Source organism: Rhamphochromis longiceps, linkage group LG7 (assembly GCF_057381845.1).
Source record: "Rhamphochromis longiceps isolate RC_006_pf linkage group LG7, R_longiceps_female_GT1.1, whole genome shotgun sequence".
In the NCBI taxonomy this organism is placed as follows: Eukaryota; Metazoa; Chordata; class Actinopteri; order Cichliformes; family Cichlidae; genus Rhamphochromis; species Rhamphochromis longiceps.
Window position 1 is genome coordinate 34,337,975 of NC_140563.1, and position 144,179 is coordinate 34,482,153.

At 41.0% G+C, this 144,179-nt stretch overlaps 1 protein-coding gene across 2 annotated transcripts; it reads right to left on the minus strand.

Moving 5' to 3' along the window:
• Window positions 1–4,650: 4,650 nt before the first annotated feature.
• Window positions 4,651–90,174, minus strand: LOC146665724 (ephrin-A5b-like). 2 transcript variants are annotated; one of them, XM_085413470.1, is made up of 5 exons: window positions 89,270–90,172; window positions 19,088–19,380; window positions 9,910–9,975; window positions 9,693–9,773; window positions 4,651–7,710 (listed from the first exon to the last, which is right to left on the minus strand). In XM_085413470.1, exons 1-5 carry the CDS (start codon window positions 89,392–89,394, stop codon window positions 7,586–7,588), a joined length of 690 nt encoding a protein of 229 aa, XP_085269596.1. In that variant the 5' UTR covers window positions 89,395–90,172; the 3' UTR covers window positions 4,651–7,585. The 2 variants fall into 2 exon arrangements, with proteins under 2 accessions (XP_085269596.1, XP_085269597.1); XM_085413471.1 differs by lacking the exon at window positions 9,693–9,773 and having other exon boundaries at window positions 89,270–90,174.
• Between the last annotated feature and the right edge of the window lie 54,005 nt (window positions 90,175–144,179).

Sequence of the window (144,179 nt, forward strand, 5' to 3'; positions counted from 1 at the left end):
TCACTGGGAAGTGCTTATGACAATCTGTCTCATTAAATGTGCACATTAAAAATATATACCTGCTTGTGGTCATTTGCCTCTGCCCGGTGATGGTTGTGTGTGGCTTTTTATATTAGATGGTTAATTGCAAACTGTCACGCTGTCAAAGGTGAATGCACTATCTTAACAATTTTATTTATAGCGGGGCTAGGGGAGGGTCTGTGCTGACGGACGTGGGTTACTGACCTGGCAACCTGGCTGCCCCTGGGTGGGTCCGGGATGGGCGTGAGGTTTTGGGGGCGCTCCGTCTCTGGGCTGGGGCCCGGGCCGGGCCTCGGGGGCTCGGGTCCTGGTTGGTGTGTTGCCGGGGTTGTGGGCGGGTGGGTGCATGGGGGCCCGGCCCTGGAGCAGGGTGCCGCCGGTGCATCGAGCCGCCTGGGGGGCTCTTCAACTGGTGGGGGGGATGGTCACATCTTGCAGGAGCTTTCTTCTCTCAGGAACTCTCTGCAGGAGGGGGAGATACAGGAGAGGTGGAGGAAGATCTCAGCCTGGGCGTTTACCGTCTTATGTAGTCTGGAAGATGTGTGGTTGGTGGGGTGGGTGCAGTTTTCTCTGTGGTGGGGTTGGGTGGACTGTCCAGGGCTCTGTGGAGCCCCCCGGCTCCACAGAGCCCCCCGGCTACATATATATACATACATACATATATATATGTACATATATATATGTACATATATATATATATATACACATATATATACACATATATATACACATATATATGTACATATATATATATATATATATATATATATATATATATATATATATATATATATATATATATATATATATGTATATATATGTGTGTGTATGTATATATATATATATATATATATATATATGTGTGTATATATATATATATATATATATATATATATATGTGTATATATATATATATATATATATATGTATGTATGTATATATAAAACTATCTGAAAGTTGCCTATAAAATATATATATATATATATATATATATATATATATATATATATATATATATATATATATATATATATATATATATATATATATTATAGGCAACTTTCAGATAGTTTTTACCTTGACTAACTGCACACCGCTGCCTCTTCTGCATTTTAAATGTCTCTCAGAACTTCTTATCTTTAGAAATTTAGTCTTGCACTTCCTTAAACTGCTGCTTGTCCATGTGAAGCAGTGTTAAACATTAGGCCTGGGTGCCAGAATCAGCCTGGCAAAGACTCCAATCTGACCCACTGAAAGGCTTTGGTGTAGTATGAATTGCAGTGGAGGAGGTCTGTCAATTGGAAAAGCTGTAAAACCTAGGAAAATAGAGTCCTTCACCTTTTCCAAGGTAATGTAATGGATAGTAGTAGAACAATCTGAAGACAGAAAAATTCTTGTTTTTCACTGCATACTGTAGAAATACCTACTAAAACATTTGTCTAGCCACTGAGCTACCAGAATTTTTATCTGTAGTTTTACACATTTGTCATGTAGAAAAACTGAGACGTACTGTTGAAATTGCACTTGTATAAGACCTCACAGATTAAATGTGTAGTGAAATGCATTTACACTGATAGCAAAGGGAGTTTCACTGGTATGGCCCACTTAAGGGTAAAGAAGGTTGTACAAGTTTCTGCTCTAAGATTCAATTCAATTATATTTATATAGCACCGAATCACAACAGCAGTTGCCTCAAGGTGCTTTATATCGTAAAGGTAAAACCCTAGAATAATGAAACCCCAACAATCAAACCAACCCCCTTTGAGCAAGCACTTGACAACAGTAGGAAGGAAAAAACCCCTTTTAACAGGAAGAAACCTCTGGCAGAACCAGGTTCAGGGAGGGGCGGCCGCAACCAGTTGGGGGTGAGAAGAGGAAGACAGAGACTAATAATAACTAATAATTAAGATCTGAGTCATCATTGGTGACAACCTCAACCCTAGGCCTAACTTTTACCCAAGTCTAGGAAATACTCAGTCTAGGGTGACTTCAACAAATGCTTTCATGATGAGTTTATTGGTTAAATCTCTAGCTTCAGGCCATACTGAATAAAACACAATGTTTTATAAATTCTGGTCATTATTAGAGTTTGAAGGATTGTCCAGGGTGTGCTCTTGGGCTAACAACCCAATCACAGTCCGAGCCGCCCCTCGCTCTTCACATCTGGTTTCAAAACACCAGGTGAAGGTGAAAACACTTCATAACAGGATTTACGAACAAGTGGCTGACATCACAGAAGCTACAGCCATCTTTTATATGCAATCTATGTTGGTAATCAAGATATTCTGTCCTTTAGGTATATTTACGCATTTCCCATGAAATAAATGTTAAGATTTATTTCAGACACCTTGCCTACATTGTCTCTCCAGGTTATTTAAATTTGGCAAAAACCTTGATCTAGATTATATGAAATGAGCCAGTTAAAGGTTGCAAACTCACCACAGGTACAAAAAGAGGGTAAGAAGGACAGAAATTGAGAAATTAAGTCAGACAGCAGGAGAGGCAGAGCGGAGTGAGGAGCAAAAGAGCGTGTGAGACAGAGTTTTCTTGGCAGAGCTCCCCAAAGCGCTGCACATTCCCTGCAAGATTAATTGAAGCTGTTTCTGTTTTGTGCTTTTTCAGACTGAATTACCTCCAGATTATGGAGAAACAGCTGTTCATCCACTTCCCCCGGACTCGGCCTGTGTGATTATGCACCGAGCGACAACCAAGACAAACATCCAGTGCTTGCTCGCGCTACCGCGACGAAGCTTTCACGCCTTTTTGATGTTCTTTCTGTTTCACAAGCTGTCACTCATTTCCATAATGATTAATAAAACAAATCAGACACGATAATTACAACGACAAAGAAATATTTATTAAATCTTTTTGTTTTAGTTAGTCATAGCTGCTCCAACACGTGTATTTACAAAGAAATTGCCTTTTTTTGTAGTTTTGTAGAAAAATCTAGTGAAGGACTGAGCAGGAAACAGACATTAGAATAGTTTAGATGAGTACAGGAGAGGATGGGACTTGTATAGGCACAAGGTACAGTTACTACAATGTTTTAAAGAAATGTGCAGTTTGGTGGCACATCCACGTCTACTTGGGGGAGGGGAAAACACAGTTGTGGCTAACAAAAAGCTTCCCACTGCTAGATGGACCAACAGAAGAAAAAAAGCACACATCTGTATTTCAGATACAGAGGATGGGAAACAGATGCTGCAAACAGAAACAGTGGTGTTAGCTTGAAGCTACATTATAACAAAATCAGGTTAGAGCATGTTACCCGCCCTCCTCGCAGCACAGTTTGCTCAAAAACACACGAAACATCAGCATTTGAGTGGGACTGTCTTCTTCTGCCACTAACACATTGAGCTTTTACACTGATTATTGTTGTTACATGTCAGAAACAGCTGGAGGTGTAGATAAGCAAACGGAAATAAAGAACATCCTGGACCTTTAAAGACACTTTGGATGCAACAATTTAAAACAAAAAAACAAAAAAAAAAAAAACAAGAGTGGTTTAAGAAAACAAAAGGAAACACAAATTTTTCGAGCTCTTGGACATCCATTTGTACTCTTGTCAGGCCATTTGAGTCATGATTGTAACCGTACTGCATGTTCAATATGTGCCACATTTGCACAAACATATTTTACAGATAGTGGGTGCAATGATGATTCTTGTTTGTTTTTCTTGCTTCATATAAAAGACATATAAAATGAAAGTTTGCATTTTTTTGTATCAAACATTTTTCTTCCCAAAGAACATTAATATGTCAGGTAAATCGCCCTTTAAAAGAGGTGTGGGACGAGAAAAAGGGAGTATCTAACACTGTGTGTTATAACACGCTAACTGTTGGATACACAGTATCCACAAAACAAACAGATTGTTTCGAGGGGTTTCTCAACATGGTGTGGCAGGAGGCGATAATTTCAATGATAGTGGACTTTTAATGGTGGCCAGGCTTAAAAAACAGGACTGATGTTCATGGAGAGGCGAGTGGCCAAGCTGTGACCAAGGAGGAAAATGTTATTTAAATCTTACTAAGCTCTTGAAGAAAATGACAGAAAAGAAATCTGTTAACTAATTCAGACGCGCAGCGTACTTGTTGTGCCGCTATATTAATAACCTTTCACCTCAAACTATTAATTTCCTGAATCTCCTGAAAATAATGCTTTTATACTCTATTCTTGTCTGTCTCAAGTTCTTAGCTTAGTTTTTAATAAGACCTAATATGCTTTTTCTTCATTTCTGTCATGCATATAAACTATTACAATGTTGGGTGCTCACGTGAAGCATGGCTAAAGATTCAAATAATGACATAAGTATGTACAAGTAATCCACGTGAGGCCAAAGCTCAGGCTTCAGATTGCTCTAAACACTGTTTCAGATGAGTTTTTCCTCTTTTGGTTCTGTATGATATCATAGAGGGTGGATAACCCTAATATGGTTGTCTTAGCACAGAAGCCGTGCACAGAAGTAATTATAAATTAAATAAGTTATAATTTAAAGGGACACTCCACCAGTTTTAAACATCAGCTTCAGTTTACCAGCCATTCTGAAAGAGTGGTCCTTGTATCTGCCAGGAACAGAGGATCAAATTGAAAACTCAAAGCTATTAATTTTTTTTGGTCTTGTCTTCGGTATTTAAGGGAGCAACTTATAAACTATGCAACAAGTTACACACTGTTGTTTTTCTTCTATGCCACAGGTGTCCTGCACTATAATGGAGTGTTAGGGCCAGATTTAACTACTTACACTACTTATGCTTGTAGACTGAAATCATTACCCCAGTCGCCCAACTTTTTCAACATATTAGTGATACACATATTTATAACAGAACTAAAACAAAAGTCCCAAAAGTATATGTTTGAAAACCTCCAGAGGTATCTCTTTCTGGTTATTTAATAAAAACTTTATGCAAGAAGTATTTTCTTTCTACAAACACCACGTAGCAAGCAAGTGACGTCTTATTACGTGCTCGTGACATGGCATACCTGCCTCAGATGAATCTGATGTTAGCTAACTGCATGCATTCTTTAACTGGCTGTTGTAATTTGAAAAAAATAGTTGCTGCTCAAAAGAAGGTTTGCAAAGAAAATTTCTGCCAAGTTTTTTAGATGTATATTTTTGGCGCCTTTTGAGGATAACATAGTTGAGTTCCATTATATTCAAGATAAATCTGGGCAGTCTATCTCTAAGCCAGGGCAACTCAAGTGGGGGGGACCAGTGAAACTACATTATATGTGTACAATTATTGAAAAGGTTTTTGTTAATTAATAGAAAATGTCTTTTTTTTTTTCTTTTACTGTGGACTGGACAAAAAATGAAAATTTTAAAGTAGTTTGTGGAAAACAGGAACTTTTCTGTCATTTATATTTTGTCTATTTTTGTATGTTATAGTGTGAGTGTGTGTGTGTATGTGGGAGAGGGGGGGGGGGGGTCTTTATCAATAGAAAAAGCTGTAAAACATGTAAAAATACACTTAACCTTCCATTTAGTTTCCTTTGCCACGGGCCAGAATGGGCCAGGGGCCCACCCCTGATCTAGATGTATATTTAGCACAGGAGCCAGTCAAATAAAATATTTGCATCTCTTTTATTTGCATCTTTGAACCTAAAAAATATGCTATGTAATTACTATCTTTTCTTACCAAAGCTTCAGTTTCTTTCCCTAACTTGGTTTATTTTAACCCAAAGTGGCCCTAACACTCCCGTGCTTCCAGCAAGCAGGCAGTACAGGTGTTGTTCTTTAGCAGTGACATTAGCAAGGCTGTGTTATTTGGCGCTGAGTGAATGTGACAGTAGGATCTGTTTACCACATGTTCCTGCCACATGAGGAGAAAATAGAAGAGCATTATTGATCTCAGCAGGGGCACTACAGTTCTTCACATCTCGCCCTCTTCGTCTCTTTCCCCCCTTCTCTCAGGTCAGTTTCAGTTTGCCCCAAGAGAACAGGACACCACCTCGTGTTTATTCCATCTCCCCTGGTGGTCGATTTTTTCATTCCAGAAATAACTGGTACGAGGGTGCCCCCGGTGTATTTTCTGTACAGATGCCACTTTACACGACATCAAAGAGGGTAAATGAATCACAGTCCCGACCATCCTACGCACACTTCTTCCACCTGCTTTGTAATTCGCCCACCATCTCACTGAAACTTTTTTCGCCACATAAAATTTCTACTTTATTTTAGGGAAGAGAATTCTCCCTGATTTAGAAACAAAGAAAAAATGGACCTCATGTTAGGCATGGACACATCCCTGAACTTTGTAGGAACTTTGCCTTCTATTTACAATAGTTTGTGTTATGACAGTGATTCACAAAAACAATAGTGTAACAGTAAAACTACATTTGTGACATTCATTTAATGACATTTCAAACACAAATATTCTACGATTTCTACACCCTGATAGCACATCAGACTTTTTTTTCCCTCTTCTTCCCGGACTTTGTTAAAAACAATTAAAAACCATCATCAGCGAGCAGTCCAAACAGATACGTAAAACTGTGTGGTTGTTTTTTTTTTTGTTTAATGGTATCAAATTAACTGTGGGTAATATAAACTAACTTAACGGGTAAGGGTGTTTGTTTTTTATTGCCTTTCTACTGTACTTACAGACTGAACCAGAACAGAAAAAAGCACAAGGACTTCACAATAAATAGGAAAATACATTTCGCCAGGCAAAAGACCGTATCGTTGTCTACGCGCCATTCAAATATTTTACTGTACACCCGTGTTGGCTGCTACAATTGAGTTATGTGAATTATTAAAAAATAAAACAAACACATACATTAATCAACCATTAAAATTGCCTCCTATCCAAACACTAAAAGATGAGTGCTTCTTTAACTTTTTCCTTTTTTTAAATCTCTCATAAAGGGTCCTCCACAGTCTGAGACAATGCATCCCTTTTAACCTGAGAGAGAGGTTAATCCATCAAAGGCCCGCCCCGTACCTCCACGCCTGTACCAACAGTCTCCAACAAATAGCATCTTTCTTTGTTTTCCTTTTTGCCGATGTGCCGCTCCAGGATCTTCTTCCACGTTGAAGTGAGATTTAATCATGTTACATGTTGGAGGTTATGTAATGTAAAAAACAAAACAAAAAACAGAGTTCATCTGTAAACTTCAGAGGGGTCCTGCTGTGCTTCTTTGCCATTCGCGTTAAAAAGTGTACTGATTGTGTAGACATTGTGTCCTGTGTGTTTATATGTTTAAAAGCATGTTTCTGTGCTTGTTTTAAATGCAAAAAAAAAGGTGTAATATCTGCATACTTTAAATGGTAGAGAGGCGAATAGGTAAAAGACGCTTTCACCTTGGGGCGCCACGACCATCGGCACTCGCCAGAAAGTCAAAAATCAAACTAGTTGGCATTTTACAAAGTCAAAAAACATCAAAGGCTTCAGCACCGAAGTCCCTTCCTCTCTCTTTGTAATGAGAGATTGTCAGTGATTTGTTTTAATTTTTTTTATTTATTTCATTTTTTCTTTTAAAAGTGCTCCTTGAGGGGAGAGGTTGCAGGGTAGAGCGGCCTGTGCTCCAGTTAGGACAGTCCATCCCTGATTTCTACATCTCGCTGCTATAAAGACAAGATGACAGCCAGGAGTATGAGGGTGGAGCTGAGCAGGAGAACTGAAGTCTGGCACCGTCCAGCGGAGTTCACATCCCTTCTTGCTGGCTCTGGTGACTCGTGACTGACACCATCTAAGAGCAAACAGATGAAAATGCACACTTAACAGGGAAAGCTGAAATTGTGTGATGATTTTGAGTAGAAGGCTCCCTCATGCAAAATTTTGATTGTGTATTTTAACCTCCTAAGACCTGCACTCTTCCACGGCATGCATTTTTCATTTCTCTTTGATATTTGGGCATATTGGGAACCAATGAATGTAAAAACAAAGAATTACCAGATTTTTTTTTTTACCTGATTTTTGTTTCTAAGAAAAATGAGAGCCACATATGAGGATATTCGTTTAAAATTTCAATAAAATTTCGTAAGTGGATATCAGGTAGACCTTCCTTGTAGAGCAAAATTGAGTATTTTGGTCTAAATAACCCAAAATGGGATGTCCACATATGTGGACGCCAGGTCCTAGGAGGTTAATACAGTTTCATTTATATATGGCCCAGCCACCTCAAAGCACTTTATATTGTAAGGCAGAGACCCTACAATAGCACATAAAACATCAACAATCAAGCACCTTTAAGCAAGTGCTTGGTGACAGTGGGAAGGAAAAACTCCCTTTTAACAGGAAGAGCCCTCCAGTAGAACCAGACTCAGGGAGGGGGGCCTGCAGCGACTGGTTGGAAGGTGTATTTGACCCACTAATGAATCGTTAGCAGACCAGCCGTGTGTGGTTAAATTGCTGTCCTGCAGAAGTTACGTTTCTATTTATGAAGAATTTTCTGAATTTCTGTTTCATATCTATGAGGTTCTGGTTGGACTGAATATAGTTTTCTGGTTAATACAAATTGCGATTATTGCTAATTTTAATCTCCAACAGATTGCCTGTAACTTGACCCAATTCAACCACAAATTGGTAGCAGATTGAGTCTGTCTTTTACAGTCAATGAGATTGCGAGTTCATTGCTAATGGTGGCAATAATTTTGGCCATGGTCTCCAACCACTGTTTTCCCTTTTGTGACAGAAATATCTTAAAAGGCAACAAATGATTCAGAAAGAGCTTTACAAATGTTTTATATAGAGATGGAGCCCAAGAAAGTCCCACCAGCAACAGAGAAGGAAAGAGTCATGGTTTTCGACTGCCTTTTTTTTTTAGCTTAGAGGCCTCCTTGTCATGTCTAACTGCTATCAAAAGTCAACTGATAAATGCCTAAAAGCTGCAGTTTGGTGGGATGCACTAGAAACACGTTGAAGAACAAAGAACTGAGCTTTTCTAAACTAATGAACAAAACAACGAGCCTTGCATGTGACAAAAGTGGATCCCAGGCATAAGACAAGCGGCACTAAAAGATTAAATTAAGCTTAAAGCAAATTTTGACAATATTTAACCTGTATGCAGTGAGTAATGTTGCTATATTTACAAATGCCTTAACTAACTAGCCTGCTAACACACAGCTAACTAAGCTTTTTATTGCCTTATTCGAAATGCTGGGTGCTAAAACAATGTCCTGTCATAGAAGATGGCTAAAAACATCAGATTTTGCTAGTTCCTTGTTATGGGTGCAATTTTTTAGAGTTACGCCTTGCACCTAATACCTTAACTCTATTCAAAGCTCCATCTAAAAAAATCTATCCATTTGCCCTATGTCCAAGTTTTTTTCTTTCATGTCTATGTCACCTGATACTGCAGCCACCAAAGACTCCAGGAAGTCACGACACCTAGTCAAGACACGACACCTACATTTAACTGAATTAAAAGGAGCCGCCATTTTTTTCTGCTAATCATAGCTAACCTACTTCATCCTCCAGCTTTGTATTTAAGTGACACACTGGGAAATAGCGATGCAAATCCAAGTCTCGGTATATCACGATTACCTGAATGCCAGTCAATCAACTAAATTTTTGTCGATTATTTTATTGACTAACGTCATCCAAACCTCTGACTCGATGGTTAATCTGTCCATCACCACGTGTTCAGAATAATCTTTATCTATCCCACATGATTCCGTCACCATCACACACTGACAAACATCATGAACTGTACAGTATATTCCCACCAACCTCCAGGTTCTAGGGAGTTGTGACTATTATCATCAAAATTGACTCCTTCTTCCACGGTCCCAGAGTTTTTCACACAATTGTCTAAGAGAAACAAAGAGGAGAGAGGAGATGTGTAGATTAGACGAGTTGAACGTCACACGCGCGCAGTCCGATCACACGCTGGCACACATAAAGAATGGAAAACCAGGCAGAGCAGACACAACAATCTGGGACTCACTCTGAGGCCTGACGAAGACTTTGAGTCGAAGGCAGCTCCTTCTTCCTCTGTCGTCAGAGATGGAGGCTGTGGACACATCACACGGAGTTAAGAAACAAAGGCACTTCAAACATGCCAGCTTCAGTTTCAGATATCGAAATACCTTCTTTGATCTAATCTACTGCTGCGTGATCAGGGGAAATGTCATTCTGAATTAAAATGTCAGTTAAAATGTCACTATTATTACCACACTTGAACTTCTTAATTTGACAAAAGATACCTTTATACTTTGCAATAAAACAGCTTTGAGAGCACGAGTATCAGCGCTGCACCCTATCAGGCTTCATTCTAACACGCAACCCAAACACCAGCCACTCAGATGTGCCGGTGCTAAAGAGAGCTTTGCAGTTTACAGACATGTGTCTGGAAGTTGGGGGCAGAGTCAAAACTATTTGAAACAACTGGCAATGTGGGCTATACTTGTTCACGTTTGCGCTGTTGTTGAGTCTTTAACTCGCCACCTGCAGCATAGAAGATAAAAGTCAAAACACAAAGAGCTTTGTAGTGCTGTGAAACCAAGCATGAAAAATAAAAAATCTCCAGCCATTGTTTGTGCTTCTCATCCATGTCTTTGATGGTTTATCTTTGTGCATTCCCCTTTCTGTTTAGCAACCAATCTGCACATGACCTATGTGCAGTTTTGTCGCTGTCGTCTCCCTAGCCTCTATAATGGTTACAATCCCCATAATTATTGTTTCTGTATAACCAATGTGCTACACAGACAGACACCTATATCAGGCCACACATCCAAATTAAGTAATTGCATTTAACAGTAGACAACTCCAGCTTGATTATAGCATGCTTTAAAATGTTTTGGTGGTGTCTTTAGCTAAAGCCTTTGTGGAAACTGGCCAAGTATGACATGCATATTTTTAATAATGATTCTAAAAGGGATCCAACGATGGTAAATGGGCGCTTTTAGAAGCAATCATACCTCTTGTATCCCTCTTGCAAATCCAGCACCAGCATTGCAACGCAAAAACTGCTGGGTCCAAATTTAGACCTACTGACATTAGTGGCAACGGAAAGGACTACCAGGATTGGCAGATGCAGCACACAAAGACATACAACTTAAGCTTGTAATGCTGCACAATAATGGGTTCTCAAAGCTAGAAAGGTTCTGCACCAACAAAGCAACTGCACTGCAGGAAAAGAGTTCTTTGTTACCTGAATCTGTGGAACCAAATCTAACCATCCTATTGCAAAATTATAGGGACTGGAGTTCTTTAAACCACTGAGATGGGTAACGATGGATGTGTGATGTGATGGAAACTGTTTACTTTGCTCTTAGTATCGAACTGTATTTAGCTGACATCGAATGTCTGGTCATAACTGTGATCACCCTTTAAAAAAAACTGGATACTTCTTGTATTGCTGTTTGTGTTTGATATTCAAGGAGTTTGGCTTTAAAAAAAGGACGTTTTACCAGTTTTGAAGCTTTGATATTTTCAGCCTAGTCATATCAGCGAAATACTTTATTTGTAGTCGGACCTTCTGCATTTGCATTCTTCAATAACTCCGAATCACCCAAGTCCCAGATGAAGTTGCTCAAACTGCCTAATTATCTGATAATGAACCCTATTGTAGGGAAAATTATTAACAGGTAACCGTGGTGTTTGCAGTATTCCTGATGTATTACCTAAAAAAGCCAGACCATTTCTATGACATGCTCCACAGCCATGACCAGTGGAGGCACAGAGAGCTCTCTAGACAGCAGAAAGGTAAAAAAAAAAATTGCATAGCTACATTACAAGATTGCTTTTCTGTTCCAAATCCACTCGACGTTATCTATTCGCATTCACTTTGCGGCCTCTTAGCTCTCTAAATCTACCTTCATTCATAAACATCAGCGGAGCAGTAGAAACGAACAATCTGACAAGGTCGATTGTTTCTCCATCAGAGGTATTCCACTCTTATCTCCCTTTAAATTCGGTCTGAAGAGCTTTATCTCGGTGTCTGAACTTCCCTCTCATCCTGATGTAAAAGCATTTCTGCTCTATATTTTATGTCAATGTCACCCTCGTATTTCCAAGTCTAATTTGGCCAGGGGCAGTCATTTCTGCAGATGTGTGGCACGCTGTTATGCTCACCTTCGAAATCTCATTTTCTTTGGTTCCTGATTGTGAAAGGCAAAGATTAGAATTTGTGTGTGTGCCTGCGTGTGTTTCTGGGGTTGGGCATGTTTGCTGTGATTGTTTTCCCGAGCTAACAAAACTAATTAGTTTTCAAGTAGTACCGGGGTCCGAGCAGCTAATAGAGCGCTGAGGGTGTCACCAGCTGTGACGAATGGTTTGCACTTTTCTCAATAATATATTTTGCTTTTCTTTTTCTTGCCTTCTTATCTTAGTCCCACAATATTTTTTCCTCTCTTTCTCTAGCTTCGCCTCACATGTCTTGATACAGCGACCTCTGCCATTTCCTGCTGCCTGTCAAGTGTCTGAAACTGCTCTTGATCTGACCGTTCAAACACACACACGCCCTAGATGACTTGATAAGCATGCATGTGCGCATGTATGTATGTTGTGGTTCCTGTATGTACATCTGTGCAAAGAGGTCTCCACAATTTGTCCACGGACACTTGGCTACCCCGTCACGCAGACCCTCCATGTGATAGATTCTAGCCCAGCGGTAAATTCCTGATAAAAGTAAACCATGTCGGTATTTCCAGTTGCAGATGACCTGGGGCGTCATATTTCAAAAAGGCATTTTATCAGATGCTGCGCGGCTGTGAGAGGAGATAAAAATCATCTTTAAACTTTACCATGAGAGAAATATTGGAAGTGAAGCAGCAGAGGGAGGAAATGAATGACAGAAACGTTGTCAATCACGCTGCTTCTGTCTGTGTCCGCGGGTATTGAGTAACTTACCTCACAGCCCAACGGTGGCTGGAACAGAACTTGAGTGAACTGAACTCGACTGGCCAGACTGACTCTTTATGTCGCTCATGCTCCTTATGTCTAGCTTTCCTTGGCTTTTGTTATCTCACTCTAACTTTGCTCAATGGCTATAAAAAGTTTATTTCTGCATACTTGCACGGAACGTCTGGAAGGACACAGACAAAAACAATTGTCCCAACTTTCCATCCGAGACATTCTTTTAATCTTATCGGATTCGAGCTGCAACTAAGATAAGAATCATTTTAGCCTTTAAAATAACTTCTTGATTATTTTTCCATTAAATTATTACTTCTTTTTTTTTTACAAAACATTTGAAAAAAGTTGAAATGAAAACCTAAAAGTTATACGTATACTGTACTGCCAATGACTTATTAAAGTACTGAAACACAATTTAAACCCACTTGATCTGCAGACACTGCAGTCATCCTGTGACAAACAAGCAGTTTTTATAACTTTCATCAAAAACCTGTAAATTTCAGCCCATCCTCCCACCCATGCCCCCTTTTTAAAAAGATTCTGTTATGTCAAAGGTAAGTATAAGGTGTTCTCTGGTGATTGTGATGCAACAGGCTTAGGCAATAGTTGGGCCTTAGTGACACAGACCTAGAGACTGCTCAGTGACCCACTCTCAACCTCCAGTCACTAGTGGAAAATATTGGCAAGTGATTACAGGAAGCTCCCACTTGTCGCTATGTAATCAGTTGCAAACAGTGTGTGGCAAAGTAAAAACTGTGCCTTCTTAAACAAACACATTTTAAGAGGCGTGCCTTTTACTGTGAAGCCAAACAGTCTCCGCTTCTGGTTTGTATCACATTTTTTACAGTTTGACTACCACTTACTGAATAGTTGGTTTGTTGGTTTGCGAGTTTTTGCAGCCGAGTTGGCGTCTTCAATGCAAACCACAGGCAACCGTCGCAATCTGCTATTAACCGAAGCAAATCCCAAGAAGATTTTCGGCACCTCTTTGAGACCAATTTGAGAAAGCAGCGGGAAGCAAGCTACAGCAATATCTAACCAACCAAGTGTGGAATACACAATGTTCATGAAACTCAAGCTAAACAACAGAACTGGTCCGTTAGTGAAGCCTTAGCCCAGATTATACTTCATGGACATGGACAGCTGAAGACCCGAGTAATCATTCCTGTTATATCTCCTTGACCTCCGATTGTGTGGTTGTGTGGATGAAAAAACAGTCAGGCATGGGTACTGTCAGATGACAAAATTTACATCACTGGAACCCGAGCAGAACCTAACGGACTCGCAGACGCGGAAAGTATAATTCCTGCTTCAGACAAGCCTACACAGACGCTCACTGAACCTAAAAAATGGGATTTAGTACCTAAACCTACCCGTGAACAAAAGCAAAAAAGGTGAAAAATGCAAAACACAAAGTTTACAAGTGGTTTCCTTACTGACACACTTGTGATTTACTCCACTGTCATCCTTCAACCTTGTGGACTTTGTAGCTTTTAGAGGAGGACTGTTATCTCTCAGCATCCAGTATTGCTGCAGGCTGTGCCTTAATGCACAGCCAAAGAAAACCCTCTGTGACAGCAGAGGTATGTGATAGAACTACAGTAACTGACACCCTGGGTTGAGACAGGCTTGGAAATAATTTCTCATCAATTTAAAATTTGTAAACCTCATTGCTACTCTTTGCTATTAAAACTATTCAGTTGAAAGTGAAAGTTTCCTACTTTCCATGTGAGCACCAGCCAGATCAGTCAGACAATCAGCAGTGGGCATACACAAAAAGGAAGTGGAAGGGAAAAAAAAGAATAGCCTCCGGAGGGATAAACAAAGCTGCTCTTATTTACCTTTGGCAGGTGACCATGGTGTACGCCTCAAAATGCACTCTGTGGTGTCATATATCAGTAGATCCTGTTATGCATTGGTTTTTTTTTGTGTCCTTTAGATAACTTGTTATTCCTTTGATCTCTTTTTTTTCTAATGTACAGTTGCAAAACTGTTTAAGAATCTTTTCTTTTCTTGTATTTCTTACTCCCTGGCATTAGGTCACAATGTTACTCTCTCATCGCATTCTCTCACCCTCCTCCTCTCCTGCCTTGCCACCATCGCTTCACAGATTCCACCACACACATGCAATTACCCGACCGTCTCTGCTCCTTTCTCTTGTGTCTACCACTGAGGTCACAGTCTGGGTTTTCTTTCCTCAAGCAACACAGCCGTGCTTCCCCATGACTGTAACTCCAGCTCTGCCTGCAACTCTAGACCCCAGCTATAGTCAGGTCATCTGACGACGAGACAACGGTAAACCTCCCGGTCACGCGCTTAGACACGCTTTGCACATTCAGTCATGTACTGTGTGGACTGAATCAATGCAATCGCATAGTCCAAACCTGCAGCACATATTCCATATCTCTAAACAGACTGGGATGGCGTGTAAGGCTGGGCTTCAGTGTGACTCTGAGGTAAATTAAACAAATCCTGAAATAAATACTCTGGGAAGAGATGTTTTTCTTGTGGTTTATCTTGGGGAACACAGCCCTTTGTTTTTGCGTTAGCAGCGAGGAGCTAAAGGAGAACTGTTGGGGTCCTGTGCTGCCGAGGTTCACGTCATTATCAATGTAGATCTGCGCTGGCTGTACGGAGCGGGACTCGGGCGTTTGAAGCAGGAGGGCTTTACAGGGAGACAGTCATCTCTCTCACGCGGGGAGAGCCAGACTCTCAACTGTCTCCTCTGAAAATTGGATTTCTATCCCCTGAGATTAGGATCAGGCTTCCCTTGCTCCACTGTGGCTCTATTAGAAAAACATGCCGCCCTCTGAGGCCAGGAGAAGCTTGCAGCAAAAACCTCGTCATCATACTGGTGACCTTTGACCTTCTAGGACTAGCCATAGTACTGATCTCACACCAGGATGGCTTTCCCCTAAGAGTCTGTCTGTCTGTCTGCCTGAAGGGTTGGTCCACATGCAGCTGCAGGTGTCATCCATTTGACATGCACCCCCCTCCGTTTGCCAAGCCTAAGGCGAGTGACAATCACTGCAGAGGAGGACAAAGGAGTATCTGTCTTCACTGAGACGAGCAAGCATGAACACTCCTCTCAATATGTCATTTACATGCCCACACAACAGCTTCTCAAACCACATGTATAACACCGGTATTAACTATCAACTATTGTTAGGCTTTGCCGGTGCAGGATAATGTCAACATGCAATATGACACTGATATCAGCAGCTGATAAAACAGTGTTTAATGTAACGCAGCCAGGATTTCGGAATCTGGAGAAGAAAACCCGGATCCATCTGGAAAAATATGGGTTTCTTGTATAAACAGAAATATTTTTTTTTGTCATTGGTATAAATTTCAGGATTTCACGGCTCATTTGAAACTTAAAAAACACAAACGATCGCTTAAAAACGTCAAATGTACATGTCTGTAGACATACCAAAAAAAAGATATTTGTTTACCATGCTTAAAGTTTTGTTGGTGTGCTGGTTAAAGTCAAGCTAATGTTAACCATTACACTGTATAGAAACTTAAATCTCCTTTCTGCTAATATTTTTCTTTTTTTTTTGTGGTAAATACAAACACAAAAATACTTTTGTCCATCAATAGTTGCACAAACATTTAGTTACATTTAGTTAGAAAAGCACTTTATTAAACAGACTGCACCCTACTTCCCCAGCACTCAACAGGAAATATTACTGGTCTCTAAGCATTTAGATGCTAAAGGGAGAGGTAAGTAACCATGCTTGGTGGAGACCAAAATAAGAGCAACAATTCACATTTACCCACTTGCACACATTCATCCAGTGCTTCCTTTATGCTAAGGTGCCCTGTCTAACATTCACACGCACACTCTGGTTGATGCACTCAAGGCTCAGTATCTCGCCCAAGGATCCTGCAAAACATAGACTGGAAGTGTCAGGGATTAATCCACCGACCTTTCAACCTGTAGGTGACCCGCTCTACCACCTGAGCCACAACTGCTCCAAAAAAAGAGAATGATTATTAGAAAAACATAAAGAGTTAATGGAAAGAGTTAATTCAATTCAATTTTCAATTCAATTTTATTTATATAGCGCCAAATCACAACAAAAGTCGCCTCAAGGCGCTTCATAGATACAGAGAAAAACCCAACAATCATATGACCCCTTATGAGCAAGCACTTTGGCGACAGTGGGAAGGAAAAACTCCCTTTTAACAGGAAGAAACCTCCGGCAGAACCAGGCTCAGGGAGGGGCGGAAGGGAGGAAGACAGGATAAAAGACATGCTGTGGAAATAAAAGACATGCTGTGGAAGTTAAAAGCTCACTTTGGAGGCAATGGTATTTTGAAGCTTCCAGCACAGCCAAGGGTCTTCCAGGACAAGGCTTCCCTTTCAGTCACACTGGTTAATATATATGAATACATATAAGTTAAAATGATGAAAAGCTAAATCATTGTCAAGTGATGGCTTGTATTTTTTTCCTTAGCTCTATGCATCGCCAAGCTAAAGCCTGCTCAAATCTGATGGGAATCAAGGTGGACTATTAAACACAACCAGAGAACTTCCAGTACCAAAAATCTTGTCGCTTGCCTAATGCTTCTGTGTACTCACACGCAAATATCTCCTGACATTGATTCTTTCCACATCATCTGAGACTTGCCATTCATCATCACTAAACTTGACAGTCCATCCATCCACCCACCAGATTTCAAATAATGAAATATTTAAAGAGATGGACACAAAATAAACATACAGCTGCAATTCATTATACACGGTCTGAGATTTACATGTTTCCATGTTGCAGAAGTACCTCTGCAACCAGCATTTTCCCTGACTACAGACACATGAGATGTTCTGCCTGTAGGGCATTGGTATTCTCCTGGAGGTGTCTGTCATTTGTCATTTAATCCTGTGGTCAGACCCTGTGTTCTCAGAGGAAAAAGAAAAGAAACAAGTATCTGATTGATGAGTCATGAATCTGAGTCAGCAAGATAAAGTCCATATGGCTTTGTGCAGTTTCGGGCATATGGACTGTCTCTCTGCCTTTCTTCTCTCTCTTTCGATGATCAATCATCATCAATCTGCAGAAAACCTTGGCTTCTGTCAGTTCAGTGCCAACTCAACAAATGCAGCAGAATTAAGCAATCTATAACTTTTCTTATCCACATCTGAGGAACTGCAACAACATCAACAATTCTTTGGCAGCACTATAAATACAACGCAATCTCCCTAAACAATAAAGAGAATGGAGTCAAACAGACTAGCCAATTGACACAGAGATCCAACAGAAACATCCAGTGACGGGTAATATATCACAATACAAAATACTGCAATGAAAATACAGAATGAGATCCGGTAGAACTCGCAGGACGGCAGTCTTGATGATATTAAGATCCCAGATGCTAGCACGGGGAAACATCCATGGAAGGAAAGGAATGTTCTGGTGTCACCTTTGATCTGGCTGTGTCGTTAAAGTTTCCGAAATATTTTCTTACAATAAAAGTGGAAATTATTGTTTGACGGGTTAAATCAGTGACCTCAGTCTGGAGGCAAGGCTGCCAAGCTGCACTAGCACTGTGGGGGAAGTATGGGAAATAAGCTTTCTACATATTCTCTATTATCTTATTATCTTTGTTGTGATGCCAAAGCAGTCTTTCCGCTTACTCTTCCACTCCTTATTAATGTCAGTACCAGTGAGGGTCTTTCCCGACCACAAGTGTCAGCTAAATACCTCAAATCTACCATCGAGCGCTCTGTGTCTCATTTAGTCCATGTCTTCTGGCCCTGCAGGGCACTGACTTCACTTATGAAAACATGACTTCCCAGCTGCTTGTTTTCCCCGAGTCTTCTCACGAGGAGGAGAAAACTGAGCTCAGCCAGTCAGCAACAAACGGCACCTCGAGCGAGACCTCAACAGTAGAGATACTTTGTTCCCTCTGGCTTGTGTTTTGGTTTGGCCCTGGTTCCAAGGACTTGCAAAACAATATTTGAACACTGATGTCTTTTTTGCGAAATTCCAAGATAACTTTCATACTGGTCTACAGATGTGTTTCATACTTGGAGCTTCTTATTGTGGTGACGTGTGCACATAGTATACCTGTACCACTGAGTTAGCAGCAATACCAAAATAATAACTTCTTGGTTTGTAGAAAATTACTGAAATTAAGAGCTTTGAATTTCTATAATGTGGACTAATTTGATGCATAAAAAATGAGAAAAAAAAAAGAAATTGGATCAAGCATTTAATTCTAACTGCAATGCTAGCAATATCCAAAAGGCAGATACTCACAGATATAATAATACTCTCTGCCAGGGCGAAACTCAAAGCCTAAGGAGAAGGGCGTAAAGAGCTGGAATTTCTCTGAGAACTTGAGCGGTCCGTTTGGCGACAGAGGCCTGTTGCACTCCCAACGCTTGAAGCCCTTGGAGTTGTGGTCGCATGAGCTGTAGCCGTCGTAGTTCACCATGTAGAGGACGTAGCGCTCTGCTCGATCATCAGCAACTGGGCCGATGTAGTGCGGACAGTAGATGTCAAGGTAGTCATTGATGCAGACGTCGATGTGGTAGTCACCCCGGTAGAATCTGGAAGGAACAGAAGAAACATAACCGCCATGAGTGTTAAAAGACAGACATAGCTGCAGGGTCTGAAAAGCGAAGCCAGTACGGAAGAGCTTTGAAACCTGCATTCTTGTTAATGGGCACCTTGGGGCAATACAGCTGGTGGGTGGTGGTGGGGGGAAATAAGGCTTCCTGTCCTATAGAAATCCATGGGAAAAAGACCCTCAGCCTCAACCTCTCAACACTTTCCTGATGAGTTAATGGGCTCAGTCACTCATTTTGGGTCATGAATAAAGTCCATTCTGTACATTTTGGTCATTCTAAGAGCGAGAAAGAAGGACTGTCCACGATATGCACACTGGCTATCGACTTGTGGTTGAAAAGTCATTACTCAGTAAGTATGCGGTTTCACAATCAGATCCAACACTCCCTTGACATGTTTCAAAACACCAAGATGACTATAGTGAAAACATCTCGTTTCTTCATAATAGGATGTTACTAATCAGTTGGTGACATTACTGTAACTGCTGTCTGTGGTTTAATGTGGGAGCCTTTATTCAGGCAGGTAAAGCGTCAGTTTTATTTTTTCACCTGCAACAATATTTATAAACCCCACTGGGATTTTTACCAGGCCCAAACCTTCAAGGTTAAGTCCCTGATTCCATAATAAAGAAAAAAAGCCAACTGTGCAAATGTTATCTGAGGAATATTTTAGTGTCAAATCCTGAACCACATTTGGCATACATGACTGAAAAAAAAGCAAGACTTTTTGGAATATTTGTCTTTATAATCAAGAGTGAGGGCAGGTTTTATGTTGCAGCAATAATGCCACCATACTTGGTTTATTATTGGCTGTAATGATTGTTCTGCACATTTACATGAAGAGATGATTCCCCTGGCAACATCATACAAAGTGTGACTACTGGTCTTGACCTTTCAAATCATGTATTTGCCTAATGAAGATACACTGAGCATGCATGCTCTCTGCAGCTGCCTGGTTTGTGCTGTTCTTCACATTTAACATTCAGATCCCCTGAAGCAGTGCTTTGCTAAAGGGTACACCAGGAGCAGCTGTTTAAGTGTGCAGGAAGTTATTTATTGATTTGTTTGGGGAGTCTCTACCCATCATGTTCACCGATGATGCGTTTCCCTAAAGAGTTGTGAATACAGCAATACCTGATGACAAGTGGTGAAAAGTTGGGCAACTCAACAAGGCCACAGCTGAAGAAAAAGTGCTCAGGCTGGACCGTCAAAAAGATGCACGCAGGCTCTGGTTTTGTTTACATGATCTCATCATGTCAGCCTTAATCATCCCCAGCATCTTGTGAGATTCAACTGAGTTCGTCCGCAAGGCACCCGCCTGAGCAGAAAGCTCTCCTGACACATGCTAGTCACTCCTAAGCCATATATCAATGTTAGTACTCAGCAGCAATGACTTATGCTGGAGCTGAAATTAAAGTCCCCTAGCATTACAGGACTAATCCCCCTGGTTAGCATGTGCCTTTTGCAGCGCTAAGAGGATCCCTGCGTAGAATACGATTTTCATTAGCTCCAATATGACAGCATGATGTAGGAGCCCCTTGTGGAATCTGTGAGTCTGAGAAAACGAGGCCTGTTCTCAAGCCTCGCCTTGAAACAGCCCCTTGTGTTTACTGTACACCGAGTGGACACAAGAAGTGGGGAAAAAGTATAATAGCGACATATGCCAGGTATTCATTCCTGAGGAGAGCTATTGGAAACATATTCCCATAGGCGCCGTATAAGGTTGCATTTCTGAGGCTTTTAGCGGAGACAGATTAGGCTTGGACAGCCGACTGGATGTGTCTCTATAGCTGCTAATGGCCCGCGGTTCAGTATCACTGACATACTGCGGATGTCTTCAATACTCCACCTCTGTTCATTGACACAGCGAGGACCGTCAGGGGAGATGGGGCCAGAGACCGTGCTGGAGCATGCGGCAGGCTGATGATCCGATATGGGTGAACTCGCCAGAGCACCGTAGGGGGTTTTCTATCCTGACTTTTCACAGGCCCTCACTGGCCACAGATCACATATTATGCCTGTCTCTGCTCCTCACCGAGGGAATGGGAAAACCAATCAGCTGATCTGCGGCCAGGTGAGACAGACAAGGAGGGTTTTAGATGCAGCTGTTGCTACTGACACGTACATGAGCAGCATAAAGGGACGTGTGTGCTCGCCGTGGCCTGCCGGGGGTATCAGGTTGTCGTTACAGATTGTAAATGTGCTGCAGGATTAGTGGCCAGCCCACTGGGCTTGCAAGGGCCACAAATGAGTGGATGTGTGTGTATGCATGATAGCGGGGTGTGTGGGTGTCTTGTGGCACCGTCGGCCATATTCTAATCTTTTTCTCTCTCTAATTATAGTCTGGTCAAATGTGAAACCAAAGCCTTGTTTTCTCTCCCAGTTTTTTCCCCCCTCGAGCACCAGCTGAGCGCTTTGGCAGTCTCAGCATGGCCTCCCCGCGCCTTAGTTTCAGACTCGCTTGCTGATATTATGACTACCAGGGGTCAGCCGGCTCCACAGTATCATGTCCTCAGCCAGAAGCACAGTGGTATAGACTGCTTTGTCCTGTGTCTTTACAAAGCTGTAAACTATAGCTGTGCCCCTGTAAGTGTCAGAGGCTGTCAATCAAACACGACCCCAGAGTAACAGCTAAGATTAGTCAGGATTAAAAAGAGTTTCTAACTAATTCCTTTGTGAAAGAAAAGAGGAGAAAGTTTGTGAAAGTGACAGTGACCCTACTCGGGCTTGAGTATTTGTTTCCAGATACATCCGGATCATGTCTGAAGAGGGGCCAGAGTTTACTTCAAGCATCAGCAAGCGTGGTAAAATTAGTCTCCAGTGACTGATTTGCTTTCACTTCACTTCTTCAGTGCTTAAGTGCAGGGGAATCAAAACAACAAGTTCACTCGGGATGCTAGATTCCACACTTTTTTAAAGCTTTTTAAACAGCATTTAGAATAAACTGGAGCTACTTTATCCAAGTGAAACTGTTCTTGGATATAAACTGTAAGACTTTATGCAAGAATAAGTTTCTCTTGAAATTTGAAAGTTTAAACACTGCATACATCATCTCCTCTTTATTGGAGTGGAAGCACAACTATTACTTCTGATGGCTGCATCCAGCAGGATAAGGTGCCACGTAACAAAGCTCATATCATCTCAAACCAGTTTGCTGAACACAACAATGAGTTCACTGTCCTCAAATGGCCTCCACAGTCACCAAATCCCCAATAGAGCACCTGTGGGATGTGGTGGAACAGGAGATTCTCATTATGGATGTGCAGCTGACAAATCTGCAGCCACCGTGTGACGCTGTCATGTGAGTTAGGAGCAGAACCTCTGAGGAATCTTTCCAGCACCTTGTTGAAGCTTTGCCATGAAAACTTAAGGCAAAAAGGGGTCCAAGACAGTACTAGCAAGGTGTAACTAATGAAGTGTCCCATGGGTGTATGTAGTCCAGAAAATGTCTTGATTTCTCTTCAATAATCAATCAAGAAATGTTCTTTTTCACTTCAATAATCCAGTTGAACATAAATCTGGCACACGGTGATAAATTTTTACATTTAGATGTTGTAAGAAGCTGCTCACACGGCTTTCTTGCTAAACTTTTTCCTGCAAGAAATTCAGTTGAAATTTCTGCAACAAACCACAGTGTTACAGTGACACAACACTTGGGCTGTAAATCACAGTCCGACAGCACTGTGTGACATTATGTGAGCCAAACAATGTGACAATAAGAAAATGTGCTTCAGTCATCAGGGCAGCTACAACGACAGAGAAGAGCCACCCTCGAGACAATGCTGCACTTTAAATGCTGGGTGTAAAACTATGCTGGAGTTCACATGCCGCTCGCTGGAACGGCTGTCTGAATTCTGCCCAAAGCTTCCAGCCATAAAAGATCAATACAGGCTATTTATTATAGGGTGCTTCTCAAATGATCTGGAAAGTTTGCAATAAATAAACTAGAAAGATATTGCATGGAATAGGGATTAGGGAGGGTGGGGTGTCAAAACATTCCTCAGACACCTGGGTCGGGGAGAGGATTTGTTGCGGCACCTTTATCTCTCTCAGTTTTGGCTTTTATTCACAGCCCATGATCGATCAACAGCTGTTGGTGAAACCATTCACGATTTAATCTTGACATATTTCTTTTTGGCAAAAAATGTACTCTAAGCAGAGAGAGGGTGCCCTCTGAAACAGCGTGCACCCCTGCCTGCCTGTAAATGTAGTTTGAATGACCGGTTTCTTACTCGTGTCTTGGATGCGCTTCTCTCTGCTGCTCGTTTACGGTCAGACTGTGAAACACAGGATTGGATTCTAGCTCCGAGCAGAGCCAAACATGTGCTGCGAAAAGCGGGCTGCATATGGACTGTAGGTGTTTACTGCGAAAGACGATAAAATGCGGGGTGAGAGAAGCGAGAGCGCCAGCAGATGAGCCAGATGTTTGCCAGATGGAGGCTGTACGGACGTTTTTGAGTGGCACAAGTGAAATATTGATAAGACGCAGAGCCATAAATGCACCGGCAGACCCGCGATGTAGTGGAATAAATGAAATTACAGCCCTTGCTGCCTTCGGGTTTCTTCTTTTAACCAAAGTCTGTCTCCTGCTGATCTCTGCTCTGATCTCTACTTCATCTAACTTAAGACTAGAAGGACCCCCATTCTGGGCTGGACTGAAGCGTGTGAAAGAAACTTTTCTTTTTCTTTTACCCAGCTAAAAAGCCTCAACTGCTTTCTCAGTCACCAGCAATAGGGTTTCTTCATTTTCATCAAAAAAGATTTATTCATCCGTTTTTCTAAATGGCTTTGTTGTTATAGGCTATTTAGTGAGTCATTAAGCCTTCACAGGGCTGATCGAGGCAATTTCAACAGTTATGTTTTTCCTTTTGCTGTTGCTCTGAGCAGCGGGAGGTGTCGAAGGCTGAACAAGGCTTCGGGGTTTGATAGCAGGAGGCAGAAAGAACGATTAGACCTTAGCAGAAAAAAAAAAATTCTGGTTCAACAGTTCAGTATTAGTTATAAATGTGTCATAATGAGCCATTAACAAAACAAAAGCACCTTAGTCCATTTGTCTTAGGGATTAATGATCCCCGATTGGCTGAATTACTCATGCCCAGTTAGAGGGGTTTAATCAATGAATCAGTAACCGGAGCTCTTAACAAAGCACACATCTATGGATAATCCCTCTTTTCAGTCAGCTCTCCCACTTTGTTTGCTTTCTCTATCCCCATCTGGTGTGTTTGTGTCACTCCGTGGCCTGGCACAGGTAGGGAATGGTCGAGCCAGATTAGAGAGAAACCACAACACAGAGAGAGAGCGAGAGGTGGAGGAAGGGTGTGAAAACAGGAAAGAAAACAAGAAAAGGTGCCTTTGCACTATTCAGATTTTTTCATATCTATTGCATTAAAGGTTTGATTTCTTTCTCTGTGACAAACAACGGTGCTCACCAATCTCTAGAAGAACGTTGTTTGCTTTTGCTTTTCTCCCATATTACAAAGCTTTTTTTTTTTTGTTCCAGGAAGCATTGAAGGAAAGTCTTGAGAAACAGCAGGACCGTAAATAAAGCATTACTGTTTTATTTCCCAACATGAGGGTTTTAAATGACGTTTCAGGCCCTCTCTTTGCTGCCAGGAATTATGTTCTGGCAGAGAGTGAGACCTATATGTATTTACTTTTTATTTTATTGCCACGAATAAAAGGAAAGAAAAAAAAAACCCCGTCTGCACTCAGGAAGCACCGATTGTGAAAATCTGGGTTGGTATTTGTGTTTAAAATAATTTAACCTATGACTGATGCACTTACTGATGTTTTATTTTTGTTTTTATTCTTTTTTATTCTTCTGTTTGTGCAGTGAAATAAAGAAATCTTCGGTTAAAAGTTTTTCAGTTTTTCATCACTCTGACTTCATCCTGGCTAAATGTCCACAATTATCAGCCACTTACATCAGAAAACATCATCCTATGTCTCAAAAGGCCAATATAAGTCAACTAATGGGCTGATATATCAGTGCATCCCTAGTCTGCACACGTCTCCTTTACCTTCCTCAGAACATATCTCTTTGACATAGTTTAATTCTTTTGGGTCTGAAAAGATGTTTTCTTTAAAACTGAAAAAATGACAGTAAAAACTTTGTAAAAGTAAACCTACAAGAACTAAAACCACCCATCAAAAAGTTCACAACCTCGTGAAGATTTCTTAATGTAGCCACAACCTTGACTGCACAGAAGTTACAGCACTGCCCTGTAGGAAATTCAGAGATAACAAAACAAACTGGAAAGTTCTTGGAGAAACAAAACGGGAAACAGGAGTGAGGACGAGGGAGTAGAGGGGGCAAAGACAGGGAGTGGAGGAAGTGAGGTTAAACAAAAGAAAGGAAGCGGGAGCAAAATGAAAGACGGGAAAATAAACCGAAGTAGTTATCAAAAAAAACAGGGTAAAACAGAAGAGTGGAGGAGGAGAAAATCAAATGGAAGACTGATAAACGGTAAGACCTGATCGGGAAAAAGAAAACAGTAGAAGACGAGTGGAAGGAGGAGAACAGGATAAAGCCGCCCTGTTGTTTTCCTAATGAACACGGTGGGTCACACGAGGGGCAGCCTCCCAGGGTTATTCCACAAAAAGAGAAAAGAAGCAATGCTTTGAGCCCACAGAAACACATGAAGCTCCTGTCACACAAACACTTGAAAGATGCAAATGCAACAACCGCAGAGTGCAGCCCTCACGCTGCTTCTTACTTTTCCACAGAGTCTGTAGTTCCCAGTCGCACCCTCAAGGGGGAGCCCTTAATGGGCCCGATAAGGTCCTGATCATGTAATGTGATGTCACCAGATGGGGTCTGTCCACCCCGTTGCCCTCAGGGTTGGGAGGTCTTGATCGCCCTCCCTCCACCTGTCCAATCATTCACAGCTTTCCGCCTCTGGAAAGTTAAAGCCACCATTACTTAGGTGGCTAATTATATACACACACATCTGTCCATAGACTCACAAACACACTCACATAGGCACAGACTGCATTTAAACACATAATGTGTCTGCCAGAGGGCTCAGGCCGGCTGGGTGCTGACAGCAGAGAGATGGGAAAAATGGAGCCTGTAAAGTATAGACAGTTCCCCGTTTTCTGCTTCTCTTTTTTCTGCTGGGAACAAAACCAGTGGAGGTGAATAATTGGGCTCTGATTGAAAACACATTGCTGCTTGTGGGAAGGCACCTCAGATAGTTCAGAAAGGGAGAACAGAGGCTGGATGAGATGGGAGCAGCGAGAGCGGACAGTTCGTCGTTGGTTCCTGGCGGTCTTGACTGTGTCAACTGCTAACTCGTCCTTCAACGCAGCTGCAGGAGCTCCGACAGACAGACAAGGATCTACGTAAAGCTTCACGTACTCTAACCAAACTTACCACAAAGCTCCTGTCTCTGAGCACTTCATGTACCAGCGCAAACTTTGAGAACAAACTAATTACTAAAGGTGATGCTGAACTCTCAAAATAGTGTTTCCAAGATGTTTTGCAATGTTAAGTTTGCTAAACACGCACACTTTAAATAAAGCCTTATTTTTCACATCTTTAATTTCTTGGAAAGAACTTTATGTTCAATCTAACATTCCTTGGAAAATGGAAAAGCTGGAACCAAGCATGAGACAGGCTACATTTCACATAATGCGACTAATGCAGCATTTTTCCATTAGAGGCCTTGTTTTCCTGGTAAATGCCCACTTATTACAAACTCAACACTCAACAGCCTGAAATTTGCGTTACCCCGATGACCTCAGTGTGATATAATCAGGGTTATTTTCTCTGACTTTACAAAATTCCTCCAGAAGAACAGAACAGCAACATGAAGCGGGGCCTGAAACGCGCCTTTAATTTAAAGTTGTCTCTTCGCAACAATTTAAAAAGGCTCAAACGCGTCAAAGAGAACTCACTGTAGTCACTGTAGCCAACAATGCAATGTCCTCTTTATTAGATTTAGGGAGAAAAAAAATTAAACTTCTGATGTTAAACATAAGACCTAATATTGTGTTTGCTTACTTGACCTAATGAAGCGGGAACCCCAGTGGCCCCTCAGCCCTCCTGCTTCCAGCATCCCTGCCTACATCTCAAGTGCAAATTACCAGAATGTCTCTTAATATCCAAGTAATAATTTATACTAAGATAATTACTCACTATATATATGCTGAATGCAATTCTAGCTTGTGGGCAGATTTCTAATGTGTGCAGCTAATTTGCTGCTCAATATAGAAGTTTAAAAACATAACTTTTTGAGTACTTTTACAGTCTGAGTCCTATATGGGTCTCCTGAAATGAAATATAAAACTCTGATTGATGTTCGTGTGGAGCGATCAGCTGATCGCGAATTATTCCACTTTTAAAACAAGTTGTTGCTGGTCAGACTGCTGCCGAGCGACTCTGAGTGACCCGACCCTTTCAGATGAGTATTTCTGACTGTGCACAAACTGAGTGAGACAAGCGATTCTCCTCCTGTCTTACATGAATGAGGCAGGTTAATTACTGACAGCGCTATTCTGGTGTCAAGGAGGTCAAAGCAGCAATGGAAGCATGGGGTGAGTGTGAGTCAGCACACAGACGCACACACAGCAGGGCTCCATCATTCAGTCAGTGTAAAACCCCAAGGGGCCGACAGAGCGACTCATAAACCCCCTCTGTGCTAAAGATGCTTGTTCAGGTTTCCATGACCGCAGTTTACAGCAACACAGCGCTCCAGCCATGGAATCGCCGCTTTTAACAAACATACCTGAGAGTGTGTGCAAGCAGGCAAACAAGCACTAAACATGAGCGCAGACACACAAGTACTTCTAATGTCACATGACTCCAGGAGGCCCACAGCAGGTTTGGTTAAAATAACCCGGCTAGCATATGTCCCATCAGCACCTGCCCAAGTGGATGGAGGAACAATCTGCGAGGCGCTGCAGATATGGGCACGCGTGTGCACGTGATTCTGGTGGCGAGCACACGGAGTGAGTGTGTGCGCTCGTGCAGGGTTCAGTGGCTGAACATCCCGGGACGCCTCCCGTCAGACGAGACGCTCAGCGTGCTCGGCTGATATCGATCTGACACCTTAGACTCTGAGCTGAGGTCAGGGGTTAGTGACAGCCCATTATTCAGCTTGAGAACCAGTATTTGGTCAGTGTCTGAGCCCAGGTGACGGCCTGACCTCGCTGTCGTCCATCTTAGAAGCTGCTGAGGGATGGAAGGTGAAGTTTAAAAAGTCTCTTAAAAACGTCAATTCCCCATGAAATGCTTCATGCTTCATTTATTCTGTTTTTTGCTGCTATAGACAGGAGTCCTGCTCTCTCCCCGCCATCTTTGTGTTCTGCAGGCATTTCATTGTCTTCCACTTAATGGGCTGACTTTACTGAATCAATAAAGTTCATTTCTTTCTTTTTTGTCCTGCTTTAAATGATCAACAAATATCCACATTAAACCAGCCCTATTATTTATTTAAACTTTTGATTATATTGGTAATTTGTAATATGTGTTATGAAGTTAACAAAATGAAATTACATAGGAATTAGATTCAATTAAACAAAAAGCTTTTTAAAGTTAGAACTGAATAAAATAAAGCCAAAGTAGTTATTTTAAAGAGGCCACATTATGTTAGAATAGCATGTAGAGATGTTTGATGCCACTGCTGTGTCATTAAGTATTTTTATAATCCTTAAGAAAAAAAATCCCTCTTTGTGGTGCAGTAATGTTTTTTCATGTTTTTTATTTTCTTGCCTCACCAACAGCTACCCTCAGGCCAACAACCAGCAACTGCTGACATACACTCTGAGCTCTGTATGCATAGCTGCGTAACAGGTTTGGCGCTATTACACAACTATGCTTTAATTTAATACTTTGCAAGTTTAATATGTTCAACAAGGAGCCAGACTGCTAAATGAACATTAGGAGGAGACACATCAGCCAAAACGTTTACTCAATTCAGCCTTAGCTGGCTCTTTAGCATTCCTACATATCGTTCTACTCTGAGGTCCACATCATAACCACAAAACAAAAAAAATACAACAAAATTTCAGAAAATGCAACATTATACTTTACAAAAAGACTCATTTTCTTTTTAAAATGAAAGAATTCACATCTATGGCCACCAGTTAAAGTCATTTCCCATCTCTATAACACTCTTGGAAGAAAAGGCTGAAATCATGATTGTTGTATTTTCTGAAAAACCTTCGTGTTTTATTTTTCTTATTCCATTCTGGACCTTAAGGTTAGTGCAGAAAAAGTGCCAAACACAAATGGAAAACAAACTGCGTGGTCCATTCGTGCACTCGTTCACGAACGTCATGCCTCGTGCGGCTAGATTTTCAAAAACTTAAAGTAGAATTGGAGCATCAGTCAGCACATGAAGCCAGGAGAAAAAACCTTCCTTGCTCCATCTTTCCAGCGGAATGAGGCAAATATTTCTGTCTTTAACATATTTGTCTTAATAATTTCATGTAGCACAAATGTATGGTGAGTCCAAGCACCAGACGTAGTATGCAAAAATACTTAGTATGTATTTATTTAGGCTTGTTAGTTGGATATCAATGCTAATATCCCTGTTTCTACTCTCTTTAATATAAGTAGGACATTAAAAAAGAAAGTTTAGCCATAAAAAGTAACACAAAGGAGTAAAGCAGCGATACAAACAAGCAAAACTAGTGCACGTGCACACACAAACCAGACAGAAAGCCAGATGCGAGCTAGCCTAAGCAGCAGTGATTTCTACAGGAAGGCCCCACCTGAAGCATGTTTAACTAACATGGCCCTGATCCCCACTGCGAGGCCAAGACTCTGACCTCCGACCTCGCTCCCCAGGGGCGATCCTAACCCCCTTGTGCAGCCCTATCACTTTACTGCACCCCAGGGAGCCATGGCCCTGCCCCTCCAGGCCGCCCTGGGCCCAAAACACTCTGAACCCACAACCAGGACTGGTTGGTGGTGGTGTCGGAGGGGAGGGACAACGGTGACGAGAGGAGCCCACAACGTCTGGACTCAATCACCCGCCCATGACAAGCCTGCAATGCATTCACACACATGCACACACACCCCACTACGACTGCATGCAAACACACACACCAACACCAGCACTTATCCACCAGTGAGGTCTCACACACATCAAAGTGCGGTGGAGCTGACTTGGCTGAGTAATAGGCGTTCTGTGGGGAGATGGTGAAATGCTAAAAACTCAGGCTTGGAAAAATTGTTGTGTTCAAGGTTCTGGAGGTGGAGGGGTGGAGATGGAGGGTTGTATGTGAGGCCTAAAGACAAGAGAGCGAGAGAGGATAAAATGGAAGCGGCAGAGTGAAGGATTAACTAGTGAAAGAAGAAGCCAAAATAATGTGAGAAAAACCAAAAGGACGCAAAGGAGGGGACTGGGAACGAGCACATCCCTGATTTAAAACTCCCACAGGTCTTTTATACAAACTAGGAGGTCTGTGTGTGAATGTGTGTCTTTCTGAGTTTGTTTGGCCCAATTTAACATTCACAGTCTCAATGGATTTTACAGGCTCGAAACACCACTGGTTCCCATTCCTCAAAATCCTTGTTGTCCATTCATGCTGAGAAGCTTTTCTTTGGAAAGGCACTGCTCACAGTTTTCTCTGTTCATTTGCCTCTATAATTTTTTGTGATTATCATGATTACTGTGACTCTCATGTCATGGTGGTCCCTCAAGATTTTTCTGGTGAAATCAGCTAAAAAACCTGGGAACAGTTTATTTCATGGCTCCTGTATTCCCCTTATGATTTCCAGGAATCTTTCCCAATTAATTTCACAAAAATTAGCCAGCAGTTTTTCCCCCCGCATAGAGGTTGTTTTTTTCTTTTGGCAGAAGTCTGGAAACATCCTGCTGCTGCTGATGAAAATTACTAGGAGACTTCAAAAGTCCCATGCAATTTGATACTAATTACAAGGCAAATTGAGAATGTGTTACTACAGTTATTAAGTTGCCACTCATTGTGTTGAAGATTTTAAGAAAAAAGTAGGGAGTAATTGTTGTTCAGAGTTTCCTGGAAATACAGAAGAAAATAACTGAGTCACATCATTTCACCAGTCATCCATCTATCCATCCATCCATGATGTAGTCTTGTGATTGCTATTGCAAAACTGAAAACTGAAGAAACGTGGGAAAAGATTATCCCACTAAAACTGTTAAACATATTTGAAATCTAAAAACACAGGTACGAATGAAATTTACAAAGCATCACCCTAATATTAATCCAGAAAATGGTGAATATATATATTTTATTGAAACTAACTGAAATGATGCATACTGGGATGTCTGTAAATAATGTAATTAGTTGATCTGAAGTCCTCCAAAATGATCCGCAAACTTCATTTACATTGATTTTAGCTTTGAAAAATAAAAGCAGAAATTCTAAACTAGTTAAATCAGATTTAAATTAAATCTAATTAATGAAGTTTTTCTATATCTTCTTTTATAATGTAAGGTTCCAATTGGTGCAGGGCGATTACTAAAGTTCTAAAGACTCATAAAGTTTGATGTGTTCATTGTAAGGACGTCGGTGGGCTCACTCCACTTTACACCCAACAGCAGGTCGAGAAAAAACAGCACATGTAATATCATGTAAAGGCTAAACATAGAAGGATCCCCTGAGTGCTCTGCATGCCAACGCCAAACTGTACCACCTGGTCCGCTCAATCTGCCCCTGAAAGGCCCCCTCCGCCTCATCCCCATGACACAGAATGTCTGTCAGAGTCTCGTCCATCAGCTCTCAAACCGGAGACTATCTCAGATCTGCGCATACCGCCTTAAGAGAGCCTCGGCTCGGATTCACACGCGCCGCCTTTAGAAGTCCTGGGTTCAGTTTCGCACGCTCCTCCTTAAGAGTCTGTATTTCATATTCACACCCACCGCAGCATTCCAGTGTCAGCGCCGGTGGAGGCCATGTTCCTCTTTCACATATTCGGCGCAGTGAGAGTCGTACACTCGGTGAGGTAATGGCCCATCTTTTAGGACCTCCAGTGGGCAAATTTCAATGCATATAAAGCGGTTTCCTGCTGCTAAGGAGCATAAATGAAGGTGAGAGGTGCTCCAGAATTTCACGTGAATACATACCTGCTGATGCTGATGCACACAGAGGCAGCAGGAGACAAAAGTTTAGGAAGACGGATTTGTGACTAACAAGAATAACGTCAAGAAGAATTAAGGCCTTGATTTTTTTCCAAGTGTTTGTGGCCACAAAAGTGATGAACATTTAAGTTTTAAATAAATCAAAAAGCAGCGGCATGGGGAGTTTTGTGACAGAAAGTACAATCTAGTAATATATACTCAAGCAGCTCTGGATTATTGGGAAATGGTTCCTGGGAAGCCCAGTACTATTGAGAATAGTTGTACTACAAATATGGCATCAGTATCTCAAATTCTGGAAAAATGCAAGCAAAATGTTAACTAAAAACCACTGAAGGTAAGAGAAATGAAGTCTTTTTGTTAACTCAGTGTTGTTAATGTGGAAACGGTCCAAAGTAAAGCCAACAGTTATATATTGTACTGTTGAAAGTGGTAAATTCTCCCTGGATACAAAATTTAAGAGAAAAACGTGAAATCCGCCCACACATACGTGACTTTTGCAGACCCGGCTCATATTATTCTGAGCAGCAGAAATCTGGCTCAGGACGAAGCCGACCTGTCCAATACGGTGGACTGGCCAAAAAAAATATCACCAGCTGCTATCCAACAGCTGACCAGCATTAAACAAAGCCAAGCCCCCTCACATACACAGACACGCCCTTTCAAAGGTTTCAATAAACTCACATCCTCATCACATCCCAAGAAACATGTGGTCCACAAACACGTCCTCATCAAATGTTTCGCAACACCTGACATCCAGTCTTTCTCCGGCCTGCTCTCTGAACTTTACAACTGACCCCGGATCAGCGATCGGTGATGGCGGTGACAATGAGCGCCACCTCGGCTGAATCCGGGCCAGTGGTGAAATGGCTAGATAGGAACCACATGTCAGCAGCTGCACGTCAGATTGAGGAAGGATTTACTGCGGCTATGTGATGATGGAGAGAGGGCCGTAAAGGAGAGATAGAGCCGCCGTTGATAGATCACCTCACCGCGGGCCGGCTTCCATCTGAGAACACAAGCAGATGACTTTTTAACCTCCACACCTCGCCAAAGGGAAGGAGACGTAAGACAGATGTGTGTCTCCGTTTTTTTTGTCAGAAATGTCCTTTTTCTTTTCATTCATGGTGCCTTTCTCTCCACGTACAGTATGCGCCTGGGTTAAATTAGGCATTTGGCGGCAACTAAATCCTCCCATCCACCCGTCATTATCGCTGTATTTTAGGGAGCAGACTGCAGTGATTAGCCCTAGCCCCTGAACCGTGGGCCACCTCATTTAACACACCACTTGATGTAATTGTTATTGGAGAGAAGATACTAGCCTGCTGTTCAGACTCTCTTCTCTGTCTCACTCTGACAGTTGCTCGCGACACCGTCACTGCCTACGCTCGTTTGTGAGTCGGAAAATAAGAAGAAGAAAAAGAAGAGAAATATCAAGATTTGGCTCAGGCTGAACTGAAATGTGTGATTGGAGACCAAACATGGAGAGGAAGAGATAATTTGTTGAGTCAAGAAAACTAAACAAAAACAAGGATAAGGAAACAATGGTTCAAGTGAGCTTTTTGAGTTGCAGGATGATTCCTTTATCATCGTGATGGTTCTTTTATGTCTGGGCTAAATGTAAATGTTGGCTGAACAGCATCTCAATAAAGCTTCTATAGCCTTGTTTAATAATTGATAGAGACTTGGTGCTGTGCTTGTAGACATACTGTAGTCTGAGAAACACTTGTCCGAGTAGGTTTGATTCTTGTCAGCTTAGCTAGGTTCCCCAGCCAAGTGCTACTAATAGCAAAGCATCAGTGACCAGTTAGGGCAACACAGAACAAACACCTCTCAGGCAGGGGACACATTTGGACCTGTTCTCGTCTAACTTATAGCTAAGTTATGATACTGGTAAATGGTCTGTGAGCTAAATGTGAACTAAAAATCACAATCTTAGCTTGAAATGGGTAATTTGCGGACGAGATGTGGCTTAAAATGCCACAGCACACCTGATGTTTAGCTTCTATGAGGCAAAGTTGTGACTGAGCTGAGGCAGTCAGGCTCACTCTCAGTCAGGGCCAAATGTGACCTATAAAAAACTGCTGATCTGGGCCAAATATCCATTGCTAAACGGGTGCACTCGAATATACGTATTCACATGAAGACTGAGTCATTATCAGGTCAGCACTCATGCAAGGAATTCAAAGACAATGATCCGAGGGTGTAAATACTGATACGGAAGACAGATGCTCCCAGGAATGAAAGAGACCGAGGATAGCTGCTGCTAACTGTCTTCTTTAATCTTCTGTGTTCAAACATTTTGCCATTACAAATGATGCTTGGTTGCACTTCAAAAAATCTCCCGCTAACTCCTGCATTTCCAGCACAGCTCAGTTTGCTGCCCCTAGTGGTCAATAAAGTTTTCTTTTAATGAAAATTGCTGTTTCACAGTTTCAGATAACTCTAAACATTTTTTGACATTTTGAATGTAAATTTTCTATACTTTTGCCCGCTTTCTCCAACTGCTTGCTCAAAGAATTGTTGGCTTTACCTGAAATTTAACAAGCCTTGCGATGACTGGTACTGTGAACTGGCACGTAATAAATAAAACGAAACGGTACTGAATATAGCTTACTGTACATTAATATATTTTGATATTGCACTATTGATTTAATTATAGCTGAACAATCATCAATTCTGTGCTTCGTGGCATAGGAGAGCAGCAGTTTCACAGACAAGGAGACAATGGGAGATGTATAAGCGGAAAAAATGAGGAGAGGAAAAATGAAGAAAGAAAATTGAAAATGAAAGATTTAAAAGAGGAAAAGAGCTCAAACACATTCAATGGGAGTCTTGGGGTGGAGGGTTGGATAAATATACTCCTCTTCACTGAATGATAGGCATTCTCATCTCTCATATACCCCCTGGGGAGACGGAGAGAGCAGAGCAGGGCTAGACTTGCCATCTTAACCCTTCCTCTGTGCTCATTTTACGCTAGCATCCCTTTCTTCATCTTTCCGCCTGCTCTTCTTTCACTCCCTCTCAGGGCTGCCATCTCTGATCATTTTAATACAGCCCCGAACCTTCTGCCTCTTCCTCCCTCTCCCTGCCCTTTCACTGCCATTAGCAACCCGCTCTCTCCTGTCCTAAATGGCATGTGACCGCCATTATCGCCTTGTGGAAAGAGCGCCGTCATCATGTGTGCCATCATTTTCATCCATAACCATTAGGAACATTGTAAAAAGATACGACCACTCACACGTTGTCTTCAAATAATGGACTGTAGGCACACGATTGGACTGCAGCTGCTCGCCAGTACCAGCAGACACTGTCATTACTTTTTACGACTTTGAGTACTTCAGCCCTTAATGTACATCTTTCCTGTCCTTCAGGGTTTGAAGCCAGAGGAGTAGGGACGATTAGCGGTGGGAGAAACCATCCGGTTGTCAAAACAGCCACAGGTTTGATCTCTCCACCAATTACCAGAGCTCGGAGAAGAGTTTTACAGCTTAATCAATGCTGCTGTTATTTGACCAGGGAGGGGCAGAAACTCAATAAACTGGTATCCTGTTTCATTAAAATCACATCATGATCTAGTACTGCTGCTGACCTGTGGTAATGCATGATTCACTTATAGAGCGTATATAATTTCAAAAGAAACACTTTAAAGTGGAGCCTGATCAATACAGGATTTTTAAGACTGATACCAATACTGATATTTGATGATTTAAAAATCTGATATATTGATCAATATTTATGTTAGATTCCCCTAACATTTGTTTTGTATAGTTATTTGTTAGTTTTTAAATGAGATAATAACACGATGCATTTTAAAAATGTTATGCTTGTTATGCTCTGCCAACGATGCTCGGATAAGCTGGTTGTTGTGTTTGTAGCCCTCCAAACACATGTATGTGCTATACAACACCAACATAGCTAATATGTCAGATAAATTCAACAACTGCTCCATGTCAGCATGTTTGTCTTTATGAAACTCTGAAGAAATTCTAGTTATAAAAAGCAGGGTGTCTAATTTCAGATACTTTCATCAAGCAGTAGACTGTATTTTGTACATAATTCCTTACACAGTGTGTAACCTAATCCTAAGCATGAAACTGTACAGCTACTGGAAAATTCTAGCGCATACAATATTTTAACAAGTAGAAATACCAATATATCATGCCACAATGGCTAATTAACATCAACATCTGATGGTAAAATCTGCTTCTGTTAGCTACTTAACTAGTAGGGGTGCAACGATACACAAAATTCGGCATCAACACGTTAACAAGCTAACTGTGCTCAGCTTTGACCAACTGAAAACAATCGCTAAATTGTAGCCAATTTCATCTCTGTCAGCTTTAGAAAAAATTAGGGCTGCTCAATTAATCGAATTTTAATCACGATTACGATCTGGGCTTTCAACGATCATTAAAAATGACTGAGCCGATTATTAGCCCCTCCCTCGTTTATCCGCGACACCTTAAAGGCCGGTCCGTAAAAATATTGTCGGGCATAAACCAGTCGTGGCGCAAAAAAGGTTGGAGACCGCTGATTAAGAGGACCCGAGGGAAGCTCGGAAAGCTAAGCAGGAGTTATTTGGAGAGGAGAGTGACTGCTGTTGGTTGAAAAGAGAGGTAAAAAAAACTTCAGTGGTGTTGCACACTATGTTATATTATTTTTTAAAGTCATTGTTAACCCTTTAAAGCCGGTCAGAGCAGCACGCTCCGTTTTGTGTAACTATTTTTAAATCCCTGTAGAACCGGAACCGCGTAAGCTAGCACAATAATTTGTTTTGCATATGGGCGATCGTGGCTCAAGAGTTGGGAGTTCGTCTTGTAATCGGAAGGTTGCCGGTTCGAGCCCCGGCTTGGACAGTCTCGGTCGTTGTGTCCTTGGGCAAGACACTTCACCCGTTGCCTACTGGTGGTGGTCAGAGGGCCCGGTGGCGCCAGTGTCCGGCAGCCTCGCCTCTGTCAGTGTGCCCCAGGGTGGCTGTGGCTACAATGTAGCTTGCCATCACCAGTGTGTGAATGGGTAGATGACTGGATATGTAAAGCGCTTTGGGGTCCTTAGGGACTAGTAAAGCGCTATATAAATACAGGCCATTTACCATATGAAACCGGAGGAGTTGTACTTACATCTTATGCCATCAGCTTGTCCTCGGTCACGGTTTCCTTCCACAAAAAGCTTTGCAAAAATTGCATAAAAAGCGCTTGCAGGAACAAAAGCATAATATTCCAGAAACACGCTTCACCGATCAGCTGTTCTTAACACTTCCCACCGTGAAACAGACGTCAGCGCGAACTATCACATGTCCGACATTTCCTGGCCGAAACCGGAAGTGACGTCATTTTCGCGGAAATGTAGTTTTTTACTTGTAGGCCTTAAAAGCCTATACTGGTCATGTTTGACTTTTCTGAATAGTTTCTGGGATGCTTAGAACTCGAATTGCACTGCTGGAAATAGTTTATTTTGATGCACCTGCTGTTTTCTTTGCAAATTTGCATCATAGGATTGTTTTTTCGTTTTTCCTGCAGTGTATATAAAAATTGGTGTATCTCCAAAATAAAACTATGAAGACACTCAAAATAAATTTCCTGTTGTAAACTATTTTTTGCAACTTTTTTGTATTTAAAGTTTTGAGGGACAAACCTCTTAAATTTCTCCAAGTAGAAATATATGTAAAAAAACCAAAAACGATTTTCAATTTGTTTTTTGTAGTTTATTGCACTTTTTTGCAATTAATGTAGTTACTATGGACTTAATGCATACATATTATTAAAATATGGGCTATAACAGTTGTATAGCAACTTGAAATGCTCCCATAAATGGCACTACAACATGTAAAAAATTAATATAAGCTCTGGCGGACTTGGTTCTATAGTAGGTCTTAAAGGGTTAAATAAATATCGTCAAATAATCGAGATCTCAATTTCAGTGAAAATAATCGTGATTATCATTTTTGCCATAATCGAGCAGCCCTAGAAAAAATCCACACTTTTATCACCTCTCAGCTGTACATTACATATGGTTGCAAACACAACTGCTCAATTTGTAGCTGGTACAAAGAAAAAACAGCACATCACTCCTGTTTTAGCTCAGTTGTACTCTGTGTAATTTAACATGCAAACAGTGTTGCCAACTCCTCAGTAAGGAAAATCGCTATTGGCTGTCCTAAAAGTCGCTAGAAGTCGCCAAATGACGTCATCATCTAATTTGCACAATTGGTCATGCTAATGTAATTGTAACCTACGCTGTTGGAGAGAGAAATAACATCGTGGAAGAGACATAAAGTGAGTAAAAAAGTCCTAAATGCAGTTAGAATGTATTTAGAACTGCAAATTAAATTTCTTTTAGCAATTATTGTTTTTTAATGTCACAGATCCAACCCTGCTCCTTTATCCGGGCCTGGACCAGCAAAAGTGACCCGAAATTGGCGTTCTGGTGGAGTTACTTTGTGTGTGAGAGTTTATAAGTAGTTTTAAACCTTGTGATCCACAAAACAGCATAACAGTAAAAGAACTGACTGCGTTACAGTCAGTGCGGGAGCAGCGGCTTCGCCCATGCGTGATTCATTTGCTGTTTGGATGCACAGGTGTGAACGTCTCCTGCCCTGATAGCGGCTGGGGGAGGACTATCCTCCGCCTGGGAGCGCTTTGGCACGGGTGAGGTGCCCAAGGCAGCACCGCTGCCTGTTGAGAGTAAGAGTGATACGCGTTTTCACGTCATAGATAAGTCTCCAGTAATACCAGAAAAAGTCGCCAGATTTGTCGCTAGTCGCTTTTTAGAAAAAAAAGTCGTTAAAGGGGGTCTGAAAACTCGCTAAATATAGCGACAAAGTCGCTAAGTTGGCAACACTGCATGCAAACACAGATAGCATGCTAATTTCTGTTAACAGCTTATGGCTATGCATTGCAGACTACCTACAATACCATGGCTGTGGATATGTATAAAAACATTAAAGATTTTAACTTAGATCTATCAGTTTAAAAATGGCATACATATTGTTGCGACTTTCATCCGTAAATAAAGCCGTGGCCGGCTGAGTTGGTTGTGTCCCTGTGACGCGCCTCCAATAATCCATAATGAGTCGTACTTGTACTTTGCGCATTTATTTTAAGAACAAAACAATTGATTGCGCTTTCAATCAATTTACAAATAGCGCATGGATTAACTGGTGTGCCAAAAAATGACGGTCAACAGAAAAGTTTGCCCACAAACCACTCACCCAACACACCTGCTGCGAACACCGACATCAGGTAAATAGACTGTAACCACACCCACATACCATCACCTGAGACGCAGGTAAAGCTATACACCTGTACCACCAAAACAAAAAGGAAAAACATAAACATTGACTTTGGCTCTTACACATATATTGCTATACATATACATGTGTTACTGTTTTTAAGAAGGGAACAACACAATGGTTGTATAATGAAACCAACATGGAACATCCATTTAAAGGCAGCATCAAACCTATATATAGAATATTGCCTAGATTACAACCTGGCGATTTCTGAGACAGAGGTGAAACATTCAAATGACACGTAAAAAAATGTTAATTTAATTTTAACTATGCTAATCTTTAAATTTAAAACTAAAATACTCTAAAGACAGCAGAGCCTGACTGAAAGTCAGTGATAATCCTTAGAAATCTAGAATATCTTTTTGCTTTTCGAGGTTATTAAATAAATGTGGGCTTATCTCAGAGTCAGTGATGCTGGTGTGACACAAGATAAGTGTCACCAAAAATCAGCAAATCTCTGTGCGTGAATCAGACAGAGGGCCAGAGTTTAAAATGACTTGGAACCAGCATCAGCCAGCACACACAGAGTACTGTGCACACACTGCTCTCAGCACTCACCACGTTAATGCAGACACACACAAACGCACACCGAGAACACTTCACGGGCTCAACACTCCTCAGATAGTGTTTACCCTCCGAACAACAGCCAATTACATGGACAGGGAGCCTTTCAGCAGCTAACCCAGCGCCACTGTAATCACAGAGACACAAACATTTGGACATTTTTTATGTTATTCAACACAGTGCTGTTTGGATTCAATTAAATATTATCAAAGCGAAGAACATAACTCAGTGCAGAGATAAATATGCTGCTGAAGCCATTTTTCAACAAAGACTTAACTTTTAAACATCCTGAACGCCATCAGTGAAACAATTTCTCAAATCAATTATTTTCCTTTATTTTTACACTATTTATAGGGCATGCTGATGAAAACTACATGACAGGAAGTCAGGTTGTTTCAACTGTGTGAGGGCCCCAGGGTAAAATAGCTGTGAGTAGCTATTAACCCTGTTTATCCCACTCTCTGAAATATTTCTCTTATATGTCATGTATGTGACACATATTCCTAAACACACCGTCACTTCAATTATCCGTCCCTGCACTCCTGCATTCTCCTGTTACACTCATAATCAGGCATTTGGTGGACTTGTAGTTTTTGAGGTTACACTTTACAGTTACACTTTAAAAGACACCGTTGGCAGCAGATTCTTAGGCGCATAACATTATAAAGTCAAACACTGTTAGCTGACAAACTGAGCAAAAGCGGAGGTAAAGTTCAGAGACTTACTGGAACTTGCTAAATTGCATGTAGGGTAATTTTTCCAGGTTCTGCTGACCTGCTGTAGGATGACTCGTAGCAATGAACTAGTATTTATTATTTTCACATGCAGCACCTGAAAATTACCTCAGTTTTTCTGTAATTAGCACTAAATTAATATTTTTTAGAAGAATTCATTACAATTTTTCTTAACAGGAAATTAGAAAAAAAAACTTAAAACGATTTCATTGTTCCTTAATCCAAAGATTAATCTCTCCCATATTTTTTCCAGTAACGACAGACTAATAGGTCTTTCCTCTTTTAAAAAAAAGACCTTTAAGATGACTAATTGTCTAAAGATTTTTTGGTTGACCAAAGAGCCTAAAGATTAATTAGCTGAGCAATCAACTGAGCAGGAGCGGCCCATTTATTTAGTTCAAATGAACTCCTTTTTTTTCTCTTGCACGGATATCAACTACTGTTTTTGTAAGACAAAGGAACAATTCAGTCTAGCCACCGCTGCATTCAGATTAACTTGAGTGTTGCTAATGCTGGCAAAGTTCGCTGGCTTTGTGGCTGCAGTGGAGATGTCATCTCGCACATTCAACCTGTCCCATCGCAGGGCCAGGTCATCGCAGCCGAGAAGAGGTCTCGGTTTAACACCTACAGGTCACAGAGTGCACCTTCCTTCTGTCATTAGGCGCTTGCTGAGCCTAACCCAGGGAGAAACTCGAGCCCTGCCCTACAGGCAGCTAATCCACCTCAACAAAGCCTTTATGCTGCTCTGACAGCCTGAGCGATAATCATTCAGGTAATGCAAACTACTCCAACCTGAGCACTGTTCATGCAGGTGGCTTCACTGAGTGCTCTGTGTGTTTAGGTGGGTGTGTTTTTGTGTGTGAGCCGAGGTCGAAGGAAGCACATTTGAGGAACCGCGTGTTTATCAAATGCCTGTGTTTGTGGTTGTATGTATGCACATGTGACCTTTCCAGGTGTCAAACACTCAGAGGGAAGTGTAGTATAGCTGTGCAGCCGAGGCTGCAGCCGTCACACGCAGGTCAACTGCTCTCACATGCATCTAAAGACTCAAATCCCCATAATCCCTCAAAACGACTGAGCTCAAGTCAGGAGTGATGGCAGGCACATGCAAAAAAATCCATCTTATTGATGAAACACGACAGTCTAGCTGTGTGATAAGCAACAGATTCATTAGTCTTGCATGTTTCTCATTGTTTAGCAGATCCCTATTAAAATTATAGGTCTGCTGATCAACCACATTACCTCCTCCTTTGGAAATAACAATAGAAAGACTTTACTGCTTGATCCTGGCAGACTTTAGGATCTGGTTAAGTAAGTTAATCCAAAACCAGACATGGGTTATGTTTTGGATATGTTAAAAAATGTTAATTTTTATTTAAAAGATTTTAAAAAAATAAAAATAAAAAATAAGACTGACCATGTTTCCTATTTCATTTCATTCGCGTGCAAGGTACAATTTCAATAATGAATCTTTTGCATTAATTTACACATAAAATCACCCAATATAATTTATTTCGTTTCAATATTTGTTCTCCAAATTTATTATTTATCTTAGTTCTGAGAAAAACTCTTCAGAATTTTGTCTTTTTCTTTAAAAATCAGACTTTTCTTTTTCTCTGACCTTTGAGGCAAAAAGCCAGAATTATGAGTTTTCTCTCATAATTTTGAAAAAAAAAAAAAAAAGCACAAACCCACAAATCTTTTTATTTATTTATTTTTTTAGTGGCCCCAATCCTCTTTCATCTCTCTCTCTGTTTTTCCTTTATGAGCTTTTTACGTTAAACCTTCTCAAAGCAGCTAGTTTCAGTTGAATTATTTCAGGGTTTGTGCATGACATGGGGCAAGGGTGGCTCTTGAATTTAAAAGAACTATCACATAAATGAATTCCATCCTTGAGAAATAATAATTAAGATATTTAAGGACAAACAGGCAGCAAGGCAGCTGGTGTGACATGAAAACAAAGTGAAAGGCAAGCTGGTTGAGATTCTGGAAGTGACGCAGGTTAGCCAGAGGCAAACAAACTAAGGAAACAATAAGAATTGCCTTCAACGAGCAAGAGAGAGGGAGAGGGAGAGAGAAACACGCACACACCCACGGTGCCTGCTGCATTCCTGTGTGCCTCCTGGCTCTCGTCCCACCACACTTGTCACCGGACAGCGCAGGGCCCTGCAGTGTGTGCCCGGCCGGCCTGAAGAGGCTCTCACGGGCCTGTTAGCATGCAGATGGTGTCAAGTGACAAGAGCCGGAGCTGCAGGGACGCAGATGGAGGCTGGCGGCCGCTCCAGCCTCGAGATTCAGGAGCTTTGTTTCCAAGAAACAGCACAACTTCTCGGAGGGAAAACGACTTCTGTTCAGCTCAGAGCCGAGTGAAAAATCATGCCTTAGGATTGTTTGTTGTCAGCTAATCTGCTGTACTTATATCATCGTTGAGAATGTTAAAAACTGTACATTTAAATCACTGCAACTTGCTGGATCTTTGAGCAAGTAACAGATACAACTGACATTTAAAAATGTCTAATAATAAAGCTGTGTGTCTTAAAAGTGTATTGGCCTACACTGGTGACACTGGTATTACTACTGATAATTACTGTTAAGTACACTTTTAAACCCCCAAATTTAAAAAGACTATGCTTTATCATTTTAAAATGTCTTCACAATAACAATAGAGTTGTGATAGTTGTCATAAATCCCACATTCAGGGTTTGACTGGAGTGTAGTATGTCTTGTTCTTCACAGCAGTAATAAAAATGTACTCACGCTGTATTACAACACTACAGACAGACACACGGTGACATCTGGGTGGACAAAGCTCAAGTCAGACAGACGGACACAGCGGTGGTGGTGGTGATGTGTGTGTTAGGGGGTCTTAATTGGGAGGAACAGCGTTGCTCTTTTCATCTCAGCAGCAGATGTGAAGCAGGTTTCAGACAGACTGCACATGAGGAGAATGTAAACGGCCTTTCTGACCTTTTTCACCTATCAGACCTGGATCTCGGGCTCTTCTCTTTTTTTTCTTGATAAATTATTTTATTTAAAAAGGAGGGGCGATGTTTGGATATTTTTTTTGTCCTTCATTTTGTTTTGGCCCATCCAATCCTCATTTTTTCACTGTTTGAACAAAACAAACTGATTCAGCACGAGTTGTTATCACTTGGAGTGAGGCCATCACTAATGAGAGCTTCGTAGCTAAACAGCGTGTAAGAGAAAACAGCAACGGACTTCAGATAAGCCCTTAATTGGAAGTAGAACAAAAGAGATTTATTCTTTTTCACACATTTACAGCAGTTCACTTATATGAAAAGGAAATATCTTATCTACCCTGAACTGCTGGCAGTAGCAGGCATATTCAATCTTCTTCAGTCTCAAATAGGTTTGATGCCATGCTACTTGGCAGCTGCTTCCACTAGCAGATGAAACGGTACACCAGTCAGAGCGCTGAAGGCGAGAAAGGGGGGTATCATCTTTCTGCTATCGGGCTACCTAACAAAATCTTAGTACAAGTACAGTTCAGATCAATACAGCTGGACAGGCATGTTACAAGTCAGTTTACACTGAATAACCTGGGAACCATTAGGCTAATCTTCTTATGTAAGAAAATCAACAGTTCACACAGTGTGGGATCCACCTTTCTATTTATTGCTTGGTGACATTTTAAATCATGTGTTTCTGGTCACATTTATGTTGTTTTCAACTGGGTGGACTCAACCTTACATTAACCGTCCAATTTATATAGAAATATAGCCACAGTAACAGCTCACATACAGTGAACCCTAGTTTGTGGACTTTGGCCTTAGGGTCAACAGACGATTTATCAGGGTTCCAGTGTAGCCAGTAGATTAAAGTTAAGATTTCCTTACCTGTGTGACAGCTACTGTTTATAAAGACGAATCACATGATTTTTGAGATTGGTAAACACAGTCCCTGTTTTCCCGTTCTGCTGATGTAACAGGAAAACAGGGACTGCATCCACTGTATTGCACTTCAGGCAACCAAAGCGAGCTCAAATGTGCTTTGCAAACAGAACTTGGACTGCTAATGAAACTAAAAATAAACAAAAAATATATATATGCATGGCATACTTAAAAGAAAGTAAAAAGGGAAAATTAAAAGATTTTTTTTACATCTAAAACCAAATACAGAGCACAGACCCATGGAAGTTATGACCTCTAATATGATTTGATTATTCGTGACACATTCTGGATGCAAGTTTTCACATTTTTTCACATTCCTGAGTACTAATTTCCAGCTCTTGTTGCCTCGTACCTGAGCAGAGTTTTGTTTCTTTTAGTCCCATCTCATCAAAATTCTGATTTTACACTTGTGTAACTAAAGCGTAACTCATGTAACTCATATCAGAGACCCCAGTTTGAGGTGTTACACATTTTTACACTTCATTAGAATAAGAATAATTCATTATTATTAAAAACAACTTGGTTTGAGTTAAAAATGACACAACTATACTTATTTGAATGACACTATTTTTAAAGTTGTCCTGGCTGACAGGAAAAAAAGTGACATGATTGCCAAATTAGCTCATTGGATCGAACAGGTGACCCAAGGATATTTTCTGAGTGCCTTTTCCCAGCTTTCAAGTTAACCGGCCTTTCTCAATAAAGGCTAACAAGCTTATAAAATCGTAAATAGTTTGCTTTTTGACCATTGACATTTCAGCACTGGATTTAAATGGAAAGTATGGAAAGCAGCTAAAGTTTCTTGGGTATTGGTATAACACTTAAAAGAAACCACTGGTATCATTGTGGTATCAAAGTCACATCACACACCTCAATATCAAACTTCCTCCTGAGACCAAAGTCAGAATTCTGGCACCTGTACTGGAGTGTTTCGCCTTCGTGCTAAAGTGCTATCCTCGCGCTCGTATGGTTTCCCCGGCTACAAGCAGACAAGAATCAGAGTAGAGTTTGGGGGATTCGAGGAGGAGCCAGAGACCCCACTGAAGGGTCACAAACCAGCTGTACTCACTTGGCTTCATATCAGTCAGAAGAAGGAACAGGAAGGGGAGGGCAGGAGGAAAAATTACACGAGATAATAAGCAAGGGAGTAGACATAATTGAGTTTTTGTGGTTAATGTGCACAACACCTGTCAATTCTTGTCTTTTAATAAGTAAAAAAAACACACAGTTAGAGAGAAGTGAATATTTATATGTAAATGTATACTCTGCACATTGAGTTTTTCTGTTCCCACATGAGATCCTATTTATGTTTTGCCATATGTTTTGGAATAAACTGTTGTCATAAGGTCCCCGTGGCGGCGTCATTAAAACAAATTCTTCTGCGTTTAATGTTTCTCTGTAATGAATTGATTCTTGGTGATCATAAAAATGCTCCCTTGTCAAGCCGTTTGCATGCATTTAATTGTCCTGAAATTTAATGCAAATAAGATAGAAAATCACAGCACAGATGATTAAAACAGAGGAAACTAGTACATCTTAATAACTGCTAATGAATTTTCGACAACTCTTTAATTCTGAAATTCCTTTCCGGCGTTGTTTCATCCTCTGTTTGTCTTCATAAAGAGGAATTTCCCCCATTTGGAATAAATATTCACCTCTGCGTTTCCTCTCTTTGCACCACTGATCTGACACCGGAGATGAGAACTCATACTCATATGCACACAACACACACACGCGCGCACACAAACACAAATACCCACACCCCTCCAGGCGTATCTGCTTCTTATTAACACCGCAATGAAGTTCATAGATGTATGCCTACAAAGGTGCGCACACACATCCCCACACATTTGCATTTGCACGCACACAATGAAAGCTTGCAAGCTGCAAATGAAGCATCTATCAGCAGAATCATTCAACACACGCATGCCCAAATGTTTGACACAATTTCTTTTTTTTTCTTGTGCCTCTGACACACACATCACAGGGAGCTGCGTTCAATCACTCACTAACCAACACTCACAAACACTCATGGGCTCTGCCAGCTCTGCCTCTGGGCCCCCTTGTCATGACTGAAGCACTCAGAGCCTCGCCGTAAATGGATGAGAGCATCGGGGTGGCCTGGCGGTCAGCGGCACCGGTCCACAAATGACATGTCACAGATTCGGTGCCAGCGACGGACGATATGCGCATCTGTGGCTGCTTTAAGTGGATGGTGTTGACAGTAAACGCTGCACAATAGGATGATATTACAGTCGATGAGTTTTTAAATGGTCCCAAGTGGATCCCGAGCAAAGAGCGCCAGTGTTTGCTTCCACAGTCCTCTCTCTTCAGCACATGTACTGACCGCAGCGACCTTCAGACTAAGTAGGCACAAGTGGCACAACTTCATGCGCTTCCAAGGTGCATTTGTAAACCTAAAGAGTTTACAAATCTTGCAACATGTGTATATTATAGAATATTTTTCCTTGCTTTAACACAGCCCGACACGACTCAGCTGGGTCAGTCAGTGCTGCCGTCTTTTGAACTCGTGAGAGAAACCTTGGCGCAGATAAATCTTGTGTTGCTGAAATTGCACAGCAACACTTATAAATTCTGCAAATGGTGTCAGCCACTAGTATATGTTGTAGGATCTATGAAAATTGAACTCAGAAGTATAAATTAAACATATGGCAGCTTGCAAGGAACCTCTTGGCCTCTAATTTAAAACAATCTTGTTGTTGCCTTAGAAAATGGTGTAGTCGGGGGGAGAACCATCTGAACCATCTTTAGTTTAATCCGAGAAGTGCCAGCTTCACTTTCCATTCGGGTGAAATTTGCCAGAATGCCAGGAACAAGTTAAGTCCCACTCCACCTCTGAGAATAAGGACTAGTGGCTGGTTTAAGGCAGAAGAAGAGGGGGACTGGTAATGGGTTGAAGGGTGCCTGGGAAAATGAGAGTCATGGAGGAGGAGATCTACTGGCCTCCAATGAGGCTCTAATCCGCCTCGGCTCAGGAGAAGGTGTCGGTGTAGAGAAGAGACCTGTCAACACCCAAAAACACCATGTTTTCCCCCCTTTATCTTTCCCCTCTCTTTATCCCTCTTTCCCTTTCCCTCTATCCCCAGCCTTACAACACTCCCACATTCTTCAGATAAAATGGCAGGTAGAGGAAGAGAAGGAATGGAGAAAGTTAAAGGGGCAGCTGTGGCTTGGGGCAGTGGTGGTGCATTGGGTAAAGCCCACCACTAAAGCACTGATAAGCGTATCTCCCTCCCTCATGTGTGCAAGACAAAACCCATTTGTTTCTCATCTGTTCCCCTGATTTAGGGCTGACAGGTCTGGGTGAGCTGTAGAGGACCAACGACAGACTGATAGAGCAGAGGACGAAGAAAAAACGAGAGTGGAGGAGGAAAGCATGCTATTGACTTCACACTTGTTATTTAGTGTCTAATTTCTTGCATAATTTCTTGATTTCTGGAAATAGTTATTAGACATATACTGTTGGTTGGTTGAAGCAAGTAGCAAGCATGCCACCAATCTTTTAAACTTGATGATATCAATAGAAGTGCGCATCAACCTGTTAGCAAATAGTTTAGAGCGTAGACCACGGCAATTCATTTTACCAAGATGAGAAACTGGGACCGTTGTGGAGGGCCACACTGATATCGTGCAGACTAGAGTTCAGCTTATTGGCACAGCCCTCCACAACAGGCCCCTTGGGAAAGTTAATTGCCCACCTCTGGTATAGACAGAGCAAGATTAGACTTAATTTGGAGTGTGTTTCTATTCTCTTAGCCTACTATGTACAGTCCAATTTTCACTCTCCTGTTAGCCTCATTTTTGGTCATCCCAAAACTTCCAGTAAAGTCTAAGTTGTTAACTAGTAGCTAGCTAATTAGTTTTTTGTAGTTTTTCTGGTGAGCACCAGACTAGATTTATAGAATAGATGTTGTAGCTCTGGATCGTCACGCTGCCTAACAGTCGCCAATATAAAACTGTTGTGTTTCTGTCATACAGTAAATTATCTTGGTAAGTTACTATTGTTAGTGAACTGATGAAGACTCCTGCTTGGAACATTTATATTTGCACTTTTTTTGTTGAAAACATAGCAGCAAAATATCCACCTTAGAGTCAAATTTAACACACACCAAACCACTTTGAACCAGTGAGCTGTGCTTTTAGACGTCTTATCAACACCAAATTGCTCTGTGGGTTACTTTCAGGAAAACCAAAACAATGAGCTGAAAGATGGTATTATTCTGTATAGACCTGGCCTGACTGATGATTCATTTTAGGTTCAGAACTATAAGCAACATCTGCCAGATTACATACTCATTTGTGTATCAATTATAACCATGTTCTATAACAATAACAATGCTATCCAAGCACATTTATGAAACATTGCAAACAATGAGCTTTGACCGCTTCCAGTAAAACTCTTGCAAAAACTGTATCTGCATGCGTTTTTCATCCAACAGCGTGCCCACCACAGTAGATGTGTTTCAGCTGTGACTGAAGCAGCTGTCGCAAATAGCAGGACATTATTCTAATAATTTACAGAAGCAAGGACTAACGAGGAGGAAAGACGTGCATGTGTGTGGTCCCGCATAGCTCAACTGGCAGAGCATGGCACCGCCGCCGCCAGGGTAGCGGAGGTGAGGAGGGGCTGGTGCTGCATTCCCAGTGGAGCCACCAGTGCTAAAAATGCATGCACGCATGGTACGGTGAGGCACTTCGGATGAAAGCGCTCGCTAAATGGCGCAGGAGAACAAAAGAGAAGAAGAGACAGGCGGAGAACTTGTCTGCTGTTAGTAAATGGACTCCTTCGCTCTCGCCGTGTTGTTCCCTTCATCCTGTTTTGTGTGAATGTAGGTCTCTCATCCCCCGTAATCCCTTCCCCAAACACCGATGAGTAAGTCCTGACACACAGCTACACTGCCAGGCTCGGTCCTGCCTGCCGGGGATTTACTACCTAAATAAATACGCCACATACACACAGAAGCGTGCACACACGCGTAAAAAAAATAAATTGAAGCAATAAATTTACACTGTCATCTGTTACTAGGACTGGAATATGGAAGAATCTGGCCCAAACGGTTTTGCAATTCCTCATAAACAACTCCAACTCCCAAGTCCTTTTCCCCAACTTATCTAAGAGTACTGAAATGGCAGATGTGGCCTTGGTTCTTGGATTGTATCAGCTCTGAAGCTAATAAGTATCTCAATAAAACCTTTTATATAAGTCTTTAACATGAACTCATCAAGGTTAGCAGGGTAGCAAGCCTAACAGAGTGCTGACTTTTCACTTGAGGAACAACGTAGACCATTATGTCACATTAATTGCAGGATAATCTCTTGTTAAACTTTCATGCGTATCATATAAATATTTTAAGCCAGTAATTAGTTCTGCCTCTGGACTCCAAATACTTTGGAGCAAGCTTTGTGAAAAATAACACTAGTTAGCCTGGACCTGATTCAGTTTACAGATTACGGCCATTTATTAGGCTACCACAGAAAAATTGTAGTGTTTCTGCCTCCTTAACCAACAAAAGCTGATAACACACCAAGAAGTTCAAGTTATTTATAGCTTTAGTTTCTTCCAAAGGATAAAAACTAAACCTAATTAGATTTGATAAGAGGATTGGGATTCGACTAGCGGAAACTGATGCTGACATATAAACTGCAATAATACAAAGAATATATTAAAAAGGCCACAAATCTGACCAGTCATTTGAATCCAGCTCATTTTTCCTGACAGATTTGGATGATCTGTCCCACAGAATAAAATTTCCAATACCAAAAACACATTACTCTCACAGATGAAATGGCTGCTGGCAGAAAAGGGAGAAGAAAAAAAAGTGTATTTGCTCCAGCTTCCCTCAGCGTTTTGCAGGCTGCACCTGAGATGTCACACAATGTAATTAGCATTGGTCTCAGTGGGGATTTTTAGTAGTGCATCAGCTCAGTGCTGGTCCAGAGGCCGACATTAATTCTGGGGCGAGACCCAGTCTAAAACAAAGTTAAAATCTCATCTAAGACAATATAAAGTTTTATGTTCCTCCTAATGTGATACACAGAGGCAGAGAGAGGAATAGCTCCCAGGAGGTTCAGGCTTCCCTCGCAATCTCACTGGCTTCTTTCTGCACACCCTTTCCCCTCTAATGACCATGCCGCTTGCTGGCACATGGCCCATGCCGATCTATAACCACCCATCTGGCCAGTATGTGCTTTTTTTGTGCGGGTTTGTGATAAGACTATGATAAATGTCACTGTGCATGAATACGTGTTTAAAGTTTTTCCAACACACCTGCTCCGCATACAGCCGCAGAACAGCCTGTTAGCTCCACTCAACACTTTGTATTGTGCTGTTAGCCAGCGTGGCATTGCTAATCCGTAGTAGCTGGGGTTAGCTGGAGGCTACGGCGCGTTTCTGAGAATGGGAGAGGAATGTGGCACAGATGTGTCTCGTGCTAACCTGTGTCACTGTATAAAACAAAGAGGAATTTGTTGTTTCATAGTCCATTTGCTCTGTGTGTGTTTGCCTTTGCTTGACTGCAATGTTATTTAACTACTCCTCTGATTTCCTGGTTAGCTGTTTGTTTTGCTGTAAAACGCCATAACGTTGTTTATGCTGCTTCAAATGCACCATATGTAGAGTCAGCCTGCATGTTTTTCCAGTTTAAAATATCTTCATTTTAGATGTGTTGTCACTTGCATTTGCGTGAATTCAAAACACATTTTCCTGGTCAGTTACAGTACAGTACTGTTTATGGCACTGTGCTGTGCAGGATATAATGTAATAATTATAACACTCAGCTGTTGGCTGCCATTATTTTAATGTTCCTCGAGTTGAGCTTATTAATGTAAAAGTAAAAAGTAGACTGCAGTAGAAAGTTCCTGCCTAACAGAGGCTCAAACTGTATGATCTCAACAAAATATCAGCTTTTGTTGCAATTCATCAACTCTGCACCACAACGTCATATTTAATATTTTAACAACCACCCACAACAAGAAATCTGGCACCTATCACAGCTGTCATAGGACGAGAGTCAGGGCACGCCCTGGACTGTTCCAGTCTGCCACAAGGCTAACAAAGACAGACGACCGTTCTCGCTCATGCTCACACCTACGGTCAATTTACACCAAACAAACCTGCTTGTATCATAGTTGGGTATCATAGTTGCCTCACGAGAAGGCCCCAGGTTTGAATCCACTGTCTTTTAATTTATCTTAAGTTTGCTGTTCGCTGCTCAGTGAGACGGCACAACTCGAACGCATCATGAGTCACTCGGATGAGTTATGGGCGAGCTTGAACATCACAGTGAGATTAAACTCATCTGACTCCTCTGAAAAATAAATAATAGCGTATTGTTTGTCACCTTTGCCTGATGTGCAGATCACAACTGAAAGGAAACAGAAGCCCACCCTCAGAGGCTAGAAAGCTCTGTTTCCCCAGTTCCGGTCGCAAGCCTGGATAAATGTTAGCGTTGCAACAGGAAGGGCCCCCGGAATATGTGGATCCGACCACTGTGGTAACCACCTTGGGCACAAACGGAGCACCTGAAAGTGTCTGCCTACTTTATTACAACATGAATACGTAGAGTAGTTTGCTATTAATAAATTTTCCTCAAACAGCTATAATACTGAGCCCATACTGTCACTAAGAACGGTAAGTTACCATATTTTCACAGCCATTTATTAGAGTGTATTATTAATGTTCTAATTTGCAATGAAATTCGCGATTGAAACTTTACTTTCAGCTACTGTCCAATAATACATTTCAACAGATAAAACCGTAGCAACGGTTATTAGCTATGTACTGCAACTATGTTTAAATTGAGGTTAAAAATGATGATGAGCTGACACAGCGACCCACTCAGGCTCTCGAGAAGAACAACAAAACTCTGAATAATTTTGTTTCTGCATTTTGTTTCTCGTCACCTGCAAACGTAATCAGATGCGTTACGGGTATTTAGGATTTATTCCATGACTTAAGGGTAACACGCTGTGTTCAATGTGAGGACATGACTCACAACACCAGAGCGTCATGGTGTTCTCTGTAAGCCCACTCACCATTGGGCGTGACCGTGGGCTGACATGTGACAATGTCACCCTAACATAAGGCAATGATGTAGAAAAACAGCAGTTTTATCACGTTTGGCATATGCTTGACTATTTCTTCGGTCTGCACGGCACATTTGGTGTGCGCGCCAACGGCATTAAATGACACGATGCTGCGTGACACGGCTGGTGTGTGTCGCCCTTTAGGTATTGGCATTCTGTGTAAATCTTGCAGGAGCTGCAGTTGTTGAACGCTGACAAAATCATTGCGTTTCTTCTTTTGAATACTAACACAACTGTTGTTTCATTTTTATTTTTTCATGTTAAAAATGACAGGATGCTAAAGTGGGTTCAACCCACCCTCTTACAGTACCATGAGGTATGAATATGCTTCAGTTTTTCTTTCTTTTTTTGGACACATTGCTTTAAGAAATCACATTCACGATGCTACTGAACACGTGAAAACTTCGGGTGATAGTGGGACTATAATATGGGCCCAATGTTTTTAGCGTTCAGGACACTAATGTAGCTTTTGCAGCTCCAGCAACCCTCCTTACATAAGCGGCCAACCTTCGGCTCTCACAGCTTTCCAAGAAGAAAACGCACAAACAACTTTAGCAGGAAGACAATGAGGCCATAACTCTTCCCCCCTGAAAGGATGGTTATTATGACAGCAGGCCCATTAGCTAAATGGAGAAAGAGCCTGTACAGCATGTAGCTCAGGCTATATAAATCTAGATCTCTCACCCTGACCTCTAGCAGTCACTCCCTAAAGGAGTCAACCTGGGATAATTCCAGCCACCCCGTGCTGGCGTTTCCTGGGTCAGGTCACCGTAAATCTCACTCTGATCAGGACCAAGTGACACCCGGGAACGTCCCTTTTCTCCACTGTAACACGGTGTCAGTGGTTATGAAGTATGCGAAGGTCTTTGTCGTAACCGAAAAGTGCTTAGATGGGCAGCTGGTGGTCAGGAAGCGATCAGAGTCACGTGTCCTCACTTTTAAAATTTTCCACTCAGGATATTTACGTGTCTCTCGGAAGGCCTTCAGCAATGAAGGAGAAAGGAATTAACTGTGGCTAATAGCCATGTTAGCTAACGAGTCACACGTGCATGGAGGTTACAGAATGACTTCCCCTCCGTGCTTTAAAACAGATGAGGCCTGCGACCGCATAGTCGCACTGCAAAAAACAGGACATAAATTAAGGCCTTCTCCTCCGGTGGAGAAATGATGGGCGAAAATAACAGCCTTAAATCAAACAGTCGAGCAGACTTCACCGAGCCCTGGGAAACTAGACCTCAAAAATCGTCAAATAAATGGCATAGAGATTCATACCAAAGACGCAAGCCCGAAGGTCACGAACAACACATCCCAGCACAGTGATGACAAGAGAAGCCGATGTGATCGATTAAAAAAACGTGGAGTTCAGAGGAGAAAGCAGCACGAACAACATGTGCTCTGATGTATTTAATATAATCAGGCACCAGTCTGCTTTTAAACTTTATTAACATAGAAGATGTTTGCTGTGCACTTGAGAACACGGATTTTTTATTTGCTCAAAAAGCAGACTTTTAACTAAACAGTGATTGATTTTAAAATTTCTCAAATATTATCCACACACTTAAATCACTATTTTAAATGTATAATGTAGACAGCGAGGCTACAGTCTTGGCTGTTCATGTCGCAATAACCCTTGTTGCCATTATGCTTTACACTTGGTCTCATTTCTTTACTAATAGAAGCAATAATGTGATATTTTAAAACTAACAGACAAAAGAGAAGGATTATGTAGCTGCAGGGACACTGGTGGTTTGTTAACGTAGCTTTGAGAGAAATATAGTTCGACTGAGCTTCGGTTTGACCAATTTAATAGCAGGTTTTGTGTTGCTGTAGACTGTGTGAAAATATAGACTGAGAATTAGAAATTGAGAAAAACATTTGGTAACAGATATATGTTAAGATAATTAGCTATGCGCTCAAGTTGCTCATGCTAATTAGCCATGCAGTGCTGAAGTTGTTAAAAGTTCAAGTGTGCTAATAGTGGTGAAAAGCTACTTTTTTTTCTTTTTTCATTTTCATTATCTAATGATGATTAAGTCATGTATATGGTAAAACAAATGATCTAAAGTATCATTATATTAGTCATGGGGGTGGAACAACTGAGGAAAAAAACACCTAAAAGGTGATGTGCCAGTAAATGTTACAATATTTCTCTCTCTCTATGTATGTGTGTGTGTATTTATTTATATCATAGATAGATAGATAGATAGATAGATAGATAGATAGATAATTATCTAGACGACAAAGATTTTAAGAAACAAACATGTTAGAGTTGATTATTTTAAAATTGTCATCTGAGCAAAGTCACATGCTTTTATTGTTTCTATGTGTCCTAATATGGTTGTCATTGTGCAGACGATTAGAAGATTTATTTTCAGCTTTAGAAAATTTCCATTGCCTGTATGTGTGCTGATTAAAATGTTTCCATAATAGAATGCAGCTTTGAACAATGCATAAGATGTATTAAGCTGTTTAGTTGCTATAATTTTCCGTTGCACACAGGAAACCACAAGTTCCTGTTTTCTATAAGTTTAACATTATTGAGATTATTGACTCTAACATTGTGCAAGCAAGGTGAATGCAGGGTTTCCTAGAGATAAGACAGGAAATAAAGACATCCTTCACGTCACCTGTACAGGAGCAGCATGAGGCAGTTGTTAGCAGGGCAGCAGCTTCAGTGTTGCATGTTTCTGCACAGGGTGCGTTCAGGCGCAGTATTGAGCTGTAAATCACTTGCTTTCTGGCAGCGTTCAATCGCTGCATTTACACACACGCTCAGTAAACAGCAAAGCAAGCTAACTCTCACACCATTTGTAGCACAGCACAGGTAAGCATGGCTTAAAAATCCATTATCGCCACAGGCTCTCCTCTCTAAGTGACCACAGGTCAACGATGGGGCCTTCCCACTCGGTCCACAACATCGACATCCAGAGATTCATCGATATCAGCTGCCGGGATGCGTCACTACACACTGGCGGCCATCCTCTCCCATCAAAGAGTGTCACTGATGGATGTATTGAACTGTTTTAGAGCATTTCCTCTGATCTGCTTTGTTTGGGTGTGTGCGCGTGTCTGTATTGACGATCTCAAGAGCAGAAAGGGAGGATGGGATGTAGGAGGTTGAAGAGACGCAGCGATAAGGTCAGGCCCCCTCACATCTCTGTGTGCTGATAAAGCAGGACGTACTCACACACACTCAAAGTGCTATACTAGAACATCAAAGAATGATAACACACCTCAGTGTTATCTTCATGTTGCTTTGTCTTCCAGTACACCACCACACATACTCCTGTATTTTATTATTTCTTTTTTTCTAGTGGAGACAGGCGGCATAAAGCTTCAACACGGTGAATCCATCTTAAAGTGTTTACAGGAGATCAAATGCACGCTTTATCCTCCTGAAAAGTTTTGCTCGACAACGAGATTTTTATCAAGTCACAACTGCAGAATTATACTGATTACTGATATCAGCACAAAAACAAGATAGGGGTGTTAACTCCTCCTCCCATCTATCTAGCTCCTGCGGTGCCGTCTCATGCATCACCAGAATGGGCTGTTTGAAGGCTTTTTTTCTCCCTTTTCCTTTTGAGGATGCCATCTTTCAAAAATACCAAACTTGGAGACACATGGTTTATCACTAAAACAACACTTCATGTGGCAAAGTGACACGGTTGTAATTTGGAGCCCTTTTTATCAGGGGAATATCAAATGATCTTCATCCCAACAGGATATCTTATTTGCAAATAAACTTTGAGAAATGAAAAGAAATGCATGAAAGAAACTCCACTAAGTCAGACAGTTTGTCTCCATGGTGTAAAACCTGGCAGCTCAAACACCGACAAGGTAAACTGAAAATCCTTGGGCATTGTGACAGTAGCTAAGTCCAGACAATAGTCTTATCCCTCATCCAGTACAAAGCCCATTCAGTCAGCTCTTTCATCTGCGCAAACAGGGCAGGGGGGAACAGAAAACATTAGATTAAGTCAAAGTTAATCTTCCAACAGTTTGAACTCGCCGAGCTTTGTTTTCGAGGGAAACTATCGAACAAAAATGTCTCTTCTGTTTTGTAACCTGGCATCCCTGGGTGATGGGAATGCGTTTTTATACAATTTCATATCAAAGGCTTGAATTCTCCTCTTTTCAGGTGTTGTTGTTTTTTTATTTTGCATTTCATACACTTGGGGAGTGTATTTAACACTGCAGTCAAAAAAGAAGGTGAAAATAAAAATGAATATTATTAGTATTGAACCCCTGACTTGAACAACGCAAAGATTTTGCACTTATTCTTGCTGAAGATAAAAGTTCAGCATCTGTTTGAGGCTGTACTAAAAGTCAGCAAAGTCCTCCTGAGAATTTCCAGCTAAAGTGATTTTTAATTCTCAGTGTCAAGTTTAAAACTTTAAAACTCATCAAACCTGTTTACTTATCGCCACTGACTTAGAGGATACTATCTTTTAACTAGCTTTGATGAAAAAACCTAAATGCAAGCGTTATCTGAGCAACTCATGCATGTTCTCAAATAAAAGTCAGGCGAGACCTTCGGGTACATTGGGGAAACCAGACCCTGGAGCTGCACGATAAAAAGAGACAGTGGCCTCAGACCCGTTGATAAGGGCATAAAGTTAGTTATTAAAGTGCATAAAGTAAACAGGCAGGCTGAACTTGACTCCTCGAGGCCCCGGCTGGCACACAGGGCAGCAGCGCCACCCGATCCTGGAGCCGCGGGGCCTCGCAGCTGTAAATCAAGCTGCATCCAAGACGCTGAGCTCGCCGGGTGAGGCAAAGACGAGACCGCAACCAGACAGACGGGAACGCTGATGTGTGTCTCTGATAACACACATACTACTATAGGGGACACACAGAGATCTACATTTCCCTCGGTGTTCCCACTCGGCTCACAATAGAGCCCCACACAACAGCCGAACAAGAGGAGATCACAGAACGACTGACATAGTTGTGTACACACTAATTAGGCACACTGGCGCAACCACAATGGGCTTTTTCATGGCCTCCATGCACAAATCATACACACCCTCTCTTTCACGCACACACACACAGGATGGATTTCAGGATTGGGATCTCTGCCATGTTTGCTGTGATACCCCCTTTGATCTGGGGTGAGAAGTTCTCTGCCCCCGATAATTAAAAAAAAAAAGAGAGAAAGAGACGAGACAGGCGTGTTTTTCAGGAGGTGGCAGCGTTTGCTGGGAGTGTTTGACAGTCGCAGTGTGAACGGAGGATGCTGTGTTTTGTTCCGGCTCTGTATGAACAGGCGTTTTGTTTGCCAGATGACATTTAGACAATGGCTGAGGGACGGGTGGAGGCGGGGGGGAGGCCATCGTTTGAGTGACATCCGAAGTTTTTGTGGACTCATGAAGAACAGAGGTTCAGCGGGTCAAGACCGACTGACCTCTGCTGACATCGAGGCACAAAATAACACGAGCAAAGTGGAACCAATAATGCACTGATGTTGGTTTTCCTCTTAATGCCTTGTCATTTGATCTCAACATCATGCTATCATCAATCATTTCCTGCTGTCACTGCAGTTCTTACTAATGTAGCTCTTCAGATTTTAAGGTTATATATACATGAGATTGTGAACATTAGCAGCAAACAACTATTTGTTTAGTGAACACTTAATGGATTAATGGCCTCCTTAGCTGCGAATGAAGTCACACTCTCTGTGCACGTTGTAATCGGAGCTTCTCTGTTCTGTACTGGTAGTCAGTGGAGCTTCATGTGCATGCTAGTTCATGTAAATCCCTCCTTTTGACATTTCTGGACCTATTTTTATTCATAATGAAACTAAGCAGTGGCCTCAGATGATCAGATGGTGACCCCTAAAATAGCTGATTTCTTCTTCTGTTTCGCCCCAACATGCTCATCCTGGTTTATAGAAGGTATCGCCACATAGGCTGGGATGAGTCCAATAATTTCTCCCTAGTCAAGCAAATTATCCCAGCTGGTGTGAAAAGGTAAAAGAGTTCTAAAACAAACAAAAAAACCGTGTGCCTCATTTACCTCATCCACATCCCGTTCTGACGCCTTGCTGCGAAGAACTTCTTTGGATTCAGGGGTAAGAGGAAACGTACATGCCAGCAAGCTTTTAACACAGCTGCACTACTGCAGGGACATGCCACAAAATTTACACTACACAACCACATGAAAAATCAGCACAAAATACAGTGTGAACAAAAGTGCCCGTAGATGTCTTCAATCCCCAATAGGAGCCAGATATCGTGAAGACAGTGCAGAAGAAAAAGAATAAATTCTCTACAAACTGGGCGACACAAATCTCGACTAAAAGTAACAAAATTGTGCTCGTCGTTCTATCTGAACGTGTTTCACATTAACAGCAGCATCTGTGCAGATTGACTAATGGTCATACAAAGAAATATGACATCAACAGGGAGTTTTTCCTTCCCACTGTTGCCAAAGTGCTTGCTCATAGGGGGTCATATGATTGTTGGGTTTTTCTCTGTATCTATGAAGCGCCTTGAGGCGACTTATGTTGTGATTTGGCGCTATATAAATAAAATTGAATTGAATTGAATTGAAACAAAACCGCCCATGGTCCAAACACGATGCATTCACGCCAAGAATCTGACACTTGCGCTTGAACAGGAGTCTGTCTCCGGCTGGGTGTGCGGAGTGACTTCCTGTGGGCTGTTTGCCTTCTTATCTCTGAGCCAGAGGCTGATCACACACAAGATCATTAAACACACGTGTGCAAACATGCATGTACCTCTGATCAGATCGGGCTTGTTATGTCGCCATTACTCGCCGCAGGTGTTGACTCGGGCAGAAACGATATCAACATATCAACAAACGCACTTCAGAGTCGAGAGCCATCAAACACATGCGCATCGAGAGGCCGAGCAGCATGGGTGAAGAGGCGGCAGACGTGAGATTAGGTCGTGATTCGGTGCACATGGCGGGACCCTGGACTCTGCTGAGAGAGTCTCAGAAAAGCTAAAGATCTGAGTGGATTCAATCTGCTCTGCTCTCCTCAGGTGGTGCTTTACCTGTGTCCACCCCTCTGCCTTTGTCTCCCCTACCACCATCTTCTATTTTTCTTCCTCTATGCTTGTTTTCACAGTCACTGCTTCTGCACAAAAAACTTGTCAAGAGAAACAAATTAAAGGTCCAGTGAAATGGCATTATTAAGATGAAGCACATTTCATAAAGATGGATTTCAATGCATATCTATTTCTTGCACTTTTATATTAACAACAGAGAGCACTGCTATGAATGGCTACATACAGCCTGGCTGGAATTATACAACAACTTATGACTATTACTAATATTCACACGTGATGTGAATAATTTTCCAACAGGATGTTATATTGAGCATTAAAACACCTTAATTGGGACCTATTGTTTCTATACTTGAGTAGCTCCTAATATAATGGAGTAGCAGTAGGGTAGTATTTGATTTAAAGTTCAAAAATGTCCTTATATCTTACACTGGGCCTTCATGCAGCCCTTCAGTTCCCCTGTCTAAACAAGATGTTTTAGCTTTTCTCCCTTTAAGTCAACTTTCTTTGCACTGGCTGTCCACAGAGGCTGAGCTGTGTGCTTGAGATGACCATATTAGAGATATCCAGTCTCTTTGACATCACATAGATCCAAGAGTAGAAAAAACTTTCTTACATCAAGTGGTTAGAGCAGCCTGAAGAGCTTTTGGTTCCCACGGTCCTCATTATTTTAAACGTTTTTTAACAGGAGAATCCACCATTTTAACAGTTTATATATAGCCTGAGTCCTGGGCAGAGTACAACACTCCATATTGCTACCAATAGTTGCTTTGTTGCTATTGGTGTAAATGGGAAACACATTGCTATGGTCCTACAGGGACCTTTTGCCATTTAAACCAATGGATTATTAGACAGGTAATGTGATTTGGTCATCCTGATCGCCAATTTTGGAATAGTTAGGGATGACGACAATCTGCATTAGATGTAGACAACAGCCCAGATTTTTGCAAATGATGGGTTTCCATATTTAATCAGAGTTATAGCCATCAGTCAGATTTTTGAATGCTTTGTTCACATTACGAGGAAAAGAGCAATGGAGGGAGGTTCAATCTCAAAAAGTCTGCCAATGATTCAATTCCTGTCGTGATTTGTATATGATGGAAAGAACAGGAAGTCCTGGCCTAGATATCTGCTGGCTACACCAGAGGCTTGAGAATATTAATCACTCTTCCTGGAGGATAAATCACCAGATGATAGCCGATAAGTTCCCAGACATATGGTTTCCTATCCTAAAGTCAAATGTCTGTAGGATTAGGCCAGACCGAGCAGAAAATTTTGCTTATATGTGGAGTTTGTTGGGTTTTGGCCAGCCACATTAAGGGTGTCAACCTTGGATTGTGTTTCAGTATCAAAATAATTAATTGCATCAGATTCGTAGCAGTTCGTCCTTTGGTGTAGCCAGTTTTTGACTATTCCAAACTATTTACTTGACATAAAAAACATTAATGCAGTCCATCAGGGGTACAGGGAGGCTGTCATAGCGCCCTGGTATGGGTGTTATCCTGCCGTTTTAAACACCTCATCAAGTCAGCCTTACACCTCCACTAGAAATAGCCGCTTTCCATAGACAAGTAAATATAATAAATAGTCGCGCCTCTCTCTATCTCCACTGTCTGTCTTGAGAGAAAATGTCTGGACTATCAGCTGCTTAAGGGCAGAGCTTAAAGGGAATCACATGTTTGGCCTGACATGAGAACATTCTGTCAAATGATGAGAAAGAAAAAGACTGAGAAATAATTGTGAGAGGAGAGGAGTGACTGGTTTCACTGGGTGCCTTCCAGCCTGAGTCTGACTTCCAGCTCCTTAAGCTCTGACCAGCTATATGGGGTAAAGAGAAACAGATTTTTACGGGAGGTTTTACTGCATGTAAAATATTAGGTGTTGATAAGGCGCTCTGCGGTTGCAAACCTGAGAAAAGAGAAAGAGCCCCGATTCATTTTTTTGAAGTAGTTTTCCCATCAATTTCACTTGAGTCTGTAAAAGGTCCATTAAGGCGAGTCGAGTAAAACAGCGACAGAGGGCAACCTGACATCCATCACTTCTGCTGCAGCTTCAGAGCCCAGCAAACCCACACCCCTAAAAAACCCAGTGAAAGCAGGCTGGTGCAGTTGTGTGTGTTGGTGCATGCACAAGTGCAGCGCCTTCTTTTGTGTACAATCCTATCAATGTCACAAAGGTTACGCTCCCTCAAGATAACCCATGGAGATCGCTGTGGGCTCCGGCTGATTTTTTTTCACTCCTCTCTTTTTGTGATTAGGTGTCAGCAGAATTTCCTTGGTGTGCAGACGACGGCTTTCATGTCGGGTGTTTCTCATGGTCTCATGGCCTATCAAGCCGCCCATTCAAATGCCTTGCAAAGAGGTTCCAAAGCAAGGTACACAATGTCTGTTTGTAGTCTGCTCGCACAAATCCATATTTATATGAGCAGGACAAAAATTCACACTCTGCACTTTTTGATGTTGGCTGACAGCAGTCTAGTGCCAAAAATGCTAAAGGTGTGTTTACATAAATAATCACATAACTAAAATAAAAAGTTTAATTTAAAAGCCTGAGAAAAATTCTGTATTAAAAAATGTGGAAAAAAATGATCAAATAACAATCACATTGTCTTAAAGCCCAAAGCCCTCCGGGATCCTCTGATTGAAAACATATCTACATATTTCTAGGACGAGGAATGTAGCGAGAAAACTTTTGAGTAGGCACAGATGTGGCAGCACTGGCAGAAGGCTGCTTGGCACGAATAGTCTCTGGAAATTGGGATTTGTTCCCGAGCCACTACTTGGGTGGACTGCGGTTTAGCTGGTGCTTCTTTTTTTTCTTTTCTTTTTTTTTGCATAAACTTGTCATTTAAAATAAGATAAGATAAGATAACCTTTATTAGTCCCACACGTGGGAAATTTGTTTTGTCACAGCAGGAAGTGGACAGTGCAAAAGTTATGACGCAAAAATTAGAATACAATAAGAATAAATACAGTACACAGCTGTACAGAATAGAATAAAATAATATACTATATACAGTAGAATAAAATAGAATAAAAATATACAATAAGATAAAAATAGAATACGAATGCTATATACAACTGAGTAAAAATACAACGATGCCAGAAAGGATTATTGCACTTAGTGTTATTGCACATGTGTGGATGTGTGTGTTTGTTCAGTTAAAGTCTTTGTTTAGTCTAGTAAACATCCGGAAAAGTCCAAAAGCGCTGCCGGGGCTCCTGAAACCAGGTTCAGGATCCTTCATGCCTTCAGCTTCACTTGTTTAAAGAGCATTTCATTTAAACACTATAGCACCGGCTGTTTTTTAATGCTAACAAAAAAATCAATGTTGTTCCAAAATTGCAGATCATTAAAATTATTAAATAAAAAAAGTCTTAATTTGTGAAATTTTTTTGAAATAAACAATCTGAGTTTAGAAAACCACAAGGGCTAATACTATAAGTCAGCTTCATGGTGCATTCACAGTGTATTAAATGTGCTTTACAGTGGAACATAACTGGAATGAAATGACACCATGCCTATTTGGTCAGTGGTTTTCAAAGTGGGGTCCTGGGACACTCAGGGGTGTGTGGGTCAGGGCTCTATAGGCGTGAGGTCCTCAACATAACATGCTATAACTTTAAACAACTGATATCATATTAAAATGGTTACTTTTCACCAATAAGAATACTGTGCCCTTCACTCTGTCTGTCAACCAACAGAAATGCTTCAATTATTATTTTAAATAAATGATGCAGTTTAACTTCGTTTCAATACAGAAGATGAAACTGATGTGCTGAACAGATTTACAGCTATTGCCAATTTCCAACCCTTGTGCCTAGTTTGGCTTTGGACCGCCACAATATAGGAATAAATGTCATCTAAGAGAGCAAATGGAAGCATATGCCTTAATGGCGTTTGAAAGACATGTAGCCTGCTGTTTTTAAACCTCTTATCACTTGTGTTATTTACATGCTATATGTATATGTTTACCTTTAACCAGCTGATCCAGTCATAGCCAACTCTTTAGCATCCTAGCAACAAGGCATCAAAAATCTTTCCTGGCTTCATCCAATACGATCCCTGTGTGCTGCCAAAAAATACAGCAGCATCATCTGTAAAAAAAAAACATGACCCTGACATCTACAGCACTGATTCCTGAAATCAAATTTAGAGGTCCTGGCTTTGTTTTTGCATATTTATTTTTTTGTTGTTATTTGAATGTATTTTTCTGGATCTGGTGCAGGAGAATGCAGGACTCCTTTTGTTTCCGTAAGAAGTTGATTTACACCTAAGTTTTATGTCGGAGACCATCATATTGCACTCCTACATCTTGACCTTTAATTCACATACACTCTCGAACAAATAGAAGCCTGAGGAAATTTCTTCGCGTTGCAGGGTTGTAACATCATGCCTCGCCGCAATATAAACCGCTGTAAATTATACTCATGTGATACAAGCCTTTAAATTTACTTTCTTTTTAGTTTTAAATCTCACCAGCACCTGTGGCAAAGGAGTTTAGCCCATTATGGGTTTTTAATGCAGTGCCCATGTGAGTCTAAAACAGCCAGTCTCATGATGTCTGTTGTAATGCTGCCTGAGGCCTAAAATGTAAATGTGATTTACCATGGGAACTTCAAGCCATTCTTTTGTTTTGGAGGAGTGTGAAAAGAACCGGACTTGAGCCAGCTGAAAACAACAGTGAGGTCTAACAGCCAAGAATCGGCTGTAGAGAAGCTAAATTGAGGACGACATATAAATCTTGACTTTCTGGAGACGTGCAATCACTCACATGTGAATACACACATGCACAGCAGCTCTGCGGTGGCTGTTTGCAACTGATATGCTAATGGGTCATCCCAGGCGAGTTTGGTACCAGGGCACCCAAAGCGGCCTTAAAAAAGCGCCGAGTCTAATGAAGAGGAGTTCACAAAAACTCATTTACACATCGAGAACAAGAGAGAAACACTGAAAGGTGTCCTGTAACTGCCAGGCAGTCAGTGTGTGCGTGAGCATGTGTGAAATACGTGCGTGCAGCATGTGCGAAACAGGGAGGAGAGGGAGATGGCGGCAGACAGTGAGAGACAATGAATTAGTGAGAGAGAGAGAGAGAGAGAGAGAGAGAGAGAGAGAGAGAGAGAGAGAGAGCCAGAGAAGGGAGTATGAGTGTCAAATCCACACAGCCATCCCAGCGCTAACACGCACCTTGGGTAGAAATGTCAGAGGAAAATGGGGGAGGAAGGAGTACAGGGTGAAGAATGTGGGAGAGTGTTAAGAGCGGCGCACGAGTGAAAATGGACTGAGTGAGGTGAATAGACTTAACTAGCAGTGGCGGAGACAGCAGAGAGAGAGAGCAGCTCATCTCACGGCTGGAGGAGTGTGGAGCAGTGGGTGTCGAGGAAGTGAGAGAGAGCTGGCCCTTGATTTGAAGACGGAGGTAAACGAGGGGTGGGGCATGTTTCATGGTCAGTGATGTCAGCTGGTGGAGGGCTGGACTTAAAAACTGACCCATGACTGCCCAGAAATACTAATCCTAATTATGATTGCGGTGCTACTGAAGCAGAGACAAGTTCATAGTCCTATTATCAAGCAACTCCAGCTGGTTATCAAATAAGACTTTTTATCAAAGAAAGTGGCATCTCAGATAATAGTGGCTCTACAAGCAAATCCAAACATCTTGGTAACATCACTGGGCAGCTAACAAGCCACTATCTAAATAAAGGAGGAGATATCCATAGCTTTGATCGTCAGTGGACACCATTACTGCCTCTAATGTGACCACCAGGACAAAAAACTATTTTAAAAAAGGGTACCGTATATAAAATAAAAACGAGAAAAAACAAGGATGAGGACTTTTTTGGGCATTTGTGCCGGGCATTGTTGGACTCCCAAAAGAAAATAACCTGTTCGAAGCTATAAAGACTGCATAAACGTGATGGCTTTGCCTTGTTTTTGCTCACTGTTTGCTTAGGCACCAGAGCTACCTGGTTTAATTTAGGCACCAATGTCAAAGACTTTCCTGTGTGTATATGTAAGATGCCAGGGACAATAAAAAAAAAAAATCACAGTATTTGTCACCCTGGGAATTACGACAGGTTTATAATTCTCTAAAAATAATAAATATGAGCAATTAAGTCAGGGGGGAAACACATGAGCAATCTTGTAATTAAGTCTGATTTGAAATCTGGCTGCCAAATAAAAATAATAATAATAAAACGGTTCAAGACAACCCACACATGTAGAGTCATTTGAGGGACAAAAGTTGATGGCCAAGGCATTCATAAAATGCATATATATAGACAGAAGCAGTAGTCACGATATAAAATGTGATCTTAATGAGCCATGGATATTCATTGCCACAATGCTCTTGATTGTGTTTCAACCAAGAGCATCGTGACACTACACAGCTGCATAGACTAAGGGTACTATTTCTCCAGACCTTTATGCAACTGCTAATTAAAAGGAGCCTCTGCAGCTGTTTTTTTCTGAGTTTTTAACTCCTCGGCAAGCCGCAGCAAATATCTTACCAAATCTTGCATCCAAATGGTGTAACGACAGGCAACACGGAGTGAGGTTAACTATCTGAGAATTCTTGCATCTGAGGCTCGGCTCATTTAGTAATCGAGTTATTTGATTAGTTACACATTCCCATGCTCCCATGTCACAATAATCTTTCAAGAACTTATTTTCAAAATTTTAATACACATTCTGGCAACACTGTGAATTCAGTGCTGGTGGATAGCGAGGACCTAAAATCTCAAAACTTGGCATTGGTGCTAATGTGCCAATTTCAGCTGACTTTCTAATACCTAACAAGCAGCAGTATGTGAGCACATACTATCCTAATATTGTATACAAGACTTCCGCATTGCACCAGTGCAAACTGGGTTTTGGCATCTGTAATTGCAAAGAGAATGCAGAGACAGGATTGTGCATAAGAGATGGGAACTCTTTGTGTGTGTGTGTGTGTGTGTGTGTGTGTGTGTGTGTGTGTGTGTGTGTGTGTGTGTGTGTGTGTGTGTGTGTGTGTGTGTGTGTGTGTGTGTCATGTAAGTGCTATTTGGAGAATAGCGCGCTATTTTGGATGTTTTAGTAGAGCTGTCCCTTTGTACATGTCCGATGTCCAATTTTTATATACTATTTTATTGACATAAAAAAAAAATATTAATTAGTTTATTAAGAGCAGCTGGTGCCCAAGGAGGCAGACACGACAATATGATTGCAAGGACAAAAACACAAAAATTATTCTACCTTCTTTTGTAGTTATTTGTAAAAGGAAAATCACCTTATGGCTAATAGTACTGCTCAAACGGCTACTACTCAGATTCTGAATTTGAGCTTAGGCTGCTAAAATACAGGGCATCTCAAAAATAATCATACGATTTCAAAGTGTTTTAATTCCGCAGCTGTTCACCGGTAATGATCGAAACACGTAGTGTTAGAAAGAGGGAATTTATGAGTTTCACATGGTTACCAGTAGGTACCACAAAAACAGCAGTGGCTGCAGTGAATCCAGACATGCTCACAAAAAGGACGGGATGAGTTTGGACACATGCCGTGCATCTGGAGGGTCACACACTCTTTATATTCAGCCATGTATTTTAAAATTTACTGCACGCTTCTATGTCCACCACTTTAAAAAAAAATAGCCTTTTGAAATTGGATTGTTCTTCTTGATACACCCTGTAAAACACAAAGTGAGGGTTGCATGACTTTCAGTATCTGAGAAAATGAACTTGGAAACAAGCTTATCCACTTTTGGGGCTCATTAAAGTGTTTAACGGTTTTAAACACCCACCATTAACATATTTGTGTGTTTAGCTCATCGGATCAACAGAGGCTTGCGTTGGTTAATTCAAGGCTATGATAATGACCAAACATGAGCACGTCAGACTCTGCTGCCACTTATTTCCTTCTCTGGCTTTTTCCTCCATGCTCTGTCGCAGTCGGCACATGCTAAGTGTAGGCCAAGGCCAAACACCCACAGGGAGCGACCCTGTCCTCCACACCGTGCCTAACCCATGATGAGGGTTCTTTCTAACTCCCACTTAACCCTCACCGCATACTCAAATATGCTTCCCGCTGCCCAAAGACACGAAATAGACCAAATAAACATGCGAGACTGGTGAGGAAATGCGAATGAATGCTGAGATGAAGAGCAAAATTTGTAAGGACGCAGAAGCCAAGCTGGCTGAAGCAATGTTGGCAATGTACCAACACACACACACACACACACTTAGGTCTGCAGCAGAGCGAGGTGTCAGAGCCCGTTAGAGGCCTTTGGCTGGACGTAGCTCCAGAACACGCTGGACAAAAGCGTTGCCTGTCTCCCCTCATTAAGTGATTTAAGATCCCGTGTTCTCCCGACTCCTTTCATCGCCGCCCAAAGTGCACACATTTAAAAAAAGCCCAACAAGAATGCCAGGGCCTGCTGACATGAATGGGGTGAAGAGGGGCAGGAAAGCCAAGTTCATGGCGGAGGACCAGGGTCTAAAGCTGCACTACGCTAGCCATGCCTATTAGCCTGCGTGCACATGCAGGGGGGACATGTAGCTTGAATAAACCGCGGTACGATCGCGGCTTGGCCCCCCGGGTGGGAAACAGCAGCGCCTTAATCCATTAACAGTTCTTCCTCCACTGAAGAAGCAACGTTTTTCCCATGAAGGTTTAGCTCTGTAGAAATGCGCCGTTTCCACATTCCTGGCTAAGAAGGCAGTGCTATATGGGGGAGGTGGGAGACGACGGAAAGATGGAGGTGCTGCATGGAACGTCGGAACTGCTTCCAAAATCAACCTTATGTGAGCGCTGGTTTGGTTGAGTCGTGTCATAATTATGAGTGATTAAAGCTGGCGATCGTATATCACACAGTTAGTGGGATTTTCTATGAAAACTCCATTACAGCCTCAGATCCGGGCAGGATCTGCCAAAGCTTTTAGCAGCTGCTGCAGAAACATTACAGTCTTTGGTGCATTATTACGCCTTAAAACTTTAAAACGTTTCGTAAAAACTAAACATTGAATGCGTTAAGAAGCTGCAGATTGCAGTGAAGGATTTTGCATTTAAGTATTTGGCATCAGCAGGAATTTTAAAGGGAAAAAAATCATGGAGTAACGAAAAAGATTTTAGCAGCTGTGGCAAAATCGTAAATCATTTAAGATAATTTTTTAATCTGTTATTGTTTTGCAAAAGTTGTCTAGGAAAATTGTATTGTAGCTTCAGGAAATTTCCATAAAATAAGTGTTGTCAAAATCTTGAATAAGCCAACATTAGCGTCCAAAAAGCTCCCTCATATTTGTTTACAGTTTAATAATTTGGTTTATCAAACCGTAAAAACTGATTACATTGTTTTTTCAAGATATTCTAAAAATGAGACCATTTCTGGTCTAGAGTCGAAAGAATTTGGAGACATTTCTTTCTGTTATTGATGTCTAATGGTCATTTTGAAATGTAATAATCTTTGGTTGCTCGTTGAGAATTTTACCGGTTTTGGGCTCATTAAAACTAAATTATTCCAATTTTACCCGTTAACTTTATCAAATTTATTCTGAAGTGTGTTTTTGGATAAAACTCATGGAAATTGTTGTTTTTCAAGAAATGATGGCAGATTGCCTAACCAGAAAAAAGAAATACAGTGGGATTCTCTTCAGGAAATACACTGTCTAGCCACTTTGTCCGACACACCTGTTAGGTATACTGCTTGTTAACCCAAATGTATTGGAAAATCACAATAACTCAGTGCATTCTGGCATCCAGACAGGGTCGATATGACCTGCTAAAGTTCAACCTGAGCATCAGAATCAGGAAGAAAAATTAATTCAGTGACTTTGACCAGGGCGTTGTTGTTGGTGCCAGACAGGCTGGTCTGGTTATTTCAGAAACTCTGGATCTCCTGGTAATTTCCCACACAATGAACTCTGGAATTTTCAGGGGATGGGGAACAGTAACTCAAATAAAAATTTGTAACAACCAAGGTATGCAGTAGAGCATCTCTGATTGCACAATATGTCAAACCTCAAAGCGGATGAGCTATAGCAGCAGAAGACCACACCGAGTCCAAATTCTGTCTGCTAGAAACAGGAAACCATAAACCAACCATGGAACAAGCGAGCATCGTTTAAATACCACGGCCTGAGTATTGTTGCTGACCACGTCCATCCCTTTGCAACTACAGTGTGATGACTTCAGCAGAGTAACATACTGTCCCAAAGCTCAAATCATCTCAAACTTTACTCTACCAAAATGGCCTCCACAGTCATCCACCTTTAGGATACAGTGAAATGAGAGTCACAGCTTGGTGTGATGCTGTTGTTATGAATATGGACCAAAATCTCTGAGGAATGTTTCCATCATTGCACTGAAACTGCGCCACAGAGAGCGAAGGCAGCTCTGAAGGAAAAAACAGGGTCCAACCCACCACTAACAAAGTGTACTTAAAAAAGTGTAGTTTTTTTTTTTTTTTACTTTAACCAAACAAGCATTTCAAGGTGTTCCCCCAAAAAAGAAGTTTTTGCATTTGTGTATGCTTATGGCATTCAGATATACACACACACAGATATAAACATACCACACACAGCTTTAAGTAACACCTGAAAGGCAGCAGGCTCCTGTGGGTCATTATGTCATCTGGTAGCATTCAGATTGTAGCTTTGAGAACGCCTCTTCAGATCCACCACCGTACAGGATCTGCACTTAAGAAACTTTCTGCAGCCACTTTGATGAAGAGGGGACTGTGTTTGAAGCTGGTCGACTTTCTGAGAGATGTGACGAGGAGAGGAGAGCCCCTAACTGAGGAGACATCAAGAAACCTATAATTCCAACTTATCTGGTACTGCACAGCACTGCAGCACAGAGAAAGTGAAAAGGAAAAAAGATGTCTGTTAAAAGAGAGAGCCTAATTGGAGAGTGGCTGTGGTCTGAAGTGGTCAGTGTACGGAGAAGGCAGAAAATGAACACCCCCCCCCCCCCCCCCCCCCCCATCTCCCCCCCCAAAAAAGATGCTGTGAGCAGCCAAAGTCCAATTAGTGTGGTATATGATGTGGGATCCAAACATTTGTTTACAAAAGGCAGGGTTTTTTTCCGTAGCTCTCACTCTCACAGACGAGGGACCCCGGTCGGATTCCATGGCGGCTCCACAACAGAGTGGGTGTGGCTACACCACACAAACCTCTGGGCCTTTTCACATTACACTGCGCAACCATGAGGTCAGAGGAAGGCTCTTTCTTCCTTGGCACAAAGGAGTGATTTTTCACTCGCCCCGTGAGAACAGCAGGGAATAATGAACTCTCGGGCCCCTGGTATCACGTTCGGTTTCACACGCGTCAACTCCATTCTGGAGCGGAACAAAAGGGCAGTAGGAGAAACATTTGTGGGGAGGGAACAGTGTGCCCGGGGCATGCCATGCAGGGTGAGTTTGATGCATTTTAATGGCAATATAACCCATGCGATTAGGGGGAAATTGTTTCTTAATACATATGTGCCAAGTGTTCCTTATGGCAGGATCTGATATTTTTGCAGCTGATCCTGCAGCGTGTGGCAGAAATGACAGGAAAATCAGAGCTGCACTAGCCTGAGCCGCTGTCCACCCTTTGTCCACATTATGCTTTGAGCAAATGTCTGGGTCTAACCGAGCTGTGACTTGACTCTACTAGATGGGAGGGGAGTCTGCAAATCTTTGGATTAAAGACTTCACAGTCTGGAATCAAAGCCTAGCTTCAAACTGAATCATCTTGGAAATTAGGATCAGTTTCACCCAAAAAAGAACTTTAAGAAATTAAATTTCTGCAGAAGTCCAGATGCTTTTAACTGTTATTTTAGTGTATACTTACCGCAAAATAGAATAACAGTTTTTTTAGCACAACCCGCTGTGCTGCATAGCAGGCAAGCTTTACAGTATAATACTGCCAGCTGTTTGGTTACCATTATATTGCCATTTGAGTGTTTCTATAGTAATCCTATAGTAATGTCTGTGTGAGAGATAAGTGAATGTCCTTACCTCATACCACGAATTCAGTCTGATCTTTCATGGGCATGGAAAGATGAGCATTGTCACCGTTCCCCTACAGTTACAGGAATGCTGCTGTATTAACCATCGTAGCAAATACTGTGGCATTACATGATTGAGCAGTACAAGGGTCTTGGTAATACTCGCACATTTATTAGCTAAATCATAAGACTTTAGTCGGCCATATTACACATCCACAAAAATCATTACAACACCTCTAAACGAGCCTCTTTTAACGAACTTTCATCGAAACAAATGCCGTATTGTATCGTAAATGGTCATTTAAATTTCCTAAAAGAATCAGCATTTATATCGTATTCGACTATAATAGCGTAGAACCAGACATTAGTGTACAAACAGTCCACGCGTAACAAATATTTTATTACTTTAGTCCATTCATTACACGATTAAAAAATAAAGGAGCTAAATTATCTTCCAAATCGGCGAACTAAGCTGGAAAAAAATCGAGAGAGACAAATTATTAGCGCTATCAGCCACATGCTAGTCTATTTACTCCATGTTATTCCTGCGGAATGAAACGGAAGATGTGAAGTTTTTAAAGGTATAAATGTTTTAGAAACAATGAAGTGATGCTACATGAACATGTAGTGTTTTCTGACCAGTTTCCCTGAAAGACTGGTACAAGAAATCTTATTTTTGTGGAGTAATTCTACTTTGACATCTTCTAACACATCCATCTCGTTGCACTTAGTTTTTTTTTATTCGGAGTAATTTTCCTTCAGTTTCTGCTTTCCAGAAAGAGAGGCTCCTCAGGTTCCTCACCTGCTTGACTGTATATAAATGAAAGTGTCTAAATGTGAAAGCAGACTCTCCCGAAATGGAAAGTATCCCCCAAAACACACATTTAATCAGTGAGGCAGAAGTCAATCCCTGCCACTCTAGCTATAAGAGACTCCGTACGTACGAGCACGAGCACCCTGCTCTGTGTCATCTGCTCGCTAAACTAGAAAGCATTTGGGCAAGGCCAGACGGATTAGGCTGCAGTTACTCTGACATGAAAAGCTGCTCTTAATTCGAAAGCTCTCATGGCTGATTAATCACAAATTATGATCAAACAGCTGACTTACAGGATAAACATATGACACCCTACACACAAGTCTGCATCCGTGTGTGTGTGTGTCTTTTCCTCTGTGTGCAGAGATGCATGGCCTTTGAGCATGTGTAAAAGTCTCCCCAAAGTCTGCACACTCATTTTCCACAGCAGATTAAATGTGTGTCTGCAGCCACAGAGCACACCGCCAAATTAAAGTCCCCAATGTGCTGACTTTCATCTGTGCAGCACCTGAACTTCTTCTTACAGGATCACAACCAAAGCAATTTGCTCCGAGGATCTGGTCACAAAACTGCTCCAGATTTGGACTAAGGCTTAAAACATTTGTGTTTTCAGCAAGTTGATACTGTACTGAAATATGCAAAAAGCAAAGAGAAAAAAAGCTGAGGAAAATATTTTTAAATAACCTCAAGCTTTAACAAATGTCCACTGGGTGTGTGCTGCACACATGGAGGAAGGGACTTCAGCTCAATCCTGGCCGAGAGCTGAGGAGTTAGCATAGCAGCCAGGGGTAAAAGTGGATTCTTTCTTTTTTTACACGGTAGAACAAAGCTGTCAAGTCTGAGAAGGTTTAATTGCCCTTCTCATTTCTGATAGCAGAGCCGCAACAGCTGGTCGACTAACATCTGGACAGCAGGGTTAGCCAATACGAAAGTCCTAAATGTACTAAAAATCTGAACTGTTGTCTTGTTTTTGTTTTTTTAGCGCGGCTTTGCTGTTAATCCTCATATATTTTTATGATGTACGCTTGCTTGGTTTACGACATGCTAGCTTAGAAGAGTTCCTACAAAAAATGAAAAAAAAATTGGGAATGAGGCCCAAATTTTATTGATATTGCTTTACAACAGCTTTCTGCTGCTTTACTGTGAGCTTGTATAAATGGCAAATTAAATTAAACATATTTTGGAGTGTAAATAAAAACTAAAGCTCTACAAAGCCTAGGATTTTTACAAATTCTAAAATGATGCTAAACACATTTTTTGGTCAAAATCACCAACATTTGAATATGAAGAGAAAATAACATCAATCTACATGGTCAGTTTCTAAGTTTAGCAACATATTTACATAATTATATGAAAATGTGTTAGTTTCACGCATGCACAGATTCACGTGCATTTCAGTATTTTACTAAACAAGGTTTTCATATTATACATGCAAATTCTTCTTCAAATTATCATACATGCAAATACTACAGGGATACAGCACCTGTTTTGTAGGGACTTAACAACTTTTTCAATTATAATAAATACTTTTGGAAAACCAAAAAGACATTTTGCGATTATGACAAACACAATACAAGACTTAGAAAGCTGTTCCAGCTACTTTTGAGCAAAAGCTAGCTAACAGAGAGAAACATTTTCTATTATATATATATATATATATATATATATATATATATATATATATATATATATATATATATATATATATATATACATATTTACTTTTTTTCTTAAGTGAATTTTCCATCGAAGTTCTGTGACTTCTGACATATTTTAACATTTGGACAGCAAAGCTGGGAGACAGCATACATTTTCAATATTAGAGTTTGTGTTTCTAAAACAGGGTCCGCACTGATTTAACCCTGACCTATACAAAGGCAGTTTCTCTAATAAAGTCATATTGCAGCTGCACGTTAGTATTTTGCAAATTCGGTTTTGTCGTCATTCGTTTTGGATTCTCATTAAAAAGCAAAGTGAGAAATAAAAATCAGAGTAAGTAAGGAGGTGTGGAAGCAAAAAAAAGCAAACTCAGCTCCATGTAACCATCTAACATTTCTATCACGTCATGGGCACTGCAACAGTGTGTATGTGTGCCACAGTACATAGTAACCATACAGTTTACATCTCCCAGAAAGCAGCAGGCTTCTGCAGCATGGATTCAACATGCTGCATTAAGAGCTTTGCTCCCTTCAGGCTACAGTAATTCTGGGTTATTTCTACCCTGGTGTATCTGGCACAGTTCTGGTTATCAGTGCTCTGCGGGCCAATGAAAGCACAGCTGGTCCATGGCTCATTGGCTGCTGAGGGGTTATGATTTAATCCTGATTGGTGACTTTCTACAAGAACACACCCAGTTTTTTTTTTTCCCTTATGGGTGCAGTGGTGGGGGTATCAGGGAAGGTGGTGGGGGGGGTGCTTGGATCAAATTTGCATTTTACCCATTTTCACTGTAGTGTGCAGGGTTTTAACCAAATTTTGAACATTTTGAAGGTTTTTAACGACATGGACGAAATATCGGCAGATTGTTAAAAAAGACTTCTCAGCTGGGGCTTTGGCCTCGCAAGTTGATTTGATTTCACCCGAAATAACAATTAACATCATTATAACAAAGTTGACGCAAACTTTCGGCCCACACAGAATCAAAATTTTATTTGCAGTGATTTCAAATAATCGCTAAATAATAGCTACTAATTGGAAAAGTCAAGAAGTGTGTCAAAGAGTCGTGCTGCATCACAGCACCACATCTCCCACTACACTGCTGGGTTGCTGGGCAAAATTTAGAATGGGCCTGCCTCCATACAGGAGTGGATTGGTGGATGGTAAATGTGTGTGACGTCTTAGCCGGCGTGTTTCTCTAACCCCCCTGTGTATCGCGTGTCTAGACCTCACCAGCACTACTTCTGGAAAGACCATGTGACCCAAAGAAGCAGTCACAGGACTTCGACACCCAAGTCCAAGTCCATTTTCCCCCCATCCTCTTCTTCTTCAATCAATTCTTTCCTTTTATTCCAGCCAATAATCAGAGAGGTTCAAAATAAGTGAAATTGAGGTAAAGCGACAGAAGGGGAAACCAACGAGACATGGCGGCATTAAGGCGAGGTTCATTCCAAATCCAGTTCGCCTTTGAAAAATGATCAAAGAAATTTCCCCCCCCCCCCATAATTTAGGCTAAGCAGTCATAAGATTTAAACATCTGAATGCTTTATTGAAAGATTAAAAAAAATCCACATTTGAATGAAAATTTAAAACATAAATGGAGGCTTACATTGACTACATTTTTGTTTTAACATTTTTTCATGATATAAAAAATGTTCCTAAATTATTAAAATCTTTGACTTTAACATTACATTTAATTTCTTTCGAATTTTATTATTTAAATCAAGTTTACAGCACCATACTGTCATATGTCACAGTAAAAGTCTAAGACAACTAGTAAACTACAAACTTACATATCAATGCTCAAGACTGTTTTGAAATGCTATTTATGTGTGCTAAAAATAATATATCTTTAAAACTTATTTTGACTCACCTTGTATAATAAATATATATGTATACATATGAACTATGAATTGAGTTGCAGAGAAAAATATGAACTTCAATTATTTTTAATAAAAATACATGTATGTTGATATAAATTGTACTTTTTTACATATTTTAGTTACAAATGTATAACTGTTTTTTGTTTGACTATGTAAAAGACATATGAAGACATATGATCATATTTATTGTAGATGCAAGTACAGTTATTAATATAGTTTTGTACATTTACTTAAAGTTGCTGATTCAGCTCCTAAACTATACATTTAACGAAAAATATTTTTTTAACTTCTCTTCCCTGTAACAAATATATAACCCCTGACATAAAAAAAGAAAAAAAATGACACCTTTCTGTGATTTTTATTCCACAACATCGAGTTGTATTTTTTGGGTTTTTTTTAGTACGTTGATGCAAAGAAAAAATAATTAGTGAACTTTTGGTGACCAGGCTTTTGAAACTTACAGAAGTGCACTAAAACTTAATAGTCACCTCCGTCCAGAGACAGAAATATGAGTACTGAGCCATAAAGACTTCTGATGGAAACCTAAGCAAACGGCACATTCAGGAAACAAATAAAACATCTTTATGAGCGAGATTTTATGATCTTAATAGGCACACTCCCGGTCCAGTGGCCTCTAAGTGCTCCGCTGGACAGGTCTGTGTTTCAGAGCCGACTTCAGCCACCGGCTACTGTCTGCAGAGCCACACGCAAAAACTCTGCACAACTTACTGTTTTTATTACGCTGCCTGCTGGATAATTAAAAAAAACACTTTCTATGCCTGTGAAGCTGCAATAAATTCCCATTAGCTGTGAGCGATTTTGCACTTTAAAACACTGCATAAGAGACTAATTCAAACACAACAAACTCAGTATATGTAGGAATCATATGGTCTGAGTAAGAGAAACTAGTTCCATGAAAGGTTTTATAGAAAATCGGTGGTTTGGCTGTGCTTATTAAACTGCAATAATCAACATATTTTCCACTTAGTTCACTCTAATCCTATATTTTCTTTTTAAAGCAGTAATTTTTCAGCAAAAGCAGTGATTAATGTTTAAGTATTTTTAACGTTGGGGAATTTTCTTGACTTAATCTGTTCATTCCATCATTCCAATTCCCTGAAACTTTAAAAAACCCTCATCAAAAACAGCTACATTTTCATGTATGCAAGGGTAAATTAGAGTGATTTATGAGCTGGATTAAATCAAGTATTAACTCATGACTACCTCTGTAAATTGAATATTTGTAGCTTTTATTTAAGTCTGAACGTAACTTCTTTCTCCAAGAAATTAAAGAAAACTTTTTGTGAGTGTTTTTAATATTCAGTTTATTTATCCCTTTACTTTCCTGTTGGTCTAATAACTATTTGACGTTAAACCGCAGTGAAACTTTAGCCGTCTCCTCGCCTGTTCTTTAAGCCTTTCCTCAGAGTCTTTGATGTCGGATGTGGCAGGTTATCTGTGACCTTGTCCCTTTTGTTAAACAGACAATGCGGGCTTGTTGGGCCATTAGTTTTTCTTTGTAGGTGCTCGTCTAGGTGTGATATCCACCCTGCCCCTGCTGATCCCGCAGTCGACCTAAAGAAATGCACTACGGGGACAAAGAAAGCCTTCTGGGGCCAAAAATACCCCAAAGTTATTTACTGCATTCCAAACCAATCAGAGTAGAACTACCACTAAATTTATCTTAGCTAAACATCGTCAAGTTGAAGATTAAAACCAGTGCATAAGAGGGGTAATAACAGCTGATAACAGCTTCTTGTGTGATTCATGAGAACGTAGTACTCCGCTCTGGCGGAGAAGTCTCATTGGCAGGGAAGAGGAGAGCAGCGATTGGCTGAGACGGTGACATAGGCTGTGTCGACTCAGCGCTGGGACCTGTTACGCCAGATGCCCTCCTCTCGTCCCCTGCAATGTTTGCAGCCCCACGCACGCGATCCTTCGCTCCGCTTGGCTGCACCCTCTCATCGCATTACTTCTGCTATTCTAACTCCTCCATCAATTATGCACTAGAATAACTCAGAGCCTTGATGGAGCCAAGACATAAAAGGGGATCATCAGCGCGAGCGCTCGCAGCGTCTGCCCGCGTGTTCCCACCGTGCTGCTGCCATTGCTGCGACCAGTGATATGAGCCAAGGTACCAGCTCATGTAAGGGCAGCTGTGGCGGCGCACACCGAAGGGTTCGTGCAAAAATCAAACGCACCGTGTATGCTCAGCATTGTGTTAGTGGGTCAATCAGAAGCAGCATGAACAACAAGGTGAAAAAGCAGAATTTTAAGATGCTAAACTTTTCCTGCCCTCATTGTTGAACTAGCTTCTTTCTAACTGGACTTGAATTTTGATTCATTTGAGGCTGGAGTGCTCGAAAAAGCCTCAAGAAATCAAAAATCACGTCATTTTCCAAGATTTGTTTAATCTGGTTTCATTTCAGTGCACATGTCGAGTCTTTTTGACTCTTTTTAAGGGTGGGAAAAGTTGCAGTTGTCTCGTTTAGTGTTTCATGCTAATTTTGATAGTTACTGTGCTGCTTTTAGCCTTTATCTATTTTCTGTTAAAGTTTAAGCTCCAGACGTACAATAAACATTTTTATCTCCAGTAATACAAAAATTCTATTTGTCAAATAATTTCCCTCCATAACAGAGTCCAAAAAACCTGAATTATCTTCAGAGAAGTGAAAATTAATTTTGGCAACGCAGAAAAAAATCTCATTTTCACCAGACGTCAAAACGAAACTTTTAAAATATTCTTGAAAAAAAGGAATCGTTTAAAAGATTCTCGGGGAAAAAAAACAAGGAATATTTTAAAAGATTCTTTGCGCTCGATTGAAGAAAACCTAAGGACTCGGTAGGAGGCGTAAAATACGCCAGGATCAGTAGCATGGAATGAGAAAACATCAGAAACTGCTCGTGTGATAGCCCGGGATTCGTAACCTACTTTTTTTTCCCCTGAAACAAAATGGAGTCGAATTTGGAAAATGGCTGCCTGTGCTGCACCGCTCCGCCACACACCGCAGAGAAAAAGGCGAAGAGGAGGGGAAGTCAGTCAGCCACGTCTATGGAAAGTGTACAGATCTTGGCAGTCTGAGATTTCAATTAATGGCCCTGAAGTTCGAGCTGTACAGTGATAAAATACCAAAAACAATTTAATCACAGTCATTCATCACCAAAGCAACAGAGGCCAGGAAAGGATTTGTGAGAAATAATAATTTTTTTTAAAAAGGCCAACATCGTGTCGACCCTTGTGCTAAAGTCATGGCGGTCCTGACCTGGATTTCTCCTGGTTTGCGTGTGAAGGTTTGTCCAGGCTCTATCGTGAGATCACAAACAGCTTTTTTAATATTTCATGGGTCCCAAAGCACCAAGTCTGCTGAAATCCAACAGGAGGAAACACTTTTGAGTTTCAACAGGCCGGCGAGCCCCACGAAAGGTCCCGCAAAGCCACACCAAGTTCACTAAACAACACATGCAGATAAATAACAGTCAATATTTTTCACCGCAGGAGTCTGAAAATGGCCAAACAGCTAAAAAGCCTTCTCTGTTGTGGTATGAAAAAATCACAGCTCTTAACCAGCATCAGATAAACCCCCATACCAAAACGATTACACGAGACATTTGAACCCGAGAAACAAAAGCAATTAGGCAGCAGCAGAGTCTCCCACAAAAGCTTTTGGTTCATCAGGGATATTTTGGTTTGTCTTTGTGGCTAAAACCAACAAAAAAAAAATATGCCTATGGTACGTGAAGCTCTGAGAGCTTCATCGCTCTGTGAATCACACATGATTCAACAAACTGACTGGAACAGTGACACGCTCACACATCAGCTTTGTCTAATTTCTTCCAAGATACACAGAAAACCCAAAGTCAGCAGCCGTTTAAAATCAGGAAATATCGTCCCATTGAGGAGGTACGCATACTTTTCGTTTCAGGCCTCCCTCCAAAAGCCGCACTGACCCAAATTTAGTTCCAGAAACACTGACTTGGAGGTTTGGCCCCTGCTGTCAAAATGATCACATTTGCTTTTCATCAAGCATATATCTGAAGCCAGTTTAGGTTTCAGATGTAATTGTGTATGATTTGAATCCACCGAAGTGCCAATTTTCTCATTACATCCATTTGTCTTAAACCAGAGGAGACAGCAAAACCTTTTTCTTTGCTGCGTCAGAAAAAAATCAAACCTTTATCCTCATCAGTCTAAAACAAAAAAAAAAGCTCAAGGAGACTAATTCACTTTTAAATAATCCAAACATGTCAAAGAAAACTTTTCCACCTGATTCATTTACTTAGTAAAATACACCTGTAACTTCATTAAAGCAAAAATTTATCACTGTTGTCAAGTCATTTTATCGGTCGTAACTCCTGAAAAGTCCCAGTTAAGCAACTTCATTTGAACTTTTGTTTCCAGCACTTTTCTTCTTCTTACTTTCTGGTAAGAAACAACATAGAGTGAGGCCAAAAAACGCATTACAATCAAGAAAAATGGATTAAAGTTGACTGGCACTGGGTTTGCATGAGGTAATCTGGCTCAATAATTCACACAGTACCCACACATTTTCCTCCAAAACTGATGATTTTAGTGTGAACGGTGGCACACAATTTAAGAAACAATCGGCACGCACGTCTCGACAGTTTTTGGAGTCCGGAAAGGGACGCCAGGATGGCTGGGCAACCACCCTGCCATCTTTGATATTAAGTGATGCCCTGCAAACAGCGGCAGCCGTGCCCAGTCTGTTAGCAGCTTAGTGGCTCTTAGGACTTTTTTGGAGGCACTTTTTTGAAGCTTTACTGCAGTCATTAGGAGTTAAGACTGATTAATGTGAATGGTCAGGCAGGGCCTGGCTTTCTGAGGGAAGAACAGAGAGGGGTGAAGGGTCTCACAGGAAGTGTTTTGTGTCTCCACACAAAGGGGAGGCTGACCTCTTAAGCCCCTTAGAGCCTCTTTGCTAATACCCTCACCGGTGCCTACAAAGACACAGGGGATGCCATTTCACCACTCACATTTAAAGAGCACACACACACACATACACACAAAAAAGGCCCGCTAAGATTAAAACGGCAGAAAAGTGAAGCTCTGTGCAGTGGAGTGAGACGGTGTGAGATCAGGCCTGAAGAGTCTCCCACTAACACAGTGACTGTCACGCATATCAAACGCAAGAAGCCAAACTCTCACAGTATCTGATCTGAACTCTTATGGATCTTATCGAGGATCTGCTAAGTCACAGTTAAAGTTTTATTTCTTCAACACAAAGGGAAAAAATCTGAAGAAAAAAAAATATACATATATTACAACCGGTTCCCTGAAACAAATTGGTATTTTTCACATTTTACATTATTTCTGGTTCATCTTTAATCACAACTCTTAAAAATCAGCTACAAAAATCTAATTGTACCGATCTAGACATGATTTATTGATGCTTTCTAGAGTCTGGTCCTGTAATCTGCCTTTTCTTGGTCTAGATTCTGAGCAGATTTGCATGATTGACAGGACAATGTGTGAAAGGCTCTGGCTCATTCTTTACTTTCACTAGATCAAAAAACTTTTAATGGCATTTTGCCTCATTCGGGTTTCTTTTTCTAAAACTTGACACAAGTTTTGTTGCATAAGCATTTTTCTACTTTCCACTTTTCCTAAACCGAAAGATGATGTTTACCGTTTTCTGTCTTTTTTCAACTTGCACTCACTTTTACTGAATTCCTCACAAAACTGACGCATGTTGATGCAAAGTATACATTTTCAAATGTACAGTAAGCACATTTTTCTATATGTCAAGAGCCACTCTAGACTCTAGCACCCTTTTTTAGTCTATTTCAAGAAACCTAAAAGTGCAAAAAACTGACTTTTTTCTTCATTCGTGCAAATTACCAAGCATAATATCGACATTCACATACATTTTACATGTGTGTGAATTTTTAGTTATGCTGCAAGGGCAGATTTTTTCGCTTTATAAAATTCAAGAACTGGGTAGTTTTTCTTTCCTCTATGATTTTAATTGAACTACTTTGATCTTTTTCAAGAAAGAATGATTTGAGAGAATTTGTAGTAAAAGTAACTCACACTGTACTATAAAACTATAAGGCCGTTTTTCTTTTAAACTTTTGTGAAAATACACTTTTAATGCTCTTGAGTTGCTTTTTTCTTCTTTCTTTCGAAACACTTGAAACGTTGATTTGTACTGAAAACAAGTTGAATTTATTGTATTCGGCAGATGTTTTTCATTTTGGTATTTTTTGCAAATACTAAGCGTTAGAAAATTCTTACCACACGTTCACAAGTATCTCGAATTAAATTAATACCTCATTGGCTGACTTTTTTTTCACTTCTTTAAATCCAAGAAGTGGCATTATTCTTTAAAAAGTCTTTTGATGATGTAAAGGAGATTTTTTATTATTATTTTACATGCAAAGACATTTTCAGATTTCCTGAGGTGCTCTATTGGAGATTTAATGATTGATTTTAATCATTGCTGAATTATGCATAGCTTATTATTCTTTCAGTATATCAATGTTTATCCCATAAATCCATCTAATCGTGTACCATGAAATTATACTTCTTAGGATTTTTTTTTTTTTGCACTACTTTAGATTTTTCTGACTCTTGGAGTAATTTTACTTAAAATTTTCGGAGAACTGCAGTAATTTAACACACAGTCATCTAGACTACTATCAGCCTTTTCCCCTGCTTTGCCGAAATGAGGTTGTATTCAAATTTTGGTCAACAGATAATTTTTTCCACTAAGTGTGATTTTTCTCCAGCATTGATTCCTGAAAATTCTTAAAGTGAGCTGATATCTCTTGCAATCTGTTTGGTGTCGTGGTGCTGCACTGTCAGCTGTTTTTTTCTCTCTCACGAATACGAAACTAAAACTATTTAGAATAAAAAAAGATGGAAAATCTGGCAATGAAAAACAAAAATGGCGAAGGAAAATGAGATGCATCGATATGTTGCTGTATCTACAGTGCATTCACTGTGCTGGACCTCAAAAGAGATACTGCTGTAAACCAGTAAACCCGCTACACAAGCTTTAGTCACTGCTTCCTGTCAGTCACTCCCTGGCAGCCTGGGGCCGTGCCCTTATTAAGGCTGATTTATGGTCCCACGCTGATGACAGTGTGTAAGAATTGTGGGAGTTGAACCAACAACAGAAGCGATGGAGACACATTTGTGGTCGTTCCTACAAAAGGCCAACAGCTAGTCACCCATTAGCAGTGACCACGCTCAGGCTGAAAGATTGGCTTAAACCATAAACCTTTTTGCAGTTGTCTATATTTCTAGGCATTCCACATATTTATGAAACAGCCCCCAAGTGGCAGCAGACTACTATAACAGGTAGATGTATATATGCAAAACTCCGCATAGCACCAATGCAGTACCATGAGGGAGTCTTTAGTCAGAGCATAAAGGGAGGATTGAGGCAGCTTCACTCTCCAGGCAGTCACAGACGGCATGTAGATTGACGGGTCTCCGCAGGAAAGCTTTCCCCCTCTTTGCAGAAAACTGAGACTATAAAGCTCCCGGTTTAATTGACCCAAAGGTTCAGCCTTCCTGAAGTACATTCTGTAAGGTACTACTGATTAAAGTACACAGAGTGGTAGGAAACGGACATATGAGAAGTTGAATATGGGAGATTTCTTATCTGAGATTTGACGCTCTTTCATTTCATGCACTGAGAGACTGAAGTGCTGTGAGCGGGCTTAATGCTTCTGCACTCTGTAATAAAATGGAAGGTAAACCTCAGATAAGATGCCTCTCGTGCTCAGTTTATTGACAGTTTCTGAAGCCCCCGGTGCAGGAAATCACATTTGCTCTGCTCTCTTTGATGCCTTTTGAGACTGATACTTCCTCAGGGTGGAAACACTGATTCTGACCCCACCCTGGGATGCCGCGGCCTGGACACTGTTCCCCTGCTGTAGCCTCTGGCCTCTTATGTGTAAGTTTCTCCGTAGAAACCCCCTGCCCCACCTTAGATAGCACACACACACTCTTCACTTCCACCTCTCCCGTCTCCTCCTCTCTGTCTCTGCATAGCTAAAAAGCCGGCTATGGGCTGCTGAGTACGATTGGAACAATAGCGGCCTTTCAGGTGTTCTGTGCCAGCGCTGGGAGAGGACTACGGTCCTGAGACCCAGTCAATATTTGGACATGGTTGCCTTTTTGTGTCCGTTTTTAATCCAAGCGGAACCAAGCAGCAGGGAGCCGGGAAAAGGCTGAGAGGGGAAAGCGAGGGTAAACACTGGGAACAATGCAAATGGGGCAACTCACAATGCCACTGGGAAACTATCACAACATCAACTCGCCACCAAGTGAAAAATGGAGTATTGTTTCTTTAAGTGGAGATTAAAAAGAGAGCGGTGTAGGAAAAACAAATATCGGAGGTCATTCTGCCATGAGGAGAACTGTGCACGCGGAGGGTTTCACTGCAAACGGCCAATCATCAGAGAGGTCTTTTAAGTGAACACTTATACATGAAAATAGGCCACTGAAAAGATTCTTTGACTATCTTATGGAGAAATATGTTGCATCTGCTGTGGAAAGCTTTGGATGAGCATTATCAAGGATTAAAGGAAACCCCTGGGGTGACAGTGCTCCCCCTGAATGCTGGAATCCCTCTCTGCCCAGCTGTCAGGTCATTAGTCCCACCCAATGAGGTTCTTTGATGACGAGGGGTATCAGTTTCCATGGCATCGGAGACACAAACAGCTTGGGAGATTAGGGTCGGAACTCAGCCCTGATTCTCAGTTGATCCCACCTATCAGCAACAAATAAACACCTTGGGCGAAGGCAACGCCTGCATGCAGGCCATATGGACCCGGGTGGGCTTTAATGAAGCAGCTAAATAGCTGGTGAGCGGGGAATTCGCTAATAGCTCCTTGTCAGAGCAGCACTAAATACCCAACTCGTTCACTTTATTCCATCATTTGGTTACTGACACAGCCGACTAAGCTGACAAGGAACATCTGTGGCTCATTTTTCTTACATGAGTGTTTCCACAAGGAAAAGCTGCAGTTTTTGTTTTCCAGGTTTCTTGCCTTGACTGGGCTGTTTTTACCCTGCTGTTACTTTTTTAATAAACGCTTCATATGTTACATTTATGAGGATGGATCACACTAGGTGAACATTTAATAATATAATCTCATAAAATTTATTGAGGGCCTGTAAACCACAACTGGATTTATTGCTAGTTTTCACATCATACTTCATATAGTTATTACTAAAGGTGGTCTCCATACTGTTGTGAGCATTAAAACCTTCACAGGAAAACACTTTATAAGGTAGGATAGACGTTAAATTAATAGTAATAGATAAGTTATTAATGCTTTATTACTTTGACATTAACAAATATTTGTTGGCACTCCAAGATCTGCTCAACTAAACATTCAAAGTTATTTCTTAAACATTTGGTACAACTTTTTAAAGCAGATTGCAGCAGCAGTTAACTGTAATACCTGAAAATACACCAACAACATTTCAAAAACTTTTTTTATTTTTGATCATATGTTTCTCTCCTTCTAAATGAGAAGTTCTCGGTGTTTTTTGGGGCCAGAGACTTCTTACAGAGGAGAAAATCGTCCAAGGAACCCCAGAATAATCCCAACGCAGATTTAAGTGGCTGGGGCTCAGCATCACTTGACGATGTGGACTCACTCAAATGGATCTTCATGCTCGCAGCTGGCTAGCTGGCTAAAACGCCGCTCTACGGAGCAGCAGGAATGGTCCGTTACACCCTGAGAGAAGCGGATAGTCTCATGATATCATGTGTCAGGAGCATAGGAGAGTTTCAACTGGCCCAAAAGATAACGTAATGGACACAATATGCCTGTTTTACTGGCTTTAATGCACTAATATACTAATAGTAATGGATCACTTTGCAGAAACAAGGTCCTAAAACGCCCTGAGGTGTGTTATTATGAATATTAGTGCATCTGTAAATCTCACTAAATCTTCCATCAGGGTTGGGCTGTAAATGTGAATAGCAGAAAAATGTTTTGCAACCTGAGAACACAAAAGTTTGTCTGCAAAATTGCTTTCTGCACATCTGTCGATACACATAATTCGTTTAATAAACTCATATTTTATGAACAATTTATTAAGTACACAGTTCTTATTAACCTTCTCAAACGGCACGGCCACCACACAGACAATATCTGACCTAAGAGGAGACACACACTCTTTGCAGATTTATGTAAAACACCAGCATTTTTAAAGTTTATATCCAAATTAGCTGCTTTCCAAAGCAGCATAGCAGCCAAGTGCGTCACGGCTAACACCCCCTTAAACTAATGGGACAGATTGTTTCTGTCTCCTCCAGCCTTTACACCAGACAGATTTAGCTGACAATAATCTGAAGTCCTTTTAATTCTTTTTGAGGGATTTAACATTTAAAAAAATAACTATAAGTCATTATATCAATTATGTGTGAGCTGTTTCTTTTTAACAAGTCTCCCTGATACTGGAGTTCTCTTTAATTTCATTAAGTAGCTTATACAAGCACAGCGACTCGCTGTCACTGACTGTGAAAGCTTTTCAAACTCCAGGCAAGGCTGAGCCATCCTGAGGGCTGTAAATCCCTCCACCGCCGCTCCAAGTCCCGCTCATCTGAGCCTAATCAGCACCGAGCATCAGCGCAGGAAGATTGTTCCCCAAGATGAAAGCAAGGCAAACACGAACGCAACGTTTATCGAAATTACAAAAAAGGGCTCCTTCCAGCTCCTCTGAAACAATGGAAAAAACATGAAAATGTCAAAGCATTTCCATTTTTCACGACTCACTTCCCATTTCAATTCCAGAGCTCCTGTAGGGCATTTCATGAATGGCTGAGTATGGACTGCTGCTCCGGATGCCATTTTTCCTCACTTTGGTCAAATATGCAGCAGAAACAGGAGAAGAGGGGGGTAAGAAAGCTCATCTGGAAGTTGGGACTGTACCGCAGCAGGTTCCCAGGACTCCAACACTGAGTATGGTTACATTAAACAGCGGGGATTCAGCACCCGCCAGCTTGTATGGAATACTCTTAAGTTCTGCTGCGGGTCAGGGGCCCCTGGGCTTTTTAGCATGGCCCTCTTTTACATTATACAGCAAGGGTCAGGTTTAGATTAAAGTCATGAATGAGAAAAGGAGACAGTCATTTAGAGTTACTCATTTATTTAGTCCCTATTCTGTCGAGACAAAGTCCAGGCAGGGTGCCGTGCTGGGCCCGTCATCGGGCCCCATGGCCAGCGGTACTGCCCTGGTTTTGACCCTGACAACGGTCCCCTCTGTGCTGCTTAACCCGCAACTTGCCTGGTTACTACCAAGTGTGTGACCTCAGCATGTGTGGATCTCTCACAAGACTGAGCGCCACGCTGTGCCTTGGCCGCTGCTGAAATACCCCTGTGTACCCGCTTATTGTCTGCCCCAGCATGGGCCAGGAGGAGGGCGGACAAGGCGGAGGGGACACTTGGATAAGGGGGTGGGGGGGGAAGCATGGCAACCAAGAAACTAGACTTGGGAACTGGGAACTGCTTCAATGCCAAAAATGGAGGGAGGAGAGGACCTGCAGCCAGCAAGTGTGACAGAAGGCTGTTATCAGACTCAGATATCTTTCTGTTAGCAGCAGAGCAAGAACTGCATCACCTCCTTTGATGTCACCGCTGCAGCATTTGCATTTCTATCATTAACATCCTGTCAGTTTAACTCCTCCGTAACACACACTTGCCCTCAGGGTGACCATTACAAAGACATACACAGGCTCTTGATGTGTGTTTTGACTGTTGAAGCCCAGAAACCAGTTCCTGGCCTCTGAGCAAATGTTGATATAATATTTATTTATTGACTCATTCTGAAACTGCAGCCTGCTAATAAAGAAAGTATTCAAGCTGAAACAAAGTGACAAACACTCATCATATCACTATGTGCTCCGGTGCTGAAGGTGGAAAAGTGAAGCACTGAGTCACTGAGGGAGGGAGGCGCCCAGGCACAAGCAAGAGGAAGTTTCGGAGGAGAAATGTCACCTCAGGATCCAAGCAAAAGTTTCTGGGAGAAACCTCTCAAACAGGAAGCAAGAAACACATCAGATTACAATTTATCAGCGATAGTGCGATAGATCAATAACATTAACCCTAAGCTGACAGGGAATATCAGCAATCCCTCACAGGATGAGTCTCCATTTGGCACCAAAACGATCCTGTCATTTCTAATCGATGACAGCAGACTGCAAGCGGCTCAGCATTATTTTTAAAGCAGCACAGTAATGCATTCCCAGCAGCACTTGTAACACTTCTGCATTCAAATTTCCAGCCTGATCATGTGGAGCAAACAGTGAGCATTAATGGATAACAGCACGTAAATGACAGCCTGTGTAAAAACACCTTGTTGTTGAGGAGCTGTCACGGGGAGATTTATGCTGCTAAATGTGCACGGTTCATTACAAAGAAGACTCAGACATGAGGGGCAATTAATCTTCAATCAATGCAACAATCCATCAACAAGGACAACAATTATTAAGGTGAGTGAGGCAGCGAGCAATCTGCCAGGCTTGCGTTTGAAGATTTAAAAATGGTGGCACTTAAAAGGCAAACGTTACATCATGGACACAAACAGGTGTGATAACAGCTGAGCCATTAAATTATCAGTATTTAACGTTGGGTTTTTTGCTTTGCTTCCTAAAGTGCATTACCTTCAGTTGCGCGCACCTGTAATGCCACAAATGGAGCTGAGAGTGTAACCACCTCAACCAATCAATCAGCCTTTTGCACTGCTGCACACGGGGCAGCACATGGGGCAGCGCACAGGGCGCTCCGGCGGGGCACAAAGAGCCCCCTCTCCCCGCTCCGTGTCGCTGCGTCCCTGTGGGATAGCGGGATTACTTACTTGGGGTTGGTTCTGTTCCAGAAGACGGCATAGCGGTCGGACACCACCTTGGAAGCAGGGTCCTGGCCGTACACGCACATCCCAACGATGAGGATGAGGAAGAGGATCATGTCCACCTGCGGCATAATTGCTGTGGAACTCCGATGAACTGAAAATTGGCCGAAAGTCCTTCTTGAATCAGGTTTAAAAGCTCTGATGTGTGCTGGTTGTGCCTGTGTGAATGACAGTCCACTTTTATTTCCTTAAAGATGGAGCTCTATTCTTCTGTATCTGGAGCTTAAACGCCGTCTTCTTCATTTAAAGCAGCAACTTGGGGTTTTAGCAGTCAGATAATTTCCTCGATCGGATCTACTTTAAATCAAGAGACACCACAAAATCACCGTTTCATCCACGGCTCAACTCCGCACCGCGCAGCGAACAGTTTCTCCAACTCGCAGTGAAACAGTTCAAAACAGGAGGCAGCCCTGCGCAATCTACGCAGTACAGAAGAATTATATATATGTGTGTGTGCGTGTCTTTTAGAATAAAAGAAGCAGCAGGAAAGTGTTCCTGGTAGCGCAGAGGTTTTAAAAAGAAAAAGCGCAGACACCCAGTCCCCGTGTCGCCGCTCTCGCCAGCTCGGGACCTCTCCTCTGGCTCCCCGTGGATCCAGCGACAACCACTCAAAGCAGCAGCTTGAGCTCCGGCTGAATCCGCAGCTGTCCGATCTCTCCTATCCAAGCGACCGAGAGCAACAGCACGAGATAACAAAGCTCTCGTGTAAACGCGCGCGGTCTTCAGGTTAAATGTCCCCCGACGAGCCGCTCTGCCACGTAACCGAGAGCGCGCCAGAAGCGGTGCGAAGCAAGTAAAAGCAGCGCCGTGTGGCTCCCGCTGCCAAGCTCTCCCGGACCAACCCCCCCTTCTCCTCCTCTACCCCCCCCCCCTCCCCCTCTCTCCCTCCCTCCCTCTCTCTCTTCTACCGGGCCAGCCGGGGAACACTGGAAAAAAATCTTGACAGTTGAGAGGCTAGAGCTCGGACTGTTCAGTCTTCTTGATTCTCTTTTCCCAGGAAAATAAGTCAAATAAAACCTGGATTCATCGGCTATTTTTGCTTTTTCCCACTTTTAAATAAACCATTTCCCCCCGAGGAGATCGTTTTTTTGAATGAAAAAATGATCCAACCTCACAAATTCACCATATTATTTGTCGTGCTCGTGCACGGGGGAGGTGGGGGTCATAATCAAGTTCTTCACGGTGGGGTTTTGGAGCCGAGCCGCTGCAGCGGTGTTTGTTGTTGCAGATATTTCTTGCAGTGTACAGTTTCACGGGTGCGCGCTCTCCCATCGGCTTTGGATTTTTGAACGAGGTGCGTTTCGCTTTCAAAAACAACACATCTTCTCCTACTCGAGGGGGTGAGAGGGTTTGAGGGAGGGTGGCTGGTGTGTGCGGGCTTCCCACGGGCCCGCAGACAGACCTCAGATCGCTGCGCAACCAGCCACTTTCACTGGTTCAGCTTCATTTTCACTAAGCAGCCATTCTCCTAGTGTCCAAGTTTCATTTTCTACTTGAAAAGTTTTATTCAAATGTGACACCAGCGTGCAGATTGCGTTTCAAACAGTCGTTTAATGGATTTACTGACATAATTATGTCAATAAAGAGCTCTTCTGGTGGCCTGAAAACAAGCTTTTTAATTTCATTTTCTGTTTTTTTCCCCCGAAAGCACTGTTTTCACTTGGGAAGCTGCCATTCTCAAACCTGTAAAACGATCTCAAGCGCTCTGCTGGCAGAGTTTTCTCTTGTTTTCTTGGAGAGAAAAAACAACATTTCCATTTTCTCTAAATAGCCAAATATTTTATTGTCTGAACAAATGGAAACCGGGTTTATTTTTTATTCTCTTTCTTTTTTTTTCCATGGCCACACACAGGCATTATAAGACCTTTGTTTCATAGCTTCCAGTGCTGTGCATGTGCACCCTGCCATGTGTGCTGGTTTGAGTTTATGACTCAGTGCGCCACGTAGTGGTGGTCACAGGAAAAGCTCCACAGATCACGAGGATCCACGGAGGGTCAGTTTTTTTTTTAAGGAAGATTGCAACACTGTGCTCATGAGAGACGAGATTAAATTAACTAATTAAAGTAAATTGTGTGTTTCGGGGTGTTTAGGCTACATAAATGTCATCAGGTGAGATTTTCTTTCCGCACCGAGGCAGACGCAGATAGAGCTCAGCCTGGTGGTTGAACTAATCCTCCTTATAACAACAGTACCACCGAGGAAGCTCGTCTGAGTGCCACTGGGCTCAGCAAGAGGATTGTAAACTGCACTAAGACACTAAACAGTCGCTCTTCACACTGTGGCTTCTGTTCACTAACAGCTTGATTTATTCCAGCTGAAAAAGGCCGGCTGAACTCCATCTCGCCTCCTTCAAAGTTTAGCTCAGTTTTTAAAAACTACTCAGAGCACAATGTGAAATTGCTTCAATAAAAGCAACAGTTAAATGAATGAGAAGAAAATACTTTTTTTCCCTCCACATGATGAGATACCCACCACCCCCACTCTTTTCTTATTTTACCAGGAGGCAAGCTTTGGGGTGAGAGCAGCTTGAAATGATGTGAAAGTGAAAGGGCATAGGGTAGATATCACATCAAATTATCACATCAAATGCCTTATACAGTAAATCAAATCAAATGTTTTTCTGAGTGGGACTCCGCAGCTGAGTGGTTAAGTGGTTCACACAGCTGCCTCAGAGAAAGATGTTTTCAATATGTTTTTATCCATTGAGTCTTTTATGTGCAGTGTTCTCCAAGAGTGCCTGTTGCATGTTCAGATGTTAGCTGGTATCTGTCTCTGTCATTTGATGCTGGGTAGGTGGGCGTTCATCAGTTTTCTGAGAAATGGCAAATAAACCATTTCATCCTCATCGCTAGCTTTGGGAACATCTTCACTTATAGAGCTCCTGTCATCAGTATCTTCCAGCATGAAAGAAAATGCTGCTCTGCACTGAACCTGACACCTGGGTGCTCCACAGTATGTTCTTACAAACAGTAAGTATAAACCACAGACTATAGAAAAGATTGATGTCAGTACCATTAGCTCTTCTATTGTTTTGTGGGCTACTACAGTCATGTAAAAGAGAAAGTTTGACTCTAAGTAAGTACAGCCCATGACTCAAGAGCTTGTAGAAACACCGCTTAGGTTTTCTGAAGTTTCTCTGAACATTGCTGGGTGAATTTGGAAAAACCATATATGCATTGTGTTACCACATCCCCACAACACCCCAAAACTCCTGCTTTTAAAGAAGTTTTGTCAGGTTCCGGATGATCACTTAATCAGGTTCATTTGATTATCAGAACCTGGCTGCTATTTACCTTCTTAATTCCTATGGAAGCGGTAAGGCTGGACTTAGTTCTTCACAGGACTGCAGAGAGTCCGGTGAAAACTCTTTTTCAGTTGACTGTTTATCATTTTTGTGTTTCAGAGCTCTAAGATATGGTCTAGTTATAGCTAAGTTGGTAAGCAAGTTGAACCCATATGGCTGCATTACCTACAACTAACTTGAATTTCACTCACCAAAACAATGGAATCCAAACTTCTTGGATGATCCTAACCTGTATTATCTGTCAGATAAATATGTCTTGATGCGTACTCAATCATCCAGGTAAGTAAATCCCAAAAGGTTGATTCTGTTGATCTGGACGTAGCGTTTTCTGTGGGAGAAACGTTTCGTCACTCATCCAAGTGACTTCTTCAGTCTCAGCTGACTGCAGGTTTCCCCAACCTTATAAACAGTGTGTCAGATAAATAATTAAAAAGGCTTCAAATACCAGTGGAAGTGTCAAGCTAGTGACCTGAATTAGCCTATTAAGTAGTGTGCAGCAACCCAAGATCAAAACTGTTTGGGTAAAAGTCTGTAATGATGTTTATTTCTGCTGTAAAGTAATTTTAAATGGTAAATGGCCTGTATATGTATAGTGCTTTTTACTAGTCCCCCCTAGGGACCCCATAGCGCTTTACACACCCAGTCATCCACCCATTCACACACACATTCACACACTGGTGGAGGCAAGCTACAGTTGTAGCCACAGCTGCCCACATGGTAGTCTGTGGGAATTAACTCAGTTTTGAAGAGAGCCTCAAGTGGACATGGGAGGAAGTGCACTTCAGCAACAGGTTTATTTTCAACCACAAAGTTTTTGGTATAAAGAAGGTTCATGTTCACAGCACAGCAGTAAAGAAGAGCTTTCCAAGGAGTAATTCCAGTGTTGTGTCCTTGGGCAAGACACTTCACCTGTTGCCTACTGGTGGTGATCAGAGGCCCCGGTGGCTAGGGTTGCCAACCGTCCCTTAAAATACGGAATCGTCCCGTATTTCGAAACAAAAGTACACGTCCCGTATTGAGCTAATAAGGGACGCACTTTGTCCCGTAATACAGTGAGAATCAAAAGTAGTCTATAAATGTTTATGGAATTAACACTTTGTTTGAAAACATAATTCCCAGCCCCTCTCCTGCTTTGTGACCAATGAGCTGACAGCACACTTATGACAATAAGTGTATGACAATTCAGATTACCGCTCATCTCATTGGTCGAGGAAAGGTCGCTTGCGGAGAAAATACCGGAAGACAACAGATGACCACAACAAGAAGCATGGCCAACAGGGGAACAAACGCCGACTCTGCGGTGCAAGTCTCGGATGACAGTACACCTAAAGCTGGGCAAACACTGTGCGATTTTTTTTCAGTCACGTTATTCAGCTCCTGCTCAAACTGCACGATTGACTCGCAGGGGTTAGAAGTTCGTATGTCACGATGTACTCTCACACTATACCGCCCGATGCTCTGATGCGACCTGAGTGCTCACACTGTGCGTCCATAACATGAAGGTTATAACAGAAAATCTGTCGCTCGCTCTCTCTGTCTTTCACTCACACAGACACACCACCACCATCAACTTTGCTAAATTGCTAATGAAAAACATGATCAGGCAGCTGTGATTGAGCAGCGATGTAAATCCAACTATTTTCACGGTTGTTGTGGTCGTGATAATTTTGTGATGCCACATCGAAAAGGCTCCAAAGTTCTACAAGTTGTGCCTCCATCGCTTGTGTCCAGATCACACGCTGCACAGCCGTGCTGCGCCGTCTTTTTCACCAACGTTTACGTTTGCGCGTGAGCAGTGTGAGCGCCTGTGGTGACACCCTCACGAGCGATTGATGATCGGGAGCTGGTCGTGAGGTGTTAATCACTTCTCGTTACCCCACGTATACTACACGACGCACGATGAAGGCCAAAATCGGTCCGATCACTCAAAAATCGGCTCAAAATGGGCCAAAAATCGCACAGTGCGAGCCCAGCATTAGAGCAGCAATGTTTGTTCCCCTCAGAGAAAGGGAAGAATGGGAAAAGGAAAACACCTGGCTGGAAAAAGTTAATATGGGCATGTGCAGTGAATATCAGCGCTATGTGGCCAGAAGTGTGATAATATAATTTATTTTGTGTAATAAACAACTGCAAGGATAGATGATTACAACAAATTGATGACTAATACATAAAAGTAATACATAGATGAATAATGATGATGAGTTAAGATGCGTAATCATGGGAACAAGCGGGTTTACAAACAGGAGCAGCTGATTAGCATTAGAAAAGCTGAAATAATACCTCAACTGAAGCCAATTGTACTAAATGCACTAAATGTGCACTGTTACAAGAATATTTTTCTTTCTATTGTTTTCTATTATTTTAAGTTAAGCAGGACAGAGTTCTTTTAAAGAAAGATTTACTTATATTCTCAAAAGTTAAGCATGACAGGCTTCTGTTTAAGAAAGAGACCTGTTTTACTGTGTTAATGTTGTCATTTTGAGCTAAAAATAAACGGCTAAATGATCATTTGTTTCACATGTGTTCATATCACAAAGAATAGAATATGCATCTACTTAAATCAACTTCAAGTCAAATGGTTAAAAAAATAATTTCACACACAAAAAAAGAGCTAGAAAATTCACCACACTGGGAAGGGTGAAGACAACTGGGTCGCCCGAGGTGTCCCTTATTTATTTTTCAGGGAGTTGGCAACCCTACCGGTGGCGTCAGTGTCCGGCAGCCTTGCCTCTGTCAGTGCGCCCCAGGGTGGCTGTGGCTACAATGTAGCTTATCATCACAAGTGGGTGGATGACTGGTTGCGAAAGTGCTTTGGCGTCCTTAGGGACTAGAAAAGCGCTATACAAATACAGGCCATTTACCATGACTTGTTTTTCTAAGGAATATTCTTTAATTATATCTAAGGTCAAACTTTTTAAACCACCTCAATCAAACAAAACTTCCTGGATTACTGAATTAAGTCTGACTACACTTGTACTGCCATTATGAAACAGCTCTCTGTTCCTGTAACTGGCAAAGAACCACATGCAAATACATAAAGTCATGGGAAAAAAATCTTGTGAAACGACCGTGACACACGCCTGCTGTGCACCACACATCCTAAGAAGGCTAGGGAGCAAGCTGAACCCGAACTCGGCAACGCTGTGCTCATGTTCCCGTTGGCTTTGTTTACAGTAAATCCACCGTACGCTGTGTTTGGTTTGGCTTTCTTGTGAGGTCATTGTGTGTGCACAAGTGTGCATGCATGTGTGCGTCTTGCAAACTCATCAGTGTGCATACGCAAACCGGCTGGTCAAGTGATTTGTGTGTGTGCGTGTTTGAGCGTATTCTACTTTTGTGCATGTGCATGCATGTGTGTATGTGTGTGCGCACACCCCGGGGCTGATGATCCACCTCACCCAGGCAGACTAATCCATGAGCTATAATCACCTCATCTCCCCAGCTAAAGTGCCTGTCCTACTTCATTTATGCCTGATATACGTCTGTGTTCCCCAAGACAATGGAGTCATTATAAATTAGGGTCAGTGGGGCTGCCAGCACAACACACAGCATCCTAATGTTTCTCATGGCCTTATGATTCGACTGTCACACACAGAGAGGAATGAGATTTCATTTTGATGTATATATCACACACAGTTTTTCCACAGGAGTTCTGAATCACACACACACATAAGCAGAGCGAGGGTGCAGATTGTTCAGCTTTTTTTTCCCCCTGTTGTTTATGAATGCAATCTGCAATAAAGGAGCACCATCAAAGTGCCACTGAGTGTTTATGTAGTGACACAGGCATTACAGCCTCCCAGTCCTCTTCCATTAGCAGCTGGTAAACAGACTGTAATCACGTTGTGCTCTGTAAAGAAAAATCCATTTCAATATTTCTATCTTGCAAGCAAAGAACTGAACAAATTGCTTCTTTTTATTACTAAAAGTTAAATATCTGCTGTAACAGCTTGAGTCATTTATGTTTTGTTGATTAATTCGGGCTTTGTGTATGCACGGCTAAAAAAGATCTTAAGTGAAATCTTGACTTTATATTTCCAATTTATATTTATATGATGTGGAGAAAAAACATGAAACAAAAGAAAAAGCTATACATTAACAACAGTCTTTAGAAGCTCAATCCTATCTTCTGTCCTATAATTTTGTATTTGGCAGCCTGATTCGATTCTGTGACCCAGGAGAGCAGCAGCGACACCTCAGCACAGGACAGGGCCACAGACGGTATAAAAAAGGGGCATACTGTAGCTTCCGAAGCCAATGCAGAAGTGCCTTAAAGCTGGATTTAAGGGCGATACCTGAGGTTGCAAAAATACTTCCCTTTCTATAGGAGTCTATGGGGACAGCACAGCTGTAACCTTGATCTTTTGAAACTGTGATCTCATAGTCAGCTCACCTTCTCTTTCATCATATCCAGTTGCAGAGGGCGATGGCTTGAATGCTCATCTCTACTTCAGAACAGATGAAGTAGAGATAAACCAATTGGTGACATCACAGCTTCACAGCTACTTCAGTCTTTTATACTATGTGTCAGACACAGCATGAAGAAGAGTTGGGTAGAGGTGGGTTGCAAAGTGGCTTGCAGATGTGAGATACCTATAGGCAGGCAAAAGCAGTCGTAACTGTTCCAGAAACATTTTACACAGTTCAGTTATTAAAAAATGATCAAAACTGTATAAAAGAAGAGGGAAAATGTGGCCTTTATGTAACGTTTGGTTCATGTAGATTGTAACTGGTCATATGACCGAAGTTTAGTCGAGAGCATGACATTGTGGTGAGAGCTAGAACAGATGCAGAGGAAACACATACAGTCCCAAAACAACCTTAATTTGCATGTGGTCCAGGTGCACAGGTGCAGCCTTTATTTGTTTAGATTCTGTGTAAAAGCTGCTTTCAGCTGCTTCCTTATTTGGCAGATTTTTATGCTAGATGTCCTTCCTGACACAACCCCAAAGGGATTTGTGTCTCCTTAACTTGTTTATACTGCATGCGATGCTGCCTATATACCTTTATTTGGACAGTAACACCTATTTTGAGTGACGGCTTTAAGAGGTAGAGCAGGTTGTCTACCAAATGGAAAAGTAGTGGATCGATCTCCGGTCACTCCAGTCTGCATGTTGAAGTATCTTCAAGCTACTGAACCTTAAGTGACTAAATGCATCTGTACAAGTGTGTTTGGAAATACTAGACAAGATGGTTAAGTATAGAAAAAAGCGCTAGTAGGGAATGAGGTCTGTAAAAAGTGCTTTGAAAAACAAAACGCTTGCTCAGTTGAAATAGAAAAGCATTATAGAGGCACCGGCCCCTTTCAGCATATTTGGGATTTTTTTGTTGTCGCATGCAAACATGAGAGATTTTGAAAAAGACAGAGGGAAGTGTGCTGTAAAGTTTTTGTTTTATTTTCTTATAGTTTTTACGGTGTGTACCAAAGAGAGTGATGAAAATGAATATTCAAAGTCATCAGTGATGCATGGTCAACTGAAGTGGCTACAATAGCTTATAAGAAAAACTAAAACCAAATAAAAGGGCACTGAGATCAAGTGATCTAATACATATGCAGCTGAGCTTGACTCCATTCATAAAGCAGATGCATCCCAATCGCATACAACAAAATTACATGAAAGTATCTGTGTTCATATCAACTTTTCTAAGACTTTTGTTAAAGTGATTAAATGTTTTATTAAATTGTTTTCCATATGAGTGGGAAAAGAAACACTTGGGGAGGAAATATATGCAAGTAATACTCAAAGCAAACCGCTTTAGACTCGTTTGTTTCATCCAACCAGGTCTAAAGGCAGACATGGTTATGATGAAAGACTTCAAACCTTGCCTGGTTTCCCACCTCTGCATAGATTTTCAGTTTTTGCAAGTAAAATATGAATCAAATGTATGAGCTTACTTTGTGGTTAAAAAATGCAGAGGACATTTCTTTTCATGCAGTCCAAATCTATCCACACAGAAATACTGCAAGCCTTAGTCTCTGATGTTAGCTCCTTACAAGAGCATTCTCCAAGGACCATAGAGGCACATTCTGAGGTTTGTTCACTGGCATTTCTTTCTTATCTAATGAATGTTATCCATCACCTTTTATTGCCTGACATCACCACTTACTGTCCTTTTTTATATAGTTATTGCAATAACTGAGCTGCATGCAACCTCTTTCCTGTGAAGGTACATGTCCACAGGGGCCATCATTTCCACACTTAGAATTCACAGCCTGTGTGAGCAGTCATGCAATGCATTCTTGTGGTGTCGCGTTGCATTTTGAGCGAGGGGGGTGTCGAATAGCACGCTCCTCATTTACATAAAGTTGGCTACATTGTGCAACGTGGCGCATCTGGAAAGTCAAAGAAAAGTTTTGAATTAACCTTTGTCGACCTAAAATGAGGAAAGATTCATTCAGTTGGTTACAACCTTGTGTTTGCGCTGTTATGGGAGGACGTAGGCGTGGGACAGCGCCTGTATGCTGTTTTCCCCTCTCCATGTGCAATATCCCCATGAAAGCAGATGAGACTAAGGACTTTATTAGTGTGTATTTCTTAAATGTCAAATTGAATGCTGAAGTGCGGAGCTTAAAGAACAAAGACGAGTGTAACAGTCCAAATAATTACAGCCTGGCCTGCAAATCAGCCACTAATTATTGATCTATAAATACATTTAAATGTGGTGTTACCAACAGCTCGTTGGGACTGCAGACTATGTGGCTCTTTGCTCCATACAAAGTGACGTTAGGTGGATTTAAAAAAAAATAAAAAAATAAAAAAAGTTAGCCCAATAAAAAAATAACAGACGCAGCAAAGCATACTGCTTAGATTTTTGGGGGTAAGTCAGGGTTAAATGTTAAAACTACTCATTAAACACAGAATGCATTCTGGTCACTGCAGTTTAATACCTGATGGTGGTTACAGTCATATTTACACGATCTGCTCTGCTTGTTGTTAAAAGGATTTTAGAAAAGAAGTGTCCAGGTCAGCTGCTGTTGTTTGAATAAACTGCTTTAAGGGCCACTGATGAGTCACACACTTCCATTTCTATCTATCTTGCTTCCTTTTACTTTCACCTTTTTTCTTTCTCTGTGCCTCTTTTCCAACTGCTTGCAATGCTACGGCCATCCCCTTATGGAAAGGTAAATGTTTATATCTCCCTTGAGGGACTAGTTTATTCCTCGGCCTCTTCTCCTTCATCGCTCTGTCGAAAACTCCTGCCTGAGCCTTACCAGCTGGCCTCGCTACACTGCTCCACGTAGGTTTTAGATGTTACGGTTAGAAGAAGAATAGCCTCTAATAAAAGATTTGGCCGCGGTGAAGAATACACAAATTAAGGTGAAATAGGAGTTGAGAGAGGGGGTGGTGGGGTGTGAGGAAGATGCATGATGACAGGTTGACTCAGACGCAGAAAGACGTGGGAGGTCTGAGTTATTCCCGTTGAATCTGCACTTGTAGGTCTGTGTGTGGCACCTGATTGAACTCTTCTGTATACATGACCTCTGCAAACACAAACACACAAACTCACACTTGTGCACAAAAGCCAGAGGGTGCAAATTCACAAAAATATACATATGCACACACATACATCTCTCACATGTTTTTAGGGAGGAAAATAAAAACTTCTCTCCATCCATGTTTTCACAGAGATGTTTTCCTGCATGTAGGTAAGTGATGCCTGTGACCCATGGAGCCCGCCTTGCTTAAAGTCATTCAGACTGAGGGCTGCTGACACTGGAATGCTTGCTATGCTGATGGGGGAGGTTCTCACCAGATTTGTACATTTATACCAGTGGCAGAAGGTGATGAAAGCACCCTTTCTTTATAGCCTTCATGAACTGGCACTATTGTTGCCTTAATGTCACATCAAAGGAGTATTTGTGTGTGCCAAAAATGCCTTTAAGACCAGTTCGCTGTTTTGCACAAGTACCCTTGTCATTGGACAAAGTACAGCAGTGATAAACAAAAGTGCTCTGAAACTCAGTCGAGAATGACCGAAGTGCTTCATTTCTGGCGTAGACTGTATAGAAGAGAAGGTATCCGTGACATCTCCCTCTGGTTAGCAGAGTCTGGTTTTTGAAGAATTGAGCTGCGTCTTTATTGTCACCATCATTTTAGCTCTCTGAAATGCAGGGTGGCTCTGAAACTACATGATCATACAGTACAGTCTTAGTCATACTCTGTTAAGGGTATCTTTCTGGATGCTAAGGAGAACCATAATTTACAAAATGAACATCATGTTCAATTCATAGGCTTGAAACTAGCGTTTGAGGTCATAAACTCATCAGGCAAGTGTTTACTGAGATCACAGATCTTGTAGTTTTTACAACTGGAGCAGTCACACCCTATTGACCACTAGAAAGAATGTACTTATGGGTCGGCTTTACGTTTCAGACCAGGGAGCTTTAGTCTGATGAAGAACCCTTCCAGCGAATCAAAATAAAATAACTGAAAGAAGTCCTTCACCCTTTCACAGGAGAAGAGTTTCTCCTTCTTTTTTTTTTTTCTGAGGCCCTCGGCCCTCAGAGATTCTCAGCACGGCACTGATCATTCAGTTCCTGTGTGGGAAAGCAGGGCTGAACTGGATGAACTGGGAAGAGTCGCAGCTGTGGGTTACTGTTCCAAAGACTACAACGAGTGTCTAAATGTCATGAAAATCGAAGATAAATCTGCCTCGGGGAATTCTATACTGTGGGGCTAAAAGTCCAGCGTGGATCTGCACATTGATCGTCCCTTATTGCCCTTTCAGTCAATCCAGTCACTCCCATTCTCATAACATAATTTTGTCAGCCTGAAATTAGCTTATTTCTAAAGCTGCAGGAGTCCGGATTAGATTTGGGTAGAGGAATAATAACAGAATGGAAAATAGCTAAAGATATTTACATACATTGGACTGTATTTTTTGTCCAAGTGGCCAGGTCTAAGACCCCTCTTAAAAAAACAGCAAAACATTTTGTACAATGAAATATGTGGAACATGTAAATAAGAAAAAGCTCTCTGAGCTAATTTATGCAATTTATGTGATTAATTATACGCGGTGCACTTACATCTTTCAGTTCATCCAATGAAAAATGATTCAAAATTAGTCCAGTTAGCTTTAATTCATTAGACTTTGGTTCAAGGTATCTGTGGCTGAAGTGGGCACTTGCTCATGAACAGGACATTGGGGAGCGGTGAATCAGACAAAATTGCTTCATGCACGCTAAAATTGATCTGAAGATAATGATCGAGGGAACTCATGAGCTCATATGTCTGCGGGATGAAAAAGGAGGGGGTGGGAGGGACATACGGTGGCGGGTCATTGTCCTAAAGGGGAGTGGGGGGGTAGGAGGGACTACATTGTCTGGCTCTGCTTCCGACAGCTATCTGATCCCCCTCTGGGAAGGTCTGTGTGAAAATGAAACAGACATTTTTCAATAAAGCTGGTGGCCTTTAATACAGATTTTGGAAATAAATGGTTTGTGCTGCAGTCAGGCTGACAAAGCGCCCCTCAAAATTTTAAATGGAAACATCAAATAATTGCAGGAGAGAGTTACAGAATAGTTCAGCAAAAAAACACTTAATAGTAAAAAAATCAGCTGCTGAGTGGCAGCGTTGATGTGGGCTATGTTATAGTTCAAGTATAACCAGGCCAGCCACGGGGAAACTTACAGCTGAGCTACAGCTAATTATCGTTCACAGATTTATCAAAGTGATTATCTTCAAAGTTTATCATTTGGTTTTTAAACACATTGTATAGAGATCTCTTATTTTAATACTTTAAAACAATAATGAGCTTCTGATTGCAAAAGACAAGTAAGAAAGTCAGCAAGCCTTCCTGTTTTAGGAGCTGGACATTTTTTATTTAAAAATAACCCAAAGACTTTTTAATACATATCAAATGTACGGCCAATATATTTTCTGTTTTGACAGTAATGGTGTTTCAGATAATTGTTTGGGTGTTATCGTAAAACTGGCTACTGATAATACATGGTTCATTTTTAAGTTTTTGCTTTTTGGTCTTTATTTTCTTCCTTTTTTGTGTGTGCATATTTCATTTAAATGCATATCTAGAAAATGTTTTACACATTAGTCCTGACCATCTGTTTAATGTCTTGAAAAAATCTCAACCACCAAATAAAATGAAACCGTGACCACATGCTTTTGTATACATTTAATGTGAGGCTGCTTTTATGATGTAAATTAGCTCAGTCTCACAAGAAAGCATGAAACAGTCATGGAAAGTGCAATCTATTTTTTCACACTATATGGTCTTTTGTGCCCGTGAGAACAGACGTAGACAGGTATTTTGGCTAACTGAGCCCTGTTCTATGTATTTTATCCTATGCGATCAGCATAAAGTCAACGCATAAAACACTGCCACCAGATGTAAACTGTCCTTTGGTCTCCATGAGTGATGCACCAACCATGGCAACAGTGAACAGCGAGAGATAACAGTTCATTTCTTTTAAAGACTGATTAATTTCACATTTGGCACTTTAAAATGCAGCAGAGCAATATGTCAGAAATGTGGCAGCAAAGAGACCCGTGGATCATATTATTTTGTGTGCTTCACTTTGTGTTTTCAGTTCAGTGCAATTTAATGTTATTTATATAGAGCCAAATCACAACAGCAGTCACCTCAAGGTGGTTTATATTGTAAGGTAGACTAGAGAAAACAATCATCTGACCCCCTTTGAGCAAGCACTTGGCAACAGTGGGAAGGAAAAACTCCCTTTTAACAGGAAGAAACCTCCGGCAGAACCAGGCTCTGGGAGCGGAAGCCATCTGCTGCAACAGTATTGCTTTCACTTTTAACATATGCCACTCCACAGGATTCATTGTAAACATGCTTTTAAATATGACACCGAGAGCTGCTTTACATGAATTACAGTGAAAGGCTCCCATCATTATTCACTAACTTTGGTGTATCAGCGCAAATGCCAAAGCACATCCAGGTAAGTTTAAGGTAAGTTTAAGACACTTGACACTTAGACAGTATGGCAGTATTGGAAATAGGAGGATGTAATGCTCATTTGTCTGCATACTTCTGGCCATATTTTATGCAATACAGCCCTCAACCAGGAGTGAGAACAGGCTGATACTGAGGATGATATGACTCAGTATCAGCTGATACAGCATTTTTAGCTGATACTGAAGCTAAAAATGCTGAAAATTTACATTAAAAAACAGCCAGCTCATCTCAAACACATTGCATTCTTTTAAAGCATACTAGTGGAGATGGTTCACAAGAAACATAGCCATATACCCCCTGAGTGCTAAATACCATTAAATAAAGAACAAGTACTTACAGCTTGTATCTCCCTCCCAGGATTCTATTAGATTACGACATTTAGACCTGACAAAGACCCTTATGTGGATTGCAACATGATTTAATTTAATCCACGGAGCACCAGATATGGCACATCAGCCCTACCCTTCCTCATTTGTGTATCTCTGGCTTTCAAAGTTTGGCGCAGCACCAAGAATCTGTGCATGGCATCCTGCGAGCAACCAAATCATCGTGAAGCTGTGAAACAGCCAACAGAAAGCAGCTGCCAGGTGCAGCACCGGTAGCATTTCAGCAATTGGTAGGACATGTGGTTTTACACCGCTATGTGGGCGATACACCCAATGTCACTTCAAAGATCAGCTGAAAGCAGTCATCAACATTTACTGGCATTTGTTTGCTGTGAACAATTAAATTGGTTTCTGACAAGTGGTGACACATAACTGTAATAAATACAGCCTGGGGAAAAAAATAGAAATACACAATGATAAATCATTCATCAGCATGATTTTTCTCATTTTAACTCATGCTGCATGGACTTTTTAAAAGCATGTGTCACTGAGCTCTTAACTTCCAGCTCGAGCTATTTACTGGAATACACTTTTCCATTTAATTTCAATTTTGTGCTGCTTCCAGTGGAAGTTATCTAATTTTGGAGGAAAACTTGATATAACGGCATATTTAAACATACCCTCAGCGAGCTAAAATATCACTGCTCCACGTTGGGAGCGTGCGCATAACTCGAACTGTAGATGTTATTTTATTACACCGCAGCTACTTCACAACTCTGTGCTTCCCCTAATTAGCAGACAGCCTGCAGAGATAGTGTGGGGATGAGGTGACTTCGCATTGGCTGTGCCTGGTAATGATGGATCACAGGCATCTGTGCCAGCCCAGCAGAGCGGCACAGTCGGACTCTGAGGAGAGAGAGCTGCAAAATATCTGCATGTCTGGAACTACTTCTATCATGTAGCGAGTCTACAAGGTAGTGTAGTGTAATACAATATAATTATTTTTGTGGTTTTTTTGTTGAATATGATTAAAAACATATTGAACATATGGGCTAATGAAGCAGGCGTGGCGTGATACGTCTTTTGTACATTTTGATGCCTTTGTCATTAATTTGTGTCTCCATCGAAGTGAAGCCATCATGGATCTCTGTTTTTTAAGCTTCATCTTTAGAAGTTTTCGGGTAGCCTTGTCTAGCTTGGTTAACAAGTTTTATTTACTGCATTGCATTCACTGCACAGATATGAATAACAGCTAATACAGTCTCACTGCAGTGTGTGGAATACTTACAACCTTGAATCCACTGATTTCTGGACACTGATTTTCCACTTTTTTAAGCTACAGTATTTTTTTTATTATGATGAATTCAAATTTTATGAAATACTTTAATAAGAAAAAGATTTACACAATATATGTCAATGACAAATCTGCTGACAGATACTGATTTAGTATCAGCTCAGTATTATTTCCTGGAGAGCCTCGCAATGATCTGATAAAAGCAAACCACAAAGCATGAAAGTGCTATGCTCGGATGGGCTACAACAAAACAGGACAGCAACATCAGTGATGATCGCACTGATTTTTTTTTTTTTTTGTGCAGTTGAAGACCAACCGCAAATAGTTGTAGCAACTAGCTGGTCACTAAGAAGTGGAGCATACAACAGCATTAAACTCTAGGCAACCACTTTCGATCACGAGGCAGTTGCACAGGTCGCCTGATGTGAGTCAACCCGTCTCCAAACAATCACGGTCTGCCTTATACTACAATCCCCGTCAGCTTGGCTGGTGAAGGTTTGTCTAATTTATTTACATTATTTACTGCCAACGTGATGCAATCAGTCTGAGTCAGTCAGCGCTGATGAGTGCAGCTCCTCTGGAACTCATCTGTTAGCAATAGGGGCTTTGACTCAGCCGCTTTCCAGCTGGTTTCATTTCTATATAAAAGCAAGCATCAACTATGTCACTATTTAGTGAATAAATTCAGAATTTCTTGGATAATAATTGCATGGTGAAAAGTTTGAGGATATATCCTGAGTATTAGCCGTAGATCCCCCCCCTCTCATGCTCTGTCACCATGCTGTCAGCGTAAATGACTGTTAGAGTGTTATTAAGTGTTCATTGATAATCTGATGCTTGTTTTGCTCTTGATCATTAAAGATATGCTGTAAATGTGCTTTTCATAACAGCCAGTGCTGTTAGCTGGAAAGTGCTATGATAAAGACTTTTGATGCTATGAGTGTCCAGCTACAGATTTATTATTGACATTTAACGTGTAAATCTGTTTTTCCCTCGATTGCCCAGTTACTGGATGTGTGTCTAACCTTTGTTAGTGTGTAAATTATAGCTGAGCCTATTTGTAAAGGTTTGCTTTGTGGTTTTTTTTTTCATTGTGTCTACTGAGACCAGTATTATCTATTTATTTATTTGTTAAAAAACCCTTAAACCCCAACGCCCACGATACTGGGGCAGGGTGGGGGGGGGACATCCAGTTCCATGGACCTCTACACCAGGTCTCTTATGAAAGCTAAAGCCTCACACAAAACAAACACAGCTAAAACAGCAAGCAAATAAAAGGGCATATAAAAGAAATCGACAAAATGACGTAAACACAAAGCACCTCCATTAACCCGACAGCACCAAAATTCACTGAACTGGCAGCAACAGAAGACCAACATTACGCTCCACGTTTGAAATACAGTTACATGAATTTTGAACACGAAAACGAGACACGTCTTGTTTGTCGTTGTTAAACTACATTAACTGAATAACTCCATCTCCCACAATGCCTCAGAGCAGTTTCCTCATAAAAATAAATAAATCACAATTTAGTACCCGGTTACAGAAATTTCATTGGGCAATGTTGAGTGTCATTCATGATGGGAGTTAATGGGAGTTCGCATTAGTATTTGCCTCCAAATGCCTGGAGGAGAGGACCATTAATTGGATGCTTCTTTTATATGTGCCTTGCTTCACAGATCACAGGTACAAACTAAAATAAATCTCCGCTTGGCACAAGCTGTTGGAGTACAGTTAAAGAAGCATAGCTGCACAATGCCAACTGCCAGTTTTGACTAGCTTATGTAAAATTTGCAATTTTGTAGATCTGCTCTGTTTTTGGGCGTCCCCTAAAGGGGCGATACCCGGTTTAAGGCTGGAAGAGCTGCACCTTATCTGAAATATACTGACTAGAAAGGCCAACTTCAAGGATTGTGGGCTCAATAAGTTAATTAATTAATGAACAAAACTATCGTCTTTTTGAGAATTCTTACAGATAACAGATGGTAAACATTTTTGCACCAAGAACTACATCTGCAGCTAAAATTGCCTTTACTACTATAGACTGGCACTGCTGGTACACTAGTAATCATCAGGAGGTCCCCACATTAAGTCAAAATTATACCCCAAACTATTTCATACACTAAATTGTTCTGTTTAGACAAAATTACACAGTTCGGCTCTCTGTACACCTGTGAAGAAAGAATCCAAGTAGACCATTGAGGCAGCTGATGGCAGAGCTTCTTATAACAATTTCCACAACAAAAATGAAACACATTTATCTGAGTGAGACAGAGAGGAGATATAAGGAGGCAATCACAAAGCAAATAGATAAACTCTCAAAGGAAACGCTTGTCTTTTCAAAACCTAAGAAAAAAAAAACAACCAACTGTAAAGAGATGTGATACAAGTAAGTGTAATTCTGAAAACAAATAAGGATAAGAGGAGCGAACAATATCAGGTAAGAAAGCACAGGTGTGTGTTGTTTCCCTTGGCTCTCACTAGCAGCAGTGAGAGCCGAGGGCCAAAAACATGCTTATATCTTTCAGATTTATTTTAGCCCCTCTCAAAATGTGACAATTTTACATATTACTCTCAGGCTAGAATAAGAGCTGTTGTGTAGTCTCTCAGGACAAATTCTTCAGGTTTGCTGTCTGACCATGTTAAAATCAAATTGTGTTTGTAGCTATTTTTTATGCTTTCTTAGAAGGTGAAGAGTGGCCATCGTATCAGGTAAGGTAAGGGAAACAAGGATAACAGCCTGTATTTTTCAGACAGTCTCTCCAAGGACATATGGACTGGGTTGTGTTTCTCACACTGCATGAAGGATAGTGAGAGCATAGAGTGTGATTGTTTGTCACTTTTGCCAAATTAAAGAATACAAATAACAGTTTTCTCATATTAGCAGACAGGCGTGACCCCAGGTATGGTCTTCTGCTGTTGCAAGTCTGCTTGTTTCAGGGCTTGATGTACTGTGCATTCAGAGATGCTCTTCTGCATACCTCGTTTGTAACAAGTGGTTACTGATGCATTCCTGTCAGCTCACAGCAGTCTGGCCATTCTCCTCTAAACTCCACAGCATCAAGAGATTTTCTGCCAGAGAACTCAATGGATATTTACTTTTTTGGACCATTCCCTGTGAAGCCTAGAAATATTTGAGGGGAAAATCCCAGTAGAGTAGCGTCTCTGGTACCAACAACCGTGCTATGGTCAAAGTCATACCTTGGTTGTAATGAGTGGTTATTTAGGATACTATTGCTCATCAGCTTGAAGCAGTCTGGCTGATTAGGTGTGTTGGTGAGCAGCTGAACCAGTGTTTCTAATAAAGTGTAAATTGAACAGGAATGTATTAATTGAGTCTTAAGTGAGAAGAGGGGTTGTTTATGCAGGAACTTGCTTTTGCCACTGCAGAATGCAGATTTTTGACACTTCCACAATGGCTTAGCTGAACATGAATTGGGACTGACAGAGTTTTCGTTTACATATATTTCTGTTTTATGGAGATTTGTACTTGAAGGACTGCTCTATGAATACTATTTTTTCCAACAAGGTACAATTGATGTGATATCCATCCTTGAGGTTTTCATGTCACTGCATGTTGCAGTGAGGGGAAAAAAGAGAAAACCCATAATAACATTCAGATCATCTTATAATCTCATTTATTAAATTGCAAAAATGATGAAACTGTATTAGTTATCCACCACTCTCAAAAGTCACAAGTCGTCAGTGCTTTAATGCACCCTATTGATCTCCAGGTGGAGACCTTGTGGCTCCTTTATTTAATTCCCTGTTTTTACACAAAGCAAAAGAAAGACCTTGTTACCTGTATTACTCTCAAAAAGGTCATAGACACCAGAGGATCAGAGGCTTGTAAAAGCAAGTCACTGTTTTTCAGTTTTCTGTTCTTCAATTTTCGCATAAAGCTTTTGCTCAAGGACACTTCAACAGTGAGTGACGCTTGAATGCTGTAAAGATGAAATGTGTGATTTTCCAGGGCACAGGCTGTCCTCGGTAGCTATCTGATCATCCTGTCGTCACACACGCACACCATTCATTGTCTTTATTACCCTGCACAGAGGCCTTTTCCTCACCAGTCTCCTTGAAGAAAGATTTAGCCTCCAAAAGGTGCTGTATTTGTTTAGCTAATCTCCTTTACCATCCTGAAAGCTCTCGCTGGAAAATGGTCAGCAAGGATTATTGGGTAAATCTGTGTGGGACTGCTTAAAGTGGAAGCATGGGTCACATGTCTTTAAGAAGGTTGAGTCCCTTGACTACAATCTTGGTGAGCTTATTGAACTGGATGATCATTAAGAAATATTTCAGCATCTCTTGGGCTCAAAAAAATCAAGTGTCTTCTAATAATAAATGGTTTCGATCTGAAAATATATTTTCCAGCCCCAGAAGAACGAAACTTTGACATTCCTGACAGCAGAGGTGCACAGAGAGAGTAAATTCCTCACTATCTCTGGTTTGTGTCACACAATGGATGTAGCAGAAGTGATTCATAGGGAGGCTGAATGGGAGCTGGCAGCGATAGTTCAAGGTAATCAGCATTTGGCGGCACTGAGGTGCCTGGTTATTGTAACCTTGTCACGATGAAACAAAACATAATGGACTGAAGTGAGCTGGGTTAAAGAGAAAAGAACCCAATGTATCCCATCTACCATGACAATGACTTTTCCCTGACCACCACAAAACAGTTACAGTCAACTAAACTTAATAGCCTCCATTGTAAAAGTGGGATTTTCACACACCCTGTTTCTCTGCAGTCACATGGACCATTTGGAAGGACTTATATGAGGATCTGCTGCAACTTTTACAAAGAAATCCAATAAAGTGAGACAAGTAATCGTTTCGAATTGCATTAATGGAGACTATCAAAACTTAAGGACAAAAGCAGGGGTCCACATGATTTAATTTGTCAGAATAATTACGTCATTTTCTTTCTACGACTTCTGAACAACAGTTTATCCTCAAGAGTCTATTAGTGCACTGAAACAACAACTTTACTAGTGCAGCCATTATCTTTGTATTGCATCTGCCTCTTTTTGCCACTTTATGGAAATGGTTTGCATTTCATATGCCAGTTTGGTCAATGAATAAATTTACAATAAGCAGTTTGTTGGTTTCTCTGCCTCCTGAAAAACTGTGATGGAACCCAACTGTTCTCCTCTTCATAAGGCTGCATGATAGTACGGGATCACATGATTCTTCTTCTCTGAAATATTATAGCTTCATCATAGAGTGTGCATGCATGTGGATATAAATAGTCATTGTTTTCTTATGATAATATGACCATTACATTGTCTCCTGGCTCCTCTGAGTGTTTACACAGCTATCTGTTATTGCAGCTCATGATAATGGTGATCTCAAGATGGAAACCATTTTTCACTTGTCCCAAAATAGAAACGATTTTTCGCTCGCCCCCATCCGCAGGCAGGTCAAAGCACTGTGTCAGCACCACCTCGGCATCTAGGTGGGCTTCAGAGTCATGCTAAACAGCATGTCAGCAGAATGGATTCTTGCAGACGCAGAACACGTAGTTTCACTCTTAAATACCCATTATCCAAAGGATTTTACAATGTGCTTTTGCATTCTGCCGCTCATAAACCAGTGCTGAGGCATCCATGTAAGGCCCTAGATTTACTGTTATAAACAAGTTAGGGATTAAGCGTGTTGCTCAAGGACACTTCAGGGAAGTGCCGGGGATCAAAACACCAAACCTGCGATCAATGGGTTTGACTTGCTGAGTCGTGGCTGCCGCAGCAATAAAGCTGTAAACAGTAAATCTGTAGCAGCAGAGGTAACAAGTCTTGGGTCCACAGCAGCCAGAGGAGAAGTAGTAGGTTGATGTGTACTGTTTAAGCTGCAACCTTTGGGGCTTAAACAATAAGCCAGTAAAGAAATGCTATACTGCAGTTCCTCTAGCTGCCACTTGAGGCTGGTTCAAAACATGGTCACATCCACAGATTCCCATATTGAACTTTACAGAAGAAATAAAACATGTTTAGAGATGATTTCATTTCATTCACTGTAGGTGAATAATTTATATATAATAATTTTATATATGTTATCCATTTAAATTTCACCAAGGCTTCGAGTATTGTGTGATGAGCAGGGTCTAAGGCAGGATCACTTTTTCATGTTACTCAAGCGTGATCTATTGTCAAGCAGAGGTGGCACATTCGATGTCCACTCCACTCCAATGCCTGCCTGTAGTAAACTCTGCTGTCAGACCGTTTCAAATAATTTCTCATCGCCTTCTCCTATCCTGTTTTTCTTACATGTTTCTCTGTCTCTGAGTTTTGCACGTTAATGTATTTTTTCCCTTCCAGTGGAAATACAGCAACACGTAGCTTGCAGACAGATTTTGTGGAAACTGCGCAGGAAAAGTTTGTGTTTTTCCTGAAATTTATTTTATCATTAGAAAAGTTGTCTTTAAAATTAACTGCCATTTATAAAGAAACTCTGTTTAGGCTCACTGATCTTCTGTAGCTCGAGCTAAGTGTTAAAGAGCAGTGATCAAAACTTAACATCTGCACCATGAGTACATCGCAAGGATGAAAGCAAAAAGATTTCTTGTTAAGGGTGGGACTGTCCGTTTAATTCTGATTATGGAATAAACTGCCCCTCCATATTAGGCTGGCCCCAACACTTGAAATGTTTAAATCACTTTCACTTTGTGGGCGTGGCTGTAGCTCAGGTGGCAGAGCAGGTCAGCCACTAATCAGAAGGTCGGTGGTTCGATCCCAGGCTGCCTCCTGGCTGCATAGAGTGCTGATTTTCTAACACTGGAAAATAACTCAAAATGTTAGAAATATTCCAGTGTTAGAAAACCAGCACTGCTCAGTGTTAGCCATTGTTAATCTTCAAAACTGACTAAGTTACTTTTAAACATATAACACTGTCAAAAGTGTTAATTTAACCCTCAACAGTGTTGTATTTAACACTCAGAGGTGTGGACCCATATAGACACTCTCTAGTGTTAATTTAACACTGGAGATTTTGCTGTGGCAGAGTCAGCTTGTAGCCAGTTTTAGTCAGCTGTTTTTCTCTTAATCTTTTTATTTTGTTAATTTTATTCATTGTATATCTTATTGTCTATTTTACTCTTGTTTTAATATTTAATATATATACTGATTTATTTTTATCTTCTTTTTCATTTATGCATTCATTTTATTGTTATTTATATTTATTTCTTTGTCTGCTTAATGTATGGTTTTTAACTGCTATCTCTGTTTTATTATTGGAAAGCACTGGTCGACTTTGTTGTTTTTGAACTGCTATATAAATAAAGTTAGATTGGAAGTTGGATTGATTAGGTACTGAGCAAGTATCTCCATGCCGTCACTGAAAGCAACACTATAACTCATTCAAAATCAATATGAAACCTATTAGATTTAATTGCTCACTAACTGAAGGTACCAGACGCTGGTACTTTAACCCCTGACTATGAAGGCCGCCTAATGTAACAGGTGACATGTAACAGTGAGCCATGTATTTACAGCATGTTGATAAAGTATGATCCATTCATCCATTTGGCATTTATCCCATTCGGGCAGGTCTGGAACCTATCCCAGTAGTCACAGGGCAACAGACGGGGTACTCCGTGGTTCACAGGTCTACGATGCTTCCACTGGCTGAAAGCTGTTGGCTGGCCTGTCACTTTTATAACCATTAGACAGTAAGTATTTCAGAGCCTTAGTTCCAGTTTCTTTATCTGTTCATTGCTAATCACACTCTGCATTTCCTTTGAATAGAACAGTCTGATGGTAGTTCTTGCTCTTAATTAATTCTCTTTGCCTCTCTCCAGTGACAAATTATTTCTGATGTACTTTGTACTAAAAGTATTGTAACACTTTTGCTACCAATGGTGAGTGCTAAAACTCCAGTTATCTGTATGAGTTGACTGTGCTTACTTCTAGGTTTGGATGTAATAGCAATGGCACATTATGGTGGTGGTTGCATCTATGAGCCTGCCTGTTTTCGCAACCTGATAGCATGTCATTCTATTAGCACTGACTTTAATTTAAAAAAAGGGTGTAAAAAAATTAGAAGTCGCTGATTCACACATGAATCAACCCGTTTTTTAAAAACACCTATGTGACTCCAAATCATTCTGTCAAGCTTTTTGTATTGCCACCATGTCCTCCACCATCTTCCTGTTTACGGGCGACAGATAAGAGGGATCAGATGAGAGATGAGGCTGATTAAAATAATACGCCTCTTATCGTGGTGCAGAAAGCCTCTCTGTGCCCACTGAAGAGGCTGCTCCAGACGGTCGATATTGCCTCTGTGGTAAAAAATGAAAAGTATTGATCTCCTTTACCTCAAGCCGCTCAGCTGATTGAGCCTGAGAAAATCTGTATCAGCTGCCAACCCTCACAAGCGGGCATGAGAATGATAAACCAGACGAAACGTCTCAGAGTTCATCTGAAGGAGCCATATTTCCTGTCAATATGATTTCAGCGAGGAGAGTTGAGTTGCTTGTCCTGTCCAGTCCTGTAAGTCACACTGATAACAGATTTATCTCCGAGGTCCCTCTGTCCTCCATCACACCTGGACATCTTCCAGGTTTCACACAGACCTGCATGCGTTTTCGAGGCCAGATGTGACCTCTTGTTTACACTTCCATGTCTAACTAGAGCTGGTGCGATGTCTAAATTGAAGCAAAGGCTGCTCACTCCCACAGCAATCAGTCTGGGAAATAGCTGCGGGCTATCAGAGTAAGCCCAGACACAGCTTGTCATTGAGCAAAAGGTAACATGGTGACAGACTGAGGTCTGTGTTCACCAGCACTACAGCCCCTTCCATTTATGAAAGGGGTTGCTCACTGAGCTCACAGCTGGATGATTAGATTAGTGTGACCTGTAATCGAATGACAGGGTCTGGTGACACACACACACACACACACACACACACACACACACACACACACACACACACACACACACACACACACACACAGACACTGCACAAGGTAATTTCTGCCCATCTCTGTATCAAAACATCACATGCAAATACCAACACAGTCAGACATGCTGTACGAATCCAGACTGCGATCGCACACACAGATCTCCCAAGCGAATGCTTCCCATCACTGCATCCACGTGTGTTTACTGGAATTTGAGATAATGAGAGAAGTGAAGAATGAGACAGACACGCAGAGATCACCTGCCCCATGCTGATGAGGAACACTGATCGGATAATGTTGTTTTAATTTGTCGCTGGGTGACTGGGTTCAAACAGAGCATCAGGTTTACAAAGTGTTTTTGTTTTCCTTTTTACCTGGTTTGGGTCTCATATAAGTCAGAAAATATAAAATAAACGAGCTCTTTCTACATGCTGGACCATTACATTACACGAACGTGTGATTCAGTTCAGGTTTACTTGTATGCAGTGTTGGGAAGGTTACTTTTAAAATGTATTCCACTGCAGATTACAGAATACATACTTTACTCAATGAGAGTAACGTATTCTGAATACTGAATACTTTATCATGCTTTTTTACAACTACATGAATGTACTATTGCTGTGTGATTTATTACTATTACTGAAGGTCTTTGAGGTAAAGACCATACAACAATGCACAGAAAACAGAGAAATGGCAACATCCTAGATAAAAGTAGATAAAGAACAGAGATTAAAGCAAAAAATGGTAAATAAATCTCCTCAAATGAAATATGTATGTTTGCTGAAAGTTTAATGCATGTCACGGACTTCTTCCCTTTCATAACACTCAGGGCTATGAGCAAGTGAACAATGAAAGAATAGAAGCAGTCACTTTCAATGATCATACTCAGATGACTGTAATTACCTTGGGTTGAAAAAAGTCTGTTTTCATTTGTGTGCCGTACTAGTATTTTTTCAAACAAGCAAGGTTATATAGTGTATAGTCAGACCACATCTACAAGCAGGCCAATAATTTTTCCCACACCATGATCATTTCTTTTGGCTTCTTCTTATTTTTTGGCTTTTAACAGCTCACAGCAGCTCCATACTTGAAGCCTGGTTAATGATATAGGAGCAGACACTTTACTTTGTGCTCCGTTTCTTTCCAGACATGTGCAACACGTGTCTAAATATCTCGGCATCAGGTGTTATTTACAACAGGGGCACCGCATGCAAATGCAAATGAACCGCAGCTGGACTCATTAACATTTTAGTCTAATAAATACCCTGCTGAACTGAAAATACACGGGATAATCACCGCTAATTTTGAGGTGGGCTTGGTAGATATGCCGCTTTCTTGTGTGTCCTCAGTCTCCCCTGAAATAGGCATTTGTATGACCCTTAAATGATATCTGCGTGAACATTAATTCGTGTCGTCTGATTAAGTCGGAGAAAGTGGGGGAGGAAGGAGAGAAGCACTTGTGACGGCTGACAGAGGATACAAGAAGATGGGTGAAGAAGCGGCAAGAGATGACAAGGGGGAAAAGAGTAGGAGGCAAATAGCCACAAGACACAGGGGGGAAGAATAAACTGTAAGAGGAGAAGAAGAAGGAGATCGACAAGAAAACTTTTGTGATATTTGAGACAGAAAGAGGATGAGAAATAAACAGAAGAGGACAAAAATGTGTAGGCAGAAAAGAGGGACAAGAGGAATGAAAAAGATGAGATGGATGGCAAAAGGAAAGCAAATGCGAGGCAAAGAAGGGAAGAAAAGAAAGACGTGGAGGAGGAGATGAGTGACATGGAGTAGGAGGAGACTTGGATTGACACTGAGGCTCCAGGCTGCATCAGCAGCCCCGCCTGCAGGTCACGGAGGCCACAGCTGAATCTACAGATGCTCCTCACTCAGGAAGATCCTGATGGTGACCTCCTCCCTGAAAGAGCAGGCGATTTATCACAGAGGCAATAAATCAACATGCCTGACCTCCACTGCACACAGCTCACGCCCTGGACTGTTTACTCTACCGCCCCGGCTATCCATTATGTGGCAACTGTCGGATGCTACAGCAGCAGATACACTGATGATACACAGGTCAGCATCGCCCAGGGAGTGGAGATGGACCGCTTTATGTGGCAAACACTCCAAAAATACATAAATGCTGTGACACTCACAGCTGTGGGAAAGCTGTGATGTTCCTACAGATTTTCAAGATTGTCTCATAAAGTGGCTCAAAGTCAAAAAGGACACTATAGGAGGAAAATGACACAGAAACAGACACAACAAAGAAATGCTCAATTTCTAAACATAAAAACTGACCAAAAACAATGACGTGAACTTACAAAGTTACAGAAACAGCTCTTTAGTTTCAGTTTCTCAACTGGTCAAGTTTTAGGAGACTTTGGTCCATATATTGATATCAGAATGAAACAGAATTCCTTTTAGTTGTAATTGTACAGATGTACAAAAAATGTGCTTCCTGAGTGGTCATACAGTTAAGACACACACACACACTTGCTTTATAAACTAAAAAAAGATACACATACAAGAATATAATTATTTAAATGAGAGAAAAAAAGAACAAGTTAAAGTACAAACACACGGTACACACCCAGGAATTACAAAACACAGGCACAGCCATTGTAAAGTATATCGTGAATCAAGTGTTGTAAGCTGTTATGAACTTCTTAAATCTGGACCCAATAGCTTACCAAGAAACACAGAAAAAGCTCAATTGAAAGTAAATGAAACCTAACATAAAACTGAACTGAAAACAAGCCAACATTAATCTAACAAACTGCAATAAGCAGCATTTGCATATTTGATATAGACTCATATAGAAAGTATCTAAGTATCTAAATCACCCAGAACAGGAGAAGTACTTCATGAAGAAACACAAACCTACCTCTATTTACAAAGGAGGTAACTGCATAGATATTTTCAGAGATGCAGGCAGGGCAGGGAACATCTTTGGATTCCCAAAGGGTGACAAACTTTAAACTACAGCAGTAGTGATATGCAGAGTTTGCAGTGACAGTAGGAGAGACCCAGTCTCTCTAAGAGGGCCCCGTCTGATTTAAGGAAACCTAATTACAAGAAGGAAAGCCACTTAAAAAGTGAGGCATAGTACTGGGAGTGAAGATGAGAAAAAAGCAAGACAGTGGTGAATGGAGTAGATAATAGTGATTAAATATAGTGCTAACTACACTATATGGACAGTATTGGGTCGTGCCTCTTAATTTTCGAAATTTGGTGTTTTCAGTCCCAAAGCACGAACAAGCCCTTCACACGATGGAAATGCGGATGCTGCGATGGTGCCTAGGCCTGACACGATGGGACCACGTCATGAACACCGACGTTAGAAAGAGGATGGGAATCGCGCCAATCACAGATAAGATGCAAGAAGCGAGGCTGCGGTGGTACGGACATGTGGTACGGAGCGATGAGAACTCAGTGGTGAGAACAGCACTGCGGCTCAGCCCCCAAGGACGTCGACCTAGAGGCAGACCAAAGCGGAGATGGATGGACTGAATCAAGGACGACGTGAAGAAGATCGAAGCCGATTTGACCGACGCCCTTGACCGACCCAAGTGGAGACGACTTTGCAGAAAAGCGGACCCTGCAACCGAGCGGGAAAAACGCTAGGAGGAAGAGGTGTTTTCAGTCCCATTGCCACAGGTGTATAACAATAACAAGCATGCAGCCATAAAGTCTACATTTACCAACATTTGTGAAAGATGGATTAATCTAAAGAGCTCGCTAAATTAAAGTGTGGCACTCTAATAGGATGCCAGTGTTGCAACAAGTCAGTCCATGAAACATCTTCAGCTGTAAGTGGTGTGATTGCAAAGTGGAAGCGTTTAGGAGCCACATCAACTCCAAAAAGGCTATTAAGAATTGTCAGTCATACACTCCCTGCCGGTAACTGATGCCCTCAGGGGTCGGTGTGTTGGTGGTTCTTGGTGTCCGGGGCTGGGCGCTCAGGTATGTACCAGCTCACTCCCAGTGACTACTTGGCGGGGCCTGGTGCCTGTTGCTCGGTCAGGCCTTTACCGGGGCAAAGGGGGCCCTCGGGCCTCTGGGCCTGCGGCTCAGTTCACTCTGGCACCCCTCTGGCTTCTGTTCCATGGCTATTGGGTGACCCCTCATCTGGGGCTCTCCTCAGCTCTTCCTAGGAGGGTGGCACGGATGTGGCCTCCTCCTTGGGCTCTCGCAATCTGGGGCCTCTGGATTTCTGGGGCCTGGATCTCCTCCATGCCTGCTTCATGCCCTTCATGGCTCTCTACATCCTCTAGCAGACCATTACATGGGGAAACCTTTTGAATACAAGCACGCTGATCCACACAGGTGTGCACACGGGTGTTCACTGTTCATAGACATAAACTACACCTTTATTGGCTGCTATTTCCAAGCACATTGTGCGCTGCGTGTCCTGCTTGCTACACAACAACATTCAATATTTAGTATTTACTGCTGTTTACACTTAGCTAGATTAATGTGATGGTGTTGTGTTTAATATGTTGCTCTGTTTTTTTTTTGCTTGTTTTCTCTTCTTTTTCTCTCAACAGGTGACTCAGGAGATTTTTTTTCTCTCTTTTAAGTGCCCTTTCTCACTGTCCGTCTTCCCTTCTGTTTTTCTTTTCCTTCATCTTTCTTTCCCCCTTTCCTATCCCTCATCATGTCTGTCCCGTCTGTAACAACTGAAAATAAAATAAAATAAATAATAACAACAAAGGTTGATCAAATGGACCAATACGGCAAGGCCGTGATGATCCATCTGACAAAGTAAATCCATTGGGTATCCTTGTTGGTCTTCAGACAACAATTCTGACGGCTAAAGAAACAAATGGGACAGGCAAAAAAAAGAAAAAGAATTGTCAGTCATGGGAGGCATATAAAAATCATACCATCATAGCGAAAATCTGGTAGGCCTACATCCCACACTCTTTGGAGGGAAAAAACAGGCAACTATTTTAATAGCATTACTTGTTAAATCATCTGTGTTTAATTAGGCCTGGAGAACTTGTCACCTTTCCGGCTCATTGCAGCTGCTGACATATCAAAGCTCAACTGAGCTCGCCAAGAGTTCATTGTTGATGTTTTCATATTTAAACGCCCTTTCTCAGAAATCACAGCGCCATTATTGTTTTCTGACTTCCTGTCAATGGTGGTTCTGGTTTCAGTAACTAGGCAACTAACTCTCATAGCAGTTCATTAAATACAGAGATTAGGCTATGGATGAACATACATTTTTAATTTACTTTAATTTGCATGAACACAAAGTGAAGTTATTACAGGTATAAAAAGTGTACCACTTAGATTGGTCCACATTTGAAGGTTGGAAGGGCTTGGCAGTGGAAATACAGGAAAGTTTGACTGCTGATTGAATTTACTGTAAATTTTCATTCTACCGTTCAGGCTTCCTGTCATGTGTTCCTTCTCCTCCTCCATCGTCGCCTCCTCAGCGCCAACTGCATCTCAGCCAAAATATCCTATCAGTCATGTGCTTATCCTGCTCCATCACCACCAATGTCTACACTTTGAAGGTGTCATGGTATGTGGTTTTGTTGTTTACTTTGTCATTTGAGATTTTAGTTTTTGTTATTATTAAGTTCTGATAAATCTACTATATCGGAGTTCTAGTTAGATGCAATGGAGTTGTCTAAGTGAGCTTAGTCCTTTAAGGTTTTCTTTGCATCTTGGGTTACTTTTGTAGCCTCCCTCCTATCGCTTTATATCATGTTCTGTGTGAGTTTTTCATCTCTGTGTGTAGTTTTGCTCTTATGTTATTACCTCTTTTTGTTGTTGTTGTTGTTTTTTGGGACAGTTGGTTGTCTTATATGCCTGGGTTTTTGGGATTTTTGATTCCTCCCCCGTGGTTGTCCTAATTAATAGCAGCTGTTGCTTGTTCCCAACCCGTTTCCTGTTCCCCGATTAGACCTCAGTGTGTATAAATAGTCGTTCATGTTTGTTCTTACTCATAGCATCTGGGTATCTGTCATGTGCTTCCTAGTTTGCATGTTTAGATTTGAATACCTGTTAGTTTCTTTTTGGGCATTCAACCTAAATGAAGGTTTGGATACACCAGTGGCTAGCCAATGAGTATACTAAGGAAATCTTCCTGACTCTAATAATAATCATAATTTGACCTTTGTATTACTAAATATGACAGGGAAAAAAAAAGGAAGAGGACCCATATCCAGGTATGTGGGCAAACAGGTAAATGGAAAAACTAACCTTTAATTAGGTTGAGTGTAGAAGCCCAAAGAGAACAAAGTCCAAACTTAGGAACTGGAGCATAAGGCACACAAAGGACCAAACAGACACTGTGACAAAGACTGAGGCAAAGACTGGATTATATGTACACGTGAGGGCAATTTGGTTTGGAACACAGGAGGGTGACAAAATGCAGCTGAAGACAATCAAGACCACTGAGACAAGAGGTGGGAAGTTAACCTAAATCCAAGAGACAAGGGACAAATAGAAAAAACAGGAAAACACCTAACACAGAAACAAAGTCTTGACATCAAAACTTTAAGGAAATATACAAGAATACAAGTGAACATGAACACAATTATAACAGAATTTTAAATCCAAGAATAATCACTCAAACTAGTAAAACTCAACCTAAAATAGAAAACTAAATCTCAAAATTATCAATGAAAAGCTAAAACTAAAGTTCACAAAAGCTACAGACCATGACAGCAACTGGTGAATGATCCCATAAAGTCATAAGGAAAATGTTTCCTGAGGTCACAGAACCACACTTTGAAGGAAAAGTTCAATAAAGAAGATCTGTAATCACTCATCTGCTGGCATTTCTTGGTGTTAGGATAGTCTGCTAGTCTATTCTGATCATCAGTTCCTTTTTCCCACACTGTCAGCCTCACTGCTGACATCATTACTCTAGTCCAATCATTCTGTCGCCTGCCTTCTGTGTGCTTCTTCTGTCATTCTGCCTTTAGGACTTGTATTAATCCAACCAAGTTCTAACATCTCTGCCTCACCCTGGTCACTCAGAGCCCCATGCAAGCCTCCATCTTAAACTTTATCACCACCACTGTCTACAATCCACAGTTTCTATATTCCCCTTATATTATACTGTATTATAACACATAGTTGTTCTTGTAAAAGGATCAACATACAACACAGTCTGCGCTCACTTTGCTTTCCCACCCGTAATCATCTTATTCTGGTGTGTTCTCTATCAAATCAAACCAGTAAGTGAAGGAGAGACATCATCATTGCCTTACTTTAGACCTCACAGGAAGTGATGGACCCCTGTATGACCGGCAGCACCTCCTGGTGCTTGAAAATCTGCAGCTCAGGGCGGTGTGAGTTCACAGGGTAATGAACTGTAATCAAATAATCACAATGAGATACTCCGAATCCAATTAGTCCGTATCAGCACAGAAAGTAGATACATTTACATGGAGAAAATTAAATCACAGACACACCAGGTCTGGGAACAGCACATATGGGAGCATTTAGCCACGGATGCACAATAATGATTCAGAGAAAAGGAAACGTAATAATGATATCTCACAAGTTAAATAGGCAAAACTGTTTTAAGTTAGGGTATATCTTTAACTCCCTTGTGCCAATCACTGAAGAAGTTGATGAAGAATCAGAATCAGAATCAGAATCAGAATACTTTATTGATCCCTGGGGGAAATTATTTTTTGTTACAGTGCTCCATTTTAAACCAACATTAAGACAAGACAGACAATACACTAACTAAGAATAGTACAATATATACATATACATACATACATACATACATAAGTCACTCATAGATAAATATTTGGAAAAGAAACATGTGTAGTTGTAGCAGCAAACAGTGTGTTAAGTGGATGCGTTGTACAGGGAGATGGCCACAGGCAGGAATGATTTCCTGTGTCGTTCAGTGGTGCTTTTCGGTAATCTCAGTCTCTAATGTCTATGTATTTTTAGTCTAAAAGTCTTTTCGAAGTATACTGACCAGAGACTGTTGAAAAAACAGAGCAGCGTGCACTGTAAATTGTGCCGAAAGCAAGTCTGGAAATACAATAAATCGCTTTCTGACTGAAAGCGCTAATTCGTCATTCGGCTTTTGTCAGACTAAAGTAACTGTTAAAACTGTTAGAAAAGCTAAGCTATACAACAAGGAGAGATTGAGAATTTCCTTTTAGTTCTCAGTTTATTTGATATTGACAAAAGTTAGTCAGTTTTGTCTGTTCTTCTGTAAAACAAACTAAGATTTATTTTTAGAATTCATATTTTGTTTCTAAGTGGAATTGACAATTTAGTCTGTTTCGTTTGTTCTATTTTGAAACTTAAACGCTTTAGCGGCTGCCTTTTGTGTAGTTTGCAATATTTGCCTTTATTTATCTGAAAAAGTCTCATGTTCCTTAAGTACATCTACCCTGTTGAACTTATTATGGGAAATAAATATTTAAATCAAAACAACCTGCTGATTATTTCACATTTTACTTGTGAGCAATGGCACATTTAAATCTTACAAATATAGTTATTTGGCTTATATCGTGATATATATCGTTATCGCCTCAAATGAAAAAAACATATCGTGATATGAAAAAATCTTATATCGCCCAGCTCTACCTGGAGCATAAATGATATGAAGTGGGTGGACCACAAGTGAACCTTTCCCAACTTTGACAAAAGATTTAAGGTCGATGCTCATTTTCTTTTCTGTTCTTGTACCTGCTCATTTTCAATGGACTTTCTTGTTAAACCACTTAACACTGACCTATGAATCATTCAAGTGCAAAAACACACCTAATTCAAAGAATGACGCAGCATTGTGTCTCCACATAACAGATAACTGTACAAAGAACTAGTCTTAAACTGTATCTTTATGCAGTTTCTTTCTAGCAACCTGTCAGTGGACAAGTAGAGGACAAAAAGAAGTGGCAAGCCTATAAACTATCTACAGTAAAAGAACAGTATGTGAAAGTTATGCCTTTAAGAAATAGGGGAGGAAAATCCAGCAAAGACCTGATACAGACCTGAGAGAACCATCTGGCCCTTCAGTTGAATTATCTACTGTTCACTGAAGCCTCATCAGAAATAGTCTCAGTGGGAGGGTGGCTGTCAAAAAGTCATTCTTAAGGATGGGAAGCTTGGCTGAGGTATGTCAAATTACACAAAAACTGGACTGAAAATCAGTGCTGACAGATCTTATAGAGTGATGAATCCAAAAGTGAAATGTTTGGTTCAAATCATTGTCAATACACAAGTAGGAGGTCAGGATAGAGGTACAGCAGTGAGTGTCTGGAGCCAAAACACAGTTCAGGCTCTGTCATGGTTTGAGTTTGCGTTTCAGCAGGTGGTAGAAGGATCCACCATGAAATAACAACTGGAAAGTATCTGGCAATTGCTTGATTCTTGATTTGTTTTGTTTTTTTGTTTTAATAGCATAACAGTGATCCCAAATATACTGCCATTAAAGTAAAAGCATACATGGATCGAAAAAGCACAGAATGAAGCCCTATCAGTAATGGAATGACGTCCCCAGAGGCCGAACCTCAATATTATTGAAGCAGTGTGGGATCATCTTGACAGAGAACAGAAGAAAATGCAGCCAACATCCAAAGAAGAGCTTTGGATGTCCTTGAAAAAGCCTGGAGAACTATTCCTGAAGACTAAAGAAAAAATAATTACAAGAAAGCCTCAGAGAGTTCAGGATGTGTTGAAAAATAAAGATGGTCATATCAAATATCGACTTTCACGCTTGTTAAAATTGCACAAAGTCTGCTTTATATACTGTATTTTCATGTATGTTTGCATGTTTCAATAAATCGCTGCACCTATTTCCCATTTTTCTAGCAAAGTATTTATGAGAAATGAGAAATCGCTCGTTCGAGTCTTTCGAACAGTACTGTATTAGCTGAACATGCAATATGACACGTATGAAACATTGTCAAAGAAAAAGGAACCCAAAAGGAAACGTCAGTGTGGGCTTGAAATAGGCCAAACAACACCCACACTGGCTGGAACATGATGCTCCACCAAGAGTAGGGGTGTAATGGTTCTGAGACCGAGACACGTACACGGGCTGTCTGAGCTGCTGCCACATTTGGTAAGCTCTTATTACATTAGTCATCAAGGCGTTGATCATAGCTACATGTTGTTAAAGTTAATTGCAGCCACCCTGCACAAAACTGTGAGACTATGTAACAAAAACACATCAGGGGAATTACGTGACAACCATGACTGAGAAAAGGAGGGATTCCATTATTACTGTAGCCAGCTGTAGGGAGCTAACAGTAACCAAGCTGTGAGGAAATACTTTGTTCAAAAGAGACTCTGTTAAACCATTTTTTATATTCGGGAGTGCAATTTGAGAAAGTATACAGCAAGTATCTCATATATAGTATAAATAACAGTGGTTGGTAATGTGTATTATGTAATGATATGCTAATTAGCCATGTGATAATTTTGTTTTGCTACTTAGGCCTTGGAGCACTGTTCATACCTGGCATGAAAGCTGTTTAATAATCATTCATAAAAAGGGAAATGTTTTTGTTTATTTAGAGGGGTTTGAGAAGAGTTACGATAAGTTATGAACCAACCTAATCAACAGCAGCAGGACCTCATTTCTTTCACTTGTGATGGACCTTGTGCTTAGTGCAGATTGTTCACTTGGATCTACTCAAGCATTGGATATTGCAGTAGTATTACTGTAGACTCATAGACTACAGTAATATCTGACCAAAAAAGTAGTGACCAAGTGTACACAGTCTCGTGTACACAGAGATAAGTGTACCACAAAGACTTAAAATTCATGGTCCACTGTTGGTGCTATAAAAAAAAAACACCGGAGAAAATATTTAAAAAAAACAAGAACAACTAATGAACCACTGGAGGCTGAATATCAACACAAATGTTTTCTGAAATCAAGGGAACAGTTCATCAGATCACAGATCAGAGTGACTTCTGTCGTCCTGCGGCAAACAGAAGCTATGCTTCATCTTTGAAGGGAAAAAGATGTTTGTTGTCTTTTTTTCCTCATCATTACAGCATTACTATCATGCAACTAGTGCTGTTTGTAATGAGCAAAACCTGCATTCGCTGCAAGTCCCACAGAGCACAATTGAATTCCTAAAATGCAGTGTGATGTGTATTGCAACACCACCTCATCACGCCTCGCAGGAGTTTGTTATGATAACTTTTTCCTGAGCGCACGAGGAGTCCACATTCCACAGGCTGAGCGCTCCTCGGACATCCAGACAGGGGTCCTCATTAGCAATGACCTGTCTGTTAATAGCTCTTAATTTCACATGAGCGTAGTGACCTTTACCACATTAAGGGTCACAGGTCACAACCTAGTGCTCGTTAGCTCCGTGAGAGGACACTGGTTACATTTTATATCCTGGTGACTGAACCCATAGTTGTGGCTCATACTGATTTGAAGAGTCTTTCCTCCCTTTGAGTTTATCCAACCCTAACACTCAGCTCTTTTTAGAGCCGAAGAGCCTCCAGGGGGAGGGATATGACCCCACGCCTAAGCCAAGGACTTTAAACAAGATGACACACTGCTTTTTCTTCTTTTTAACTAATTTATTCCCTTCATTAACCCTTTAACCCTCCCACCCCCACCTTTGAGCCTGCACGTTCTCGCTCAACAACACTGTTCGTACTCCATAGAGTGGTCCATCACTTTAGTTAGGTCTTAATTATCTTGACAACAACTTGGATCAGTTGCAGACAAAAATGTGACACGAGCTAAATTTCCATGCAAATTCCACCGAAATATTAATTACCAGAAAATATAACCCATAAACCTTCATCCACTTTTCCTACCTTACTCGGCAATCTGTGAACTGACAGTACTACATGCCCCAGAGGCAAATTTGTAATATTAAGCTATATAAATAAAACTCACTTGAGTTGACAGATAGTCCCCAAGGGATAAATACTAATGAGTTCTCCTTTAGTGCTACGATTATTTTTAATTCACACTTGAATGCCTCGATGTCTTTGGCGTGTACAGGTTGAGCCACTGTAGAGCATCAGAATAAAAGCTCTAAGCACAACATTAGCAGACTGCATTATTATCTTTTAACTCGCTAAGTGTTTTAGACTTTTTAAATACTCTGCACATAAAGCTAATTTGAACATTTTAGAAATATGTTTCTGCATGCCTGGCAAATCTAAGGCCAAAATTAATACTTTAGTTCCTGTCTCTTATCCTCCTCACTTATACCTTGTCTGGCATCAGGGTATTTTTTTTCACTTCTTGCCAGGTTGTTTTCCCAGTAACTTTAATTGTTCCAGCATCAACCACTTCAGCTGTAGCACACGGGGCAGGGATAGCTCAGTAGGTAGAATGGTGGCCGCATGATCGGAAGGTTGGGGGTTTGAATTGTTGGGATGAAATAATCTGCAGTGCCTCAATAATGCTATGCTTTTTTAATAATAAGTGTTATAAAGGTATATAGTGTAATATTAAGTGGACACAGCCCTGAAAAATAAAGGACTTAGACCATGTGTCCTTGGGGAGTTGAAAGCTGCAGACTCTCGCTCACGCTTGCCTGGGAAAATGTAGATAAGAGGGGACCATCTCTAGTGGAAAGTTACTGAGACACTGTTGTTTAGACTAGAATGAGAAAGCTTCTGTAATAAAACTGTTAGGGGCACACTGCCATTTTGAGATCCGCGGCAGCGTGTCTCCCTTCTTGAAGTAATAAAGTGTTAAATAGTCTACTGAGCAGTGTTTTGTCTTCCATCAGATGCCTCTGAGGAATCAAAAGAACTCAGTGAAGTGTTGATATTTACAGAATCCACTGAACGGCTACCCTGAGGGACCCCTGAGCAAGGTACCGCCCCTACACACTGCTCACCGGGTGCCCAATGGCTGCCCACTGCTTCACTGAGTGAATGGGTTAAATGCAGAGAGGAATTTCCCCACGGGGATCAATAAAGTATACTTTATTATTATTACTATTACATGGAGAAAAGCACCAACAGTTAGAGTGCTGTACTCTTTCTGTTTCTGTGCAATCAAGCCTTCACTTTTCCATCTGAATTCATACTTGGCGGCAGAAAGGATGGCTCAGTGAAAGTGAGGTTAATAGAAAATCAATTAAAAACATCAACAGCCTTATTTATTTTAGTATTATCATGTTCTGTGTTCTTGTGTTGTATTTCTGTTTTCTTAACTGCTTATTCAGTTCAGGGAAGCGGAGGGCCCAGAGTCTGTCCCAGCTGTCACTGGACAAAAGGCAGGGACAAGATGCCAGTCTACTGACATCATTGATGTTTATATTCCTTCTTGTCTTCATATTTTTTATACTTTTTCTATGTTGTTGTCTTCCTATGTTTTGCTTGTTACCTCCTTTGTTTCAAGGTTGTTTTTTTTTATATATTTGTAATTGGTTTTAATTATTTGTCTCCTGTACTTTTACTCGTATGCACAGCTCCCAACTGTTTCCTTTTCTTCAGTCAACTGTGTAAATTGTCGGTTTGTCTTTTTTTCCCCTGCCATGTAGCTAACCTGTTTTCCAGCCTGTGCCTTACCGCAGTGGTCTCCAACCCCCAGGCCATGGACCGGTACCGGTCCACGAGTCATTTGGTACCGGGCCGCGAGCAGTTGAGGCTCAGGTGTGAAATTTATGGTTTTCAGGGTTTTATCGTTATTTTTTATCGTTAACTCTGATTCCTGGGCCTTTTTCTGTATGTTATGAACAGTGTTGGTCAAGTTACTTCCTGAAATAAAGTAATCCTATTACTTTACTGATTACTTATTTTCAAAAGTAATTAGTTACTTAGTTACTTTTTAAAACATGATTTATCCCCTAAATAGGTAATAAAGCGATAGATCTTTCAGCCAAATTCTACTTTTTCTACATAATCCATCATACAAAATGTAATCAAATGGAAAAGTCTCTTTTTAAAACGAAACTTGTTTTATTAGTTTTAATCTTTTAACTTTATGCATCAAGTAAAAATTTAATAATATGCTGGCTGCCGGCGGAGCTCACGGGCGCGTCACTGCAACTCCCCCTGGCTTCTGCTCCGCGGCTGCTGAGTGAGCCCTCATCTGGGACTCTCCTCAGCTCTTTCCGGGACAGTGGCGCAGCTGCCCCTCTGTTGGTCTTCCTTGGTCTCTTGTGTTCTGGGGGCCTCTGGATGTCTGGAGTTTTGATCTCATCCACACCTGCTTCATGCCCTGGAGGACGGGGCTGTGGCCCCCCCACACCCTCTAGCAGATTATTACATGAAGGAACCTTTTAAAAAACAAAAAACAAGCGCGTCCATGCTCACAGGTGTACACACGGGTGATCACACCCACAAACTACACCCTTTTTGGCTCCTACCTCAAAGCACACTGTGTTCTGTTGATCTTATGTGCTGCACAATAATGTTTAACATTTAGTATTTACTGTCATATTCCCATATATCATTGTGATGTTGTTTATTCTATTACTCTTGTTCTCTTCTGCTTGCTTTCTTTTTTCTTTCTCAGCAGGTGATCCAGGTGATTGATATATGCATTTTTTTTTCTCTGCCCGTTCTGTTGGTTTTTGTCTTTTGCCCTTCTCCCCCGTCCCTCTTCTCAGCTGTTTCTCTTTCCCTCTTTCTTTCTCCCCTTCTTTCCCCCAGTCAAGTCTGTCCCGTATTCAGTAAGTGAAAATAAAATAAACAATAAAAGGTGAATCAAATGGACCATTACGGCAAGGCTGGGATGGTCAGTTTGGTAAAGTAAATCCGTTGGGCATCTTTCTTTGCCTTTAGACAACAATTCTGATGGCAAAAGAGCCAAACGGGACAGGCCAAAAAAAAAAAAAAAAAAAAAAAAAAAAATTTAATAATATGCAACATTCTCTGACTGGAAGAAATTTGTTTAACATTTAAAGCTATTTTCTGCACATTCCAGCACATAAAATAAAATAGTTTTTTGTGTTTACACTCACTCTTTCAAATAGATGCAAGTAAAACACAGCAGAAAATAAATAAAATCAAAGACTCAGCGGTCCTGTTGCTCTATTTTCACCTGTATAGCAGGAGTGGGGCAGGCAGAGGTTTGCCCTGGTGCAGGTGTGCCGCAGCGGTCAGTGGAAGGATCCGGCAGAATTTCACATTCCAGCGGCAGCGTATTTGGTGCTTGCTTGGACGTTTAGGTTTTTTTTGCTGTAAAAAGAAGTTGAGCAGCGGACGCTAATGTTTTTGTCACTTTTTATGGAATCAAACTCAAAGTAAGGTCAGTACTTCCACACTTTAAACGCTGCACGCTCATACTCTCCTCACTCGTTATATTATCCATTGTTGATCTGCCACGAATGTCGCACTCGCTTACGTCATTGTCATGAGACACTCTCGCAAAAAAATCATGGTTTTAGCAACGCAGTAACACAGAGTGCTTACAGGAAAACAACAGTAATCTAATTACCTTTTTTGCAATAGTAATCCCTTACTTTATTCGTTACTCGACAAAAGGAATCGGATTACAGTAATGCGTTACTGCCCATCTCTGTTTATGAATGAATCTTATTTTTTGATAGCGGTACTGGATTAATTCTGTTGTATTTATCCTCAACACCTTAAAGGCCGGTCCTTGAAAATATTGTCGGACATAAACTGGTCCGTGGCGCAGAAAAGGTTGGGGAACGCTGTCTTACTGATAACCTGAATTTAGTTTTTCCCCTTGTTGGACTTTCCTGCCAACTTTGTGTAATGCTCTTTTGTTATTATCTCTCATTAGCAAGATATTTTTATTGTTTGACATCCAGAAATCAGTGTCTTGCATTTAAGTTCAACTGTGAGTTCTTATGACAGACAAGTTAAAGCAAATACTTTTTGCTTTTGTATGCTTTTAAAATAACTAATCAAGTTTTAAAGATGTTTGGAAAAAGTAAACATTTCTTTTTAAAAAAAAATAAAAGCAATATGGCCAACAACCAAAGTAATGTTTTTTTGTTTTTTTGTGAGAATCCGATCCAAATCCAATATTTAGTTAATCCATGAATCAATCTCTCTTCAGTTTAACATAGTACCTACATTGAAAGGGAGCATAATCGTCGCATATTACATACTTTTTACTATAAAGAAAAGGAGTCATTATTTTTCCTGCCAGGATTGAATAGGTGAAGTATCATGCTGCTCCTTGTGTGCCTTGGATTATTCTGAAAGTCCCAAGAGCATTTGGACTTTTCCACATTATATCATCACAAGACGTGTGGGTGTAACTACAGAATCTGCAAAGGTGGAGATCAGGCCAAACAGAGGTTTTCAAATACAAATAGAACCAGGAATGTAAATGCTAAGGTTGTGTTACCAAAAACAAGCAAGCAGGAGGGCACAGAGTTCTGAAAAATAAACCTTTCCCTGGAATTTTATTAATGTTTCTGTTATGATTTGGTCAAATAAATGGCAGATTAAGTTCAGTGGGGAGAGAGAATGAGAGTCAGAGCTGATTACAATGTTCTTGGTGAGTTTGTCTTAAGCAGGGCGGGATAAGAGACGTGATTATGAAAAGAAACTACAGTATACTTTTACAAGAAGGACACATCACAGATCCTCCAGTTTTAATTGTACTTTACATGCTGCTTTATGGGCTACCTTAACTCTGGTACATTTAAAAAGGGAGGTGTTACAGATTATACTCCACAACTTTAATTTTATAGCCACAGTTAGCAATCAGTGTTTATAATCCAAACATTTAGCTTGTAAAAGCTCAGTTAATTTAAAATTTTATTGTCCCACTTGAGTTCTAAGACAAATTTCCCATTAAACAGAATCATTATTAGTGAAACAGCATAAACTTCAATTAAAACAATAAATATTAACACATAAATAGAAATGTAAAAAAGAAAAAGAAAAACAAATAATCCATTTTTGGAAAAAGGACCTACAGCGGGTGCAAATTAATAGCTGGTGTGAAAATTAAGAGATTTTATTTCACATAATAAAAAGGAATGGTTCTATCAAATGCATCAGGCTTGGGGGAAGCTTTATTTTTATTTATTGAGGATGGTATGTCAGCAGAAATAGTTTCTTTAAACAAAGAACTGCTGCCCACCAGAAATGCTACCAGCAACATGAATACTATTAAAAAAAGGGGAGAAAATTCTTATTTTAATATGTACTTTTAATGGCTCTTTTAATAAAATGGTATGCATTGTAGTAACATATATCATGTGCTGACTATGCGGCTCCACAAGCTTGATTTATCAGCCAGTCAGATTCAAAGAAACAGTTAGCCGTAATTAGCTCGATAGCTAATGGCTAGCTAGCCAGCTTTGACCATCATCATGTTTCTAAGGTTTACAATTTTTATTTTGACATGAATGTGTTGCTCATGTGTTGCAGTAAATATGAATCCTTCATGGATCCTGGTGGTTACCTTAGCTTAGCATGGAGACTGGATGAAGCAGGAGGAGAAACTGATAAAATCTACCCATCAATGTTTTTCATTTTGGTATAATGTCCTATGTCTTGGTACACAAGAACAGTCTCATTATAATTCATTCATCACTCCATTTAAAGCTATTTTCAGCTGCTGCCTTTATTTACAGGGGGTCGCCATAGCAGATAGCCCAAATGTTCACTTTGGCAGAGTTTACACACCGTATACACTTCCTGATGGAACTCCCCTGAGATTATCGCTTCCTGGGATAAAACCAGGGATCTTTCACTTCTTAGGCAAATGTGTAAAGTACTGCACAACAGAGCCACTCTATGAAACAGACAAATGAAAAGAAATGCCTCCATAAACTGTCTTTTCCTCGGTGTTGGGCACCACATGCTGCAGGAAAGGTTGTAATGAATCTTGGCGGTGATTCTCCAAGTCTATAGATGGTACACTGTAATGCAAAACATAATTGTATTGTGTAGTAAAGCTAACACAAATGTCCTTTAGGCAATTGGTTTGGTTGAGACAACTCAAAGGTTGTGACGTATGCCAGACCAACACAGAGGAAGGTTGGCTGTAGATGTGTCACGGTCTGGCTGGCAGACCGTGGGGATGTGGGGAAAAGGAGGACCCAGGCGCGGTACTCTGTGTATAAACAGTGCGTTTATTTACAGTGATGGAAAGTAACAATAAACCCCAGTGTATTCCCCAGACTCCCGTGTCGTGTCTCCCTCGTGCTCTCTGCTCCCGTGTCAGCACCCCCCGGTGCTCGCTGCTCTCCCAAGCCTTCCACGCTCCACCTGTGGGAAACAATAGCGGCAGCTGTCAGGACACTTAGGAATGGCAGGCATACACTTTAAGACAAAACCTAGACGGGGTGACTAACGTGGAGTCTCATGCAATGATCCCGCGTCGGTGGGAGCTCCAAGACTCTCCTAAGTAGCTCCCCCGACGAGCCCTGATCAGCGGCAGGTGTGTGGCTTCGGGTGTGGCCAGTCCCTCCGCAGGGCCACACCCCTCAGGCCTGCAGGTGGCCGAGCTCCATCCTCCAGGCACACCCGCAGACATACACACCCATACCTCGCCTAAACATATGAGTGGGACACAGACTAACACAGCACAGAGAAACACACATATGTACACGCACAGAGAAGGGGAAACGACACCAAAAATACATAATAATACACAGGTCCATGACTGCCCAGGGATCCTGGGTCGCCCAGTCCCAGGACCCTGACAAGATGACGACATTTGTGGAGGAAATGGGGTTTGATTGTCATTTAATATCACTAAAACACAACTGTCTTAGAGTTGGATTTCAGCAACTTGATCAATTACTTTTCACCAAAGAATGCCAGAGGACAGTTGGTGGTCATAGTAGGACATTTTTCAATGTGTTTTTCTTTGGATTAAAATGTGTTTGACTCCTTAAGATATCTCCTACGATATCTTGCCGGAGGTTTCTTCCTGTTTTTCCTTCCCACTTGTGCTTGTTCACAGGAGGTCATATGATTGTTGGGTTTTTCTCTGTATGTATTATTATGTTGTCTACCTTACAATACAGTATAAAGAGCCTTGTGGCGACTGTTGTTGTGATTTGGCGCTGTATAAATAAAGTTGAATTGAATTGAATTGTTGAACATGGTTATCTTGTTAGATCAAATATATCATTCATTATTTGATGATTTTAAATGAGTTCCTCATAACTATGAATAAGAGTCCTGCTTTAAATTTAGTTCTCTATGAGTGACAAAACAGAAACAGACTAAATAGGAGACTGATGTGGGTGGCTGATGTCAAACTACAAATGTTCACAAATACTAAAACAATATCATACGATCACCTCAGGGCCTGCCAACGACGATGTCAACGTGGGCAAACACACTGAGTTGTCTATCAAAGCCTAATAAACAAGAGACTTAAACATACATATGCATGTGCACACACACACACACACACACACACACACACACACACACACACACACACACACACACACACACACACACAAACACAGAGATCTCATCAGCTTGGGAATTGATGCTGACAGTGGCTGCGCATCTCAGTTGGTGGTGTGACGAGAGACAACACACTGTTCAAAGACTGATAGAGAACATGGTTTTGCATACTCACTGCTCATATTAGTCCGAGCCCAGTAACACCTCAGCACGGCAGGCCAATAACACCGCTAATGATTTTTGCAGATGCAGGTGGTAAGATCATTAAATATTGTGACAAACAATGTTCATTGTGTTTAATGCGAGTGCATCACATATCATCTTCAAACTGTTTTGGGGATGAGAAAGATAATAGGAAAGGCTGTTTTCTAATTAATGAGCCTGCAACAGCAGTTGAATATATGGGATTAGTGATGTAAGGCTCATTGTAATGGCTTGTAACAGGTAAATTAATCACAAGGGTGAATTGTAAAATTGCGAGTGCTTATTTTCGTTGCAGTTTCTTAGTTTTCTCTCAGGTCAAATTGATAATTTTTAAAACACTGTATATAATTTCTCCTTAACGATGCAAAGCACTTTATATCTTTTTTGCCCATTTATTGTCTAAGACAATCGCTCCATTCACTGGTTTAAAGCAACCTGATATACTACTTAAAAAGAACAATAATAACATATCTATTCACATTGAATTGTTATTTCTGCCAAAATACCATCATTTTAATACATCATCCATTTCTTACATTTGCAGTACTTTTGTGGTTTTATATTGGCACCTGATAAAGTAAAAAGCATAACTTCTAGAAGATAGGGATCCAGATTGTGGAGGTGATAAGTGGGCGGCTGAAGTTTAAAGGGGATTTTTGTGAACCCTTGATCATTTGTCTTGCACCACATCTGGATGAAATTTCTTTTTAAAATAAAAAAAAAGTTAACTCTAACATTTAATAATCGCTGTGTTATTCAATTTTTAGTTATTTTTATTCTTGTGCCTGCTGTGTTCAGCCATCATCATGTTTACTGTTAGTCTTCGTGGTGTTTCTGTGTCTTCATGTTTCATTGTTTTGTCTTTTGGTTACTTCCTGATTTGCTTTGGGTGTAAGTTGTCATGTGTCTCTGTTTTCACTCATATATTTGGAATTAGATTACATGTTCTGTGGTCCTCAAACAGCATCAGTGCAATTATATGTGACATGTCCCAATGCTTTGTTTTATTTTAAATTTATATTTATTTGTAGTACCTTCAAAAGCCTTGAGCAGTACATCATTTCTTTACATTTTGCAGTCAAGGAGTGAGAGTGTTTTTGAGCAGTAATTCTTCGGGCTTTTGAAAGTTCTTTTAAAGATTTTCTTTGGACATTTTTGCTTTTTCACTCATTTTCGCTCCAGTCGTTGTACCTGACCATTTTTCAGAAGATTGTTATTTGTTTGTTAAGCCACATAACAGTGACCTATGAATGATTCAAACATAAAAAAGCACCCAACTCAAAGAATGAACCAATGTTGTGTCTGTACATAACACACAACCTAGCAAAGAACTCATTTTAAATTGTATCTTTGGCCTTGGGCACTTGTCACTAGTAGCCTGTCACAAAAAAAAACATGATGAAGACAAGATAAAGAGTGGTAAACATGATGACACAGATGGCTAACATAGCAGACACAGGTGTAAAAATATCATTTATTCCCATTTCTTTAGTGGCATCTACGAAAAATGCCAAAGTTAATACAATTTGACAGGCATAAGAGAGTATTTTTGCACCAACATGGTGATTCCCAAAAGGGCATTTTGTTGGGGCCTTGATTACAGCAGCCCAGCAAATGAAAATATAGCTCGGACTTTTCATGATGAGAAATTAGTTTTGCCTCAGCTGGTTTTACATTACTGCTAAATGAACAATAGTTTTCCAGAGCAGACTCCCAACTTGGAAAGCCAAAAGAAAATCACAAGCAAGTGAAGAGACTCCATGACGTCTGAAAATTGATGAAGGATGTAAGAGTGTTTGGTTTTCTGGAAACTGAACAGTGTCTTCTGAAACACTGGAGATACTGCGGGGTACAACTATGCTGTAATAACTTAAAGCACGTGGTTATAAATGGGGGTTACTGAGTTGAACAACTGGAGCTTGGTAGGCCTCAATCTATGAGACAGCGCAGTAGATAACAGACTCCTCTGTGAGACATTAATGCATTCTAGCTCATCATTAAATGAAAATAAACATTTGCATGTTTCTTTGGGTTAATCATTTATTCTTTAATATCTCCTGTTTTGTCATGTTGCTAAAAACCAGCTGATTGAAAAAGACCCCTCTAGGGTAAAGGGTTAACTTGGTGCAATCTAATGATAATTGTACAACATAAAAAGAAAAAATTAAGAACAATCCAAAACAATAAAAATGGAAAACAAGACATGACGCAGCCAAACATGTAAATTATTTCCATCTGAGACTGATGGGAGGATTCATTTACCCACCACTGTGTGATTAAAATTGCTTTGCATCTACTGGCAGAACAATAAAAATCATTTTCTTCCTTTTTACAAGTGTTTCCAACCATTATGCAAAATAATGTCAGTGCGGTCGTTAAAAGAAGTAAAACATCATATGACTGATTACATCTGTGATTCTGGAAATACCCGAGCAAAGAAAAGCAGGAAAGCACATGAGCTCAGGAATTCTTTCAGAATTAGAACAAAGGCTTTGGGACTTAATGTGGGCAAAGCAACATGACAGCAAATCCATCTGTCGTCACAGGGTGTCCACGATCGTTTCACTTCAAACAGTTTTCAAGTGGAAAGAAGGCAGCGACAGAAAATTTAATTCGCCTTTACTATAAATCAGAAATATTAAAGCCACCAGTCTAAAGGCTGTGCAAAGATGACAGACCAGACCTGATCTGTTTTAACTTTTTTGCATAAAGAGAGAAAGCTCTCTTCACACATGAAACACATTTAAATGCTGTAAGCTTAAATTTACAGCATGCTTTGAGGAACTTTATGTTGTTTCAAGCATGCTGTAAATAAAAGAATCAGTGAAAATGTGTCAGTTCAATACAATTTGGAACCGAAACTCTGAACGTAACCTACCCCAGACCAGGTTATCTAGACCAGGTGGTGACCTATCCAGGTAAAAAGAGAGACATTTTTGTGCCACTCAAATGTCTTTGGAATCTCAGCATAGCTGTTAACCCAGTGAATCTACTTTTATGGCACATTCCTCTGTGTGTGGTACACTCATCAGAAAGGAATTTACTTAGGACCTGGATGAAGGAAACCAAGAGCTATTTTCAATAGGTGTGAATACAACCGTGTGAGTTGCCCTACGTTGGCATAACTTTGGAAACTTCTTCTTCTTCTCAGATCGCCACAGCTGACCATCTGCCTCCATAAAACTCTATTCCTGCCTCCTAACACTTTTTTTCCAAACCATCTCAACACTGTCTCTCTAGCTCGACCTGAGCCATCCCTCTGATACTCTGATTTCTGATCTTCAGCTGGGCTTCCTTTTTGCCAGTGCCACTGTCTCCAAACCACACACTGTAGGAGCTCTCACTATCATCTGACACATCTCCACCCCGTCTATACTGTCTTCTTCTTGACCCCAGATTTTTAAACTCATCTATCTTCATTCCCAGTACCTCTCGTAGTTTCACTGTTACACTTGTCTCCTTCTCATCACACACACTTGTATGCTGTGTTTCTTCTGACTTTCATTGTTCTCCTTAGTGCATACCTCCGCCTCTCCAGGCTCTTTTCACCTGCTCCCTGCTCTCATTACAGGTCACAACATCATCGTAGCGCTTGGAGACTCCTGTCCTGCACCACATCTCTGCCACTCCTTCTCTTGCAGTTCTTCTTTTGGCACCCTATTATATGCTTTGTGTAGAGCCACAGGGTGAAACTCCTTCTGACCTTCTCTGTATTTCTTCATCAACACTCTCAAAGAAAACATTGCATTTGTAGTGCTCTCTCAGCATGAAGCCACACTGCTGCTCACTGATCATCAACTCTCTCCTTAGCTTAGCTTCAACAACTCTTTCCTATAGCTTTGTGGTATGGCTCATCAACCTTGTCCCTCTGTAGTTACTACAGCTCTGCACTTCACCCATGTTCTTGGAAACCTGTTATGTCCATTCCTCAGGTATCCTCTGAATTTTCAAGAATGTGAAAGGATGTGGTTAGACTCCACTGCCCTTTCTCCTAGGCTTCTCCATACTTCCACAGGTTTGTCATCTGGACCAACTACCTTTATACTCTTTATTCTCTTCATGGCTACCCTTGCTTCAGCCTTACTGATCCTCTGCACTTCCTCATTCACCAGTTTGCCTCCATCCATCCTCCTCTCTCTACCACTGCCATCTATCCTTCTACATTTCTCTTCTCAATACCATACCAGAACCACCTCATCACCACAGTTTCCTTTACCGACATGTACACTGACATCGCCTTTCCAGCTGCTCGTTACGCTCTCTACCACTTCATTTGGCTTATTCCAGAATTCCTCTCTCTCTTATGTCATCTAACCATTATCTTGTCTGACACTCTCCTCTCATCCACTAACTACAATCACCCTTCCCGCTTCCTTTTTCTTCAGCCAGCAATAGCACACTAGCGCTCTGTTGGCCAACACCACCAGAAGCACTTGGCCAGCAGGTTGTTAACCCAGGTCTCCGAGGTCTTGACTGCTTCAGTTTGGAAATCACTCTTAATGAGAAGAATGACATTTTTGTATTCTTTCAACACCCTTCCTGATGCATCCCTGCCCATTTAGCTGGTCTTGGGAATGGCAGTAATAGCACACTGGCTTGCGGCCCCCTCCATGGATGGGTTTAACTTGGAAGCTAGATCTCTCTGAATTACTGTCTCTGGATTCTATGGATCAACATATTGACACAGACAACCAAAACATACAATATGCTTAGATCATTTAAAGTGACAAAAGAACCCAATCAAAGAACCCAGACAGCATGTGCTCTTGATTATTGGGGTTATAACTAACATGCTGTCATTTGTTTGGATGCATCAGTCTCTAAATTTGACCCTTAAGCTTAGAAGGTATTAACATATTAGACTATAAGTAACATGACACAGTGTAGGAATTAGAATAACATGGCAGGAATACAGTCACCTTCATTTAACGAGCACCATCATTACAGTGGAACTGAAAGAGATCTTTTACTGTGTGTTTAGAAATGCAGATAATGAGCTGGAGTTGCTGGCACTTCCCACTCCCCTCTAGCTACAGGAATGATGTTGAGTGCATGCGTTTACGTCTGAGCACACGTGTAACGAACAACCTTCACCTGCTGGCTGTCAGCATCTTTTTCTTATTGATAATCCTCGTGTTTCTTTTGAGCCTCTGAGTGCAGGTTGCATTAAGTTGGTTTCAGTGTTGCTCGCATGGCCCATGCATGGGAGCATCCTCAGGCTAGCTTGTATGAAGCAGAGTACAACATACCCACCTTGTTTCCAACACCAGTCTCTGTGGTACAAACATCCTTGTACACATCAGCCTCACAATTCAGCTTGAGGAAAACAGGTTATTATAATTATGCTTCTCAGGCATAGTTGGAGGATGCATAGCCTTTTATAGCAGTTCTTTTCAGAGGTCAAGCTCCAAATCCTTCAGTACAACAAAATTGCAGACACATGGTTAACAAGTAAAAAGCCAACAATGAGAATTTTCTTTTCCTGACTTAATTTTATATTGCAAAACTGTTACAAAGCCATGGTAACTATGCGTCATGTCTAATCTGCTCAGGTTAATGCGTAACACAACACATATACCACCAAACTGGTGCCTGGCCCTGGCAGCAGTGAACTGGACAGTAATAGGGTCTACATTTCCTTGTCTTTCTTTGAGTATTAATAAGAATTAGAGATTCTCTGTTGCCTGAAAATACTTTTATATCAACTTATTTAAATGTTCTGTAAGCACTTGTATACGATCCCATAGGGCACCTAAATCTTTTTAAAAACACCCAAGCATCCTGGTTCAATTTATATTTGTTCGTCTCTTTGCAGTTCAATAGTTTAACACCAGTGGGGATAATAATAATCATTGCCTGCATCTCTAAAAATACTGATTTAATGAAATTTACAATTGTAATCTGTCAGATCCCTCTTTTCCTAATGATAGAGTTGTGAAACTAATAATTTTATTGACTAAAAAAGTCAGTATTTTTGCCAGTTTTCTATCCTGGCTTCAAATAGACTTTCTATACAGCACTTTTCCAGACATACTGACCTTACAGACACACTTTCTTAGGTGCAGCAGCTGTGATGTTGTCAGTCTGCATTATGTGTCTACCCTCTTCATATTTTCTAATACTATATTTTTATCTTCTTTGTGAAACAAGCTGCTCTGCTGCAAGTAGACGTTTCTTTTTGTAGTCATGTGCTGCCAAAACCACATCTTTCATGTGAATGAGCTCTTAGCTAGATTTAGAAATCCTGGGCTGACTTATGAGTTGATAACCACCTTCGTGTGGGAGCTTAAACTAAATGGTGAAGCTATGTTATACCGAACTTGCTTCAGAGTGTTGAGCCTCCCCCCTAAGACAGTCTACAATATTGCATTTATAAATATAACCAGCTCTCAATGATGGCTGCCAAGGCTAATTGAGACACACTGTGATTATGACTTCAGCCACTGGATGACATAACTGTCACTGCTATTGTGCTTTTGTTGTCATAATTCTGGTGCTGACACAGTTTTTTTTATGCCTGTTACACTGACTGTGCAGCATTGTGTATGTGCACCGAGACACTGTGCTGGCTTTTCACTGCTAGCGTATTTTACTGTACTAGTTTACTGGTACCACATTTGTCAGTGTTCAAAACACACTATAGCTAGACAGATTCCTAGCACCACAGACTGAACCACAGCAGCAACTGTACTCCAAGTGGTAACCATATCCAGCCACAGCTTCACCTGCCACAGTCATGCAGAGCAGCTGCTGCCGTTTTATCACATATCACATCATCTGTCCTTTTCCATCGTATCTGCACTAAAGGATTTTTCTTTTTACTGGCAGTCTGTTATAAGTGGGTTGAGCCAAACGGAAATGCAAGAATACTCCAGAAAAAACATTCTTATCCCAGTTTTTTGGAGGCTCTATAGAAAACTAGCTAGCAACCAGGGTGCATTTAGCAGCTCAAAGAGGGTCAAGCTTGTACATTTCAGTGTTTTTTTGTTTCCAGACAAAGACAGACAACTGTCCCTTCAGCAATATAAACATTAAGCGGGCATTTTGTTTAGCAGACAGTCCTGTCATATCAGATAACATAAATTTTAGCTGAAAGTGTGACTAATAAACTGCCAACTAAGTGTAGGCCGGAGCACCATGTAGCTGCAGTTATTATTCTGCAAACATGTCAGGCACACACAAGTGAGCAACAATGAACTTTTCCCTCCAGATTCTGTCCTCTAATGGGTAAACTGAGAGGGCCAACCAAACGTTAGAGGCTTCCTTAGATTATATAGTTGCTTTAAATCCTACTGTGTTCTTCAGCTAAAGGAACCCCTTTTTAGGCTAGCCTAAAAAAGCTGTAGTTTAGTACAGGTCCACAGTGGACCCTTTGAAATTTAGAAGACTGTCAATCACCTGTGCAGATAAAATTACATAGAAATAGAAGACTCTGTCATGAAGGTTGTCGGTTGTAGGTTAAGGGACCAAAATGTTCCATTTTTCATTCTGTTGTCATCCCTTATGTGGCAGGTTTATAAAAGAAACTCAGGAGAATCTTCTCCATGGATGACATCCCAGTGCACAAATCCAGCCACACACTCAGACAAAAACTGGCTCATCCAAAGGACAAAACTCCCAAACACCAATTAAATGCTGAAGTGTATGCTGTGCAGTGCAGTGAGACGTGCTCAAACCTCTACATTGGAGAGACCAAACAGGCACTCCATGAACGCGTGGAACAGCATCGAAGAGCCACCAGGACAAGACTCAGCTGTACATCAGCATCTAAAGGACAAAGGTCACTCTTTCGAGGAAGCTAAGGTTCACAGTTTGGACTAAGAGGCCAGATGGTTTGAAAGACGAGTGAAAGAAGCCATCTACGTCCACTGCTAGCAACCATCTTTGAACAGAGGGGGTGGCCTATGACACCTGCAATCCAGTTTTGAGAACCCACACCCTTTTTCACACCTTGGCTCATGTGATGCGGCACATGATCAAAAGTTGGTCAACGACTATCTTAAGAGAGAACGCCCACTAGGGCTTAAATACCTCTGACTCTCCACCAGTTGCTCTTAGAACTGAAGAACCTTCTCAGATGAGAGGTGAAACGTCTTCAAGAAACTTAAAGAAGTCCAGATGCTTTTCTTTCCAAGCCCCTTAGACTACCATGACCTGGATGACTGAGAACCTACACAGATGCAATCCAGAATAATTCTAAAACAAACCAATGAATCACAGAACAATTATAGAAAAAAACCCAATAATGAAATTCAACTAAATATTAACTACAAGTAGAGCTTGAGGACAATACTGAAAAGCAAATTAAAAACTCATTAAACACAAAAGCCCAAAAATGACCCAACAAGACACACAGACCACAACAGCATCTGGTGTCTTCTAGCGCTCTGTGCTTTCCATCTGATCCCTTTCAACTTGACTCATCATCCTTCCTGTGAGGGGGGTTTGGACCTCCAGTATGTTGTCGAGGGAGGGATACTGTCCAAAGGAATACTTCATGCCACACTCTTTAATCCTGGATGCTTCACTAGTTAAGGGAGTTCCACAAGGTGCATTCTGAGAAGTCCATTGATGTGCCTCGAGCTTTTGGTTATGGTGCCAGCAATATCTGTCCTCCTCTGCCTTTTTTAAATGCTCTCTCTCTTTCTCTCTGTGTGATCAGCCTTAGGCTGAGCCTCCAGCTGTGCACCTGTTCCCTTTTTTCTCTTCAGGTGCTGCGTGAAGAACCAGGTCTTCCACTTGTTTTCTGCCCAGCTTCACAGTTACGTTTTGGTAATGTTGGGCTCAGATTTGTGTTTGATCATATACCTACACTGATGTCGCGTCTCCTTTTTTGTTTCCCTTTGGTGTGCTCTGGACCTCCCTGCCTGGAATATGCTTGAATTTTGGACTTTAGATTTTGGATTCTGTTGTTGGATTTCCCTCTACAAAAGACAGACTGGCTCCCACAAAAACTCACCTGACTGCCTCCCCACTCTCCACAGCCACACAGTCACATTCTTGCTATGTACCATTACTAAGAAAAGTAAGCTTTCCCAGTGTGATTGTAATAAACATGTAATAAACATCCCTAACCTTTATCTCCTGGTCTGATTTGAGTATATAAGATGTAGTAAATCATGACATTTCTACATCTAAAATTTATTTCATGTTACAACATTTGCACGCCTGTGCAGTAGGCTGGTGCTTGTCATCAGCATGTTACTGCAGTTTTTATACTTTGCAAAGCCACCCAGTGGGCTACATTGGACCGTTGTCAGGCCAACTCTTGTCCATTGTTACAAGTTCAACACAAATGATGGATGTCCATCATTTATATACAGCATATGGCTGATATATGTTTCTGTATAAATATGTTAGCAAAAGAAAAACGCTTGAGGTCTCAGAAAAAAATGATTATGTATCTGTAAGTACAACATCTTCATTTTACAAATCTTATAATAATCACTATCAGGCCCCACAGTTTCCTCTGCAGCTGCAAATGCACTACACAACGCCCTACACAAACACAGATACTGTTAAAATGTATATATTTAGACTAATATCCACAGTCTGTGGTTCATAAATGTATCATTTTGCACCATGAGATCCTGTCGTCCTTCTGCCTTGTGTGTCATTATTATAGTCTGTGAAGCCCTATTAGGTTTCGGGTTTCAGGCCAATACAAACTCTTAAACAGTTATTGGTGGCTGAAGTGATTCTGATCATCATAATATCACATTCCCTGAAGGGAAAAGGAAAATTTGATCTTTCATTTTTGGTCTCTTTGTTTTATTATCAGGGATTCGTTTCATTTTAGAAGGACTGACTGTTAAAACACAAACAGTGTGCTGAAAGGAATATGTTAGTTTGGGGAATATTACTTTTGTCCTCCAGAGCCAGAGCCAAAAAGACGTCTGGCTGCCTCTTAAGTCTCTACATTTAGTTTCAGTGTGTAAAATTCACAGTGACCTTAATGTTGTTCAAGGGTAGTAAAGAACAGAAAGATGTGAGGAGGACAGAGAAAAAGAAAAAGCAACCCTTTCAAAACAATAACAACAACAGTCTATGTTGCAATTATAAAGAAATCGAATCATTTTTTGGTAATAAAACACAGATCATTGAATTTTCTGTATATTGAATACATCATTCAGTTGTTTACAGTGTTGGCTGGAAATCACGGTGAAGCCCGAGGCAAATGATATCAACCAAATCTAATTGCAGTCAGGAGTGAGCAAACCTGGAGTCCAATCAATGAAACAAGGTGTGTGTTACAGCTGCTTTGATTTATATAAAACACTTTAGGTTTGTTATTCATGAGAAGCATCTGCTGATGTTAACCATGCCTCTCTCAAAAAGAAAACAAAGCATTTCAGAAGACTTTGTATTAAGAAACTTTGATTTGCATAAAGGTGGAAAGGGGTTAGGAAAGTAATCTCAGAGAGTTTAGATATTAATCATCCAGAGTTTAAAAAACTGTCAAAAAATAGACTGTTTAGTTCCAAATTTAATCTTATTAAAAATATAGCTTGTGTCCAACTAAGATGACTTCAAAGGGCTCAAAGGAATCTGCGGAGCTGGTGGTGCCAGAGGAAAGGTCATGGCATCAGTACAGTCAATATGATTCATTC

Coding starts and splice junctions, on each gene's coding strand:
- LOC146665724 (XM_085413470.1), bottom strand. CDS start 89,394: ATGCCGCAGGTGGACATGATCCTCTTCCTCATCCTCATCGTTGGGATG. Junction 9,774..9,909: donor AGTCTTCGTCAGGCCTCAGA/GTGAGTCCCAGA, acceptor TGTTTCTCTTAG/ACAATTGTGTGAAAAACTCT. Junction 7,711..9,692: donor CAACTCCCTAGAACCTGGAG/GTTGGTGGGAAT, acceptor GTTTGCTCTTAG/ATGGTGTCAGTCACGAGTCA.